The following is a 144,179-nucleotide window of genomic DNA, read 5'->3' as shown; positions in this document are numbered from 1 at the left end:
TCCTATCTCAGTAATGAGAAAATCTGTATTAACTGAACCAGTAAATTGAATGAAATATCTGTCCAAGAGTAGAATGAAGCAGTTTATATATATATAATTAAATATATTAAAAAGTTTATCATTAGTTGTACTTTTGATTTATGAAAGATAAACTGACAGCAAGCGCTCTTTCAGACTTCTGTGATTATCGGTTTGATCTCAGATTGCGATGTACGGACTGGCCCCACGTCTCCTGACCCCGAGTGTGGCAGCCTCATATATATCAATGATTCTGTCATGCTAGAGGTCGGGAGATGCACGGCCATTGTGATCCAATATCTGAAAGAGCCCTTACTCTTTAAAAGGAACCTGTCCCATTTTTTATGGAAAAAGATTCAGTATAACTTGTATTTTATTAACTTAAATCCCTGGTGACTGTATATATGAGTCCAGCGGTGCTACTATTGATTGATAGTCTTCCCAATATGACTGTGCATGAAAGAAATCTGTCAATCACATAGTTGGACCGCCCACTGGACTCGTATACAGTCAACAGGGATTTCAATTTAATAAAATACAAGTAATATTAAATCTTTGCCTACAAACCTAAATATCATTCTGCTCAGCTTCTCCTGCTCAGATAGTACAATCAATATGACAGGTTCCCTTTAAGGGGCACTAAGAAACTGATTATTGTGTATTCATGTTACACTCGCGCTCGGACTCTTTAGCGCGTGCATGGATCATGGTTCCACTGTGCTGTGGACCAAGGAAAGCCTGGACTAAGTGCCTCCCCAAGACTGACCTCATGATCCGAGGAGAGCCCAGGGAGGCATGACCAGATTGTACACCAGGACTGACCTTGGTCACATGGCAGCTGACCCTCAACGAGATATGATGGTGATGGCGGGCATAACTTATATACAAGCGGGCAGGTATAGGACTGGAATACCAGGTAGGTCCCAATTCAGACTGAACAGACAAGGAACTGCATGTGCGGACAGTAAGAGAACCGAAGGTGCGGACAAGCAGGGAACCGCAGATGCGGACAAGTTGCAGGATACCACTAGAGAGATACGACTTAGTTCACATGGAACAGACAAGGTAAGGTTGGCACAGAACAATCACAAGGACAAGTACGCACAGCTCCAAGTACACACAAGACAAATACAAGGACAGGTACACACAGGACAGACAGGGCCAAGATCACACAGGATACTACAATGATGTAGCAAGTGCACACACTAATCACTAATGTTGCACAGAGACAACAGAACAGAGATAGGTACTTGTTCAGACACTGGAGGTTGTAGAGATAGGAACTGTTTCGGTCAGTGCAGGTTTTAGAGAAAGGTACAGGTTCAGACACAGGTAATTTAGGAAAACATTCAGGCTAAATATAAACAGGTTGAGGGATTGGTCTTAATTCAGACAAGGACAGACACAGGTACAGATTCAGGATTCAGGTCTGGGTATTCAGCCTCATGGTGACAGAAACAGGAAAGATCAGATACACATTCAGGACTCAGGCCTGGGTATTCAGCCCCATGGGGTGGCAGAAACAATAAAGAACAGATACAGGTACAGATACAAGGTTCAGGCCTGGGTATTCAGCCCCCAGTGTTGCAGGAACAGGAAAGGACCTGGCAACTCAACAGTTGTACAAGCACACTGAAAGAGAATGTTGCTCAGGCACCACCGAACAGGTGGAGGTGCCTTAAGTACAAAGTGCTTCCCAACAATAGGCTGGGGACACATTAGGAATGCACGCACAGTCTCTTTAAGAATCAGGAAGTGCACGTGTGGGTGCCTTAAGCATGCACAGCAAGCAGAGGACCAGGAGCTCACTGCACTGCCTGGGGTGGTTACATTGGTGTCCCTGCATGGTGGTCACAGGGGTGGACATACCGCATGTGCAGAGGTGGAGGGAGGCCCCTGCAGGGCAGCTAACACTAAGGGCAATCTTACCTGTTTCTCCGGTCATGAGGTTTCTGGGGGGCCCCTGGCCAGATTGCCCTCATGTGCGGCAGGCAGGGTGTGATGCATGCAGCATCGCTACCTTCAGGAGAAAATGGCAGTGGAGCGGAGGTGCAGGAATCTGTTCTGCTTCCTGCAGGTGCTTCCTGTCTGACACAGCAGTGCAGCTGGATGATGTCAGCATTCAGCATGCAGCTGTCTCAGAGAGAAAGCTGCCTGCAATGAAGATGCTGCGGCTGCAGGGAACGTGCGGAGGGGTGAGTGGTGCTGTGTGTGTGCAACTGCAGGGGAACGTGCAGAGAGCTGAGTGGTGTGTGTAGCTGGTGAAGAGGACAATGATGCGGTGATGGAGAGGGCAATGATGGGGGTGGTGGGGGAGAAGGCAATGATGGAGGTGGTGGAAAGGGCAATGATGGGGGTGGTGGGGGAGACGGCAATGACAGAGGTGGTGGAAAGGGCAATTATGGGGTTGGTGGGGGAGAAGGTGCATAGGACACTCTATAATGAACTGAAAGGTGGGAGAAAACGTCAGGGACTGTAATGAATTGGGAGGTGGCGGAGGAAGCTCAGTACCTGATGACGTCTTCTCCTACTTTCTAAATTAATGATGATGCCATCAAGGACTTATAATGAATAATGGGGACACAGGACAGGGACTAAGGCTATGTGCACACGTTCAGGATTAGCAGGAGAAAATTCTGCTACATGTCGTAATGTGTTGGCAGGAAGAAAGTTGAGTAAAGTACATTAATTTTTTTCCACATTTTTCCCATGCTTTACGTATATTCTCCCATTAGTACGGGTGAAATACGCTGCAAGAATTTACATTATGCAGATTTTAATCAGCAGTAAATCTGCAAGCAAAAAATAAGCAGCGTGTGCATGAGACTTCAGGGATCTCATTCACTTTTCCTGTACTGTAAAACCTTGCATATTTTCCATGTGCACATAGCCTTACAGGTAATTGAGGAGAGTCACAGACTGAATAGTTTATTTTATTGGGAGTTAGAGGTTATAGTTAATGGGGGACACAGTGCTACATACCACTTTATATCTTTCATGGTGCGTGGCTAATAATATATTAATGATAGGGTACGTATCTGTAGTCAGGGGAAAGACAGATGTGGGTGACCTTGCTATTTTCAGGACTGCGAAGATCATCGTGGCAAGACGAGTTGTGGCGTGGAGATGTCGACATGAAGGTCTGACCAGATGGAGAACAAACAGGAGAAAGCGTCTCTAATCAGATGAGACGTCAGCGATAAGTGCCTGGATGTATATACTGTATACATAAAAGGAAGGGGGCCCAGACTCTTTTCTTGAACAGGAGTGCCAAGCTGTCAGTGTCCGCCCCTAATGGTGGAGGTTGGAAGCCATGCATGGATGCAGGCAGTGGTGTTACAATTTGTTAGAGCTCCTTCAGATGTTTGTGATCACCGATCCAATCTCAGATCTCAGTGCAGAGATTGGCCATATGTCTCCTGACCGCGAATGTGAAAGCTTCATATATTTCTATGAGGCAATCACACTTGGGGTCAGGAGATGGGTGGCCAGTCAGTGAACTGCACTGACAACAATAAATCCGTGATCAAGTCCAACGTTTTGTCACAATAATAGGCAATGATGCTATTGTCAGTGAGGTTAATGGCATTGTACTCACCTGCGTCTAGGTCATCTGTTCCTATGCAACTGCCCAAACACATTTCAGCTTTACCTAGCAAACCTAACAAATACAATTCTGGAGACATAGCGGGGCAGATATGTTCAAAAGAAAACATGACCCGTGGGCTACATGACATAGGAAGCTACATTTTTCAACACATTCAAAAGTGTCAAAAAAATGTTTGGCTTTTCAGAGTTGCATGACGCGTCTCTATTCTATTATTGGTATCTGTATTTATTCTAATATTGTTAATATTTTTTTACTTGATATACTGTGAACTCTAAATTTCCACCTGCTACCAGTATACTATTGACACCTGATTCCTTTAAAGATGTTTTCCTACCTTAGGCGTTTATGGCAGAACTACTATGGTACGCGGATGGGTTTTCCTTGACCCAAATTCTGTCTGGTGTGGCAGGGAGAAATCTGCTGATAGACTTGCTTTAACAGTTGCGCATAAACAAATACATAAAAATGCAACGATACTATAATAGGACAGAAATATAATTGCAATCTAGGTTTATTAGAAAAATTTACAAAGTGTCTACTTTTTGCAAAAAAACAAACAAGAACAATTTAAATAGGTAAAAACAACTGATATAACAACTTTATATACTTTGCAGAGGTCATTTCATTTTCACACCTTCAGGAACCTTAAAGGGCCCCACCAGCTGTTTCCCCATGATTCCGGCCCAAAACATGACTCCTCCACCTCCTTGCTGACGTCGCAGCCTTGTTGGGACATGGTGGCCATCCACCAACCATCCACTACTCCATCCATCTGGACCATCCAGGGCTGCTCGACACTCATCAGTAAACAAGACTGAAAATTAGTCTTCATGTATGTCTGGGCCCACTGCAACTGTTTCTGCTTGTGAACACTGTTTAGGGGTGGCCGAATAGTAGGTTTATGCACCATAGCAAGCCTTTGAAGGATCCTACAACTTGAGGTTCAAGGGACTCCAGAGGTACCAGCAGCTTCAAATATTTGTTTGCTGCTTTGTAATGGTATTTTGGCAGCTGCTCTCTTAATTCAATAAATTTGTCTGACAGAAACCTTCCTCATTCTGCCTTTATCTGCATGAACTCTTTCTGTGCTCTGTTTCAGTCACAAATCTCTTCACAGTATGATGATCACTCTTACGTTTTCATGAAGTATCTAATGTTTTCATCCCTTGACCAAGACACTGCGCTATTTGATGCTTTTTGGCAGCAGAGAGATCCTTTTTCTTTCCCATGTTACTTGAAAACTGTGGCCTGCTTAATAATGTGGAATATCATTTTTAATTAGTTTTCCTTTAATTAGGATCACCTGGAAAACTAATTATCACATGTGTTTAAGATTGATTTCAGTGAACCATTGAGCCCTGAGACACAATAACATCCATGAGTTTATTTGAAAAACAAAACAATTAAATCTTTATGACACTTAAATCCAATTTGCATAATAATTTGGAACACGGTGTATAAAGACATACAAGTGTCTCTCACTAAATTAGAATATTATCAAAAAGTTTAATTTATTTCAGTTCTTCAATAGAAAAAGTGAATCTCACATATTATATAGAGTCATTACAAACAGAGTGATCTATTTCAAGTGTTTATTTCTGTTAATGTTGACAATAGTGTTAGTGAGAAGCTCTTGTATGTGCTGCTTCCCCCATAATATATTAATGTCCTCCATCCTATACTAAATTTCCCCATCTTGGGCCCATTCTGGTAATAATGTCCAACATCCTGGCCCCCTTTCTGCTATAATCTCCCACATCCTGAGCCCCTTCCTGTAATAATGTTCCTATCCTGTCCCCTTCCAATAATAATGTCCTGGGCCCCTTCTTGGCATAATGTTACCCATCTGGGCCCCCTCCAGTAAAAATATCCCCCATTGTGGTGTAATGTCTGTATCCTGAGCCACTTCAAATAATATACAGAATGTCTCCAATCCTGGGCCCCTTCCTGGTATAATATCCCAGCTCCTGGGATAATCGTGTAATAATGTTCCCAGTTATCCTGCTGTTCTCTAACACATTTACAAAAAAACTGTACATTTTAATTATCAAACAGAGGAAACTAAACCTGAACGAAGAAATTGTGATGCTAAACTCCCTGGAATGCGATTTCACCTCTGGCCGGGATTGTCACCTCTCCCCTGTATTTTCTGTGTAGCAATGGAGATAATTGATTTTACCTGCTTTAGCTGGAGTAGAATTTAGCTGCTGCCAGAGTCCACTGTACCTGCGTACGTAATAACTCCAGTGTTTAGTGGAAAACATTGTCAGTGTTGGGGCCTAGGGGTAAGAACAGCCTATGATTCTGTTGTACAATGTTTTCCTTGCATTCAATGGTTTCTGATAAATCCACGCTTTTCTATAACAATTCCAAAAATTTAACACACGAAATGTGTGTGTGTGTGCGGGGGTGGATTTATCAAGTATGGTGTTTTGTACACCAGTCCTGAACCCATGACCCTCCGGACTAAAGTGAGCCCAAATTTATCAAGAGGCGCATATATCTTTAATAAATTTGGCACATCTTTGGTCTGTGTTTGCACCAGAAACAAAAAATCTAGACCAACTAAAGGTGGCGTAGACACCTGCAACAATGCATAGATGTTAGATTTCTTGTTTTGTAAATTTGCAGCATAACTCTAGTCCTCGCCACCATTTGCTAAGCCCGGCCATTCTTTGCAGTAGTGCTAGGGGCTGGACCAAAAAAGTGGCAAAATGTAGCAAAATTTTTAGCAAAATACCAAATTTAGCACACTACTTACAGCTCTTTTCTAGTATACAGTGATTCTCAGCATCATATATTTGGAAAACTGTTCAATTTTTACGGCATTTTTTTTAAACAATTTTTTTTTAGCCAAAGCCATAAGTAAAAAAAAAAAAAATAGGAAACATAAATTAAGGATTTATACTTCTCTTTCTTGTTGGATTTGGCTTTGGTCAAAAAAAGTATAAGTACCGGTAATTATCCTAATAAGCTAAAGACAATAAAGGTATAAAATAATGACCCAACCATGGTTTACATGCTGAATCCACAGCTCCTCCCGTAATATTCTGCGTTGCTCTCTGCAGAGGTCATGTGACAACTATTTGTGACTGCTGCAGCCAATCAGTGGCTTCAGTCGTGATTCTGAGATGCACGTGACCTCTGCAGGGAAGAAGTCAGAGACCAGCACAGGACATGGAGCAGCAGGACGGCAACAACAGGGGATATATCAGATATCGGGGTTTTGTTTTTTTATTGTCTTTAGCCAAATTATTGTTGATTTGGGAAAACTCAATTTTTTGTGCAACTTTGCAAATAGGATTTTACAATTTTGTGTCTTCCTGGTAACAGACTACAAACAAACTCCAGTTACACCCTTTCATCTGTCCCAACTTTTTCCTGTCATAACAAATCTAATATATAAAGCTGAATGTGTGTGTGTGTGTATTTGTGTATGTCCGGGATTGGCATCTGCACCGTCGTAGCTACAGCCACAAAATTTTGCACAGTCACACGTCTGGACCCCGAAAGCGTCATAGGCTATGTTGTGAGGCGAAATTTTAACCCCGCGCGTTCCAATGCACCAAACAATTTTGCCCCTATCTACATAATGGGGAAAAAGTGAAAGGAAAAGTGTTGGAGGCAAATTGACAGCTGCCAGATGTGAACAAGGGGGACTTAAAGAATGAGAGCGATGGCGCCAAAGAGTATATACCATACAGTTGCTAAGGTGGGGCCCCGACATGGGATACTCACCACACACGGGGATATGAACACACACACAAAATGCGCCACACACTACCACGTGCTTGAACACATATACCATCCTCAGCACACATTTCACCACACATACGCCAACCTCGCCACATAAAAGTCGAAACAAAATACGCCGCTCAAAACTCGCCACGCGCAAAACTCGCCACATGCAAAACTAGGCTCATGCAAAACTCGCCACACGTGCAAAACTCACCTCATGGAAAACTCGCCACACGCAAAACTTGCACACGTGGAAAAATTGCCACATGCACAAAAGTTGCAACACATGCAAAAGTTGCCTCACACAAAACTTACACATACTCAAAACGCACCACACATAAAACTCACCACGCGCAAAACTCGCCATGCGCAAAACTTGCTGCACACAACTTTCTACACTAACCTGTCACATGCAACTCGACACACAAAAAGTTGCTACACGCATGTCGCCACACAAAACTCATCTCACAAAAGTCGCTACATGCATGTCGCCACATGCAACTCAACACACACAATTTGACACATGAAACTCGCCCTAAAACACACACAAGTCTGGTATTATCCTTCAAAAATAAAAATCTGATTAATAAGCAGACAAACTACAAGAGCAACAAATGTACCATATAGGAAATACGGCAGCTGTCACTCACATGGCCTCTGTCTATTATGTGTATGTATGAGCTAATATATACTGCCAGGGGGGAGGGCTTCCTGTTGGCTGGGGATTTATCAGGCTGCCAATTTAGCTTACAAATACTGAGGTAAAAATACTGACCAAATAATGTGTGAACGCGGTATATACAGGGGAGATGACACACAGGTATATACTTTATACAGGGGAGATGACACACAGGTATATACTATATACAGGGGAGATGACACACACATATATACTATGTATAGGGGAGATGACACAGGTATATACTATATACAGGAGATGACATACAGGTATATCCTATATACAGGAGGAGATAACACACAGGTATATACTAAATACAGGAGGAGATGACATACAGGTACATACTATATACAGGAGGAGATGACACACAGATATATACTATATACAGGAGGAGATGACACACAGGTATATACTATATACAGGAGATGACACACAGGTATATACTATATACATGAGGAGATGACACACAGGTATATACTATATACAGAGGAGATGACACACACACATATATACTATGTACAGGGGAGATGACACACAGGTATATACTATATACAGGAGATGACATACAGGTATACACTATATACAGGAGGAGATGACACACATATATACTATATACAGGGGAGATGACAACACAGGTATATACAGGAGGAGATGACATAGAGGTACATACTATATACAGATGACACATAGATATATACTATATACAGGAGGAGATGACACAGGTATATACTATATACAGGAGGAGATGACACACAGGTATATGCTATATACAAGGGAGATGACACACGTATATACTATATACAGGAGGAGATGACACACAGATATATAGTATATACAGGAGGAGATGACACACAGGTATATACTATATACAGGAGGAGATGACATACAGGTACATACTATATACAGGAGGAGATGACACACAGGTGCGAAACCGGCTAAATAAGATTAAAATAGATAAATCTCCGGGTCCGGATGGCATACACCCACGAGTACTAAGAGAACTAAGTAATGTAATAGATAAACCATTATTTCTTATTTTTAGGGACTCTATAGCGACAGGGTCTGTTCCGCAGGATTGGCGCATAGCAAATGTGGTGCCAATATTCAAAAAGGGCTCTAAAAGTGAACCTGGAAATTATAGGCCAGTAAGTCTAACCTCTATTGTTGGTAAAATATTTGAAGGGTTTCTGAGGGATGTTATTCTGGATTATCTCAATGAGAATAACTGTTTAACTCCATATCAGCATGGGTTTATGAGAAATCGCTCCTGTCAAACCAATCTAATCAGTTTTTATGAATAGGTAAGCTATAGGCTGGACCACGGTGAGTCTTTGGACGTGGTATATCTCGATTTTTCCAAAGCGTTTGATACCGTGCCGCACAAGAGGTTGGTACACAAAATGAGAATGCTTGGTCTGGGGGAAATTGTGTGTAAATGGGTTAGTAACTGGCTTAGTGATAGAAAGCAGAGGGTGGTTATAAATGGTATAGTCTCTAACTGGGTCGCTGTGACCAGTGGGGTACCGCAGGGGTCAGTATTGGGACCTGTTCTCTTCAACATATTCATTAATGATCTGGTAGAAGGTTTACACAGTAAAATATCGATATTTGCAGATGATACAAAACTATGTAAAGCAGTTAATACAAGAGAAGATAGTATTCTGCTACAGATGGATCTGGATAAGTTGGAAACTTGGGCTGAAAGGTGGCAGATGAGGTTTAACAATGATAAATGTAAGGTTATACACATGGGAAGAAGGAACCAATATCACCATTACACACTGAACGGGAAACCACTGGGTAAATCTGACAGGGAGAAGGACTTGGGGATCCTAGTTAATGATAAACTTACCTGGAGCAGCCAGTGCCAGGCAGCAGCTGCCAAGGCAAACAGGATCATGGGGTGCATTAAAAGAGGTCTGGATACACATGATGAGAGCATTATACTGCCTCTGTACAAATCCCTAGTTAGACCGCACATGGAGTACTGTGTCCAGTTTTGGGCACCGGTGCTCAGGAAGGATATAATGGAACTAGAGAGAGTACAAAGGAGGGCAACAAAATTAATAAAGGGGATGGGAGAACTACAATACCCAGATAGATTAGCGAAATTAGGATTATTTAGTCTAGAAAAAAGACGACTGAGGGGCGATCTAATAACCATGTATAAGTATATAAGGGGACAATACAAATATCTCGCTGAGGATCTGTTTATACCAAGGAAGGTGACGGGCACAAGGGGGCATTCTTTGCGTCTGGAGGAGAGAAGGTTTTTCCACCAACATAGAAGAGGATTCTTTACTGTTAGGGCAGTGAGAATCTGGAATTGCTTGCCTGAGGAGGTGGTGATGGCGAACTCAGTCGAGGGGTTCAAGAGAGGCCTGGATGTCTTCCTGGAGCAGAACAATATTGTATCATACAATTATTAGGTTCTGTAGAAGGACGTAGATCTGGGTACTTATTATGATGGAATATAGGCTGAACTGGATGGACAAATGTCTTTTTTCGGCCTTACTAACTATGTTACTATGTTACTATGTTACAGGTATATACTATATACAGGAGCAGATGACACAGGTATATACTATATAAATGAGGAGATGACTTACAGGTATATACTATGTACAGGAGGAGATGACACACGTATATACTATATACAGAAGGAGATGACATACAGGTATATACTATATAAAAGAGGAATGACACATAGGTATATAGAGGAGATGACATACAGCAGGTATATACTATATACAGGAGAGATGACATACAGGTATATACTATATACAGGAGATGACACACAGGTATATACTATATACAGGAGGAGATGACATACAGGTACATACTATATACAGGAGGAGATGACACAGGTATATACTATATACAGGAGCAGATGACACAGGTATATACTATATACAGGAGCAGATGACACAGGTATATACTATATAAATGAGGAAATGACTTACAGGTATATACTATATACAGGAGGAGATGACACACGTATATACTATATACAGGAGGAGATGACATACAGGTATATACTATATAAAAGAGGAATGACATAGGTATATAGAGGAGATGACATACAGCAGGTATATACTATATACAGGAGAGATGACACACAGGTATATACTATATACAGGAGGAGATGACACACAGGTATATACTATATACAGGAGGAGATGACATACAGGTACATACTATATACAGGAGGAGATTACACACAGGTATATACTATATACAGGAGAAAATGACACAGGTATATACTATATAAATGAGGAGATGACTTACAGGTATATACTATATACAGGAGGAGATGACACACGTATATACTATATACAGGAGGAGATGACATACAGGTATATACTATATAAAAGAGGAATGACACATAGGTATATAGAGGAGATGACATACAGCAGGTATATACTATATACAGGAGAGATGACATACAGGTATATACTATATACAGGAGATGACATACAGGTATATAGTATATACAGAAGAGATGACATACAGGTATATACTATATACAGGAGGAGATGACACATAGGTATATACAATATACAGGAAATGACATACAGCAGGTACATACTATTTACAGGGGAGATGACATACAGGTATATACTATATACAGGAGATGACATACAGGTGTATACTATATATAAGGGAGATGACAAATGTATGTATATACTGAGGGTAAAATGAGAGGTGTGAGGTGAAAATGAGGGGTGTGAGGTGAAAATGAAAAGGTGTGAGTGCAAAATGAGAGGAGTGAGGGAAAATAGTGGAGTGATCGGAAAATGACAGATGTGAGGTCGAAATGACAAGTGTTAGCGGGGAATGAGAGGAGTGAGGGGGAAAAAAAGAGGAGTGAGGGGGAAAATGAGAGGCGTGATGGGAAATAAGAGAAGTGAGGTGCTATTACTAACCACATATATTTACTATGCCCAGGCAACGCCGGGCTCTTCAGCTAGTGTTCATTATAAAGTAGGTGAAGTGAAAAGAAATAGGACTGCGGGATCAGACTACACAAGGTTTGTTTGCAGTCTGTTACCATAACGACACATAGATCGGCTTAGGAGCTTATTTTTTGCCATCTCCCCTCTCAAGGACTAGAACTTGAAATTATTTGATTACATTCATTATATACTGCAATATTTCCTATAAAGCTGAGCCACAATCTGGGCGTCATCGGAGTACCTAGATGGGTGCTACAGGGACCTTCAGTAGTAACCAGTGATGAGCGAACGTGCTTGGATAAGGCGTTATCTGAGCATGCCCGGGTGCTAACCGAGTGTCTTCGGGAGGCTCGAATAATATGTTTGAGTCCCCGCGGCAGTTCGACCGGCACAACCCATGCAGGGATTGCCTAACAAATAGTACAAGCAAAGTGAAGCAAAGTATTTGCAAAATGCATATGGGTCATGCTTTCTAAATGTTGGGTAAATGTAAAACTGAACATGGACATGGCCTGAAAGATAGAAATCAGCTGTTCATGTCCCAAGGATGCCTTGAACTGCTTGAATGTCTATACTGGGTAATATTTTTGTAGTAACTTCCTTCCCCTAGAGATGCAATAACAGAATACAGACTTTTCATTGAGATATATACTTATCAGTAGTATGGTGTCTGGTGGGTGCACGGTGTAAAAGGCTCCACGTGTTAATATTATACCATGCTAATGATTCCATTGTCGGGATCTGGCATCAGGTGTAGACCGTCCATTGGAGACTGCTTAGCACAGACTATTCCGCCTGACGGCGCAGAGGATGAGAGCTGCACAGACAGAACATATTTCGCCAGGTTCCTCTAGAGATCTGACAACCAGTGGCAGAGATAGAAGATGCCTTATTGTTGCTAGGATGTGGAAAAGAACAGATTGCAGCAAAACAAGTGTTAGCAAGATAGGAATGACGAATACGTAGAAAAGCAAACACCACAGAGTTTACGGAAAGCTGACGTCATTATGACCGGAGGAAGGAGCGTTTCCTTCAATTTTTAATAACAGGTTATCGGAACTGGTTTGGAAATGTTCAATGGCACTAAGAAATAACATAGTCACATAGCAATGATGAGTGCATTGATGACTTTCCAGTTCAAGTTTTCACCAAGAGTTTCCAAGTTTTCCTTTAATTGCAAACTTAGAGAAGTTCCTAGCATCTGCCAATGTCCTCTTCTCATTGTCCTTAGGGGGAGTCACAGACTGATTGAGATCAATAAGAAATGCTACCGGCTCCCTCTAGAGGCAGCTGAACGCAGAAAAAATTAGCACTTCCATTGTTACAGCCAGGGCCGCCATCAGGACATTACTACCCTTACTGGTGTTACAGCTTGTTGATATGTGTGTAGTTCCTCTGCCCTTATTCATATTGAGGTTCTTTGACACAAGGTAAGGTTAGAATACTAGAGACAGTATATGATCATCCTGGTTGGGTACATCTTGTCATGGCGGGATGACTTTTATGGTTTTTTTAATCAAAATACCGTGAGCGGAGTACTATATGTCATTTATATGTACTGTTACTATTTACTTGCTGTAAGGTATATGCTCACTTTGTTTTCTTCTTGGGTGAAATAACCACAGTGTGAATGTGCTCTTACACTTTGCATGTATACCAACTGTAGGGATTCTACTAGCTCTGGAAGCCATTAAGATAGACACACAGGCCTAATGGTTCAGGTGCAAAGTATTTTTGAAGTTTATTGTTTATCATAAACTTCAGCAAGGTCCAGGGGAACAGAAAATAGCCTTACGGCAGCTCAAAGGGTAGAAATGAACAAAACAATCTATGGGGCAAAAAAAAAAAAAAACACCCGCTTAGCCTCTAGTCCGTTTCTAGTCAGTCTCTGTCAGGGACAGACCAGCACATAACAGGCCTTTCCACTTCACAACTTGGATCTTGAATGAGGCAGCTGGGAGCCTTAATTAGGTCATTCCAAGGCGAAGGCGTGGAACTGGAGGCATGGGAACGGCCAATCCCTGCCAGCTCTTGTGGTCGTTCCTAAAACCCGGACCCAAAATCCTGGCCCATTAAAAAAAACCTCTCAGCACTATCTGTGCTGTAGGCTGCTTTTCCAGGTCCTACATCACTGAGGCTAGGTACCTCTGTGACACATACACTCCATTCAGGACCTTACCAGCTGTATCCATACATAGCTTATACTCCGGCTCTTTTATTTGATTTTGCCATGACTTAAAGGGAAACCGCCACCAAGTTTTTCCTCTATAAAATAGTGCAAACACCTGTAAACCCTATGTGACCGCAATCTAGAATGCTGTCTATATGTCCCCTATGCGCTCTCCATAAAACAAAAAAGAGATCGTTTTATACTCGCCTATGGTGTGCTCCAGTCCGATGGGGGTTGCTGTTCTTGATCCAGCGTCACCTCTCTTCTTGCTTTGTGCAGATGACGCGACCTACATAATCCACACAACACTACGTTATCTTGCACAAGTATACTTCTCTCTGCCATACCGAGGGGAGAGCAAAATCATGTAATGCGCATGCCAAAAGAGTGCCAGCGCATGCGCACTACAATACTTTGCCCTCGGCGGGGCAGAGAATTGCTCCTGCGCAGAAATGCAATGAGGACACTATGTGGATAACTTAGGAGGTGACAGGTTCCCTTTAAAGTCCTGTAATAGTTTGGGTCGAACATTGTTATAAGATTTTGCATCATTGCATCATTTGCATCATTACTCTCATCATTGATTATACAAAATCACAACTGCTCATAACAATTGCCACAAACTTATCATGTATCCATTCGTGAGTAATATTACTAGTTCTGACATATATTTTCTGCTTTTGTTAAACCTGGCATATAAGAAAATCCCTGGCATCGGATACTCGTAACCATTCCCAGTGACCGCAGAACAATGAGTCATCGATGCATTCAGAGGTATACAGGATTCCCAGCCCATCAACACCACTTACAATTTATTACTGCTGTTAATTATTTTATTTATTTTATAGTGGATTGAAGAAATTGTACATTCGCTGTAAGTCACTAAAATATTATAACTGCCCCCTTTTTCTATCAAATCTCCAACAGGAGATTCACCATTGCTGTTTCTCCTGTTTAGTGGCGACATTTGCTCAATAAGCGGCTTTAGTTTTTGTGCCTTATTCCCTGTGCGATTTCACCATTTTTAAAGTTATTTCTATTTATTTTAAATCTGTTCTGATTGTTCCTTGTTAACTTTTTTTTCTCCAGATGTTTTTAGACAAATTCATGAAATACGACTTTTACCAAATGTTGCATTGTTTTGCGCATTTCCCTCCAGTCTCTGCCCGGAGTAAGGTTTCTGGAGGTTTTTTTTTTTTTTTTTTTACATCTGGTGCCTTTTTACAGAAAAGTACAACTTTTTAAAGGGTTGTTCAAAGTTTTGTGCTAAAATCAATTAAGGAAAAAAAAAATAAAAAGCATTTTAGATTTTGCACCACATTCATGTTCCATTTTGGAGAATTTGGCACAAAAAAATTCAGTGAATACCACAAGACAAAAAAAAGAAAAAGAAAGGGACCAATAAATCATAAGTGATGAATCGAAGCCCAAATTTTTCACTAAAAAAATGGTGATGACACAACTTTAAAGCGTATGGAGTTCCTGGACAAATGGCATATGGCTGCACAGTATGTGTGCCGCCGGCTCAAGAGCTGAGTCCACTCCACACACAGCTAAAGCTCGCTGTGTTACACAGCCAGCATCTGTCTGTAACAGCAGTGAGTGGAGCTGGCTCTAATCACTGCAGCTTAACCATTTAGAGAGGATCACCAATGAGTCACCATGGCTGCCACCTTGGTACAGTTTGGGCTTCGTAGGAGACCATCATTTACATTATTACTTACAGTATTGCAATATCTACAACAAGCAAAGGATTGCAACTAAAAATGATTACAACTTTTAAAAAAATCTAATAGAAATTAAAAGTCATAAATATTCAAATCACCCCCCTTTTCCCAGTTTTAAAAAAAGAAATTAAAAAAATTAACGTATATAGTATCATGGAGTCTGTAAAAGTCAGATCTATCAAAATATGAAAAAAAAAAAAAAATTAACCTATACGATGAAGAGATTAAAAAAAAAATCAAAACGCTAGATTTCATGTTTTTCTGTTACCGCACCTCTCAAAAAATGCAGCAAAAGCTATAAAAACTTTCTTATCTACCCCAAAATAATACAAAGCACTATCTTGTCACACTGAGGCCTGTCCCACACGTCCAGATAATTCTGGTACCGGAAAAATCGGTACCGGAGTTATCCGTGTCCGTGTGCTCACGTGGCACATCAGTGTGGCACACGTGAGGCAGCCATGTGCCGTCCGTGTGCCGACTGGGTACCACACGCACCGTGCAGGAGACAGCGCTAGAGTTAACCGCTGTCCCCTGCTTTGGGTGCTGAATCCAGAATTCATTCCTTCTTCCCAGCAGCATTCGCTGGAGCGAAGGAATGAAAAATCATTTTTTTTTTGTTGTTGTTAAAATAAAGTTCCCGGTAATCTCCCCCCTCCCTTCCCCTGTGCGCCCGCCCGCTGGCATTAAAATACTTACCCAGCTCCCCCGATGCTTCCTCTCAGAGAGAAGAAATGAATGGGGCTTCAGCACCACAAGCTGGGGGGACAGTGCTTACTGTAGCGCTGTCTCCTGCACGGAACACGGACTGCACACGGACAGCATCCGTGTGCGGCACGTGTTTTACACGGACCCATTGACTTTAATGGGTCCGTGTGATACGTGCGCTCCCACAAACACTGACATGTCTCTGTGTTTTTCAAACGGACACACGGTCCGTGAAAACGCGCTGACATGTGCAGAGACACATTGATTTTAATGTGTCTACGTGAGTCAGTGTCTCCGGTACGTGAGGAAACTGTCACCTCACGTACCGGAGCCACTGACGTGTGAAACCGGCCTAAGAGTAAGTGCTGATTCAGCTCCAACAGAAAATTGAAAAAAAAAAGTTTGGGGTCTTAAAAAATGGCGACATTTTTTTTTGTTTCTGTTTTAAACGTTCAGATTTTTTTTTTAACTACTAAGATAATAAAGCAACTTTACAAGTTTGGTAGGGTCATATCCATACTGACCTGAAGAATATTATTCCCTGGGCATTTTTAAGATGACAGCACAAAAATGAAAAATAACTAAATAAATAATTGCCCGAGAGTGAAGGCATTAATTTTAACTAATCCCAAAGGTAGGAACTGGGATGTAAATCGGTGTGCATGCCGCATGTAAGAACATGTTCACACTAGCCACTAAACAGAGAAAAACAAATACCATATATTATTTTCATGCACTGTGCTGTTTATTTACTGCAGGGTATTTAATCATTATGTTTCTGTCTTCGGTTCATTTTAACTAAGTTAATTTGCTGTCTTTAATTTAGCTCATAATTATATGCTAGATGCTGTGACTAATATTCCAAAACTAATGGCCTTTATTTTCTCATGCAAATTCTCTTAATGTGACTGCCTGATAAATTGTTAATGTGCCTTGTCCTATCATGGGCAGAGCTGAGTAATGTGTAGGGTTTGCTGCCAGGAGTATTGTTGGACTGAGCTACTTTAATCCTTTGTCTCCTATGCCAAGATCATATAATGATGAAGATGAAACCACTGGATCATTAGGTAAGGACAATAAACCGGAAATAATTTGGGCAGAGGTCTGAACCTAAATGTATTAAAGGGGTATTCCCATCTCCAAGATCCTATCCCAATATGTAATAGGTGTAATAATAATATTGGCAAATATCTCCAATTAGAAATGTAGTATAGTTTTTCTCATTCGCCATTTCTCTTTCCTCATGCACAGGCATTGCAGGACCTTAGGTTTCCATGGTTACAACCACTAGCAACTAGCGAACTGTCACTATATTATTGATCATAACTAGTGATGAGCGAGTATGTTCGTTACTTGAGATTTCCTGAGTATGCTCGGGTGTTCTCCGAGTATTTGGGCTTGCTCGTTTATTATGTTTGTGTCGCCGCAGCTGCATGAATTGTGGCTCTTAGACAACCTGAACGCATGCAGGGATTGCCTGTTTGTTAGGGAATCCCCACATGTATTCAGGCTGTCTAGCAGCCGTAAATCATGCTGCTGCGACGACACAAACTAAGTCTCCGAGCAGTTACAAATACTCGGGAATGCTCGGGAAATCTTCTCGAGTAAGGCTACTTTCACACTAGCGTTTTTTGCAATACGTCGCAATGCGTCGTTTATGGGAAAAAACGCATCCTGCAAAGTTGTTTGCAGGATGCGTTTTTGCCCCATAGATTAACATTAGCGACGCATTGACACACGTCGCAACCCTCGTGCGACGGTTGCGCCGTGTTGTGGTGGACCGCCAGGAGCAAAAAACGTTACATGTAACGTTTTTTGCTGCCGACGGACCGCTTTTTCCGACCGCGCATGCGCGGCCGGAACTCCGCCCCCACCTCCCCGCACCTTACAATGGGGCAGCGGATGCGCAGGAAAAATGCATCCGCTGCCTCCATTGTGTGGCGCATTCACTGCTAGCATCAGAACCTACGCTAGTGTGAAAGTAGCCTTACGAGCATACTCGCCCATCACTAGTCAGAACCATGGATACCTAAGGTCCTGCAATGTCTACACAGGAGGAAAGAGACATAGTGAATCAGAAAACTATACTACATTTCTAATTGGAGGTATTTACTAATATTATTACATCTACTACATATTGGGATAGATTTTTGGAGATGGGAACACCCCTTTTATTGGTTACATGCCAAATACTAGTGTTGTGGGGGAATCTTGTGGAACTATCGCCTCTGCACTGCCTAAAGCTGATAACACTTTGCATTGGATACAATATTGTAATACTAACTTTTGGGGTTTTGGTTCCTTTGTGCCCTTTGCAGTATTCTATATGAAAGTGTACCTCATAGTGCCCAAATAATTACATCTATTTCCATCGACTAGGGCACCAAGACTGAGGGTGCAAGCCCCAGATTCCTTGTTTATCTATGGTGATTTCTGTTGCTTTGCAGCGCTGGGGTCCTGGGTTTATAAAAATCCCACCAAGGATGGCATGTGCGAGGAGTTTGTATGTTGTCTCCATGTTTTCATGGGTTTCCTCCTGCACTGCAAATATATATTTATAGGGAATATAGATTGTGAGCCCCAATGGGGAACAATGATGATAATGATGATGTCTGTACAAATCTCTGGAATTAATGGTGCTACATAAGATAAATACATAAATGAGGGTGCAAGCACCAGGCCCTCAGCTTATCTACACTATAGGCACCTGCTTTAGCAAAAACGGGAAATCACCCCGTGAGACTGGGAAAAGTCATACACCCCACTGGTCGGCCATGGTAGCACCTGTTTATTGGCTGCAGTTTTATTTCTATTTCCCCAGCATATGTCATGTTTCTGTATAACATTATCATTAATGATGGCCGATTCGATTTGTGCTGCCTTAGTCTGGCGTCATATCCCATCCTCCATGGCATCCAGTCTGGTCTACTGAGCCTGGCCTCCTTGGCTAGCCCCATAAGTTGAAACACCCAACAAATATATTCTTCAAATAGAGATATTTTATTAAATAAAGTCCAAAAATACAGTCCAGCAAGGATATATAGAAAAAAGGAGTTCACTTTTGGTGCATTCTGCTACCTTAAACAGACATTACTGTAGGTCCACAGAAGAAACTCCTACATGCTGAGACAGCAAGGAGGAACAGGACGCCTGCACACCTGTTCGATGTTTCGGAGCTCACCTCCCCCTTCTTCAAGCTAGACATCCTGGGTGACTTCCAGTAGACCCAAAGGCATGACATTGTATGAGGTCTAGTGACTAGGACTCAATGCCATGACATCGGGGGCCTAATGAGCATCAGAGCTACGAGAATGCCAGGCGCAGATGTGAAGATCGGCTGCAGCAGAGGACAACACTGAATGATGACCGGAGAACAGAAACAGAATTGCTCATCTCTAATCGTGGTTCTTCTTCCCCAGTACAGTCCCAATCTTCTGAGTCTATATTATAGACTCTATAGGTTGCCAGCGCTCAATTTAGCTAAAAAATTATTTCTCATGCCGCACACTATAATAATCAATTCTTTCACAATATCATGGAACATGAAGCCACATGTGATGTTCCTGATTATAGGGTTTCATTTCCTCTAAATCCAGATAATGGGTGTATAAAATGAACTGTAGAAAGTGATATTATCTATTGTGCGTTCACACAATAGGAACCACAACTTGTCATTGTAAATCAAGAGAAATTGGTCAGTTGAGTCCTAGAAGCCTCCACCATTGATGGAGCTGCCTACAAAACCAACAGACAATATTGACTTTGATATTAGTATGAATAGCTCACAATAACTAGCGCTGTTCAAGCTTTGTATGCGCGTCTACTGCACAATAATGAGCAATAGGGAAGCCGTCTACCTGTGTAACATAAACAGATCTTTGAAAAAAGCCATTGTGTGGCTAAAGATCAGCATCCTGTCCATTTATCAAGAGCTACACATAATCAGTTGTGGGTATCTGTTGACAACCTAACATTATCACCAACTATTGGTATTGTACCGTCATAGAGTACATATACAACGCTAGAGAAACTGTTTTTATTGTAAACCGTATATACATGCCTTCCAAACGAGGTTAATGCCTTCACAAAGTCACTGCTATCAGACTGTACATATACCATGGACATGTTGCCATGGTTGGATTCAAACCCTTGGCCCAAATGCAAACCTGTAACTCATCGCACCCAACATTTACATAAACAAATAGGTTTATGCCAGTACGGTCTAATGTTATCTTTCCTTTAAGACATAGTTTACTAACTTTCCGGTAATACAGTGCCCACAGTTTGCAGGTCTCCTGGGCACCACAAAAGCCTCTTAGAACATCCTGGAAACCACCTCTCCATGAATACTTTCTCCTTTTCAGTGCAGCGCGGTGCTGCCCAACACTACGTGGCATGTTCTCTAGAAGACCTCTTACCCTGAGCCACAGAGACTCAAGTTATTGAATAGCTTATTTAAGTGTCTGTCATGTCAGCTACTCAGCTTTGAGGTTAGCAGTCTCTAGCCGGGGATAGGGGTGAAAAGCAGATATTTGGCTTCGTGTTCTACAGTCTCAACTGTGTAAAGGGCACGGAATGGGTTATGAAGAGGAGCAGAGGGGTCAAGATCACACAGCATGATTGCTCAGTCTGGACACTACTCTGTTCCCTACTCCGATGGCTCAGCACATTGGGGAAGGAGTCCTTGGCATCTGACTCTGCTGATTAGATGCCTTTTTATGTAGTTATTAAATCATTTGCTTTTCTTGAAGTGTAATATTCATAAATTTAGAACCTTTAAGATAGCAAGCAGAAGCTTTAGCAGTGAACTAATGGAGGAGGATCTTCTCTGCCTAAAGCTCCAAATGGTATACAGAGATTTACTGCTATGACATGGCACATCTCTTTGTACCTGCATGTTAGCGGTAAAATATAAGTCAGAATTTTTTTCCTTTTAAAGTACCACTTCAGCGTTTTTTTTCATTGCAGCGCCAGAGTAGTGCAACTAATCTAAGTTCCCAGCCCCTTGTATTATACATCATCTTTTATCGGTGTCGCTCCGGTTGGTCTTTTGCAGGTTGTGACCTGCCGGATTGCTCCAATATTTTGCGAGTCAGAAGTCACAACTCAATATAAATCTTTGAGAGCCAGAACAAGGTCAGAACAAGACTCTCATAGACTTAAATTGAGACCTTGTGACTAATACCTCTGACTTCCGGTCAGACAGAAGTTGCGGTCACAGGATGGTCGAATAGGACCTGAGCGGCGCTGATAACAGATGAAGACAGCGGATGGTGAGTATAATACTAGGATCAAGGAACGTACATTAGTTGCACCACTTCAGTGCTGAAATAAAAAAAAAACACGCACTGGAGTGGTGCTTTAAAATGACAACATACACAATGAAAAACAATTGCAATAATTATGATTTTAAAGGGTTTTCCAGGCGCTAGACAAATGCCTTCAGCCTCTCTATGTGTACACTATTAAGATTCTCCTGAATGAGTGGGTGGTCTCGTGACCGCAATTATGCCATTTGTATACTTGCAATCAGGATATGACTGGTCGACAGGAGAACATGGGAATCCTCCGAAGGGCCACCACCCTCTTATATGAGCAGTTCTTGGCACTATATACTTGATTCACTATGTACAGACAATGGCGGCATCTTATTCATTTAACAATCTGCCCAGGTAATTGTTATATAAACTTGTGATTGAGGATAATGTCACGTTTGCATTTAGCTGAAAAGTGGACCCCGGATTTGGTTACTGGTGGGCACTTGGCAATCCAGTCCGACACTGCTGGCAATCATGTAAAGACTAGATTCTCCACCACATTTCTCAATATTCTTTTGAGATAACCAGATGAGAATCTAGTCGGCACGTGATCACAAGAATACAAATGCCTAACTTGTGGTCACGCGGCAACCCATTCATTCTGGGCACAGAATACTGTACAGCAGAGGTGTCAAACTGCATTCCTCGAGGGCTGCAAACAGGTCATGTTTTCAGGATTTCCTTGTACTGCACAGGTGATAATCACCTACACAAATAATGAGTTGGTGATTAAATTATCACCTGTGCAGTACAAGGAAATCCTGAAAACATGACCTGTTTGCAGCCCTCGAGGAATGCAGTTTGACACCCCTGCTGTACAGTGACTGAAGACATTTGTCTACAGGCTGGACAACCCTTTTAATAGCCTTTTTAAAACATGATCGTCACAATCCAGTAAGTCACATGGACATATTTGGAATTCTTGTAAATTATAACAATCCGAACTATACAAAGAACAGATTATTTTATACAGTGCTTGGTGAAATGGTATAAAAAATTGCATGACTTGCTTTTTCTCCAATAAACCCATTCAAAAAATAATACAAATAATATTGAATTCATGCATGTTTGGTAAAAAGGAAAAACAAAAAACCTAAAACTTCAGCTCGTCTTGCATAAAACATTACCTCATATAAATGAAGCTTATGTTAAAAACTGAAAAAGTTTTGGTTGTTAAAAATATGAATCAATGAATGAACAAGAAATCTTGTCTTGTCGTCTGAACATGTCACCATGTAATTGGGCAGTGTATATGCAGGGCAGGAGGAATGAATGGAGGGCGCCCTTCACTGTCAGTGTCCGTCTCTCGTTACCAATGGAATAAAATGGTTGTTGTCTGCACCGGAGTTGTGGCTGGGAGAGTACAAAAAGATACGAAAAGTTGGAATGTTGTAGATTGTGCGGCTGCTGTATTGGTAAGGATCTGCTCGAAATAGTTTTGAGTCAAATCTGATTAAGGGGTGTAGCTGTGTATTTCGTATGGGCAAATAAGTCAATTTAGTGATCAGCGGGGACCGTACATAGATCTTAATAATGATCTTTTTACGCCAAGGTCTCCGATGGTGACATCATCTATGTATAGAGAGAAGGTTAAATCACAATCACAGTCACAGATTCTTTACTGTAAGAGCAGTGAGACTATGGAACTCTCTGCCACGATATTGTAATGGTTGATTAATTGCAAACGTTCAAGAAGGAAGCTGTATATTTGTTAAGCCAAAGGATATAAAACAAATAAATGTAAAAGAAATTAATCAGTCTATATGGAAAGGGAACAAGTAGGAAAACACGGCACTTCTGGAATTCCAGCGGTGCACAAATAGGATAACCAAATTGGTCAACTTTAATGGCACTCATATAGGTGTATTTAAGGATTTTTGTTTTTATTGACTGTGGAAACTCCTGACAAAAGACGTTTCGGTCAATACCCGACCTTCATCAGTCAAAGAGGAGTACTGGGTGGAATCACGCTGTGAGGGTCCACAGCTTACACTGGAAGCAAATTTCTTTAGCGAATATTTTTTTTTGCCGTCTGCAATGGGTTTTTCTTTTAGATTTAATTGAAGATATGAAAGTAGTACTGGAGAACTAAAACCGCAGTTCACCTGGGGTTACATGTACGTCTACGGAGAAAAGTCTGCCAAAAACAACAATATAGCATATACAAAAACAACAACAAAAAAATCCTGAATCAGTCTCATTTTTACTGTAGGAGTCAGATGCACATGATGTTTATATATAAACCAGGAGCCGGCGACAGCAGCCGGAATCTGGGCCGGTATAGAACCGCCTGTGCTATGTAAACATACGGATACACGCCGGCTTTATACTCTTACAGCTGCTAGAAGACAAGACTTCTCTCATTTGGACCACTCTTGGGTCCGTGCACACGTTAAGTATTTGCTACAGACATTTCTGCATCAAAAATAGACCTCTTAGCAGGAAAAACGCTACATTATCTCCTTCACCACCGTGCGATTTTCCATTTTTGTTCTTTGCTCCCCTTCTTCCCAGAGCCATAACTTTTACCATATAGTGTACTGTAAAACGGGAAAAAAACACGGTCAGATGGCTTTTACGCTTTTTTTTTTTAATTAAAACATTAACCAAGTCCCGTATGTTATTGACATGTACTATTACTTTTTATTTACGTACTACACGGCATTTGCTCATTTTGTTTTTATCTTCGATTCTTCTGATCATTGGGGGGTGCCAGGTATTGGACCATCGAAAAATCAGGCCTAGAAAACCCCTTCTACGTACAGAAGAGCTGCATTGCGCGTATACCAACTTACACTCTTCCTCAATTTTTTTTCTGGCTTTAATAGAAAAAGATATCGCTAACGAGACATGGAAATGAGGGAGTCCGTCTCTTTTGACAAGCCCAACCACAGAGGTATGTCATCTGGACAGGCTCTACGTGATATGGAGGATTATGGTGATGGGTCCCATTGATGGGAGCTTGGATGATTGAACTGTCCCTAGGTGACCCTCCGACAATTTATAGAGGGATCGATAACCTTTAACTAAGATTCATCATGGAGTCTTACATTGATTTACAGTCTTCGATTTATGACCGGCTTCAACGTCCCATGTCATCTCATCAACGTCACGTCCAGATTTGACATCTAATCAATTCCCAAGGTTTATCCAAGTTACGCAGAGCAAGGAGTCGGGGAATGAAAGACCTTTATTGTGTAATATTATCACGGTAAATTACATTTTGTCATCACCAAAAACATAACGAATGTGAACAGACAAGAGACAAACCCCTCACTGTCCTGGATGGGTACGGGGCTTACTCACATGATCAGTACGAGACGTTATTGCTACAACCACTTTACTGTTATTCGGCCGACCGAATCAAGATTCAACCAAAGATTGTTTATTTCAACTCAATAGCGAAGGTTTGGAAAGTGACAATATATTTCTGAGCCCTGAAATTAAAGGGCACTTTTTCCCCCCTATAAGCTCAGTTCATTGTAAAAATAACAAAACCGTTCTTTACCTACCCCTCCCTGGCTCCAGCGCAGAGATTTTTGCCACTACTCCAATTTGCATTGCTTGGCTGCAGCGGTAGCGTCAACACTGCAGCCAATCGCTGAGCTCCATGGCTCTGCCCTTGTTCTTGCTAGAAGCAAACACGTTTCAGTTCAATACCCATTTATTACTGCTGCTATAATGCACATTTGTTTATTTTCAGCATTTTATACGGATCACAGGAAGGATTATGCACAAACAGAGATAAAGGACATGCTGATAAGAAGATCACCAAAATTGTAAACAATGAAAGCTTTATTAAAGTGTGCAAACAGACCAACAGTACCTTAAAGACATTTAAAAACACACAAACCATTCTCTGATCGATGGAGCCCCTACCCCCCCCCAAAAAAAAGGACCACAGATGGATGCTAGTCACAACATTATATACAGATCAGGCATGTATAACCCATACAACTGTCAGAAACAGATCCTAGTCTTGGCACCTGGTAGGGCGAGTTGATGCTCAGTCCTCTATACCAAAACCAAAAAATACCGTAAAGTGAACGGATGAATCTTTAGAAAAATAAGAAGGGTTCACCCTTGGATTATCACTATTATCATAAAGGCTTAGGTAGTACAAGTTACAGGTGAACCTTCTGAGAGGTATTTTCCCCTTTTGGGCACTAGGGTGAACCCTTCTTTTTCTAAAGATTCATCCGATCACTTTACGGTATTTTTTGGTTTTGGTATAGAGGACTAAGCATCAACTCGCCCTACCAGGTGCCAAGACTAGGATCTGTTTCTGACGGTTGTATGGGTTATACATGCCTGATCTGTATATAATGTTGTGACTAGCATCCATCTGTGGTCCTTTTTTGGGAGTGGGCCTCCATCAGAGAATGGTTTGTGTGTTTTTAAATGTCTTTACGGTACTGTTGGTCTGTTTGCACACTTTAATAAAGCTTTCATTGTGTACAATTTTGGTGATCTCCTTATCAGCGTGTCCTTTTTCTCCGTTTGTGCATATTCATTGTTTTTTGCACGCTGTTGGATTGATCCCGACTTTATATTAGATTTTGGCCAATGGTGCCCTCCGCCTTTCGTGTATAAACATAGGATCACAGGAATGATATACCGTAAAATGAAAAATCGTTAAAATAATAACAGTACTGATCATGTACGGACTCGCATCTACTTAATCAATGTAAAGCTTAACATATTTAGATAACTCGCCTAGACCTGATGAGGCAGGTGTACTTATTTGAAAATTCGTATCAAAATGACTTGAAAACATTTTTGGAAAATTTGATCAAGTGCGTCAAATTCTATCAAAAGGGAAAACTTGTAAAAAGGATTATACAACTATTGTGAGATACAGGTGGTCCCCGAGGTACGTGCTGCTCCCAGTTATGCCTCATCATTCATCTCTTAGGCCTCCCCGCTGCCCGGTCATTTTCTTTCTGCTCTTCTCTCTGACCTCTTCCTAGTCCTAGCCTAGGACTTCTGGCCGTATCCAGACCTTGGCAGTCACTGTGTGTCAAAAGGTCGCGATGACAAGACATGTGCCGCCACCTTCCAATGCGCAGTGTCCTTAGAGTCCTTGATACGGCTGAAGTCCTGTTGAAAAGGCTAGAGATGCTGAAGAAGGCTGAATGAAGAGGACCAGATGGAGGGCACAGCGGGGAGTGATGAGGTAATTAGTGTTTTTTTTATTATTATTTGCTTGTCTGGCATTTGTTTTGACTTACAATAAAAATTCAACTTGAGAACAAGCCTATCTTATTCGGAACCTGGGACCTGTCTCTAGGAGTAAGTACACTTAACAAATCAGGTTTAAAAGATCTATTTAACATTGTATGTCATTTGTGTTGAGATATCTGGTGACAGATCCCCTTTACATGTAAGCTATTTACTTACAGTACTATGGACAGCTGGTGGATTGATTTTTACCTATGGAAAATGGTCAACAGATGTCTAATGGAAGATAAAGGATGAGCTGAGTTGTCTGGACCTGGCCTTTGCTTTGTGAACATTTCCATTCTGGAAAATTATAAAATTTGGAAACAAATCTATTTATTGAAAAAAAAAAAAAAATTATTCTCACACACACATAATTTTTTTAAATAAATAGATTTGATTCCAAATATTATGTTTATATATATATATAATAAAATGAGCCGATAAGCGCGCCCATCAACCTCCCCTTTCCGCTGTGATTGCGTGGTGCCATGGCAGCCCTCCATTACCGCCATCATTGGACGGCTATGAAGACCAGCTGGTGGTTGTGCGTCATAGTAGACTGAGGTTCTCTCTATATTATGTAAAACAGTTGTACTGCAATATATAAAGCAATCAGACGATTACAAGGTCATGTCCCCATTAAAAAATATAAAAAAAATAAAAATAAATACATTTGTGATAAGTAACATATTTACCCCAAAATGGTATTAATAAAAACATCAGTTTTCCGTGCAAAAATAAAATAAAAAGACCTCACCCAACTCATTTGGCAGCAAAAAAAATAAATAATGAAAGTGACGGGTCTCACATAAATGACCAACAAAATTTGTACTTTTTGTTTTGTTAATAAAAGGTCTTCATTTTTTAACGATTAAAATAATAATAAAAAAGATATACATTTGGCATCACCGCAATCGTACTGACCAGAAAAATCATGTCTCCAATGTACACCGTAAAAAAATTAATGAAAACAAATGAAGTTTTTTTCCATTTTCACCATACAGTATTTGGATTTTTTTCCTATTTTCCCCATGCACTGTATATTACAATGGATGGTATCATTCAACATTTCAACTTGTCCAGTAACAAATAAGCCTTCATATGGCTGTGTGCAGAATAAATAAAGGTTAGCCGGTTATTGCTACCCTGAGAGCAGCGTGATGTAGGAGAAGAGACCCTGATAAAATTACAGTGACGCGTCACTTACTGGGCTAATTGCTACAGTTTTTAATTAAAAATAGTTTATTTGCTGCAGATCTAGCTGTTCTCTGAACGCTGAGCTCGGTATAACCCCGCCCACACCACTGATTGGCTTTCTGTGTACACTGTGCATAGGCTGAAAGCTGCCAATCAGTGGTGGGGGTGGGGTGTACAGAGGTCATGAATATGGAGGACTACATGGCAGCAGGTTCACTAGTCCTCTTGTGATAATAATTTGCTGATAAAACAATGATATTGTCAAAACAACAGGAAGCAGCCCAGGAAGAGTCACGCTGGAATTCTTGGTGACAAATTTTAAAGATAAGATGAAATTGCAAAAATGAAAATTGGCTTCGGTGGGAAGGGGTTAAGACGGCCAAATGCATTAATTTAGCTGTGGCTGATCGCACACCCCGCTTACAGACCTCTACCTCCCTGGTAATTATGTACGCGCGGATGAGCTGAGCAGACATGTTTACGCCCATATAGAGAGTGGGAAAAAGTTGCTTATCTCATCGGAAAGAAAAATCCAACGCACCTGATGTTTTTTTCCTTTACAAAATTAAGGTGTCCTGTAAAAATGTGACATATGGTTTCCTAACTGCGTACAATACTGCAAACACATTAATATAAAAAACAATAACTAAAAGTTCTTTCTGAAAGATTTGTTTAATGATAATAAAAAAAAACAACAAAAAACTGAAAAATCAAATTAGAACGTTGTGCCGGATGCCAGTTAGCTGATGCGAGTTATCGCTGCCAAGTTTTCTTCCACCTCTGACAATTTCTTGAGTATTTCATTCATCTTTGTTTCATTGAGTTCCAGGCACAGAAATTCAGAATCCTAGCAGGGAAAAGAAGAAAAGTAGTTAATGAAGAAAAAAACAAAACAAAAACACCCGGGCAATAAATAGAAACAGAGGACGGGACACGAGATTACTGCCTGTGTCTTTTACCCTTCAATCTCCTAAGTCAAGATATTTTCCAGTCATTTGATTAAGCCATCTATGGCTCTATGGGCCTGAAATAAAAGGCAATGGGCCCAATTCATTAAAGAGAACCCGTCATCATGATTTTACAATGGAAAGTGAGAACAACACAGATTAACATGACACCTCTGGTGAAGAAACCGGCTTTGTGGTTCTTCTTTAATCACCATTTGAAGTTTTCTGCCAATTAGATTTCGGTCCACAGGGGCCGGACTGTGCACTGTGTCTTCTCCTCCCTGTCCGATTTCCCAGCCCCTCTGACTGCCTCCATTCTGTGAATGACAGGTCACTGCTGAGATTTCAAACAGGTTAGCAGGTCATTCACAGACCGGAGACAGGCGGAGGGGCCGGGAAATCACAGACAGGAAGGAGAAGACAGTGCACAGTCCGGCCCCTGTGCACCTAAATAGAATTAGCAGAAAACTTCAAATGGTGATTACAGAAGAACCACAAAGCAGATTTCTTCACCAAAGGTATCAATTTAATTTGTGTTACAGGGCCATTCCCGCAATGTCTTTACTTTACCTTGCCAGTGTTCATGAACGCTGCTGTTGGGAGTAACAAGCACCTAATTCATTAAGACAGGGGTCCCCAACTCCAGTCCTCAAGGCCCACCAACAGGTCATGTTTTCAGGATTTCCTTTGCATTGCACAGGTGATGCAATTATTACCTGGGCAAGACTAAGGAAATCCTGAAAACATGACATGTTGGTGGGCCTTGAGGACTGGAGTTGGGGACCCCTGCATTAAGAGACTCACACCTCAATGAATTTGGCAAACCTTCCAAGTGTCGTGCACCTCTGCCAAAAGTGTTACTCCAGTCCAGAACATTTCTGATCTACTTTACACCACTAAAGTGGGATTAGACGGGTGGTCATAGACACCTCATCCAAGCTCTTCCAACTTGGGCAAAGTGGTTATGGTTAACGGAAACTTATCAGGACCCCCAAACCTCATAAACTGCCTCCATTACATTATATTTCCCTATGCCATAATTCCAACCATGTCCTTTATGTTCACGTCAAGTGGAGATAAGTGTGCTTCGCTCTAATCCACTGGAGTGTCCCACTGAACCCGGAACACTCTGGTCTCAGAAGCTGTGATCATGGGTGGGAATTATGGCCTCCTCACTTGCCACCGCTATTATGGAAGCATCTAAAGCGAGGAGGCTAATCAATCACACCCATGGGGGGGGGTGTTACAGCTTCTGAGGCAGAACAGCTCCAGATAGAAGCATTGCCCCGCTGGACTAGAGCCAAGTCATGTGCCGATGCGACTAGAATAAACGGTCTTTTCCGCTATTATCCATAAGGGAGTGGAACACAAAAGACTTATTTGTACCATTTCACTTTGAGAGAAGATCAACGCAGAATAGGTAATGACCGAGAAGCTCAAATCTTAACTTTCCGCTGCAGTCCAAAATCCAAACAAACCAATGTGTAACTAGTAGCACCGCCCACTGGACTCCTGCACATCAACACCAGGGGTCTAAATAAATAAAATGCAAGTGTTACTAAAACTTTACCAACAAACTATATATCATTCTGCTCAGATTCTCCTGCTTCAAACCTTGCTGTCTACAGATCAGACTGGACATACAACAGAGTTCCCATTAATATGGCTACGCTATAAAACTACACCAAAATAGCAAAAACTGCATCAAATTTATCTTAATGATACATGCTGAAAAAGAAATTTGCAAATGTTAAAAACTATCCACTCCCTTATGTGGCTTCATTATTTTGCCCCCAATAATTCGTCTTCTCCATGCCACTTTTTATAGACTTTTTTTTTTTTTTAAAATAACCACTGAGGAGCAAAAACATGTCTAAAAAAACATAATATATTTGGCACACACGGAACAATTTGTGCCAAAATATGTGCCCAGACCAGACAGCAGTCCCAGAGCAGAGAGTTTACATGGTCTGAACTGTGCACATCCACCTAATGAGAAATCAATGGATTACTTAGTAAATGCCAGACTGACTAATCCAACAACGTGATATGGTCATTAGTTAATGGAGGTAAAATAATAAATTTAAGAGAAATTCACAATTTATTCAAGATTGTAATTGAGTAAAATGTTTTTTTATTTTTTTTTATTTCTCCCGTCAATCTGGCCATGTGAGGGCTTGTATTTTGCGGGACGAATTGTACTTTTGTACGACACCATAGATTTTACCATATAATTGGAAACCGGATTCCAAGTGCTGTGAAATTGCAAAAAGTGCAATTCCTCAATTGTTTTGTGTTTTTTTTTTTTACCATGTTCACTAACTGCTAAAACTGACGTGCCATTATGATTCTCCAGGTCATTACGAGTTCATAGACACCAAACATGTCTACGTTCATTTTTATTTAAGAAGTGCAAAAAAAATCCAAAGTTTTTTCTAAAAATGGTACCATTTTTCAGGATGTGGGGCTGGGAGAGGGCTTATTTTTTGCGTGCCGAGCTAATGTTTTTTTGGATACAATTTTGTGGCAGATTCAATGTTTTGATCGCCCATTATTGCATCTTATTGCAATGTTGCGGTGAACACAAAAATGTAATTCTGGTATTTTTTTCATTACACTGTTTACCAATTGGATAGTTTTTATATATTTGGATAGATCGCGTGTTTCTGAATGCAGTGATCCCAAATCTGTGTATTTTTTAAACCTATTTTATTTTGAATGGGGCAAAAGGGTAGGGGGAGAGGGATTTGAACATATACTATATATATATATATATATATATATATATATATATATATATACATATACATATATACACACACCGATTATATATATATATATATATATATATTTTTTTTAAACTTGCTAAAATATGTAAAAAAATGTTTTTTATTTCATTTTTATTTTTTTACTTGCTTCACTAGTCTCCATAGGACACCTGAAGCTGTGATTGTCTGATCGCTGTGCACAAGCAGAAGAGTTAATTTGCTATGAACGCCGGCCAAGTGGCGACGCTCACAATAGATCGGCAACAACAACCACGAGGGTCTTCAGCAGACCTCCGGTTGTCATGCCTACCCATCAGCACCAAGCTGACAAGGGTATCGATGGTCAGGGTAAGTGATGCGCTTCCGGAGCGAGCATGTTAAATGCCGATGTCAGAGATTGACAGCAGTATTTAATATGTTAACAGCCGCGGGTGACATCGAGATCCACCCACGGCTGTTAGGGACAAATGAGAGCAGACCAAACAGTGGCTCAATGGTTCAAATCCCACCAAGAACAAGATCTGCAAGTAGTTTTTATATTCTTCCCAGCTTCTTCAGGTCCATTTGGTTAAGGTGTGCCTGACCCTCATCTTCAAGAACTGATAATTGTAGTTCTGATGAAGGACTAGTATTGGCCGAAACGTCCATTGTGGACATACCTACATCAATAAAAATGGTTTCGCATCTCAATTGGGAGTGCCGAATTCTTTTTTTCTATATTATTGGAGTGGTATCCCTATTTGTGCACCCTTCTCTTTGGAGTGCCGCGCAGCTCTTTTACAAGTGTTTAATCTAGAAAAAGGTCACTGTCTGTGAAGGGAGGGAGAGGAGGTGAGCTGTAACATCTCTGGTGGGTTCCATGGTATCTACTGTATGTAGGTGATCGCTTTAATTTTAATAATGTCTGTGATAATGAGACTGCTGAAAAAAAGTCTTCTATACAAAACAAGAAGTCTAGAATTATACCTAGTGCCCAGTGAAATAAAAACCTACAATGTTTCTGATTACTTGAGGCCTCCAGACCAAGTGGAGGAGATAAGTTTTGGGCATGAGGACTTCAAATAAGCCACAGTGCCCATTTTTCTGGTATAAAGCCAGGTCAGACCCAACTAGGTGACAAAATTGGCATGACAACCAGTAAATTAGCTGTGGGGAGCTGCGTAACTCACTGTATCAATTTACTCAATTTATCTTACTAAGGTGGTGCCACATATAGCTTATTTGCCAGATAAGGGAACAAAGTGTGATTGCATGCTAAATACAATTTCTCAATTGAAATGTATATATTTTTGAAAACAAAATTGCTGGTGTCAAAATATTGTTATGGCGCCCCCGGAGTGGAGAAACCTTTTTAGTGACTACCAGGGCATTGACCGCTCTACAATTGCGGTGTGTGCACTCGCTCCTACCGTGATTTGGGATCTAGACCTTTGGCTGTTACATTTATCCAGCTCTGAATTGAGGTTATTTTATTACTTAATTTTTCACATATAATTTGACTTTGCCTACAATTAGCATTATTGCTTTACATGTAAATGGCTGACTAGTAAACTTGTGTTTTTTTTTCTTAAAGTCTAAACTTTACCTGGGAATTTTCCTGGTTACACATTAGAGGTTGAAGTAGTCAGGCGGTGGCGGTTATATTACATAATGACAGTATATTATATATACATATATACACTAAAGCAATAAAAGAAAAATTACCAGGACACTGTTCCTGGTTACCATAGAACAAGGCGCTTGCTTCTTGTATTACCCGCGTCTGCCCTACAAGCACCAATGTAAATTCCTCATTCCCAGTCGTTTCATCAATAGATTGTAAAATGGAAAGTGGCATGAACGCATGCAAAACTCCCAACAATGAAAACACAAAAGCGCACAGAAAGGTAAAAAAATACGCTGTTGTAAAAAAGTCACAGTAAATAAGCAAGTGCTAGTCAAAAAATGAAAAAATACAGGGTATTTAGTTAATACGTTTTTTTGCAAAAAAAAGTATGTTAAGCTGCTCCACCAATCGCCAAGGTATACCCATAATAGAGCAGTCCTATCTAATGTATATAATCCCTATCTGATGTTGGTTTTATAATTGTTCTCTTGTTTCTACAAGACTGGGGAGTTCACCACTCCTTTGTGGGTCATTTGCATTGTAGCTGTTCCATCTCGCATGTTCAACGTGGATATTTTCTCTCTGAGCCATGTTCATACAGGTAATATACAGAGATGATCAGGTTTTTAAATACATAAGATAGGGATTATATACATTAGATAGGACTGCTCTATTATGGGTATACCTTGGCGATTGGTGGAGCAGCTTAACATACTTTTTTTTTGCAAAAAAACGTATTTACTAAATACCCTGTATTTTTTCATTTTTTGACTAGCACTTGCTTATTTACTGTGACTTTTTTACAACAGAGTATTTTTTGACCTCTCTGTGCGCTTTTGTGTTTTCAAGTTCATTAATACAACTGTTAGGTCCCCCCTGTTAATTTTTGCTGATGCATTGTTGTGAATTCTGTGGCAGAGCTCCCTCCTGTGGTCACAAGTGGTACTTCGGCTGATTCTCTCTGTGAGCTTCCGTTGGTGGAGGAAAGTGGTACTGCGGCTTCTGAGTTTCCTTCCTCAGGTGATGTGGTGAAGTCGTTAGGTGCTGCTCTATTTAACTCCACATAGTGCTTTGATCCTGGCCTCCAGTCAATGTTCTAGTATTGGACCCGTTTCCTCCTGGATCGTTCCTGTGGCCTGCTGCTCTGCATAGCTAAGTTCCGCTTTGCTATTTTGTTTGCTGTTTTTTTCTGTCCAGCTTGTCTATTTGTTTTTTCCTGCTTGCTGGAAGCTCTGTGACGCAGAGGGTGTACCTCCGTGCCGTTAGTTCGGTACGGAGGGTCTTTTTGCCCCCTTTGCATGTTTTTTGTAGGGTTTTGTGTTGACCGCAAAGTTACCTTTCCTATCCTCGCTCTGTTCAGAAAGTCGGGCCTCACTTTGCTAAATCTATTTCATCTCTACGTTTGTCTTTTCATCTTAACTCACAGTCGTTATATGTGGGGGCTGCCTTTTCCTTTGGGGTATTTCTCTGAGGCAAGGTAGGCTTATTTTCTATCTTCAGGCTAGCTAGTTTCTCAGGCTGTGCCGAGTTGCATAGGGAGCGTTAGGCGCAATCCACGGCTGCCTCTAGTGTGGTTGGAGAGGATTAGGGATTGCGGTCAGCAGAGTTCCCACGTCTCAGAGCTCATTCTATGTTTTTGGGTTATTGTCAGGTCACTGTATGTGCTCTGACCTCTATGTCCATTGTGGTACTGAATTACCTTATCATAACAGTACTGGAGGCCCAAAGTACTAATGATTCTCAATAGAGGGAAAAAAGAAGTTCTGAGACCATTTTTTTTTCTCTGCACTGTGTTTTGCCTTTTTTTTCCCCTAGACATTTGGGTGGTTCAGGACACAGGTGTAGCGATGGACATTAACCCCTTTACCCCCAAGGGTGGTTTGCACGTTAATGACCGGGCCAATTTTTACAATTCTGACCACTGTCCCTTTATGAGGTTATAACTCTGGAACGCTTCAATGGATCCTGGTGATTCTGACATTGTTTTCTCGTGACACATTGTACTTCATGACAATGGTAAAAATTATTTGATAGTACCTGCGTTTATTTGTGAAAAAAACGGAAATTTGGCGAAAATTATGAAAATTTCGCAATTTTCCAACTTTGAATTTTTATGCAATTAAATCACAGAGATATGTCACACAAAATACTTAATAAGTAACATTTCCCACATGTCTACTTTACATCAGCACAATTTTGGAACCAAAATTTTTTTTTGTTAGGGAGTTATAAGGGTTAAAAGTTGACCAGCAATTTCTCATTTCTACAACACCATTTTATTTTAGGGACCACATCTCATTTGAAGTCATTTTGAGGGGTCTATATGATAGAAAATACCCAAGTGTGACACCATTCTAAAAACTGCACCCCTCAAGGTGCTCAAAACCATATTCAAGAAGTTTATTAACCCTTCTGGTGCTTCACAGGAATTTTTTGAATGTTTAAATAAAAATGAACATTTAACTTTTTTTCACAAAAAATTTAATTCAGCTCCAATTTGTTTTATTTTACCAAGGGTAACAGGAGAAAATGGACCCCAAACATTGTTGTACAATTTGTCCTGAGTATGCCAATACCCCACATGTGGGGGTAAACCACTGTTTGGGCGCATGGCAGAGCTCGGAAGCGAAGGAGTGCCATTTGACTTTTCAATGCAAAATTGACTGGAATTGAGATGGGACGCCATGTTTCATTTGGAGAGCCCCTGATGTGGCTAAACATTGAAACCCCCCACAAGTGACACCATTTTGGAAAGTAGACCCCCTAAGGAACTTATCTAGAGGTGTGGTGAGCACTTTGACCCAACAAGTGCTTCACAGAAGTTTATAATGTAGAACCGTAAAAATAAAAAATCATATTTTTTCACAAAAATTATCTTTTCGCCCCCAATTTTTAGTTTTCCCAAGGGTAAGAGAAGAAATTGGACCCCAAAAGTTGTTGTACAATTTGTCCTGAGTACGCTGATAGCCCATATGTGGGGGTAAACCACTGTTTGGGCGGATGGGAGAGCTCGGAAGGGAAGGAGCGCCGTTTGACTTTTCAATGCAAAATTGACAGGAATTGAGATGGGACGTCATGTTGCGTTTGAAGAGCCACTGATGTGCCTAAACATTGAAACCCCCCACAAGTGACACCATTTTGGAAAGTAGACCCCCTAAGGAACTTATCTAGAGGTGTGGTGAGCACTTTGACCCACCAAGTGCTTCACAGAAGTTTATAATGCAGAGCCGTAAAAATAAAACAAAATTTTTTTCCCACAAAAATTATTTTTTTAGCCCCCAGTTTTGTATTTTCCTGAGGGTAACAGGAGAAATTGGACCCCAAAATTTGTTGCCCAATTTGTCCTGAGTGCGATGATACACCATATGTGGGGGGAACCACTGTTTGGGCACATGGGAGGGCTCAGAAGGGAAGGAGTGCCATTTGAATGCAGACTTAGATGGAATGGTCTGCAGGTGTCACATTGCGTTTGCAGAGCCCCTAATGTACCTAAACAGTAGAAACCCCCCACAAGTGACACCATTTTGGAAAGTAGACCCCCTTAGGAACTTATCTAGATGTGTGCTGAGCGCTTTGACCCACCAAGGGCTTCACAGAAGTTTATAATGGAGAGCCGTAAAAATAAAACAAAAATTTTTTCCCACAAAAATTATTTTTTAGCCCCCAGTTTTGTATTTTCCCGAGGGTAACAGGAGAAATTCGACCCCACAATTTGTTGTCCAATTTGTCCTGAGTGCGCTGATACCCCATATGTGGGGGGGAACCACTGTTTGGGCGCATGGGAGGGCTCGGAAGGGAAGGAGCTCCATTTGGAATGAGGACTTAGATGGAATGGTCTGCAGGTGTCACATTGCATTTGCAGAGCCCCTAATGTACCTAAACAGTAGAAACCTCCCACAAGTGACACCATTTTGGAAACTAGACCCCCTAAAGAACTCATCTAGATGTGTTGTGATAGCTTTGAACCCCCAAGTGTTTCACTACAGTTTGTAACGCAGAGCCGTGAAAATTAAAAAAAAAAATCTTTCCCCCCAAAATTATTTTTTAGCCCCCAGTTTTGTATTTTCCCGAGGGTAAGAGGAGAAATTCGACCCCAAAAGTTGTTGTCCAATTTGTCCTGAGTACGCTGATACCCCGTATGTTGGGGGAAACCAACGTTTGAGCGCATGGCAGAGCTCGGAAGGGAAGGAGCGCCATTTGGAATGCAGACTTAGATGGAATGGTATGCAGACGTCACATTGCGTTTGCAGAACCCCTAATGTACCTAAACAGTAGAAACCCCCCACAAGTGACCCCATATTGGAAACTAGACCCCCCAGGGAACTAATCTAGATGTGTTGTGAGAACTTTGAACCCCCAAGTGTTTCACTACAGTTTATAACGCAGAGCCGTGAAAATAAAAAATCTTTTTTTTCCCCACAAAAAATATGTTTTAGCCCCGAGTTTTGTATTTTCCCAAGGGTAGCAGGAGAAATTGGACCCCAAAAGTTGTTGTCCTATTTGTCCTGAGTACGCTGATACCCCATATGTTGGGGTAAACCCCTGTTTGGGCACACGGGAGAGCTCGGAAGGGAAGAAGCACTGTTTTACTTTTTCAACGCAGAATTGGCTGGAATTGAGATCGGACGCCATGTCGCGTTTGGAGAGCCCCTGATGTGCCTAAACAGTGGAAACCCCCCAATTATAACTGAAACCCTAATCCAAACACATCCCTAACCCTAATCCCAACAGTAACCCTAACCACACCTCTAACCCTGACACACCCCTAACCCTAATCCCAACCCTATTCCCAACCGTAAATGTAATCTAAACCCTAACTGTAACTTTAGCCCCAACCCAAACTGTAGCCCTAGCCCTAACCCTAGCCCTAACCCTAATCCTAACCCTAGCCCTAGCCCTAACCCTAGCCCTAACCCTAGCCCTAACCCTAGCCCTAACCCTAACCCTAATGGGAAAATGGAAATAAATACATTTTTTTAATTTTTCCCTAACTAAGGGGGTGATGAAGGGGGGTTTGATTTACTTTTATAGCGGGTTTTTTAGCGGATTTTTATGATTGGCAGCCGTCACACACTGAAAGACGCTTTTTATTGCAAAAAATATTTTTTGCGTTACCACATTTTGAGAGCTATAATTTTTCTATATTTTGGTCCACAGAGTCATGTGAGGTCTTGTTTTTTGCGGGACGAGTTGACGTTTTTATTGGTAACATTTTCGGGCACGTGACATTTTTTGATCGCTTTTTATTCCGATTTTTGTGAGGCAGAATGACCAAAAACCAGCTATTCATGAATTTCTTTTGGGGGAGGCGTTTATACCGTTCCGCGTTTGGTAAAATTGATGAAGCAGTTTTATTCTTCGGGTCAGTACGATTACAGCGACACCTCATTTATATCATTTTTTTATGTTTTGGCGCTTTTATACGATAAAAACTATTTTATAGAAAAAATAATTATTTTTGCATCGCTTTATTCTCAGGACTATAACTTTTTTATTTTTTTGCTGATGATGCTGTATGGCGGCTCGTTTTTTGCGGGACAAGATGACGTTTTCAGTGGTACCATGGTTAGTTATATCTGTCTTTTTGATCGCGTGTTATTCCACTTTTTGTTCGGCGGTATGATAATAAAGTGTTGTTTTTTTGCCTCTTTTTTTTTTTCTTACGGTGTTTACTGAAGGGGTTAACTAGTGGGCCAGTTTTATAGGTCGGGCCGTTACGGACGCGGCGATACTAAATATGTGTACTTTTATTGTTTTTTTTTTATTATTTAGATAAAGAAATGTATTTATGGGAATAATATTTTTATTTTTTTTTTCATTATTTTGGAATATTTTTTTTTATTTTTTTTTTTTTACACATTTGAAATTTTTTTTTTTTACTTTTTTACTTTGTCCCAGGGGGGGACATCACAGATCAGTGATCTGACAGTTTGCACACCACTCTGTCAGATCACTGATCTGACTAGCAGCGCTGCAGCCTTCACAGTGCCTGCTCTGAGCAGGCTCTGTGAAGCCACCTCCCTCCCTGCAGGACCCGGATCCGTGGCCATCTTGGATCCGGGGCTGGAGGGAGCAGGGAGGGAGGTGAGACCCTCGCAGCAACGCGATCACATCGCGTTGCTGCGGGGGGCTCAGGGAAGCCCGCAGGGAGCCCCCTCCCTGCGCGGTGCTTCCCTGTACCGCCGGCACATCGCGATCATCTTTGATCGCGGTGTGCCGGGGGTTAATGTGCCGGGGGCGGTCCGTGACCGCTCCTGGCACATAGTGCCGGATGTCAGCTGCGATAAACAGCTGACACCCGGCCGCGATCGGCGGCGCTCCCCCCGTGAGCGCTGCCGATCGCATATGACGTACTATTGCGTCTTTGGGAAGTAAAGCCCACCCCACATGGACGCAATAGTACGTCTAATGGCAGAAAGGGGTTAAAGGTCTGTCTTCATGTGTGGATCAGCTCACAGCAAGAGTACAAAATATTCAAGACTTTGTGGTTCAGAATTCTATGTTAGAACCGAGAATTCCTATTCCTGATTTGTTTTTTGGAGATAGAACTAAATTTCGGAGTTTCAAAAATAATTGTAAACTATTTCTGGCTTTGAAACCTCGCTCCTCTGGTGACCCAGTTCAACAAGTTAGGATCATTATTTCTTTTTTACGTGGCGACCCTCAGGATTGGGCATTTTCTCTTGCGTCAGGAGATCCTGCATTAAGTAATATCGATGCGTTTTTCCTGGCGCTCGGATTGCTGTACGATGAACCTAATTCAGTGGATCAAGCAGAGAAAAATTTGCTGGCTCTGTGTCAGGGTCAGGATGAGATAGAGGTATATTGTCAGAAATTTAGAAAGTGGTCCGTACTCACTCAATGGAATGAAGGTGCGCTCGCAGCTATTTTCAGAAAAGGTCTCTCTGAAGCCCTTAAGGATGTCATGGTGGGATTTCCTATGCCTGCTGGTCTGAATGAGTCTATAGGTACCGTCACACTAGACGATATCGCTAGCGATCCGTGACGTTGCAGCGTCCTCGCTAGCGATATTGTCCAGTGTGACAGGCAGCAGCGATCAGGCCCCTGCTGTGCTGTCGCTGGTCGGGGAAGAAAGTCCAGAACTTTATTTGGTCGCTGGACTCCCCGTAGACATCGCTGAATCGGCGTGTGTGACACCGATTCAGCGATGTCTTCACTGGTAACCAGGGTAAACATCGGGTAACTAAGCGCAGGGCCGCGCTTAGTAACCCGATGTTTACCCTGGTTACCATCCTAAAAGTAAAAAAAACAAACAGTACATACTTACCTACAGCCGTCTGTCCTCCAGCGCTGTGCTCTGCACTCCTCCTGCACTGGCTGTGAGCGTCGGTCAGCCGGAAAGCAGAGCGGTGACGTCACCGCTCTGCTTTCCGGCCGCTGTGCTCACACAGACAGTACAGGAGGCGTGCAGAGCACAGCGCTGGAGGACAGACGGCTGTAGGTAAGTATGTAGTGTTTGTTTTTTTTTACTTTTAGGATGGTAACCAGGGTAAACATCGGGTTACTAAGCGCGGCCCTGCGCTTAGTTACCCGATGTTTACCCTGGTTACCGGCATCGTTGGTCGCTGGAGAGCGGTCTGTGTGACAGCTCTCCAGCGACCAAACAGCGACGCTGCAGCGATCCGGATCGTTGTCGGTATCGCTGCAGCGTCGCTAAGTGTGACGGTACCTTTAGTCTTTGGCCATTCAGATCGGTCGACGCTTGCGTGAGCATAAATCTGTGCACCATTTGGCGGTATTACCTGAGCTTAAACCTGAGCCTATGCAGTGCGATAGGACTTTGACCAGAGTTGAACGGCAAGAACACAGACGTCTGAATGGGCTGTGTTTCTACTGTGGTGATTCCACTCATGCTATCTCTGATTGTCCTAAGCGCACTAAGCGGTTCGCTAGGTCTGCCACCATTGGTACGGTACAGTCAAAATTTCTTCTGTCCGTTACCTTGATCTGCTCTTTGTCATCGTATTCTGTCATGGCATTTGTGGATTCAGGCGCTGCCCTGAATTTGATGGACTTGGAGTATGCTAGGCGTTGTGGGTTTTTCTTGGAGCCCTTGCAGTGTCCTATTCCATTGAGAGGAATTGATGCTACGCCTTTGGCCAAGAATAATCCTGCACATCAGGAGGTTATTCGCTTTCTGGTGTTGCATAATCTGCATGATGTGGTCGTGTTGGGGTTGCCATGGCTACAAGTCCATAATCCAATATTAGATTGGAAATCCATGTCTGTGTCCAGCTGGGGTTGTGAGGGGGTACATGGTGATGTCCCATTTCTGACTATTTCGTCATCCACCCCTTCTGAGGTTCCAGAGTTCTTGTCTGATTACCGGGATGTATTTGATGAGCCCAAGTCCGATGCCCTACCTCCGCATAGGGATTGTGATTGTGCTATCGATTTGATTCCTGGTAGTAAATTCCCAAAAGGTCGACTGTTTAATTTATCTGTGCCTGAGCACGCCGCTATGCGGAGTTATGTGAAGGAGTCCTTGGAGAAGGGGCATATTCGCCCGTCATCGTCGCCATTAGGAGCAGGGTTCTTTTTTGTAGCCAAGAAGGATGGTTCACTGAGACCTTGTATAGATTACCGCCTTCTAAATAAGATCACGGTTAAATTTCAGTACCCCTTGCCGTTGTTATCTGATTTGTTTGCTCGGATTAAGGGGGCTAGTTGGTTCACCAAGATAGATCTTCGTGGTGCGTATAATCTTGTGCGTATTAAGCGAGGCGATGAATGGAAAACTGCATTTAATACGCCCGAGGGCCATTTTGAGTATCTAGTAATGCCATTCGGACTTGCCAATGCTCCATCAGTGTTTCAGTCCTTTATGCATGACATCTTCCGAGAGTACCTGGATAAATTCCTGATTGTGTACTTGGATGACATTTTGATCTTCTCGGATGATTGGGAGTCTCATGTGAAGCAGGTCAGAACGGTGTTTCAGGTCCTGCGTGCTAATTCTTTGTTTGTGAAGGGATCAAAGTGTCTCTTTGGTGTTCAGAAGGTTTCATTTTTGGGGTTCATCTTTTCCCCTTCTACTATCGAGATGGACCCTGTTAAGGTCCAAGCCATCCATGATTGGACTCAGCCGACATCTCTGAAAAGTCTGCAAAAGTTCCTGGGCTTTGCTAATTTTTATCGTCGCTTCATCTTCAATTTTTCTAGTATTGCTAAACCATTGACCGATTTGACCAAGAAGGGTGCTGATGTGGTCAATTGGTCTTCTGCTGCTGTGGAAGCTTTTCAAGAGTTGAAGCGTCGTTTTTCTTCTGCCCCTGTGTTGTGTCAACCAGATGTTTCGCTTCCGTTACAGGTCGAGGTTGATGCTTCTGAGATTGGAGCAGGGGCTGTTTTGTCGCAGAGAAGTTCTGTTTGCTCGGTGATGAAACCATGCGCCTTCTTTTCCAGGAAGTTTTCGCCTGCTGAGCGAAATTATGATGTGGGCAATCGAGAGTTGCTGGCCATGAAGTGGGCATTCGAGGAGTGGCGTCATTGGCTTGAAGGAGCTAAGCATCGCGTGGTGGTATTGACTGATCATAAGAACTTGACTTATCTCGAGACTGCCAAGCGGTTGAATCCTAGACAGGCTCGTTGGTCGCTGTTTTTTGCCCGTTTTGACTTTGTGATTTCGTACCTTCCAGGCTCTAAAAATGTGAAGGCGGATGCTCTGTCTAGGAGTTTTGTGCCCGATTCTCCGGGTTTATCTGAGCCGGCGGGTATCCTCAAAGAGGGAGTAATTGTGTCTGCCATCTCCCCTGATTTGCGGCGGGTGCTGCAAAAATTTCAGGCTAATAAACCTGATTGTTGCCCAGCGGAGAAACTGTTTGTCCCTGATAGGTGGACGAATAAAGTTATCTCTGAGGTTCATTGTTCGGTGTTGGCTGGTCATCCTGGAATCTTTGGTACCAGAGAGTTAGTGGCTAGATCCTTTTGGTGGCCATCTCTGTCGCGGGATGTGCGTACTTTTGTGCAGTCCTGTGGGATTTGTGCTCGGGCTAAGCCCTGCTGTTCTCGTGCCAGTGGGTTGCTTTTGCCCTTGCCGGTCCCGAAGAGGCCTTGGACACATCTCTATGGATTTTATTTCAGATCTTCCCGTCTCTCAAAAGATGTCAGTCGTTTGGGTGGTCTGTGATCGCTTCTCTAAGATGGTCCATTTGGTACCCTTGTCTAAATTACCTTCCTCCTCTGATTTGGTGCCATTGTTCTTCCAGCATGTGGTTCGTTTACATGGCATTCCAGAGAATATCGTTTCTGACAGAGGTTCCCAGTTTGTTTCGAGGTTTTGGCGAGCCTTTTGTGGCATTGACTTGTCTTTTTCCTCGGCTTTCCATCCTCAGACTAATGGCCAGACCGAACGAACCAATCAGACCTTGGAAGCATATCTGAGATGCTTTGTTTCTGCTGATCAGGTTGACTGGGAGTCCTTTTTGCCTTTGGCTGAGTTCGCCCTTAATAATCGGGCCAGCTCGGCTACCTTGGTTTCGCCGTTTTTCTGCAACTCTGGGTTCCATCCTCGTTTCTCTTCAGGGCAGGTTGAGTCTTCGGACTGTCCTGGTGTGGATACTGTGGTGGACAGGTTGCAGCAGATTTGGACTCATGTAGTGGACAATTTGACCTTGTCCCAGGAGAAGGCTCAACGTTTCGCTAATCGCAGACGCTGTGTGGGTACCCGACTTCGTGTTGGGGATTTGGTTTGGTTATCTTCTCGTCATATTCCTATGAAGGTTTCCTCTCCTAAGTTTAAACCTCGTTTCATTGGTCCGTATAGGATTTCTGAGGTTCTTAATCCTGTGTCTTTTCGTCTGACCCTTCCAGATTCGTTTTCCATACATAATGTATTCCATAGGTCATTGTTGCGGAGATACGTGGCACCTATGGTTCCATCTGTTGATCCTCCTGCCCCGGTTTTGGTGGAGGGGGAGTTGGAGTATATTGTGGAGAAGATTTTGGATTCTCGTGTTTCGAGACGGAAACTCCAGTATCTGGTTAAGTGGAAGGGTTATGCTCAGGAAGATAATTCCTGGGTCTTTGCCTCTGATGTCCATGCTCCCGATCTTGTTCGTGCCTTTCATATGGCTCATCCTGGTCGTCCTGGGGGCTCTGGTGAGGGTTCGGTGACCCCTCCTCAAGGGAGGGGGGGACTGTTGTGAATTCTGTGGCAGAGCTCCCTCCTGTGGTCACAAGTGGTACTTCGGCTGATTCTCTCTGTGAGCTTCCGTTGGTGGAGGAAAGTGGTACTGCGGCTTCTGAGTTTCCTTCCTCAGGTTATGTGGTGAAGTCGTTAGGTGCTGCTCTATTTAACTCCACCTAGTGCTTTGATCCTGGCCTCCAGTCAATGTTCTAGTATTGGACCTGTTTCCTCCTGGATCGTTCCTGTGGCCTGCTGCTCTGCATAGCTAAGTTCCGCTTTGCTATTTTGTTTGCTGTTTTTTTCTGTCCAGGTTGTCTATTTGTTTTTTCCTGCTTGCTGGAAGCTCTGGGACGCAGAGGGTGTACCTCCGTGCCGTTAGTTCGGTACGGAGGGTCTTTTTGCCCCCTTTGCGTGGTTTTTGTAGGGTTTTGTGTTGACCGCAAAGTTACCTTTCCTATCCTCGCTCTGTTCAGAAAGTCGGGCCTCACTTTGCTAAATCTATTTCATCTCTACGTTTGTCTTTTCATCTTAACTCACAGTCATTATATGTGGGGGCTGCCTTTTCCTTTGGGGTATTTCTCTGAGGCAAGGTAGGCTTATTTTCTATCTTCAGGCTAGCTAGTTTCTCAGGCTGTGCCGAGTTACATAGGGAGCGTTAGGCGCAATCCACGGCTGCCTCTAGTGTGGTTGGAGAGGATTAGGGATTGCGGTCAGCAGAGTTCCCACGTCTCAGAGCTCGTTCTATGTTTTTGGGTTATTGTCAGGTCACTGTATGTGCTCTGACCTCTATGTCCATTGTGGTACTGAATTACCTTATCATAACATGCATAGAGCAACATGTTGCGGTATTTTTTTTTCTGGTAAAGTGACAGAATCCTGACATATCCCATTGTAGACAACAGAGTCCATGGTTCAATGCTGGTGTCCAGTAAACAAAAAGCCTGACATCCTGTTCCTCATTAAACTGCCTGATGAGGGGTCTTTATACACAAACAGCCCCTAACAAACAATGCTATATATAGTAAGTTTATCAGAGATCAATTACATACATAGCAATTCTTGTGAGGGTCTTTTGTCGTAAAATTGCATGCGATAATGTAGAATTGTAGTTCTAATGATGACTCGCGTAAGGAAAAGAGACTTCCTATTTCTACATGGAGCCTAGAAGGATTCAGCTAGTCAGTTTTTAATCATCCCATGTCAGATGTAATGGAAAAAGAAGAATTTAATGGGTAGAAAGGCAAAATTAGCAATTGTAAGTACGCAGTGCTATATAATGATGACGACTGTAATATATTAAGAGGACAAAAATTTTTATGGGAGGAGGAGGAGTGCATCTTTAAGGCATCAGCGATATTTTTCATTTTTATTTCTTTACCTCTGTGTTCCAAGGGGAATAACTTCATAGTTTTTTGATGCCTTAGTCAAAAGAAGGCTGGTCTTCTTCAGGACAAGTCTTATTTTTAATGGGAAGACATAAAGCTCTGAAAATTGTATTCATTTATTTTCTTTGGAGAGTAGGAATAAAGATTATGCAATAGATTTTTGAATTTCACACGTACAGCAGTCACCGCGAGGTAGAAATGATATTACTCGCACCATTTAGATGACACCATCACTAGTAATTTCATATCTGTGAACCATTTAAAGGAGTTGTCTACTACTAGTACAACCCTGTCTCATCCTGAAGGTTTGCCCCTGTTTAAGGGAACCTGTTACCCCGAAAATCGCGGGTGAGGTAAGCCCACCGGCATCAGGGGCTTATCTACAGCATTCTGTAATTATTGTGATTATACTCACCCAGGGGCGGTCCCACTGCTGGTCCAGTCGGATGGGTGTCTCTGGTGCGCAGGCGCCGGAAAGGTCAGAGGCCCGGCGCCTGCGCACTGCAGTACTTTGTTCTGCCCTCAACAGGGCAGACAAAGTACGCCTGCGCCGGAGCCGTGGCTGAAGATCAGAAGAGGACGTCTTGGAATGAAGATGGGAGGCGCCGCAGCAGACCAGAGACACCCATCCGACCTGACCAGCAGCGGGACTTTCCCTGGGTGAGTATAATCTAACGTCTTTTTCTCCTCTTTCAGGTAACATCGGGGGCTTATCTACAGCATTACAGAATGCTGTAGATAAGCCCCTGATGCCGGTGGGCTTATCTCACCTGTGATTTTCGGGGTGACAGGTTCCCTTTAAAGTTCCAATGTCATGGGGAAATAATATTAGAGACCCCGATTCCAGTGATTTGTCACTTACTTTACTGGGCTGCTGGCTGTAATTTTTGATAAAATCACAGTTTTCTCTTCTGAAGATCTAGTAGGTCTCTGAATGCCGAACTCTGTATAACCCCACTCACACCCCTGATTGATGGCTTCTCTTTCGGTGACAAGAGCGGAGTTCCACAGAGCAGGAAGACTACATGGCACAAGAGAGCTAGTTCTCTGATGATAATGTCCTAATGATAAAACACTGATTTTGTTGAAACTACAACAAGCGGCAATGTAGATGACATCATTAGAATCAGGGTCTCTGCCCCTACATTATGCTGTTCTCAGATTAATAGCAAAAAACATGCGAACGGATTCCCTTTAAAGCTTTAAAAAAAAACCAGGGTAAAGCCGTACTCTTCTTACATCAGACAGAGTTCCACAGAAGTTCAGGTCTTGAAAACAAGTGCCTGGTGTAAGGGGTACACAGGTTGGAAGAGTTCCAGTTGCTTCAGTAGCGCAGCTACCTGGGGGACAGAGGGGACCATCACCTCAGGCCCTGCGCTCTGAGGGGGACCACCTGGAGCAATGCTACTGTACAGAACGCTGATAGTTATTCTGCAGCAGAGCAGGGAGAATCGATCCCCCTGCTCTTCAGCCCGGCCGCTATGGGGCCCCTGAGCAGGCGGGAGGGCCCTGTGCCAGCAGTGGGCCCCCCGCCCATCATCGCAGGGTCAGCTGTATCGGCTGCATGCCAATACAGCTGACCGCATTGATGAGAGAAGGAGCATTACGCTCCGTCTCCCATCATCCCTGTCAGCGTCTGACGTCACACTGATAGGGGTCACGATGACGTCACTGCCCGGAGCCCGCAGTCCATAGGTGAGCGTGAGCTCAGAGCAGCGGAGGAACCAGAAAGGAGAGAGGTGAGTATTTATTTATTTTTTATGGGGGCTGCCTTTTTACAGAGTCTGCCATGGGGGCTGCCTTATTACAGATTCTGCCTATGGGGGCTGCCTTATTACAGTCTGCTTATGGGGGGCTGCCTTATTACAGAGTCTGCCTATGGGGGGCTGCCTTATTATAGAGTCTGCCTATGGGGGCTGCCTTATTACACAGTCTGCCTATGGGGGCTGCCTTATGCTATAGAGTCTGCTTATGGGGGAGCAGTATACAATATGGAGTAGGCCTATGGGGAGTGCATTATACTATATTGAGGACTATCTGGTGCATTATACTATATGGAGGGGTCATCATACAGCGTTGGAGCCATCAAACAGTTTGAAGGCTACTAAGGGGTCAGTATACTGTGTGGGTGGTACTATACAGTGAGGGGGCATTATACTGTGTATAAGAGAGCATCATACTGTTTATAGGGGAGCTATACAGGGGGAGACTCGGGACATTATTAAATGTAAAGTGGGCACTTATTGTTATAGGGGAACTCCGGTTACTGTGACTTTCAGTGGGGCACACGGGGCAATAATAATTTCTAGGGGGCAAAATATGGGCACTGTTTTTTAGGCCACTTGCATCCGGCATTACTATGTTATAGAGGGGTGCTTTAGAATTTAGAGGGCACACAAAACCACACAGCAGGTGCAGTAATAGGGTCACATACGGCAGCAGCGGCTCAGTATTGGGATATCAGGTGCAGTAATAGCGACACATACGGCAGCAGCGGCTCAGTATTGGGGTATCAGGTGCAGTAATAGGGACACATACGGCAGCGGCTCAGTATTGGGGTATCAGGTGCAGTAATAGGGACACATACGGCAGCAGCGGCTCAGTATTGGGGTATCAGGTGCAGTAATAGGGACACATACAGCAGCAGTGGCTCAGTATTGGGATATAAGGTGCAGTAATAGGGACACATACGGCAGCAGCGGCTCAGTATTGGGGTATCAGGTGCAGTAATAGGGACACATACGGCAGCAGCGGCTCAGTATTGGGGTATCAGGTGCAGTGATAGGGACACATACGGCAGCAGCGGCTCAGTATTGGGGTATCAGGTGTAGTAATAGGGACACATACGGCAGCAGCGGCTCAGTATTGGGGTATCAGGTGTAGTAATAAGGACACATACGGCAGCAGTGGCTCAGTATTGGGGTATCAGGGGCAGTAATAGGGACACATACGGCAGCAGCGTCTCAGTATTGGGGTATCAAGTGCAGTAATAAGGACACATACGGCAGCAGCGGCTCAGTATTGGGGTATCAGGGGCAGTAATAGGGACACATACGGCAGCAGCGGCTCAGTATTGGGGTATCAGCAGGATTAGGGGTTTGTGCAGGTTGGGAATAGGTGGTGATGGGGCTGGAATATGAGAAGTGAAACGTGTCTTTGTTGTATTCTCTGCAGACAAGTCCTGGTTGGAAGAAGTTGTCATGTCGGTCTGGGCCAGATTGAAAAGACGGGAAAAATGAACAATTCCATCAGAAAGAACGTCAGCGGTAAGTCATTATCTGTAACTGTGCTGTGATTTCTTATATGCTCTGTAGGGCTGGTATCTACCACTGACCATATGGCGGTACTATCCATGTTGGTCTTTATATAGAGATTATCTTCAGTAACAGCGCGGTCATCTGCTGAGGTTCTCCTCCAGTATTAGGGTGCGTCACCCAGTTGTAATCAAGGTTACCTGGCTAGGGGCCCACTCAGAAGTTTTGCCCCCCTGAACCAAAACCCTAGCTACGCCCCTGGGTTGCTTGACAGGAAACCAAGCCCATAAAGGGCAATATGGCTCAGACACAACAATGTTACTAAATTTCTAGCCTTCGACACACGAAAGAAGCACTTTTTGAATACCATTCAAGCAATCAAACAGGTCTCCTGTTGGAGAGTGATCAGCTGAGCCTGGCCTGTCAGAGTGAGGAGCCTTATAAGCCATACAATGTTCCTCTGGGAAATTAAATATGCAAATTGTCTCTTTGGAGAGGAAGAGGAATAGAGCTCTAGCGCCACCTATAGAAAGTAGCAATCCTAAAAGTCAATATCAACCCTTTAACGAGCCTTGCCACATGACTTAGGATAAAAGCCCCCCCCCCCAAAAAAAAAATCTTAATTTGCCAGACTGAAGTCACGAGTCCCCTTGTGTGCTGCACGGTACGGGGGTCTGCATCAGTCACATTGGCACGCAGATGATGAAGTCCAAAATTACCTGAAAGCTACAGGGAAGAGTTAGACTGACGTAGGTGGGATGCTTATTGCCCCAGTGACTATACAAACACCGCCAGGAGCATCGTAAGGGACCACTGTAACAGTACCGCTGGGTAGCTCTCAGCCGCAGGGCCTGGAGAATCAAATTAGGGGATACTTGTAAATAGGGGCTTATTAAGAAATGTGCGTCGCCCTTACAACATACCATTGTTTCCATTTAAGATAGACAGCGAAAAGCCAACCTATATTCTACAGATTGGGGCAAGACCTCTAGGTCCCATATAAAAATGTATACGCGGATCGTGCCCAATCCTCACCCGCTGTTGTCGGCTTCCAGCTGGTTTAGTGCTACTGGTCTGGCTAGTGCTTTCTTTTCGGGGTCTCTGGAGGATAATAGCCAGCTGCTGTTTGCATTCATGTATGATCAGCAGCTTCTGGTCTTCCATACTTCTTGCAGACCCTTCTTTTCTGCCATGAGACACATGCACAGGGTGTTGTCGCCCAGCTGCACAGAGGTAGAGGTTCATGGTCTACTACTCTAGTGGGCTACAGCTCATCAGAACATGGACACCCCCCTGCATTCACACACAAACTGTATGTGCACGTAGACATAGACCTGTCAATCTAGGGCAGGGGGTGGGGAGAAGCCGCCGAGGACCCGCCTGTCTGACCAGTCTCCAGCACTGCTCGGTCCTTAGCGGATTTTAAAGTAGTTTTTTTCACCTTGCTGACATCACCCAGACAGTGCCTGATGCATGCTGCCTGTGGATCGGACAGCTTGTATCATCTATCAAGCTCAATTAATGCTAATATTGAGTTTTTGTGGGTGGTTACGGATAGTGTCAAGATGGAACATAGAAAGAAAAAGTATGCTGGTACCACACCCCCCCCCCCCTCCAATGTAATAAAACGAGAATCACTCCCACCCTCCATGGCACCGAGGCATGTGACAATGTGCAGGACTTAAAGAAGCAATCCTCCTCCTCCCATCAAAATTTGTATCATCTTAATATATTGCAATCATCATATTATATAGCACTGTGTATTTATAATTGCTCATTTTGCTTTTCTACCCGGCAAATTCTTCTCTTTTCCATTAGGTCTATGACATCACATGATTAAAGACCTGACTGATTGAATCCTTCTAACCTCTAAGCTGAAATAGGAGGTCAATTTTCCCTGTATGAGTCAGGAGTCACTGCAAAAGTCCCTGGCAGGGGAAGAAGGAGCGGCTGGGTCAAGAGTTAAAGAGGGGAATGATAAATGCAGGGACCAGAGACTTCCTGTTTCTACATAGAGCAGAGAAAAGAGAAGAATGTGCTGGGTAGAAAGGCAGAATGAGCAATTGTAAGTACACAGTGCCGTATAATATGATTGCATAATAAAAGGATAAACGTTTTGATAGGAGGACGAGTGCCTCTTTAAAGTTAACCTGTCACAATGTACACACAGAGATCTTTGCACGACACAGTAATGAGAAGACGAAGCTCAGCAGAATATTTGGGATTACTGTGAAAAAAAAAAAATCAGACAAAATTAAGGTTAAACCTAAAGAAGGAATGAGACAGTGACATGGAGTATAATTAGTACCTATATGACGCCTCGATGTAATGTCATTGTCATCTTCTGACCTCACAATGGAACAATTTTGTTTACAGACATCAGTAACAAAATGCTTCCATGGTTCCTTCTGGCCACGCAGGAAATCACTTGACCCGTAAGAAGAGTCTTGAAGCCACACTTGCAACAAAGCATAAAAGACGCCATCATGTCAAATGCTACGTCCACTGCCAAATAATAAGAGTCTGGTCCAATATTGTATTTATTTGCAAAAGCCATTTTCTTGTACTGTAAATGGATGGTACTGGGACAGCAATTCACTTTTGGATTTTGGGCATTTTGCTTAAAAGATATTGAACAAACAAGAAACCACAGAGAAAAGGCCGGAAAAAAATAACCCCCAAAAAACATATGGCTCTCTAATCAAGGCTAGAAAAAAGGCAAAGACAGAAAAGTATTCAATGCCAAAACTAGGGGTTAAATCAGTCAGAAAGTCCCCTTTAAAAGGAATCTGTAAGCAGGTTTTTGCTACCTCATCTGAGAGCACCATGATATAGGAAAAGAGACCCTGATTCCAGCGATGTCACTTTGTTCAGTGGGTGCAGCAGTTGTGTCACAATCAGAGCTCTAGATGTAGCAGAGTTTAGAAAGCCAACTGTCCACATTGTAGCTTTTTATGTACATTGTATATTGACAGTAAGCTGCTGATCAGTGCTGAGGGCGGGGTTAGATAAGGAAGCACCTAGTCCAGCAGTGATAATCTCCTGCTGATAAAACACTTATTGTATTGAAACTACAGCACACAGCCTTTATAAGCAACATCACTGAAATCAGTGTCTCAGCCCCTACCTCATGCTGCCCTAAGATGATACAGGAAAAATCTGCTGACAGATTCCCTTTCTCTGATTCACAGTGGTGAGTGGTAGTGCACCCAACAAATACGGTAGCTCCTTCATAGTGATACAATGAAATGAATTTCGCTTGTTTGTTTTTGCATAACAAAGACAATTTGCTATTTCAGTTCCCAGATAAAATGTAACCTGTAACAATTTTTTTCCTCGATTCATAGTCAAATTGCCCTAAAACTGCAACATTTGGGTGTTGGGGGCCAGTTCTCACATGCTTTTAATTTGCCAGAGAGGATGTACCTAAATCAAGCCCTTGCACAATGTGGAAAGCCTAAGGGTATGTGCACACGATGCAGATTTAGTGCAGAACTGCAGCAGATTTTTCTGCAGCAGAAACGCTGCAGAACTGCACTGTGATTACAGTACAATGTAAATCAATGTGAAAAAAAAGCTGTGCACATGGTGCAGAAAAATCAGTGCAGAAACGCTGCAGATTTCAAAGTGCATGTCACTTCTTTTGTGCAGTTCTGCAGCGTTTCTGCACCCCTCCATTATAGAAATCCTTTGATAAAATCTGCACAAAACACGCGCAAAAAACGCACCTTCGGATTCTGCCAGGAGATGCAGATTTAGTGCAGATTTCATGCAGAAAATTCTGCACCAAATCTGCATCGTGTGCACAGACCCCTTTAAATTTTTCACTTTTTGTTGCATTGCAGCCATTTGGTAAATTCAAAAAAGTTAATTTTTTTTCTCATAAATGTACACTCTGCACCCCATCCTGATTGAAAAAACAAACAAAAACAAATGTAGAAATGTTTGCAAATTTATTAAAAAATAAAAACTGAACTATCACATGGTCATAAGTATCCAGACCCTTTGCTCAGTATTGAGTAGAAGCCCCTTTTGCGCTAGTACAGCCATGAGTCATCTTGGGAAAGATGCAACACGTTTTTCACCCCTGGATTTGGGGATCCTCGGCCAGTCTTCCTTGCAGATCCTCTCCAGTTCTGCCATGTTGGATGGTGAACGTTGGTGGACGCCATTTTCAGGTCTCTCCAGAGATGCTCAATTGGGTTTAGGCCAGGGCACTGGCTGGGCCGGTCAGGAATGGTCACAGATTTGTTCTGAAGCCGCTCCTTTGTTATTTTAGCTGTGTGCTTAGGGTCATAGTCTTGTTGGAAGGTGAACCTTCGGCCAAGTCTGAGGTCCAGAGCATTCTGGAAGAGGTTTTCATCCAGGATATCTCTGTACTTGGCCGCATTCATGTTTCGTTCAATGGCAATCAGTCGCCCTGTCCCTGCAGCTGAAAAACATCCCCATAGCATGATGCGGACACCACCATGATTCACTGTCGGGATTGTATTGGGCAGGTGATGAGCAGTGCCTGGTTTTCTCCACACATACCTCTTAGAATTATCACCAAAAAGGTCTATCTTCGTCTCATCAGACCACAGAATCTTATTTCTCATAGTCTGGGAGTCCTTCGTGTGTTTTTTTTTAGCAAATTCTATGTGGGCTGTCATATGTCTTGCACTGAGGAGAGGTTTCCGTCAGGCCACTCTGCCATAAAGACCTGACTGGTGGAGGAATGCAGTGATAGTTGACTTTGTGGAACTTTCTCCCATCTCCCTACTGCATCTCTGGAGCTCAGCCACAGTGATCTTGGGGTTCTTCTTTACCTCTCTCATCAAGGCTCTTCTCCCACGAATGCTCATTTGGCTGGACGACCAGGTCTAGGAAGACTTCTGGTGGTCCCAAACTTCTTCCATTTAACCTTGCTGTGGAACCATGAAAAAAAAAAAAAATCACTGCTTTGGTACCATAGGGTCAATATGACCCCAGGCTCAAAATCGTCATATTTCATTAAAATGAACATGTTGGCTGTTCAGAAAAATCATGTTTTATTCGGTCATCATTTCAGAACACAGTTATGAAATCAAACGTAACTTTGAAGTGATTTATTTATCATCAAACACAAACTGAAATTTATACCAAAATGCCTTACTAATAATTAAAAGTATTCAAATTCAATGAAAAAAAGCACAATAACTGCAACGGTGTGGATTTTAGTAAAAACATAACGACAACGAATGACCTGGCAATAAATTTAGCCCTTGCATTCACTGCACGCCATAGCGCCATGTTCTTCACAAATGAACTTCTTGCAGTCAATGCCAACAAATCTCTTCTTTTTGTCCTTCGATCGAGGACAAACATAGCACCGTTTGCGCTGTCCTGCAACACTGCTGGTGTCACTTGGAACTAGCCATTGTTAATTTACAATTATAAAAAACCTGGGAATAAACAGAAAATATAAAAAAAAAATGTCAGACAATAAAGGTACTATGGGGTCAGGAGAGTCCCAAATGCAGAAAATTGAAAATAACTTTGAAACAAAATTGAAAAACAAATTAAAAATATCATCAACATAAGCAGAAATATGTTACTTGAAAATACATAGAAGGTCAATGTCTGAGATTGACCAGTTTTAGAAATATTTCAATTTATTCAGCGCTGGGGTCTATATTACCCCATGGTTCCACAACAGGGTTAGGGATTATGGAGGCCACTGTGCTCTTAGGAACCTTGAGTACTGCAGAAATTCTGTTGTAACCTCGGCCAGATCAGTGCATTGCCACAATTCTGTCTCTGAGCTCCTTGGCCAGTTCCTTTGACCTCATGATTCTCATTTGCTCTGACATGCACTGTGAGCTATGAGGTCTTATATAGACAGGTGTGTGCCTTGCCAAATCAAGTCCTATCAGTTTAATTAAACACAGCTGGACTCCAATGAAGGCGTAGAACCATCTCAAGGAGGATCACAAGGAAATGGACAGCATGTGACTTAAATATGAGTGTCTGAGCAAAGGGTCTGAATACTTATGACCATGTGATATTTCAGTTTTTTTTTTAAATAAATTTGCAAAAATTTCTACATGTCTATTTTTTTCAATCAAGATGGGGTGCAGAGTGTACCTTAATGTGAAAAAAAATTAAGTTTTTGGAATTTACCAAATGGCTGCAATGAAAAAGAGTGAAAAATTTAAATGGGTCTGAATACTTTCCGTACCCACTGTATGTGACACATGAATCTTCCTAAGAAACGGAATTTTTTAAAGTACATGTTCGTGGATGGATCCGGGCAACCAATAAGAGGGAGCTAAACATATTACACAAGTGACCTCCAAATGATCCCCCAGAGATGTTCAGTAGGGTTGGGAACATTACCAAACCTTGGGTGTGCAGCGGACCCTTCCACTCCTCGGCAATGGCTGAGTATTATGTTTTTGCATGGATTATCACGTAAGGATCAGAAAAAATGTCTGCACGTGCAAAGAGCATATAAAATGTAAGCGATGTCAAGAGATGCACTCCAGGTTCATAAAAAGTAGCACAAAATACATGGACCCTACACAATCGGGCCGATTCAGAGCTGGTAAAGAGCAAGGATTCCATGTAATTCCATCAGAAGTTCCGAAAGAAAACTCCTTTGTGGCAGCAACAGTGAAGTCTTGTTAGCACCTTCCCAGTACATGGTGATCGCGAAACAGAAAATCATAAACAGAATTAGCTGCAGATCACTCACGTCAAATCACAGAATGAATGGATTCATGTGACGGTGGCTGCAACCAAGAGTTTATAGACAGAAACAGAACATCAGGCCAACAAAAATGTGAAAAAGAGACTCAAAACTGTGTATATAACAGGGGTCAACAGGACATGAAAAAAGCCACTACTGCCCAAAGTGTGCATAACGATCCATCCCCCAAACAGCTCGGGGTCGGGAGGTTTGGGGGTTTAGAACTTTATCTTGGGTACTTTAGCAATTAAAAAGCGATTATCCAAGTACCTTAAGGCTATGTTCACACTTTGCGGATTCCACTGCGGATTTTTCCGCAGCAGAATTCCAAAATCCGCAGTGAAAACCCGTCGCGGTTTTTACTGCTGTTTCTTCTGCGGATTTTCATCTGCAGTTTCCTATTGGAGCAGGTGAAAATCCGCAGAAAAGAAGTGACATGCTGCAGAATGTAATCCGCTGCGTTTCTGCGCGGTTTTTTCCGCAGCATGTGCACAGCGTTTTTTGTTTCCCATAGGTTTACATTGTACTGCAAACTCATGGGAAACTGCTGCAGATCCGCAGCGGTCAAATCCTCTGCGGATCCGCAGCAAAATCTGCAAAGTGTGAACATAGCCTTAAATAGAAAACCCCTTAAAAAAAATAAAGTGAAAACCATAAGGCATTAAATAGTCACTGTCATTTCAACACACTTTTGCCTATAAGTTTGTCATTTGAGAGTGAAAAATTGATCTAAAAAAAAGTTATAGTCACTAGTTGATTCCCTTCTCATCGACTTGCCTGTTGTCGTGGCTGATCAGTCTATAGTTACAGATAAGCAGGACAGATGGAAGTGGTGGCTGTAAACACACTCTGCCACTTTGATTACAGCAGATTCTGGGCTGAAGCGCAGTGGAGACGGCTGTCAATGTCCCAGGGTGTGCTTACATCCGCAGCTCACTGTACACCGAGCAGTGGCTCAAGTCGCACAGACATATCTTTCTGAAAGAAAGCCGGCGGCTCTCAAAGGTAAATATTAATTTTGCGCTTGGTAGCCGGGCCTTCAGTCCGGCAACCAGGCAGCTTTTGGGCGCTATTGACCTACATAATAACCATATAGCTGCACATTAATAGCGTTTGGGGATATGACAGGTTCCCTCCAACTCCTTTCAGAAAATGACACACATTTAGGTTATATGCCGGCTTGCAAGCCGAGCCTGCATCTTTCCCATGATGGTGTGATAATCAGCCATCATCTACCTCTAAGAGCCTCCGGCGGAGAAGAGCTCTGCCTGTGGCGGTTAACCTGTTAAATGCTGCTGCCAATCTCTGAAAGCAGCCTCTAATGGCACTTGCATGGGGGAGCATCATTCCACCTGCCCATTGGCGCCCCTGTGAAAAACCCTGCCATGGGCAGCCCAATCTCCAGACCTGAACCCCACTGAAAACCTCTGGAATGTAATCAAGAGGATGATGGATAATCACAAGCCATCAAACAAAGAAGAACTGCTTACATTTTTTGCACCAGAAGCAGCGTGATAGACTGGTGAAAAGCAGCTAAGACGCATGAAAGCTGTGATTAAAAATCATGGTTATTCCACAAAATATTGATTTCTGAACTCTTCCTGAGTTAAACATTAGTATTGTTGTTTCTAAATGATTATGAACTTGTTTTCTTTGCATTATTTGAGGTCTGAAAGCACTGGGGGTTTTGTTTTTTGTTTTTTAATTTTGACCATTTCTCCTTTTCAGAAACAAAATACAAAATGTATTGCTTGGAAATTTGGAGACATGTTGTCAGAAGTTTATAGAATACTAGATGGCAGCCCGATTCTAAAGAATCGGGAGTCTAGAATCCATATATACTTTATTTATTCAAATGTAAGAATAATACAATTAATAAATAATAGTAAGAAAGAACAAAAAATGGCTGCACTCACCAGCTCTTGACAATTCTTGTTATTTAAGGTACAGTTACACAGGATCCATGAACATGCTTATGAGGGGAGGGATGAAAGACATCAGACGACAACTTTGCGTGTTGTGGCAAATGCCACAACAACGGTTCTTTGCTTAAGAACAATAATGTAAATAATAAATAATATGTATCAATAACTATGTATATTGGTATGTTCTATGACATTTTAAAATATTTCATTATTATGTGGAAAGGCTCTTAGTACCCATACTGGCGCATACTTGTGTGCCCATCAGGTATTAAATAGGCAGTTTATATTGCAGAGAAATTGCTGGGCAATAATGGACAATGTCCTTATGTGGCAAATAATAGAGCAATATACCCAAATGTGGCAAAGAAGAGGTTAATAAACGGCAGTCTCTCAGTATAACAGTCAGTGAATAATAGGCAGTATATGGAGAAAACACCAAACAAAAGTTCAAAATTGGTGTGAAAATGTCACTGAACCACTTCACAACTAAATATATATAGTTTTGGTAAATGGTATTATCATTTTTTTGACGAAATTCGGCAGGAGCTTGAAGAGCAACGTCACTGGGCCCGCCTCCACGCAGTAGAGACTTGCTGTGAGGTAAAAATTCAAAAATCACACCAAAATGGCGGGCGGAGTGTGTCACAGTACGGCACGTTTCTGATTGGTCGCTCGCAGCAGGCGGCAACCAATCAGACACTGGACACTGTTGACATCACTTATCTCCGGACATTAGCTCCGGACATTAGCTCCGGACAGGAAGTTGGCACTAATTGCAGGAAGTAGTATTCTAGGCAATTATATATTAGAAATGAAAAATTTACATTTTACTCAAAAACATACCTATAAAGAGAAAACTCAGACAAACTGACAATTTTACCCCAAGATGTTATCAATCAAAAAGTCAGTTCATGGCACAATAGACAAGCCCTCACAGCCTCATCGACCAAAAAGTGAAAACATTACAGGTCTTGGAAAACAGCAAAACAAGTTGTTTTTTTATAGTGTAGTGAACATGGTAAATAAAAAAAAAACAAAACAGATTGCAGAACTGTACTTTTCTTTATATTGAATTTTTTTTCCTGGACGTCACATGATAGAATGAATGGTGTCATTCAAAAGTACAAGTCGACCAACAAAAAACAAGCCGTCATACGGCTAAGGGGATGGAAAAATAAAGATTACATTTCCATCCAAATGACAAGTAGGAATCCGCCTCTGGTGACCTTGTTCTGGGTGATAAACATGTTGTATCATGTTGTGACTCACAATTAATTTACTTCATTAGAATATAGCAATGAAACTCCTGGAAAATCCTGGACACAGTGTGTGTGTGTGTGTGTGTGTGTGTGTGTGTGTGTGTGTATGTGTGTATATATATACTAGATGGTGGCCCGATTCTAACGCATCGGGTATTCTAGAATATGTACGGTATGTAGTTTACTTATGAAGATTTTAGAATACATTGAATACACAGGATTTGGCCGGCCGCGACCAATTAGCGAAGCGTGGTTCAAATCCCGCGCCAATTTGTGGCCGGATTGCGCCTGTCGCTGATTCTTCGCGGCCAGCCACGTAGTATATAGCACAGCCACATAGTATATTGCCCAGTCACGTAGTATATTGAACAGCCACGTAGTATATTGCACAGCCCACGTAGTGTATAGCACCGCCACGTAGTATATTGCCCAGCCCACGTAGTATATTCCCCAGCCACGTAGTATATTGCACAGTCCACGTAGTATATTGCCCAGCCCACGTAGTATATTGCCCAGCCACATAGTATATTGCCCAGTCACGTAGTATACAGCACAGAGCTAAGTAGTATATTGCCCAGCCACGTAGTATATTGCCCAGCCCACGTAGTATATTGCCCAGCCCACGTAGTATATTGCCCAGCCCACGTAGTATATTGCCCAGCCCACGTAGTATATTGCCCAGCCACATAGTATATTGCCCAGTCACATAGTATACAGCACAGAGCCACGTAGTATATTGCCCAGCCACGTAGTATATTGCCCAGCCCACGTAGTATATTGCCCAGCCACATAGTATATTGCCCAGCCACATAGTATATTGCCCAGTCACATAGTATACAGCACAAAGCCACGTAGTATATTGCCCAGCCACGTAGTATATTGCCCAGCCCACGTAGGTCTCGCGAGACCGCTACGTCATCATTTTTTTTTAACATTAGATCTTTTTACTATTGATGCTGCATAGGCAGCAACAATAGTAAAAAGTTGGTCACACAGGGTTAATAGCAGTGTTATCAGACTACGTTACACCGCGGTGTAACGTAGTCCATTTAACGGACTGCTAAACCGCTATGGGGGCACTGACTGGAGGGGAGTAGGGAAGGGCGAATTCGCGGCCGGACTGTGCCCGTCGCAGCGACGCGGGATTTCCGTGACAGACAAAAGTGACCCTTAGACTATATGGCTACATATATATATATAATTTTTTTTTCATTCTACTTTTATTTCTTTATTTTTTTAAGTCCATTACTGAAGCTTTCGAAGCCATGACACACCAGCTTAGTCTCAAAGCCCAAGTCATGGTTTACGGCTCCGCGGTCTGGAATGTAATTTTTAAGACGGGTTGTTCCAAAATAGCCTAGTGCTTAGTGCCAGGACCGTGCTGCAGGTTCCCTCTCTGGAATTCGAGAGATTTCGGAGCGGATACAAACCTACCAGAGCTCGGAGCTGTGCCGACAGTGACAGCCGTGATGGGCTGCGTCGGCTATTAGCCATGACAGACCACAACTTTGCTGCGTCTCCTCCTGTAGCATGGCAGGAGACATGTTGTAAATCTTGCCTAGAGCCTTGGCTGTATTTTATTTTTGACAAATAGACTGGTAGATACTTACGAAACTTTTAGAAAAGAAAAAAAAAAAGGCACTTCATAATTATTAAAGTAAAAAAGCGTGCAGAGCGCTGAAAGCAGAAAACCCCTTAATCAAGACGTTAAAGGGGAGTTGTGATTAGTGATGAGAGAACCTGCTCGGATAAGGTGTTATCTGAGCATGCTCTGGTGCTAACCGAGTGTCTTCGGCATGCTCGAATAATATGTCCGAGTCCCCGCAGCTGCAGGTCTCTTTGCTGCTTGTTAGGTAATCCCTGCATGTGTTGCGGCTCTTGAAAACCACGAGACATGCAGCCGCGGGAACTCAAACATTGTAGTCACCTATAAACTCCTCATTAGAGTTCACCCATCCATCACTAGTCCCAATACAATTTTTTTTTTCTCAAAAACCTTGTAATTCTGTAACCTGCTCCCTAATGTCCCCCATTTGACATGCTCTTTTTACAGTATCTTTACCCATCTCCATCTTTCATTGCTATGCACTTCATTTACAAGCACCGCTATCAGCCGCCACAATTTCTGTTGATCAGGGCCATGTACCCCATCACAGACCCCACAGCTCACTCAAGTATCAATTATTGATGTATTTTGTTAGGCTACAGAGCACCATTAAATCTGCAGCACTTCACAGACATTATCGTCGCTGTCCCCATCGGGGCTCACAATCTACATTCCCGATCTCGGTCTTTGGAGTGTGGGAGGAAACCGGAGAACCCGGAGGAAACCCACACAAACACGGGGTGAACATACAATCTCCTTGTAGACGTCGTCCCTGGAGAGATGTTTACTCCGGACCCCAGTGCTGCAAGACTGCAGTGCTAACCACTGAGCCACCGTACAGAGCCAACCACTGAGCCACCGTACACAGCTAACCACTGAGCCACCGTACAGAGCTAACCACTGAGCCACCGTACAGTGCTAACCACTGAGCCACCGTACAGAGCTAACCACTGAGCCACCGTACAGAGCTAACCACTGAGCCACCGTACAGTGCTAACCACTGAGCCACCGTACAGTGCTAACCACTGAGCCACCGTACAGAGCTAACCACTGAGCCACCGTACAGAGCTAACCACTGAGCCACCGTACAGAGCTAGCCACTGAGCCACCGTACAGAGCTAACCACTGAGCCACCGTACACAGCTAACCACTGAGCCACCGTACACAGCTAACCACTGAGCCACCGTACAGAGCTAACCACTGAGCCACCGTACACAGCTAACCACTGAGCCACCGTACACAGCCAACCACTGAGCCACCGTACACAGCTAACCACTGAGCCACCGTACAGAGCTAACCACTGAGCCACCGTACAGTGCTAACCACTGAGCCACCGTACAGAGCTAACCACTGAGCCACCGTACAGAGCTAACCACTGAGCCACCGTACAGAGCTAACCACTGAGCCACCGTACAGAGCTAGCCACTGAGCCACCGTACAGAGCTAACCACTGAGCCACCGTACAGAGCTAGCCACTGAGCCACCGTACAGAGCTAACCACTGAGCCACCGTACAGAGCTAACCACTGAGACACCGTACACAGCTAACCACTGAGCCACCGTGCTGCCCTGTCATTCTGAGTGACACTACCCACTCACCCTAATCTCCGCTCGGACATGACCACTTTCTCCAACACCCGCTCTTCCCACCAGCCCCATCATTTGGCGCTCTCCGCATAAAACGCACTCAAACAGCGTGTGTGAATCGGCCCTTTAAAATGGAGCACTTGGTTGATGAAATTTGTGCCAAGTCGAAAATCATCTTTATTTTTTGTCTTTGACTTTGTCGCAAAAAAGGTTACATGTTTTGCAAAATGGGGGAAAAAAAAGAAATGGTCAAATTTTCTGGTGTATATAAAATCATTTATGAATTTTCGAAAAGTTGCAAATGATGAATCAGGCAAAAATAGCTACAAATGCTAAACTTGTTCACAGTGGGAAATTAAAAACAAACGAGAATGAATAAAATGCACTTAAAAATTGGAAAGATAAATGGATAAATGTGGCGCCCAAAAAAAAAAAAAGTGCAAAACACTAAAATCTTGATTAAAAAAAAAAAAAGCCACAAGTGCTATACTGATGTGTGCCCTCAATGTGCGGCTCTTGCAGAAGACAATGCATGTTCTCCATCTAAAAATCATGAATATATAAAAAAAATATATATATTATTGGAAATAACAGACGCCGCCGACCTCAACTTGTCATTTTCCCCTTTGGCGCTGCATAATTCATCCAGATATTACAAGGATGTGCGCATAAAGGTGGAGACGGCCGCAGCTGCTGCTCCTGCTGATTGTGGGGACATATGGGTATCGATTTACTAATGTACCAGAGAAGAGCTTTGAGAGATCATCTTAAACCAAGCAATCTACTGATGGAAAGTTCTCACGCGGTTTTATGAGCTAAACGCCCCCAATTATAACATCTCACTGATGAGACGTAATCTGCAGATAGGTTGCCAGGCCCGGCGAGCCGCAGCAGATGAAGGGCGGCATTATCTAATCTCGTAGATAGGACAATCAGGCAGCATACACGGATTATTCATATTTCGTATACAGAGGGTGACCTATTTCGGTTCTGGGGAATGAAAGCTTTTTGTAAAAAGTTATTTAGTGACATTCTTTCCCAAATCCTGCACTGACACCCAAGCTCCAAACTCCCTTCTAATCACCTTGCCATAGGGCTATATGGGACTTTAAAAAAAATTGATGGCCTATTCTTCACGTTGGTCGTCAACAGGAAATCGGAGGGGGTTAAATGGGCCGTGGCGCCATGTTTTCTTCATTGTTTACCAGGTACAGCTATGAACATTTAATGGCATCAGCCCCGATATTGGCGTCAGATTCACTTGGGATGACGACGTGAGACCAGTACTAGTATCTTAGCAAATTATGAAGAGTGACCTATCAGCAGAGAATCAGACGCCCACTTATTTGTGTTACCAAATGGCTCTTTCCGAGGGAAGATAATATCTATAATCGAATTTACATGTAATTTTACTGTCAACATATCTGAATGCTTGTAAATAAACATAGAAAGATTGTTTTATTTTAAATTGTTTTCTTCTGATGCATTATTTTTGCTCCATTTTTTATTATTCTCTTGCATTTGTAGCATGTATTGCTTTGACTGTATATACACACACACACACACATATATGTGTGTATATATATAATTGCAACATGACGCATGCAGCCGTAGGTGGAGCTGAATGAAGAGGCGTGGCAGTGGGTGGGGCTTCACGGAGGGAGTCTGCAGCTCTCCCGAACGCTAGTGTGAAACTAGCCTACAGAAGCCGGCTGTTCACAGAGTGTTGTATCCATGCATATTAATGGAAAGTTGAGTGGAAGGAAAAAAAAAGTGTGGTAGGAAAAGGTGCACAAGCAACCGGAATAACCGAAGCCTTGAAAGGCTTAAGAAAAGGCCATTGAAAAATTTGGTGAGATTCACAATGAATGAAGTGGACGGCTGCTGGAGTCATTGCTTCAAGGGCCACCACACACAGACGTATCCAGGACATGGGCTACAAGTGTCACATTCCTTGTGTCAAGCCACTCATGACAACGCCAGAAGCGTCTTACCTGGGCCAAAAAGAAAAAGAACTGGACTGTTGCTCAGTGGACCAAGGTGTTGAATTCAGATGAAAGTAAATTTTGCATTTCATTTGGAAATAAAGGACCCAGAGTCTGGAGGAAGAGTGGAGAGACCACAATCCAAGCTGCTTGAGGTCTAGTGTGAAGTTTGCACAATCAGTGATGGTTTGGGGAGCCATGTCATCTGCTGGCGTAGGTCCACTGTGTTTTATCAAGAACAAAGTCAGTGCAGCCGTCTACCAGGAAATTTTAGAGCACTTCATGTTTCCCTCTGACAACAAGACTTTTGGAGATGGACATTTCATTCTCCAGCAGGACTTGGCACCTGCCCACACTGCCAAAAGTACCAATACCTGGTTTAAAAACAACAGTATCACTGTGCTTGATTGGCCTGCAAACTCGCCTGACCTTAACCCCATAGAGAATCTATAGGGTATTGTCAAGAGGAAGATGAGAGACACCAGATCCAACAATGCAGATGAGCTGAAGGCTGCTATCAAAGCAACCTGGGCTTCCATAACACCTCAGCAGTGCCACAGGCTGATCGCCTCCATGCCACGCTGCATTGATGCAGTAATTGATGGAAAAGGAGCCCTGACCAAGTACTGAGAGCATTTACTGAACATACATTTCATTAGGCCAACATTTCGGATTTTAAAATCATTTTTCAAGCTGGTGTTATAAAGTATTCTAATTTACTGAGATTATGACTTTTGGGTTTTCATTGGCTGTAAGCCATAATCATCAACATTACCAGAAATAACCACTTGAAATAAATCACTTTGTTTGTAATGACTATACATTATACGAGTTTCACTTTTTGTATTGAAGAACTGAAATAAATTAACTTTTTGATGATATTGTAATATTTTGAGAAGCACCTGTATAATAAAAATTATTGATCCCAAAAACTCACTACACAGTACATTTTATGTTTCAACGGAGTGCACAAAATCGGCATTTGGAAACCAGCCTTAGGCCGGGGTCACACTAGCATAGAATACGGACGAGTGCTATGTGAGAAAACATCGCATAGCACTCGGACCGGTGTTAATTTATGGGGCAGATCACATCTGTGAATATTTTCTCACGCCGAATCGGTGTGCGAGAACAATCGCAGGATGCTGCGATTGGCACCGAGACTAGGCCGGGTCTTGGCTCATTCGCACCCATATAAGTCTATGAGTGTGAGTGACAACACACATCACTCGGATATCATCTAAGTGAGGTGTGATATATGCTGACGCCGGCAGTGGAGGAGATGGAGAAATTACTTTCTCCTCCGCGCAGCTGAGCTCCGATTCCCGAGAGTAATTAGCATATTGCATCGGATGCCATAAGCTAGTGTGACACTGGCCTCAAATGGGTTGTCCAGGACCTATATATTGATGGCCTGCGCTTAGTGGTAGAGTAGGTGTGAGTCGCTTTCCAGGACCTGGTCCATCAGTCAGGTCCATAAAATGTGGCTGCTGGACAGGAGCTCTAAGAACTGCCTCCTGTCTCTGGGCATCCGCGGCTCTTCTTTTGATTAGCTGCCTGGTGAATCATTATCTTTGTGTAGAAACTCATGAGACATCATGCCAGGCCGGATAATCAGACGAGAAGCCGCGGATGATGGGTTTATGGAGGCGGTTCTCAGGGCTCTGGCCCTAAGGCTGCTGGGAGGACCCCTACATACCGATTTACATAAACCCTTAGTGGCCATTTTTTTGCATCCCAGCTCAGACCTTAGTCACTTCAATGGAACCTAAGATTCAGTTCAAGAGAATAAATATAAAGAACCCGGCACTCAACTTAAATGCAACTTGAAATCTATTCCGTAGTACACAAAACGTTTCGGCCTTGTGTGGCCTTCATCAGTTACGTACTTCAGGGTGACTGTGTATCGCTAGATGAGCGTAATCTAGTAGATCCAATGGGAATCACTGGAGAAATTACTGCCTTAGTCTTATCAAGGCTGCGAGCTTATTGAATCCGGGACCTGACGCGGTGTCCACCGCTTGTCGGCTTGAGTGCCCCGGTACTCACGCCGACAAGTACGTAACTGATGAAGGACACACAAGGCCGAAACGTTTTGTGTACTACGGAATAAATTTCAAGTTGCATTTAAGTTGAGTGCCGGGTTCTTTATATTTATGCTAGTAAGGTGTGGGAACCTACCCGTGCACCCCCATAGCAGTGCTCACGTCTTTTGTCCTCAGTTCAAGAGAATGACTGCTCATGACTTATGGAGCCGTGTTATTCCAGCTTGGTAATATACAAGTCCTGGACAAACCGATTCAATGGAGACACAAGTTAGAACTGATCCACCTTGTAATGCCATAGACATGGTGTGGGGCCTGAATGACGCCAACACTGCGTCTCAGATACCATACAGATGAAATGCCACTACCTAGCCAGCTAGGACCTAATATGACCTAATGTCTTCGCACTGAATGATACCCCACACTTCAACGTGGCTGGGGCTATTCCCAAACATTACTGCGTACATCAGTTATCTAATGACTATACATAAGCTGCAATGGCAGTAATGTCTCAAGAGTGGTCCTAGGGAATACATTTGTCTTCATGCCGCAGAAATCCCCCCAAGGGTATATGCACATCTCTATCACATTCAGGCGAACCCACATAGTTTTCCAAGATGATGACGCTCTAGGACACATTTGTGTTTTTTGGCCTGAAGTGTCTGTACTGAGTAGCTTCCAGAGATCTTGCCATGTCGCTTTTGACCGCAGGTGGTTTTTCTCAAGCGTTTTTAATTATTTTATGTTGGGTTTTTGACTTTTTTTTTTTTTAAATCTCCATTGGTCAATGAGTTTTCTGCAGTTTCTGAAGCAAACACACTGGGAAAAAGTGTAAAAAGATGCTAAGGTGCCTTTTGAGCCTTCCGATTGACTTGTATCGTTGAGTATAGAGCATCTTCCGAGCAGAAGCAGCTTGAACAATGGCCTAGTCATATCTTTAAGCGACTTATCTGCTTCACGTTTCAATAAATGCCAAGTGGCTAAAAGACGTGGCCAGATTAAGACACTCGAAAACAGCGTTTTTACATATGTTCATTCTTTTGAGAGATTTCTGAGCACCTTTTAAGGTGAAGTCCGCCTGAAAAAGTTGGCGTGTGTACTTACCCTAAATGAGCCGGAAACCAGATGCTAGCACGCCACTCAACTTCAGGAAACTCCCTGAATATTCAGCTGAAAATATAGCGCCGCAAAGACAGGCTCAAGTACACCCCCAAAGTATAACGCTACCTGGTGCCGTGAACCAATAGGGCTGCCACAGAGGCCATTACGAGACTCTCTCCCTCTTATTGGGTGGCAGGCTACACGGGCTCAGTATAGGTGGCAATATAATCCATGATGAGTATACTCATTGCTCGGGTTTTCCCGAGCACGCTCAGGTGGTCTCCGAGTATTTGTGACTGCTCGGAGATTTAGTTTTTGTTGACTCCGCTGCATGATTTACAGCGATTAGCCAGCCTGAGTACATGTGGGGGTTGCCTGGTTCCTAGGGAATCCCCACATGTAATCAAGCGGTCTAGTAGCCGCAAATCATGCAGCTGCGGCAAGGAAAACTAAATCTCCGAGCAGTCACAAATACTCGGAGACCACCTGAGAGTGCTTGGGAAAACCCGAGTTACGAGCATACTCGCTCATCACTAATAATAACCATTGAGTCTGGAGAAGAACGTTGTGTACTGCTATAGGGCGCCATATGTGCAGACTGTAGTAAGGAGGCTCGGTGCACAGGACTCTGCCACAAACCCTGATCGGAAACGTTGGCTGCCAGGCTTGTAAGAATAATGATAACAAGCATCTGAGACAAGGAATTCTGCCAAATTAAAACATCACCTTGGTTTAACAAGATGGATGGTAGCAACGTATGGCCAATTATGTGAAATGGATACACTTGATGGATTTGGCTTACAAAGGGTTAAATATTACATTTGGCAGGGGAAAGAGAAAAGGGACTTAATTAAATGAAATGTCATCGATGCCGTGATGTTCTTTATTAATGCTATTTGATCAGATAAAGATTGGGCAGCGCCAAAGACAACGGGAAAAGTCCATCTCCATGAAGTCATACTGATGGGTTCAGGAACGAGGTGCGGAGGTGTGGGTCTCAAAGACAAGATCTTTTTGTCAGAAATGCTGAGCAATATATGAAAAACAATGATATTATAAAGCAAAAGGAGCACGTCACATGTACAGTGGGGAAAATAAGTATTTGATACGCTACCGATTTTGCAAGTTTTCCCACCTACGAAGAATGGAGAGGTCTGTAATTTTTATCGTAGGTACACTTAAACTGAGACAAAATCTTAAAAAAAAAAAAATCTAGAAAATCACATTGTATGATTTTTTAAATAAAATTGCATTTTATTGCATGAAATACAGTATTTTATCACCTTCCAACCAGCAAGAATTCAGTCTCTCACAAACCTGTTAGTTTTTCTCTACAAAGCCCTCCTACTCTTCATTCATTATCTGTATTAATTGAATATGTTTTAACTCGTTACCTGTATAAAAAGACACCTGCTCACACACTCAATCACACTCCAACCTCTCCACCATGGCCAAGACCAAAGTGCTGTCTAATGATACTTGGGCAGCTTGGTGAGAAGGCAACAGCTGTTGGTACAATTATTAGATAATGTAAGAAACACAAGGTGACTGGCAATCTTCCTTGGTCTGGGGGTCCATGCAAGATCTCTCACCGTGGGGTAAGGATGATTCTGAGAAAGGTCAGAAATCAGCCCAGAAAGACACAGGAGAACCTGGTCAATGACCTGAAGAGAGCTGGAAGCACAGTCTCAAACATTACCATTAGTAATACACTATGCAGTCATGGATTAAAATCCTGCAGGTCCCCTGCTCACCCCAGTACATTTCCAGGGCCAATTGAAGTTCACCAATGACCATATGGATGATCCAGAGTAGGCTTGGGAGAAAGTTATGTGGTCAGTTGAGAACAAAATAGGACTTTTTTGGTATCAACTCGCTGTGTTTGGAAGAAGGACAAGTACAATCCTATGGACACCATCCCAACCATGAAGCATGGTGGGGGAAACATCATACTTTGGGGGTGCTTTTCTGCAAAGCGGACAGGACGATTGCACCGTATTGAAGGGAGGATGGATGGGGTCACATACCGTGAAATTTTGGTCAACAACCTCGTTCCCTCAGTAAGAGCATTGAAGATCAGTTGTGGCTGGGTCTTCCAGCATGACAATGAAACATACAGCCAGGGCAACTAAGGAATGGCTCTGTAAGAAGCATTTCAAGGTCCTGGAGTGGACTAGCCAGTCTCCAGACCTGAACCCAATAGAAAACCTTTGGAGGGAGCTGAAACTCAATGCGACAGCCCTGAAACCTGAACGATCCAGAGAAGATCTGTATGGAGGAGAGGGCCAAAATCACTGCTTTAGGGTGTGCAAACTTGGTCAAGAACTACAGGAAACTTCAGACCTCTGTAAATCAGTGATTGACAGCTATCTCTATATACTCTTCTATATCGGAAGGGTTGTAATAGGCTAAATAAGACCACCCAGTGGACTCCTAAGAATAGAATGAGCACTTAGATAAAATACAAGTTATACTGAACCTTATTCCACGTAAATACAGTGGGGCAAAAAAGTATTTAGTCAGTCAGCAATAGTGCAAGTTCCACCACTTAAAAAGATGAGAGGCGTCTGTAATTTACATCATAGGTAGACCTCAACTATGGGAGACAAACTGAGAAAAAAAAATCCAGAAAATCACATTGTCTGTTTTTTTAACAATTTATTTGCATATTATGGTGGAAAATAAGTATTTGGTCAGAAACAAAATTTCATCTCAATACTTTGTAATATATCCTTTGTTGGCAATGACAGAGGTCAAACGTTTTCTGTAAGTCTTCACAAGGTTGCCACACACTGTTGTTGGTATGTTGGCCCATTCCTCCATGCAGATCTCCTCTAGAGCAGTGATGTTTTTGGCTTTTCGCTTGGCAACACGGACTTTCAACTCCCTGCAAAGGTTTTCTATAGGGTTGAGATCTGGAGACTGGCTAGGCCACTCCAGAACCTTGAAATGCTTCTTACGAAGCCACTCCTTTGTTGCCCTGGCGGTGTGCTTTGGATCATTGTCATGTTGAAAGACCCAGCCACGTTTCATCTTCAATGCCCTTGCTGATGGAAGGAGGTTTGCACTCAAAATCTCACGATACATGGCCCCATTCATTCTTTCATGTACCCGGATCAGTCGTCCTGGCCCCTTTGCAGAGAAACAGCCCCAAAGCATGATGTTTCCACCACCATGCTTTACAGTAGGTATGGTGTTTGATGGATGCAACTCAGTATTCTTTTTCCTCCAAACACGACAAGTTGTGTTTCGACCAAACAGTTCCAGTTTGGTTTCATCAGACCATAGGACATTCCCCCAAAACTCCTCTGGATCATCCAAAAGCTCTCTAGCAAACTTCAGACGGGCCCGGACATGTACTGGCTTAAGCAGTGGGACACGTCTGGCACTGCAGGATCTGAGTCCATGGTGGCGTAGTGTGTTACTTATGGTAGGCCTTGTTACATTGGTCCCAGCTCTCTGCAGTTCATTCACTAGGTCCCCCCGCGTGGTTCTGGGATTTTTGCTCACCGTTCTTGTGATCATTCTGACCCCACGGGGTGGGATTTTGCGTGGAGCCCCAGATCGAGGGAGATTATCAGTGGTCTTGTATGTCTTCCATTTTCTAATTATTGCTCCCACTGTTGATTTCTTCACTCCAAGCTGGTTGGCTATTGCAGATTCAGTCTTCCCAGCCTGGTGCAGGGCTACAATTTTGTTTCTGGTGTCCTTTGACAGCTCTTTGGTCTTCACCATAGTGGAGTTTGGAGTCAGAATGTTTGAGGGTGTGCACAGGTGTCTTTTTATACTGATAACAAGTTTAAACAGGTGCCATTACTACAGGTAATGAGTGGAGGAAAGAGGAGACTCTTAAAGAAGAAGTTACAGGTCTGTGAGAGCCAGAAATCTTGATTGTTTGTTTCTGACCAAATACTTATTTTCCACCATAATATGCAAATAAATTGTTAAAAAAAACAGACAATGTGATTTTCTGGATTTTTTTTTCTCAGTTTGTCTCCCATAGTTGAGGTCTACCTATGATGTAAATTACAGACGCCTCTCATCTTTTTAAGTGGTGGAACTTGCACTATTGCTGACTGACTAAATACTTTTTTGCCCCACTGTATATATCAATCTGCTCAGCTCCTCCCGCTGTCAGACAGAGTGCACAGCTTTTCCTAGCTGACAGCGTCCCTTTAAATACTTAAGTTTAGGCTACGGCTATATGATGACTTTGGCTGCGACATCTGTTGTGCGACCAAAGTTCACTAGGTGTCGACGCTATGTCGCAGCGCAGAACAAGGGAATGGGGTCATTGCGACCTCGAATGTACGGTGACCACGATAAGCAAGTTGTAAGTAGTCCAAGAGGTCTGGATTTTTTTACGACTTGCTTGTCGTAGTCACCGTTCCCTCGGGGGTAGCTATGACCCCATTCCTTCGATGCGATGCAGCAGCAACATTTAGAGAACTCTGGCCGCGTGACTCTAGTTGAAGGTAGCCCCAACCTCAGGGCAGGTGCAGACCAGTGTATGTTTGGTCCGAGTGCAATCTGACAAAACAACGGATGGCACTAGGGACAATGTTAGTCTATGGAGCCTTGCACTTGTGCGATTTTTATCTCTGACAGTCTGTCCAAAAAAAAAACAAAAACGCTGCATGTAGAGCTTGATCCAATATTCGGAGGAAAACAATGGACTGCACTCGGACGACATCTGAGTGCAGTCCGATTTCCCCAGCCTGACAGAATGGACAAAGATCACACTGTGATGACAATCTGCTCAAACTTTGATCAGTGTCATTTGCATAATTGATTTGATTTTCGAGGATGACAAAAGATACTCTCCTCTGCACCCAGCCTTATACAGACTTTACTGCCATACAAATACTGTGCTCCAAGCTGCAGGCCGAAAGCCAGAACATCTATCTGCAAATGAAAAAAGGTAATTAATACGAGAGGCTGACTTCATGATCTGCCACTATGGACTGACTGCACAGAAACCTGCTATTACCTGCATTTACTAATTACTGCACCAAGACGACGCCTATTCCTACTGCCAAACCCGACATCAAGGAAAGTAGGAGACAGACGGCGGCAGCAGAAAAAATTACTAGGAAAAATCAACACATTACAGACTTTAAAACAGGCACAAATTATAAAAAATATAAGATGCAAATCTAAAAACCAGGTGAAAAACCACCAAATACTAGAAAAAAAAAAAAAAAGACAAATGAAACAATGAATTGAACCTAAAAGGGAATCTGGCAGCAGGACTTCACACCCCAAATCAAATTTGCTTGTAGCTCTACCAAAGACAAGTCCTTTGTGTGGCCAGTCCGTTACTGAGAAATCAGTGTTTGAATTGATATGGTAGATCTGAAGCCTCCGTCACTCCAGCTCTATTTTCCGCCCTGTACCATCTCCTCCTACTTGACTGATAACTCCTTTTCCTTGAAGTCATACAGGACAGGAGGGAGGCGGCGCTGGGCAGAGAATAGAGCAGGAGTGACGGAGGCTTCAGATCTTCAGCCTCATTTGCATATCAATTCAAATGCTGATTTCTTAGCAATGGAGGAATCTTTCCCATTGAAGTCGACACTATCCTGCAGAAAAATAAATGCCATTTAAAGAAAATGGATGTTAAAACTTATAGGAATCCGGGCTAAATATATATATATTTTTTTTTAGGGGACGGAATATCTTAAAAAATAAATACGGTAAATAAACGCAGTCAGTCTTAGGCTACTTTCACACTTGCGTTTTTAGCAATCCGTCGTTTTGGGCAAAAAATGGATCCTGCTAATGTGCCCGCAGGATGCGTTTTTTGCCCATAGACTTGTATTAGCGACAGATGGCTTTGGCGGACCGTCGGCACGAAAAATACATTGAATGTAACGTTTTTTCGTACGTCGCGTCTGCCATTTTCTACCGCGCATGCGCGGCCGCAACTCCGCCCTCTCCTCCCCGGACTTCAGAATGGGCAGCAGATTTGTCGAAAAACTGCCTCCGCTGCCCACGTCGTGCACAAATTCCACAACGTGCGTCGGTACATCGGCCCGATGCTTAGCGACGGACCCGTAACGACGCAAGTGTGAAAGTAGCCGAACTGCCCTACTGGCACCCACCTGAATCCAGTGCAGTAGAGAAAGGAAGAGCTGATGTCACCATTGGACCTCTGAGGCCTGTGATTGGCTACAGGAGTCAGGTGACTTCAGCAGAAAGTCATTGGATTTTGTACGATGAAGAGCAGAGCAAAGTCGCCCGACCTCTGCAGCCAATCACAGGCCACAACAATTCAGCACCGAAAGGAGAGTATGATGGAGATATAAATATATATATATGTCTTGGGCAAAGTTTTATTTTGCCACGATAACTTCTTAAAACATGTTTCCGAATAAAAACTATTTTTGTTTTGTTATAAATCTATCACTGAGTATAGCAGTCTCATGCGGACTACCTCATTATCACTACAGCATCCAGTGATCGCCTGCAGGGGTTCATGTGAGCTGCAGACGTCATTGCTGCAGACTGTCAACAAATACCGAGCGCAGTGACGGAGAAGCGGTGCTCGGCATGTCAGTGGGGGGGGGGGGGGGGGGGGAAAATAAAAAAATCTACAATGTAACATTCAGGTGATACATGAAAACTAATACTGGGCAGAGGGCAGTCAACAAAAAGCTGAGGGAGGATCTCGGCTTTGGGCTTCTCCTCGGCCGTCCTACGGGAAGTTGTGCAAACCTCAGCTCAGCACCGGGACACAATGGAGTCACACAGAACATTTCGTAATTCAGGTTCTAACGTCCTCACAAAGTGTCCCTGTGCTGTCCCTCATCACCGGAGCCCGAGCACAAGACACAAGGTCAGAATCAGAACTTACAGAAATATTAACCCAATTTACATTTTAATCTTTCATGTCGGACCTGGGGCAATTCATAGAAGAAAATCTGACTTATTTCTCTGTCTACGGTGTAATTGGACACAACTGAACAAGAATGGACAAAAAACAGAAAATGCAATGAGATTTTTAAATAAAGTAATTTGTAAATTGCCGGATTAGTATATTAAGTCCGCAACTAAAATAACTTACCGTATATATACACACACACATATATACATACACATACTCTTTGAAGCCAAGGCATTGCGTTTTTTTTTTATATATAGTCATGGCCAGAAGTATTGACACCCCGGCAACTCTGTCAGATAATACTCAGTTTCTTCCTGAAAATGATTGCAAACACAAATTCTGTTATTATTATCTTCATTTAATTTGTCTTAAATGAAAAAACACAAAAAGAATTGTCCTAAAGCCAAATTGGATATAATTCCACAACAAACATAAAAAAGGGGGTGGACAAAAGTATTGGCACTGTCCGAAAAATCATTTGATGCTTCTCTAATTTGTGTAATTAACAGCACCTGTAACTTACCTGTGGCACCTAACAGGTGTTGGCAATAACTAAATCACACTTGCAGCCAGTTGACATGGATTAAAGTTGACTCAACCTCTGTCCTGTGTCCTTGTGTGTACCACATTGAGCATGGAGAAAAGAAAGAAGACCAAAGAACTGTCTGAGGACTTGAGAAACCAAATTGTGAGGAAGCATGAGCAATCTCAAGGCTACAAGTCCATCTCCAAAGACATGAATGTTCCTGTGTCTACCGTGTGCAGTGTCATCAAGAAGTTTAAAGCCCATGGCACTGTGGCTAACCTCCCTAGATGTGGACGAAAAAGAAAAATTGACAAGAGATTTCAACGCAAGATTGTGCGGATGTTGGATAAAGAACCTCGACTAACATCCAAACAAGTTCAAGCTGCCCTGCAGTCCGAGGGTACAACAGTGTCAACCCGTACTATCCGTCGGCATCTGAATGAAAAGGGACTGTATGGTAGGAGACCCAGGAAGACCCCACTTCTTACCCCGAGACATAAAAAAGCCAGGCTGGAGTTTGCCAAAACGTACCTGAAAAAGCCGAAAACGTTTTGGAAGAATGTTCTCTGGTCAGATGAGACAATCGTAGAGCTTTTTGGGCAAAGGCATCAACATAGAGTTTACAGGAGAAAAAAAGAGGCATTCAAAGAAAAGAACACGGTCCCTACAGTCAAACATGGCGGAGGTTCCCTGATGTTTTGGGGTTGCTTTGCTGCCTCTGGCACTGGACTGCTTGACCGTGCATGGCATTATGAAGTCTGAAGACTGCCAACAAATTTTGCAGCATAATGTAGGGTCCAGTGTGAGAAAGCTGGGTCTCCCTCAGAGGTCATGGGTCTTCCAGCAGGACAACGACCCAAAACACACTTCAAAAAGCACTAGAAAATGGTTTGAGAGAAAGCACTGGATACTTCTAAGGTGGCCAGCAATGAGTCCAGACCTGAATCCCATAGATACAGGGGTGTCAAACTGCATTCCTCGAGGGCTGCAAACAGGTCATGTTTTCAGGATTTCCTTGTACTGCACAGGTGATAATTTAATCACCTACACACATAATGATTGCAGCACCTTGTGCAATGCTAAGGAAATCTTGAAAACACGCATGGTTTGCGGCCCTCGAGGAATGCAGTTTGACACCCCTGCCATAAAACACCTGTGGAGAGATCTAAAAATGGCAGTTTGGAGAAGGCACCCTTCAAATATCAGGGACCTGGAGCAGTTTGCCAAAGAAGAATGGTCTAAAATTCCAGCAGAGCATTGTAAGAAACTGATTGATGGTTACCGGAAGTGGTTGGTCGCAGTTATTTTGGATAAAGGTTGTGCAACCAAGTATTAGGCTGAGGGTGCCAATACTTTTGTCTGGCCCATTTTGGGAGTTTTGTGTGAAATGATCAATGTTTTCCTTTTTGCTTCATTCTCTTTTGTGTTTTTTCATTTAAGACAAATTAAATGAAGATAATAATAATACCAAAGAATTTGTTATTGCAATCATTTTCAGGACGAAACTGAGTATTATCTGACAGAATTGCAGAATTGGCCATGACTGTAGTCACAAATAAAATGTAATCGTAACAAAATACACAAATAATATAATTGAACCCATTTAATCTGAAATGCCGATCACTATGGTGTTAGATACCACGTCCTTAGGGGTGAAGTCTAGTTTTGGAGCCTTTCCCAGCGCAGGATTACAGATATGTTTTAGCTCATTGGGAGGTGTTGGATTTGAGAATTCCGGCTCCCGGGACGACTGCCAGATCATGGGTGGTATTATTCACTGGTAGGGGACATCAAAGCTTAAGCAAACCATGGTGGACTGCAGAGATGTTTGCTGAACTGAGGCAACTCCTGGGCCAGCATCAATCTCTAGCTAGTATATGAAGAGGTCATTGTGGATTTGCGTCCAGGAGGTTTACATTCTCTTCCTCCAAAGCACTTATGTTTATGAATACACAATGCAAGTGCTGTGACAATTGTTGCCTAGATCTGGAGCAAATTGACTTTTCTATGCATTTATATGCCCCGCAATCCTAAACCATCAGTGCGTGTGAGAGAATTAGGGCTTATTGATATGTGCATGATCATTTTGTGTTTGGAAAAAAAAAAAAGATCATATTAAACTTTCTTTTTGTTGAAATATAAAAACCTGAGGAGTTTAACTAGTATTTTATTTTTTTAATTTCCCATATTACTATCTACATTTATAAAAATAAATAAATAAATTGGAAATCCTTTACATTTTTCACACTGACCACTAAATCGAATTATAAACTCCTACTTCCTGATCCGATGAGGTTTCAGCGGTCTCAGTAATATTACACACAGGATTACATGAGAAATGACACAGAGAAAAAGTATTGAACACACTTACTGAAATGTATTTAATACTCCATACAAAAGGCTTTGTTGGTGATGAAAGCTTCAAGACTCCTGTATGGAGAAACTAGTCGCAGGCATTGCTCAGGTATGAATTTGGTCCATTCTTCGATACAAACACTCTTCAAATGGTGAAGGTCCCGTGATTGGTTGGGCCATTCTAGCAGATTTATTTTATAATTCTCTGAAACCAATTGAGCATTTCCTTGGCTGTGTGCTTGGGATCATTATATTACTGAAATGTCCATCCTTGTTTCATCTTCATCATCCTGGTAGATGGCAGCAGATTTTTTTTCAATAATGTCTCAGTACATTTTTCCATTCATACTTGCTTCAATCATATGAAGCTTGCTATTGCCATATGCTGAAAAACAGCCCCACATCATGATGTTCCTACCTCCAAACGTCACTGTTGGTATGGTGTTTTTGGGGTGGTATGCAGTGCCTCTTGGCCTCCAACCATGCGGTGTATTATGGCATCTAATGAGTTCCAATTCTGGTCTCATCTGACCAGACTATTTTCTCAGTATTTCATTAGCTTGTCTTTAAGTTTTTGAGCAAACTATAAACATGCTTGCGTTATAGTTTTCTATGAAAGAATTGCAGCTGCTGATTCTAGGTCCTTCTGTAGCTCTCCACAGGTGGTCTTTAGCTCTTGGACAAGTCTTGTGATAATGTGCGGTTTATGGACAAATTATGTTCTTTCCACTTCTGGATTAAGGCCACAACTGTGCCCACTGGAGCCTTCAGTAGTTTAGAAATTCTTCTGTAACCAATGCCATCAGTATGTTTTGCAACAATAATGTTGTGAAGGTCTTGGGACAGATCGCTGGTTTTACCTATCATGAGATGTTTTAGGTGTGGCATTTTGGTAATGAAACAGCTTTTTATAGGCCATCAGCTGAAACAGCTAATATTTTTCATTAAGTGGCAGGATTGCTTTCTAATGTTAGATTATAGCTCATGTCATAAATTTATATATGCTGGTCCTTGGTTCATCCTATGTAGACAATCAACACTCTGTTCTTGCACTGAGGAGGGGCAAGAACTCCCAAACAATACTGTCCACATATGGTCAGGTCTGACTAATATTTGTTATGTTTCCAGCGCTTTGGTGGGTCACACGTTGACTTATAGGTTAACTATGTATTGATAGCAATAGAGAAAGGTTACCGTAGTCTCCTTCTGGAGGAAAGCTAATCTGCATACCTTACAGCTCTATGCTCTTTTTGCTATTTTTAATCAGACCATTTTTATTAAACAAAATCACTTTACGTACAATTTGCCTTTTTCAAATAAGGAAAATAAATAAATTAGATATGATTACAAATTACGGTAGTTATTTACTGCTATTTAACATTCCCTTAAATTGTTTGTATTCTATAAAATCATTTTTCCACTTCAAAAAAACAAAAATAAAGGAACTTACAAAATTAAAAAAGCCGCATATTAAATATTAATAATTTAGATTACCGTAAATTAAAGGACTGTAAAAACCTCATTAATGGGTTTCTTATGTGAGCCGCCTGTAATGGCTACAACTCAGCTAATGTATTACTTAATGTTTAATGACAGGAGAGCTCTCACATGAAAAACAAAACTGCAAAAGCGTATTCTTCTGAGCAAAAATGCATTGTTCACCAACATCATACGCTGACAGCATGCCGCCTGGGGAATATCTTACAAGCGTTTCGAATCGGGTGCAAGCGATAAGTAGGTTCCACACCGATCACTATAGGATCCTGCCCACAGAAGCCTCAGGATGCCACACAGCCCCTATATACATCATGCAATGTGCGGTATTATACCGGCCCATTTAGCGTATGGGCTGGGAGGATTTTGGACATAGAAAATGTGGGGTGGATAGACCCTGGATTTCTTAAAAATCCATCTTACACAGTCCCACAGTACTCCATAACAGTGCTAGATTACGGTGTCACCCCAGTACAGAAGCAGCCTCTGGCCTAGGACCTGTACGGCCCAAAAGTGGGAGTCCACCATTGGGAACATTTATTAATTTTTTTACTTAAATAAGGCATAAATAAACAATGCAACTCGGAAGCTGCAGGAGGCAAATGGTGCCACATTTTTAATGAATAAAAGTCCCTAAATGTGGACATCCTCATTAAAGGGAACCTGTGAAGTGATAAAATACAATTAACCTGCAGTTATGGGGTTAATCTGCAGGTTAATAGTGTTCTGAACCGGCCCGGCGCCTGCACTTAGATTAGAGCCCCTCTGCCAGGAGGAAGTGAACTTTATTCCTTGTTTGGCAGTGTTTGGTGTTCAGTGTTGGGGGCGGCACCGGCGCAGGTTTCAGCACAGGGGGCGATGCCAGCGCGAGTTTAGTCACCGCTCTGTGACTGACTGACAGTGGGCCCTAAGACGGAGCTGCTGTTAGTCAGTGCCGGGCCGCGGTTACAGCCCCTGATCTCTATATACAGAGATTACTGAACCCATGTTGGCGCTGCCCCTGTGACTGAAACTGAATGCTTCCCGGAAGAATAAAGTTAATTTCCTCCCGGCAGAGGGGCTCTAAGCCAGCGCCGGGGGACTCAGGGGGTTCAGAACGCTATTAACCTGTAGATTAATCCCTTATCTGCAGGTCAATAGTGTTTTTTTTTTTTCAGGTGATTGGTTCCCTTTGACAATCCTCAAGGGATACGATTTCATTTAAGTAAATGGAGTAATATTACTGGGTGTCTCCTTTTGTGCCCCTCAGTCATGAATTCCGCCATTTTTTGGTCCATGTTATGACATCACACTATTGCTGCATCTTTTGTCAGCCAATGTGCATGGGTGGTCTGAGAAATAACAAGCCCTTTTCCCAGTAAGATACAGACCCTTACCAAGTGAGGTACAAATAATTAATATATATTACCTTACTGTAACTGGAAAAGTGACTTATTCAATCCTGCACTTTTCATATTGGCCAGTAGATGTCAGGCCACACACCAGACTGGTGAACGACAGTGTCTCAATTTACAGCCTACAGCAAAGCGGAGAAAATGTGCAGCAGTGACTGCTGAGATGTCGCAGGTGACAGAAAAAAAAATTCACATAACTTCCTTTTAACAGCATTTTTTAATGGGCATCTATAAGAAAAAAAACTTTTAAAAAGGAAGCTGAGAAGAACGATACTATAGCAGGTCGGGTTTTGACCTAGTTCTGCCTCCCACACATTACATGCCTGGCAGTTGCTAATCACCGCCCGGCCATCGTCTCTCGATCTTCTTTGATAATAAGGTCACATATCCTTTTAGATTCTGTATGGTTTCTACAGTGTGAAGCAAAAATCCCCCTCCAAAAAAAATTGTAGCAGTTCCCCCTGTTGTAGGTGGTGAGTCACCGACTATCCGAGTCATGGTGGAATTAATGCTCTGCATTACGCCTCATCTGGCATGAACACGGAGAGCGCAAAATGAATGGCCTCGCCTGTGTAGTAAATGTGGAAACAGTTTTCCAGAAAAACAACTTGGGATGTCAAGTGAAGCTTGTTACGCTGCCAAGGTTTACAGACCTCTCCGTGCAAAACAGGCACCTAAATCATGTCACGGTCCACCCGCAGATCTCTCAGCCGCAGATCTCTCAGCGTTTCTCCACTGATCCCGTCCAACAACACACGAGATTACTGTGAGACGTAAATGAACCTCAATGAAATCGGTCAGCAATTAGGGAACAGTTGTCAAAGTCTCAGACTTCTTACTACTACAACTCTTTGTGAATATGAGAAAGTTTGCCCCTTTTAAAAGGAGATCCAGTCCCCTCTTAAAGGGCATTCCCATTTGTAGGATCCTGTCCTAATATGTAGGTGTGATAATAATATTAGCAAATCCCTCCAATTAAAAACGTAGTCTAGTTCTTCTGATTCACTATGTCGCTTACCCCATGCGCAGGGCATTGTAGTAGCTTAGGTATCCATGGTTATGACCACTAGCAACCGTCACTATATGAGTGATCGTAACCTTGGATATGTAAGTGACTGCAATGCCCTGCACACTGGGCAAGCAATATAGTGAATCAGAAGAACTATACTGCATTTCTAAATTGGAGGTATTTGCTAATATTATTACACCTACTACATATTGGGATAGGATCTTGGAGATGGGAATAGCCCTTTCAGGAGAACAGCTGTGTGTGAAGGTGTGTCAAGATCACACCTCACCACCTGCACGCTTGACCCGCTCCCATCCCACCTCATCCCTAACCTCTCCACGGTCTTCATCCCAACCCTAACGCACCTCTTCAACCTCTCACTCACAACAGGTGTCTTCCCCTCATCCTTCAAGCATGCCAAGATCACACCCATCCTCAAAAAGCCCTCCCTCGACCCAACCTCTGTGTCTCCAAATTGCTGGAGCAACACGTCCATCTTGAACTGTCCTCCCACCTCTCCTCCTGCTCCCTCTTTGATCGGTTACAATCTGGCTTCCGTTCCCATCACTCAACTGAAACTGCCCTAACTAAAGTCACCAATGACCTACTAACTGCCAGGAGCAAGCGACACTACTCTGTCCTCCTCCTCCTGGACCTGTCTTCTGCCGTCGACACTGTGGACCACTCCCTCCTGTTACAGATTCTCTCATCTCTTGGCATCACAGACTTGGCCCTTTCCTGGATCTCGTCATATCTAACAGACCGAATATTCAGTGTCTCCCTCTCCCACACCACTTCCTCACTTCGCCCCTTGTCAGTCGGTGTTCCTCAAGGCTCTGTTCTAGGACCCCTACTCTTCTCCATCTACACTTTCGGCCTGGGACAGCTCATAGAATCCCATGGTATGCAGTACCATCTCTACGCTGACGACACGCAGATCTACCTCTCCGGACCTGACCTCACCTCCTTACTTACCAAAATCCCGCACTGTCTGTCTGCTATTTAATCCTTCTTTTCTGCTCGCTTTCTACAACTGAACATGGACAAAACAGAATTCATCATCTATCCCCCACCTCACTCTACCCCTCCACCAGACCTATCCATCAATGTCAATGGCTGCTCACTCTCCCCAGTCCCACACGCCCGGTGCCTCGGGGTGATCCTCGATGCCCTCTCTTTCAAGCCACATATCCAAGCCCTTGCCTCCTCCTGTCGTCTCAAACTCAAAAATATTTCCCAGATCCGTGCTTTCCTTGACCGCAACACTGCAAAAATGCTAGTGCATGCCCTTATCTCCCGCCTCGACTACTGCAACCTCCTACTCTCTGGCCTCCCCTCTAGCACTCTGGCACCACTCCAATCCATCCTACACTCTGCTGCCTGACTAATCTCCCTGTCTCCCCGCTATTCCCCAGCCTCTCCCCTGTGTCAAGCCCTTCACTGGCTTCCTATCGCCCAGAGACTCCAGTTCAAAACCCTCACACTGACATACAAAGCCATCCACAACCTGTCTCCTCCATACATCTGTGACATGGTCTCCCGGTACCTACCTACACGCAACCTCTGATCCTCCCAAGACCTCCTTCTCTACTCTTCTCTCATCTCTTCTTCCCATAACCGCATCCAAGACTTCTCCCGTGCTTCCCCCATACTCTGGAACCCTCTACCCCAACACATCAGACTCGCGCCTACCATAGAAACCTTCAAAAAGAACCTGAAGACCCACCTCTTCCGACAAGCCTACAGCCTGCAGTGATCCTCAGTCTACTGAACTGCCGCACAACCTGCCCTACCCTCTCCTAGTGTTTCATCACCCATCCCCTGCAGACTGTGAGCCCTCGCGGGCAGGGTCCTCTCTCCTTATGTACCCGTGTGCCTTATTTGCTCATGTTTAATGTATTTGTGTATATTTGCCCCGTATCCACATGTAAAGCGCCATGGAATAAATGGCGCTATAAAAATGTATAATAATAATAATAATATTGGCCTCGCTCTATGGATGAACGTTAGCTCTCCTTAGTGGAGGTCAGCGCTCTATTGCGAATGGTTCAGACACTGACTTATAGAAGAGCTGTCTTCATTATTAGGGGGCACAAGCAAAATCATTTTCTTTGTGACAGCTAATTTGGGAAAGAGGATAATTAGCTGGGTAGAAAGGCAAAATGAGCAAATGTAAGTACACAGTGCCATGCAATATGATGATATTAAGAGGATAAACACTTTAATGGGAGGAGGAGGGTTTCTTTAAGGAGCCAGATACTGACTCCTGGGAAAGTTACACCCCTCGGTTATCTGAATACTTTTTTCACTTTTTTTTTTTTTTTAGAAGAGCCAATATTAAAGTACTGTATTTTTCGGACTATAAGGCTACTTTCACACATCAGGTTTTTTGCTTCAGGCTAAATTCGGCGAATGTTGGAAAAACTGGACCCGGCACAGATTGTGAAAAACTGATGCGACGGATCCGTTTTTTTTTTACGGATTCGGCTAGCCTATCTAGATTATTGGATAAAAAAAAATTGGAGCATGCCTAGTTTAAAAAACCGGATCAGGCCGCCGGATCCGCCATTTTCTGCATCCGGAACCTTCCGGCTCCCATAGGCTTCCATTCTACCAAACAGCTGGAAGCGCCGGATCCGGCGCTTCAGGGTTTTTTGCCGGAGATAAAAAACGTTACAGTAGACGTTTTTTCCAGACGCTGGAATCCAGTGTACGCCGGATCCGGCATCAAACCGGAAGGAACACTGGGCCATCCGGCGCTAATACAAGTCAATGGGGGAAAAACTGGATCCAGTTTTTATTTTTTCCGGTTCCGGTTTTTCTCCCGAGAGCTGGATTTAGCCTGAAACAAAAAACCTGATGTGTGAAAGCAGCCTAAGACACTCAAATATAAATACCCCTTTAAACTATATAACAAAGCTCTTTTTAAAGCCCCTTCTTACAATGAGACAGTATATCTGCCGTCTCCAGCAATCATGTCCGCAGAGTCTAGAAATACTTGATGAAGCCAATGATGTAAATTCATAGATTGTCCGGAGAAAGAGAGGACTTCTGGCAGATAAGATATATAAAAAAAATAAATAAATAAATGACTTATTTTGTGATCATGTAATACAATGGCCAGGCGAGCCCACCAGAACAGGAGGAGCTCTTATTGATGCACTATTTTGTCTTAAAAATACAGGGGGCAAATGGCAGTCCCTTTCTTGGTCAAGCAACTGATTTTGGATATCTGGCAGTACTTTTTCCCCTTTAAGTCACCAGAACTTTTCCATTATGAATAATCGTTTCTAGTCAAGTGTCAAATGACTAAAGGTTTATATTCCCATTTTTCAATCATCTGCTCTTCAGTGGTCTCTTTCCCGCAGACTGATGTGTCTCGTTATCAGCAGCCGTCACGTGCCGGTCCTCTGAAAGGGCTGCGGAGAAGGTGGCGATCTGCAAGAGGATTACCAAGAGATCTGAAACACAAGTACCTGACTCAGTCAAGGTCTCTGCACCTGATGGACACCTTGACTTCAATTGGGCAAATGGAGTCTAAACAGAAAACTTTGGTCTCTGGTCAAACTAGTGTAGTCAACCACGCTGCTCTATGGGAAGGACAGAGATAGAGTATATAGGCCGGTATATCTGTCAGTCCTACAAACAGTTAACAGACCAGCAGCAGATATGAGACCAGTCGCTCCATACAGTCCTGACCACAGAGAGGAGGTGTAGGGTGATCAGGACCCTTATTCTAGTGATCGGGACAGTGGGGTAAGGTGTTCAGCAATCTATCCTGTGTATAGGTGATGGAGGGTTCGTCTTCAGACACCACGGCCCAGAGTCATCAGTTCTTTTTTTTTTTTTTTTAAGCCAGTCATTTCTCTTTTTGTTTTTTTTTCTGTCTTGAAGGTAATCTCTGACGTATATTGCACCAAATTTAGCAAAATGGTAAAAGCAGTTTGTAAATTTGGAGCAAAATTAGTATTTCTTTCCTGGCATTACCCATTTTTATGACTTTTCAAGCAAAAAGTGGCATCTTCTTCAAAATGTTGCAAAAGATGTGACCTTTGAGACACATGGGTAGAGATACGCCTGGGTGCGACTGCAGTAGAGTTCTGCCAAACTTTGCAACTTTTTGAAAAGTTGAAATTGACGAATCAGCTAAAAAAACATCAGGAATCACTAAACTATGACCACAAAATAAAAACTCAAAAAAACAAATTAAAATAGGTGAACACATGAAATTAAGTTAAAACACAAGTAAACAGAATAATTTGTGAAGAAAAAAAAAAAAAAACCAGGTGGAAATGCAATGATGAAACTTTTCTACCACTATTGTGCTGCCCAGCCAGCAGCCAAAATTAGGAGACATTGGTGCCTAAATATTCCCTAATCCTAGTCCTGACGCCCCATGATCCGAGGTGCAGCTGTGTAGTAGATTGTGGTTTCTAGGGAATGAGCAGAAGTTGCAGACAGAATTTGCAATCGCCCACTTTGTGATATTTGCATTGAAAAGTTTTGCAAATTATTTTGCAAAGGGTAACCAAAGAGACTGGATCTGGTTCCATGTACAGCCTTCCTTTTTTTAATAGATAGAAGCCGACACCACAAACCTGGATGCAAACGCCCTTTATTATGTTTGCTGGTAAGAACTCGGGAGTCCGCTCTTTAGGTCCAGCATTTTGCTGGTTTCAGAGCGACTGGTGAAAAGTCTGTGTGGAAAGTCTTATGAGAGATTCTCAGAAGAAATCCCCAAACCAAAATGCACTATATGTAATGATGGTATGAGAGACGCCAGTGTTACCGATGGGGGGCTGCAGACTAGAGGAAAACAGTGAATTGTATACATCCATCACTCAACATATAGGCCACGTTCACACATTCAGTATTTGGTCAGTATTTGTAAGCCAAAACCAGGAGTGGGTGACACGACACGGGGGGTGGGAGCGGCGTGGCCCAGCAGAGGCGCAAGGGGGGGAGCAGTGCGGCTCGGCAGAGAGATGCACGGGGGGAGCGGTGCAGCCCGGCAGAGAGGCGCACGGGGAAGAGAGGTGCAGCCCGGCAGAGAGGCGCATGGGGGAGAGTGGTGCAGCCCGGCAGAGAGGCGCACGGGGGGGGGGGGAGGGTATGGGAGCGGTGCGGGGGGGGGGGGGGGGAGGGTATGGGAGCGGTGCGGGGGGGGGGGGGGGGGAGCGGTGCAGCCCGGCAGAGAGGCGCACGGGGAAGAGAGGTGCAGCCCGGCAGAGAGGCGCACGGGGAAGAGAGGTGCAGCCCGGCAGAGAGGCGCACGGGGGGGAGCGGTGCAGCCCGGCAGAGAGGCGCACGGGGAAGAGAGGTGCAGCCCGGCAGAGAGGCGCACGGGGAAGAGAGGTGTAGCCCGGCAGAGAGGCGCACGGGGGAGAGCGGTGCAGCCCGGCAGAGAGGCGCACGGGGAAGAGAGGTGCAGCCCGGCAGAGAGGCGCAGCCCGGCAGAGGCGCACGGGGAAGAGAGGTGCAGCCCGGCAGAGAGGCGCACGGGGAAGAGAGGTGCAGCCCGGCAGAGAGGCGCACGGGGAAGAGAGGTGCAGCCCGAAAGAGAGGCGCACGGGGAAGAGAGGTGCAGCCCGAAAGAGAGGCGCACGGGGAAGAGAGGTGCAGCCCGGCAGAGAGGCGCACGGGGAAGAGAGGTGCAGCCTGGCAGAGAGGCGCACGGGGAAGAGAGATGCAGCCCGGCAGAGAGGCGCACGGGGAAGAGAGGTGCAGCCTGGCAGAGAGGCGCATGGGGGAGAGTGGTGCAGCCCGGCAGAGAGGCGCACTGGGGAGAGAGTTGCAGCCCGGCAGAGAGGCGCAGCCCGGCAGAGAGGCGCACGGGGGAGAGCAGTGCAGCCTGGCAGAGAGGCGCACGGGGGAGAGCGGTACATGGGGGGGGGGGGGGAGCGGTGCAGCCCGGCAGAGAGGCGCATGGGGGAGAGCGGTGCAGCCCGGCAAAGAGGCGCATGGGGGAGAGCGGTGCAGCATGGCAGAGAGCCGCACGGGGGAAGTTGGGTTTGTGGCCGGCTTACTTACATATGCCAGACAGACTGAAGTCAAAGAAATGCCACTCTTTTTTGCCTGTGTCGAGTATCTTAACGGCTCGTACGCTGGGAGCTTTTCTTGGCCTATATACCAATCACAAGGTGGACATAGCCTTAGAGAAATCCTGCATTCAGAAATTTGTTGCATTTGGAATAAAACTTTGTTCACGGTCCAAAACAGAAAATCTTTTCTGCCTTTCATAAATGGTACATAATGTCATTTTGCAAGAAAATTCCAGTCTTGCGTGAATTTTCCATTAAGAGCCTTACCCAGGGGTCATATTCTGACTTATGTTCCCAGGGAAACGCTAGGCTTCTTTTCTCTCTAGGGAACTGTAAGATTTATTTCCCCTAAGGAGCATTAAGTGCCATAAATGGAAACAGTAAACAGTTTACTATTTGCGTCTCCCTTTGGCGGCACATGTAAAATTAAATCCTCTAAAAATGTAATTAACTCAGTCTTGGCGGGATACATGTTCACATGCGGGAGAAGTCATGGACACGGAGGCCATGCATTACCTGCTAGAAATGCTTGGTGTGTAAAGTCGGGTTTCTCCTTGTGATCTATGGCTTAGACATCGCCACTCACTTGGAAGATGCACACTCCATACATTAACAGAGCAGGGTAGCAGGACACAAAATATTGTACCCATTTATTTCCTCCCTGCTCACAGAGATCAATAGCTGTAATACCATACCAGACAGGGTACAATTACAAGCAGTGTGCACGTCTGCAGGGAGAGCTTTCTAGGTAATGAAGTCCTGCGATTACAGCAGCATCAGCAGTGATGTAAGCAAATGATCTCTACAGTTGTAGCAACGGCGAAAGGCACGGTTCTAGCAACGGCGAAAGGCACGGTTCTAGCAACGGCGAAAGGCACGGTTCTAGCAACGGCGAAAGGCACGGTTCTAGTAACGGCGAAAGGCACGGTTCTAGCAACGGCGAAAGGCACGGTTCTAGCAACGGCGAAAGGCACGGTTCTAGCAACGGCGAAAGGCACGGTTCTAGTAACGGCGAAAGGCACGGTTCTAGCAACGGCGAAAGGCACGGTTCTAGCAACGGCGAAAGGCACGGTTCTAGCAACGGCGAAAGGCACGGTTCTAGCAACGGCGAAAGGCACGGTTCTAGTAACGGCGAAAGGCACGGTTCTAGCAACGGCGAAAGGCACGGTTCTAGCAACGGCGAAAGGCACGGTTCTAGCAACGGCGAAAGGCACGGTTCTAGTAACGGCGAAAGGCACGGTTCTAGCAACGGCGAAAGGCACGGTTCTAGCAACGGCGAAAGGCACGGTTCTAGCAACGGCGAAAGGCACGGTTCTAGCAACGGCGAAAGGCACGGTTCTAGCAACGGCGAAAGGCATGGATGTAGCAACGGCGAAAGGCACGGATGTAGCAACGGCGAAAGGCACGGATATAGCAACGGCGAAAGGCACGGATATAGCAACGGCGAAAGGCACGGATGTAGTAACGGCGAAAGGCACGGATGCAACAAAGGCAAAAGGCATGGTTGTAGCAACGGCAAAAGGCTCGGATGTACCAACGGCGAAAGGCATGGTTGTAGTAACGATGACCTAACAAGTCGATCGAAGCGTATTTCGGCCTTTTACACATGATGAGGTACACCGTATGGGTATCAATAGATTAATACATTCATTCAGTCCACATACAGTTTGCAAATTACAGGAAGAGGTTTCCCCAAGTAGAAGAATTGAAGATGTTGGCACTCAACACATCGTAGAAAAATCGTCTTTACCATTTCATAGCAAGCAATAAAAAAGGCGAGGTGTGTGGAGGCGAAGAACAGCAGGCTACGGCCGTTTCGTGTCTACGTGTTATATAAGGGGGGAAATAATCAGCTGTTTTTATGAGCTCAAAGAAGAACTTGAGGAAATAAGAGGCCTATAGTACAAAAAAAAGTACAGAACCCACAAAGATCCAGTATATTAGCATCTAAAAGCACCATGAAATTCTCCATTTTTCTCTAAAAATATGCATGAATGTTGTTACATTACTGCTGAAAACGGAAAAATAATGACAAAATGAACGATTGGCTTAATTTGAACTGGAGAAACCACATTTTCTTGCACTGAAATATTAACTATACAGAAAAGTACATCCGTATTATGCTTAAAACAAGTGCTGTAATTATCGCTATCTTGTAAAAATAATAAATATTCTATTGATTTCCACCGAGAGGTTGGCAGAGCTCCGGCCCGGTGGTCACGGACTCCCTACACAACTGCAGGACAAGGGCCCGGCAAATGTTTCTGCTCAACTCTACTGAGAATTGAGAATGAAGCTGAAGCTCCATCCCCCACCTATTCCCCTTCTTTTTATTTTTCCTTCGAGGGCAGAAGAGGCTTCTAAATATTTTCAGAAAAGGGTAAATATAGGCTGCTAAGTGGTGAGAAGGATGCCACTATCACTATATTGTATTATTAACTTCCCATCCGATACCAATATACCATTACTTCTAGACTTTATTAGAATATTTATTTATATAAAAAAGGAGGGTAGGAGGGGGATGCAGCTGCACAACATGCAATACAAGTTTACAGCTGCTTAAGAGGGATCTACACAGAACTAGAATTCTCAGAAACGTTCTGTGCCGGAAACGTGAGACGACAGGACAGACTCCTCCAACATAAGAGCATCCAAATGAGCAGTAGTCAGGGGCAAGTGGATGACTACAGTGTGAACGCGCGCCGAGGCCGAGAACATGGGCCTAACCCAAAATAAATGCAGCCAGAGCCGCAGCTGAACGCCAGCGTTGTGCCATGTTCTTCCACTCCCGGGAATCTTTATAAAAGGTTCTAGTGAGCTATGCATCTACACACAGTGACAACAATACACTGTTGTGCAAAAGTATTCACCCCCTTTCAAAAGTCACACTATATTTTTTACATCTTTGTCTTACTATATAATTTCCTATGGTTATGTAAACAAAAAGTAACATTAGACCAGGATGACATAGCAAACCTATAATAAATGGTTTAGGAATTGTAACTGTATTTAAAAAGAACACAAAATACAGGAAATACTCAAAAGAAAAAACTATATCCCAGCAATTCTTAAAAAATAAATAAATCTATATTTAATTAATACTAATAACTTAAATGCACAGGTTTGAGGTTAAAAATAATTTTTCCTAAATGGTTTCATTAAAAATGTTGCACCATTCGGCTTTTACGGGCTTTGTTTCCCTTCACAGTCAACTTTGACATAGCTGTGAAAAGCGCAAAAAAGCCAGAAAAAAAAAAAAAAAAAAAAGAGTTAGAAACTGTCCCTGTGGAGCAGCAGAGCTCACTGAGGGATTCTCGGTTAACCCATTCTACAGCCAGCAATAAAAAGAGCAACGCAAAGGCTATAGAAGGGACCGTAAATTGTGGAAAATTATTACTGAAACCCAAATAACAAAAATGCATTAAGGCTGTGTGCACACGTTGCAGATTTTGCTAAAAAACGCATACATTATGCATCCCATCATTTAGAATGCATTACGCAATTTTTATGCACACGATGCTTTTTTTTTTTCCATGAAAAAAAAACGCATCGCGGTAAAAAACGCAACATTTTCATTAATTTTACGAATTTTTTGCGGATTTCCCACTATATTATTGCATTGGGAACCTCCGGAAAAATCTGCAAAAAAAAAAAAAAAAAGGCACTAAAAACGCGGTAAAAACGTGAGAAAAATGAGAGAAAAACGCATGCTGATTTCTTACACAAAATGTCCAGTTTTGCTCAGGAAATTTCTGCAAGAAATCCTCAACGTGTGCACATAGCCTTACTTGGATTTTCTCCTTTCCTTCTGTCCTATTTTGTCTCATATTGCAACTAATACAGAGAAATATAGAAAGAAATCTTCCGAGTGCCTCAGCTGATAAGCCATGTCCCCATCCTCCTCCTCACTGTTCCATGTGAAGCCCATCCAATGGAGTGGAGGATAAGCATACGCACATCCACGTCATTCATCTTCTATGGGACTGACGGAAACAGCAGAGTGCTCGACTCCACCATCATCGGGAATGAATGGAGCAGAAATGTGAACGGGACCAAAGGGAACCCCAATCACTGTACTCCAGTTATCAGTAAGTGATCCCCTATCCTAGTGAACCCTTTCAAACATGTCTGCATCGCCTATATAGTAACAGCCAGACTCGTCCCATATCGGAATTTCATCGTATCTTATCAGTTTGATTTTAAATATCATTATATATAAAGGGAATATGTCAGAAAGTTTTTGTTAATTGAAAGCAGCATGAGGTAGGGGCTGAGACACTGATCACTGATTTGTCACTTATTAGACTGCGTGCTGAAGTTTCAATTCAATGAGTGTTTTATCAGCAGAAGATTATCATTGCCCACATGTCTCCAGGTCCAAACCCACCAAAGCACTGATTAGCAATTAGCTGTCAATATACATTGTACACAGAAACCTGCTAGTCAGTGGTTGGGGGGGTCAGCTTTCTGAGCTCTGCTTCATCTTGAGCAGATTAAGTTCTGATAACAACTGCTGCAACCAGTAAAGTAAGTGGCGCATCGCCTGAATCAGGGTCTCTGTCCCTACATTATGTTGCTCTAAAGAAAACTTTGAAACGTGAGAGCAAAACCTCTAAAGTCACAATCAGAAAGGGCAGATTCAGAGCAGATTTTTGAGAAATATAATCTTAACCCTCTTGCAGATTTTCAAATGCTGTGAATTTCAACAAGTGCAAGGTTGGCTCAAATCTGACCTATTGTGCCACAAACACTTCCCCAGACAGACTAATCATGGAGGTGTAATTAAAACAGGAATATGCAAATAGCTTCTTCAGAGAGGGAGAAGAATTGAACTCTAGCGCCACCTATTGGAAGCAGCAATCCTAAAAGTCAATGTTGACCCCTTAAACATTATCACATGACAATCTCCATATGCAGACACGTGTTTCAAGGTGTTGCCCCTCATCAGTGCAAAGCATGGGATCTGATTTGGATGTATGAGAGCCCTCTCACTAGGGTCTAAGACATAACGTTTGTTCTTATGGAGAGTGAGACATGTCAGGGCAATGGAGGCTTATACGTCTCTAATATAGCCAAAGCAGATCTCATGCCATGCACTCAGGAGGGGCAACACCCTGAAACACCTGACTATATATTGAGATTATGATTTGGCTTTTATCTTAGGTCATGTACAAGGCTCGTTAAGAGGTCAATAATGTCTTTTAAGATTGCTACTTCCAATAGGTGGCGCTAGATTCAAGTCTTCTTCCTCTCTATGGAGGCAATTTACATATTTCCCATTGAAGATTGCATGGCATATAAGCCTCCATATGGAGAAACGTTACCCTTTAGACTAAAACTAGAATAAGTGCCTGAAAAACTTTTCCCCTTTCACTACAATGTCTATTAAATTCCCTTTGGAAATGTTTTTGATGCGATAGGTGTGGATGACTTCCTTGCATTGAGCACAGGAAGAGCGAACGGTCAGTAACAATTTCCTGCTCATCAGACATGTTTTATTGTCCATGATATTAGATACGTGCCGCAGCTGTGCTGGATTCATGCGATTGCGCTTTGTGATCCGGTTTGTCTCCCGCGAACATCTGAGCACTGGTCGGGCTGCAGCGGTAAGTGCTCATCGCTGCTCATGGATTAACACAAGGTACGCTCACATGGGGAGGATACGCGGGAAAGGAACCGTGGGGAGAATTAATAATCCACCGCAATTAATGCTAGGCGTGGGATTTCAGTCTTTGCTATGGATAATAAATCCGTGGCAATTCCGCACTAAATCCGCAACTTTCTGCATGTAACCTATATGGATATTGACACGGATTTGCCACATTCATAGGGACCCCCTGAGAATTACACGACTTTATGCTCTTTACAAGGGGTCACCAGCTCAATAAATAGATCTGGAGTGTGCTCAGTATATTATATACTATGCAATAAATAGATCTGAACCTGTGTGATACAACTGCATAGAATGTACAGGAGGAGGAAAAAACACACAGATAACGATTACATATCACAGTTCATGATTATGATTGCACAGCTCCAGTCACAGATATAATAAAAGACATTGTAAAAGAACATAGAAGGGAGAATAATCACACAGTTACCACAGCAGACACAGGTCGTACAGGGATGCTGGACTGATGCATCAGGGATTGATAGCAGAGCACAGAAAATTAAGCAGAGCGAAAACTGAAATTCAAGATGGAGTCTGAAGGGAAGCAAAAAAAGGGGTATGAAGGACATGGAAATAACTGCACTATACATATAAGAAGTGCAGGACTACAGAAAGAGCTCCGTTTCCCCTGTACCCACAGGATCGGTGATAACTTCTAGATTGGCGGGGGTCCCACTAGTGGATAAAGGAGTAGAGCAGGAATGTAACTTCTAGATTGGCGGGGGTCCCACCGGTGGATAAAGGAGTAGAGCAGGAATGTAACTTCTAGATTGGCGGGGGTCCCACTAGTGGATAAAGGAGTAGAGCAGGAATGTAACTTCTAGATTAGCGGGGGTCCCACTGGTGGATAAAGGAGTAGAGCAGGAATGTAACTTCTAGATTGGCGGGGGTCCCACTAGTGGATAAAGGAGTAGAGCAGGAATGTAACTTCTAGATTGGCGGGGGTCCCACCGGTGGATAAAGGAGTAGAGCAGGAATGTAACTTCTAGATTGGCGGGGGTCCCACTGGTGGATAAAGGAGTAGAGCAGGAATGTAACTTCTAGATTGGCGGGGGTCCCACCGATGGATAAAGGAGTAGAGCAGGAATGTAACTTCTAGATTGGCGGGGGTCCCACCGGTGGATAAAGGAGTAGAGCAGGAATGTAACTTCTAGATTGGCGGGGGTCCCACTGGTGGATAAAGGAGTAGAGCAGGAATGTAACTTCTAGATTGGCGGGGGTCCCACCGGTGGATAAAGGAGTAGAGCAGGAATGTAACTTCTAGATTGGCGGGGGTCCCACTGGTGGATAAAGGAGTAGAGCAGGAATGTAACTTCTAGATTGGCGGGGGTCCCACTGGTGGATAAAGGAGTAGAGCAGGCATGTGCACGCTCCAGCGCTGTTCCTTTTTGTGAATTGGTAGGGGTCTCCAGACGTCACAAGTCACCACCTTTCCTGTGCATAGGCGATCATCTCCTCTTACCAGAATATCCCCCCATAATAGGAAAGCTCTTCATGTGTTTGCTGCCAACACAAGCCATAGTAAAAGAGTAAGTACATAGCAAACAGTACAAAGCAAACACTGAACAGATAATAATGGACGGGATAATGGACGGTAATAGATACAAGTCTGATGGCAATCTCCAGATGTACCGCGGAGTAATGACTGGCGGCAGCTGCCGGGGGACACGCGCTTCTTACCTTGTCCTTTGCGCCAATCTCCAGCTCTACGATGGCGGCAGAGCTGCCCACCTGCTCCGTGTGCCTGGACTGCGACTTCACATCTATCCTCCATTTCAGGCTCTTTAGAGCGTTTTCCCATCTGTTCTGATCGATCACACTTTCCCGAATCTTCTTCTTGTGATTCTTCCAAAATTTAGCAATGACCAGAGATTGTTCTGCAGTGATCCCGCCTTGTTTTTTAGTCTGTGCAGTCAGAAAAGCATCGATCTGGTTTATATCCATATCTGCAGACACGATGGACTGAAAGAGAAGAAGAAGGAATGGCTGATAACAGCGGGCACTCTGGTGACATGGAGGGTACACAGCAGCGATCACCTCCGAACAATGCCACAATAATGTTTTTGAACAATGTACAGATGGCGATTTCTGGACCGGCCGCAAGTCTTCTGACCCGAGAGTCATATATGAGGCCATTATTCCAGATGACGAACCCGGCTACCAGTCTGGAAGTAGCAGTCCACAAGCAGATGTGTCAATATCACAATAGGGGCACCTTCATCAAAACATTTTTTTGCAAGAAAACTGTCTCAAAATACAATCTTTCATCATTATTTTGCCAATTAAGCAGAGAGCAGCATAATAAAGGGCAAGAGAGCCCGATTCCAGGGATGCGTCACTTACTAGGAGGTATCTTGTAGTTTCAATTCAATTAGCATTTTATCAGCAGGAGATTATCATTGCCTGACTAGCTCTCACGTGTACAGCAGTCAGGGTAATGTGTAACCCTGCCTGTACCACTGATTGGCTGCTTCCAGTGTATATTGTCAGCAAGCTGCCAATCAGTGATGTGGGTGGAGTTGAACAGTTTAAAATGATGACCACTGCAACACTGACAACAGATAAAACAGGGATTCTCTACAAAGACTGCACCGAGCAGCCCAGCAAGTGACATCGCTGGAATCAGGGTCTTTTTCCCTATATCATGCTGCTTTCAGATTACAAAGCAAAAAACTACTGACGGATGCTCTTTAAAGCCTTGAAAAGTCACCACAATTTTACACAATGTCTAGTTACGCAAAAATTTTGCAACTTTTGTTGGTTTGATGCAGCTCTGCATCTCTATTTATTGCAAAAATCCCTTTTTATACTTTGATGATTGCCCCATACACCTTCTGTATCAGTCACAGGGGCGAGGATCTCTAGCTTTTCAGTCACGGTCAGTCACATGACTTTTTCAAATTCCCTACGCCCATGATATTATAATTCCTTCCCGCCACTGATCCCTCGCAATGACGCTCAGCTTTCTGGGCACGGTGCTGAATCCGGGCGTATGTCCCAGCTTCATATCCTATAAGCGCATGATATGGAGCCGGTGAGCGTCAGTGACCACATGAGAGTTTGCATTTTCCAGCGCGCCTGCCTTCCTGCTCGACGCTCTGACTCTGAAAAATGGAGGATACAAGTCAATTACCGTGATGGCCAGAAACAGCGCCACTCCGGCTCTACAGACTACACAATTATACTGTAACTATGAACTATAACATTTACTGAGTCTCCTGTCACAGAGAATGGCAGAGAAACAACAACTAAATTTCTGTTTTTCTTTACCTTCCTTCTAAAAAGAATATAAAAAGCGATCAAATTTTTTTATTTATCCCAAAATGGTACCAATAAAATAATAATAAAAATCTTACTTTCAGAAAAAAAACAAAACAAAAAAAAACAACAACCGTTTTTCAATACATTATGCATCCCTACACGGTGTCATTAAAGAAAAACAATTTGGCCTAAAAGAAAATAAGCCTCCATATGGAAAAAATAAAAAAAAAATGCTATGAAAAGGTAGGTGGACAAGAATAAACAACAAAAAAAATTGCAAAGTTATAAAGGCTTAATGAGGACTGCCGCCATGTCTGTGGGATCCATTTCTGCTACTATTTTATTCCCCATATTTTTTTTTTTTTTTATAAATCCGCCATACAGTTCCAGATATATGGGCTTTTTTATTTAGCGCTACCCTGTATATTCTCTACAAAGGGGCGTGGCATCCCAGAGACACGCCCAGAGATGAACTTGTAGGCCACACCCTCCTGATAAAGGCCATAGCCATTGGCGCTAAATAAAGAAGGCCTATATCTCTGGAACCGAATGGCGGATTTGAACAAAACAAAAAACGGCACACTCAGGAGAGTAGAAGAAATAAAATAAAAAGCAAAATCGGGACACTTTTGACCTGATGACATGTGCTCTTCAAGTGCTAAGGAACTGTACCTTAGACCCTCTGGCAGCAATCAGTAGGCAAAATTGCTTCCAAAATTAGTTAAACTGTCAGTCTGGCACCATATACGTATGTAGTAAGGGCGACAGGCCCCGGCTGTGTGTGGGCACTGGGATCAGAGCACAGGGATAAAACCTCTGAGCAGATTACTGGAGAGCAGGGCGCTGCGGAGCCGTATGAATAGGTGGGCGCGCTGCCAGTCCTCTCGCTGCTCCGCACATCGCTCTCAGGTCACATGTCTGATTGTAAGGCACTACGGCCTCAGTGCTCCTCTCTTCACCCCACCGACAGACACTGGGGAGCAGGGAAGGAAAGGTAACCACAAGCCGGACCTGTAGTGTCCATGGTGGTTAATAATGGAGCAGCCCGTCAGCTACTTGTCCCACAGCCTCGTGCTGAAACGTTTTCTGAGCATAGTCGTGGAAATGTACAAAGCTGTTCTGTGCCAAAGCGGGCAGGATTATCTTGTAGCTTAATATTTTTTTGCGAGTCAGCCAAATATTTTTCCATCAATGAAATCCAATTACAGCCCCACTGAAAGCAAGGACGATGAGAAACGTTTCACAGTCACCACGCCATTTTCTGGTAAGCGGCGTGCGCGTTACACCTGTATGCATTTTAATGAGGGGCTGTAACACCTCTCCTGGCTCTTTTGTGATTAACTACTTGCAACCTCCAGAGGAAGTGAAAAAAAACAAACAAACAAATAAACAGAACACAATTCGGGAATATCTTTTCTTAGAATCCTGCATTGTTCCATTCCTCCGTTATTCCTTCTGCAAATGTATGCATACATGGACAACTGTGTGTTATTCTCCCCCCGTCCGATTGCGTGTGTCATTACAAACTATGAGCTTGTTTAATCAGCGCCGATCGTGTCAGATGTTGTGTAGGGAAACCGTAAACGGACAGGTAAATGGTAACGCTCAGGTGACAACTTAAAAGAGGCTTGTGTGCCACCAAGAGGGGGAGGGAAGGAGAGAGGGGCTTGTGTGCCACCGAGAGGGGGAGGGAGGAAGAGGGGGAGGGAGGGAGAGAGAGAGGGGCTTGTGTGCCACCGAGAGGGGGAGGGAGGGAGAGGGAGAGAGGCTTGTGTGCCACCAAGAGAGAGGGAGGAAGAGGGGGAGGGTGAGGGGCTTGTGTGCCACCAAGAGGGGGAGGGAGGGAGAGGGAGAGAGGCTTGTGTGCCACCAAGAGAGATGGAGGAAGAGGGGGAGGGAGGGAGAGAGAGAGGGGCTTGTGTGCCACCGAGAGGGGGAGGGAGGGAGAGAGAGAGGGGCTTGTGTGCCACCAAGAGAGAGGGAGGAAGAGGGGGAGGGAGAGAGGCTTGTGTGCCACCAAGAGAGAGGGAGGAAGAGGGGGAGGGTGAGGGGCTTGTGTGCCACCAAGAGAGAGGGAGGAAGAGGGGGAGGGAGAGGGGCTTGTGTGCCACCGAGAGGGGGAGGGAGGGAGAGGGAGAGAGGCTTGTGTGCCACCAAGAGAGATGGAGGAAGAGGGGGAGGGAGGGAGAGAGAGAGGGGCTTGTGTGCCACCGAGAGGGGGAGGGAGGGAGAGAGAGAGGGGCTTGTGTGCCACCGAGAGGGGGAGGGAGGGAGAGGGAGAGAGGCTTGTGTGCCACCAAGAGAGAGGGAGGAAGAGGGGGAGGGTGAGGGGCTTGTGTGCCACCAAGAGGGGGAGGGAGGGAGAGGGAGAGAGGCTTGTGTGCCACCAAGAGAGATGGAGGAAGAGGGGGAGGGAGGGAGAGAGAGAGGGGCTTGTGTGCCACCGAGAGGGGGAGGGAGGGAGAGAGAGAGGGGCTTGTGTGCCACCAAGAGAGAGGGAGGAAGAGGGGGAGGGAGAGAGGCTTGTGTGCCACCAAGAGAGAGGGAGGAAGAGGGGGAGGGTGAGGGGCTTGTGTGCCACCAAGAGAGAGGGAGGAAGAGGGGGAGGGAGAGGGGCTTGTGTGCCACCGAGAGGGGGAGGGAGGGAGAGGGAGAGAGGCTTGTGTGCCACCAAGAGAGATGGAGGAAGAGGGGGAGGGAGGGAGAGAGAGAGGGGCTTGTGTGCCACCGAGAGGGGGAGGGAGGGAGAGAGAGAGGGGCTTGTGTGCCACCGAGAGGGGGAGGGAGGGAGAGGGAGAGAGGCTTGTGTGCCACCAAGAGAGAGGGAGGAAGAGGGGGAGGGAGAGGGGCTTGTGTGCCACCGAGAGGGAGACTTGTGTGCCACCAAGAGGAGAGAGAGAGAGAGAGGCACTTGTGTGCCACCGAGAGGGGGAGGGAGGGAGAGGGGCTTGTGTGCCACCAAGAGGGAGAGGGGCTTGTCTGCCACCACCAAGAGGGAGGGAGGGAGAGGGGCTTGCATGCCGAGAGGGGGAGGGAAGGAGAGGGGCTTGTGTGCCACCGGGAGGGGGAGGGAGGGAGGTAGAGGGAGACTTGTGTGCCACCAAGAGGGAGAGGGGCTTGTGCGCCACCAAGAGAGGGAGGGAAAGGGGGAGGGAGAGAGAGGCGATTGTGTGCTACCGAGAGGAGGAGGGAGAGGGGATTGTGCGCCACCGAGAGGGAGGGAGAGGGAGACTTGTGTGCCACCAAGAGGGAAAAAGGCTTGTCTGCCACCACCAAGAGGGAGGGAGGGGGGCTTGTGTGCCACCGAGAGGGGGAGGGAAGGAGAGGGGCTTGTGTGCCACCGGGAGGGAGAGAGGGAGAGAGGGAGAGGGAGAGGGAGAGGGAGAGAGAGAGAGAGACTTGTGTGCCACCGAGAGGGGGACGGAGACTTGTGTGCCACCAAGAGGGAGAGGGGCTTGTCTGCCACCACCAAGATGGAAGGAGAGGGGCTTGCGCGCTATCGAGAGGGAGGGAGAGAGGGAGAATGGCTTGTGTGCCACCAAGAGGGAGAGGGACTTGTGTGCCACCAAGAAGGAGGGAGAGAGAGGGGTTTGTGTGCCACCAAGAGGGAGGGAAGGAGAGAGAGAGGCTTGTGTGCCACCAAGAAGAAGGAGGGAGAGAGAGAGGCTTGTGTGCCACCAAGAAGGAGGGAGAGAGAGGCTTGTGTGCCACCAAGAAGAAGGAGGGAGAGAGAGAGGCTTGTGTGCCACCAAGAAGGAGGGAGAGAGAGGCTTGTGTGCCACCAAGAAGGAGGGAGAGAGAGGCTTGTGTGCCACCAAGAGGGAGGGAGAGAGAGGCTTGTGTGCCACCAAGAGGGAGGGAGGGAGAGGGGCTTGTGTGCCACCAAGAGGGAGGGAAGGAGGGAGAGGGGCTTGTGTGCCACCAAGAGGGAGGGAAGGAGAGAGAGGGGCTTGTGTGCCCCCAAGAAGGAGGGAGAGAGAGGCTTGTGTGCCACCAAGAAGAAGGAGGGAGAGAGAGAGGCTTGTGTGCCACCAAGAAGGAGGGAGAGAGAGGCTTGTGTGCCACCAAGAAGAAGGAGGGAGAGAGAGAGGCTTGTGTGCCACCAAGAAGGAGGGAGAGAGAGGCTTGTGTGCCACCAAGAAGAAGGAGGGAGAGAGAGAGGCTTGTGTGCCACCAAGAAGGAGGGAGAGAGAGGCTTGTGTGCCACCAAGAAGGAGGGAGAGAGAGAGGCTTGTGTGCCACCAAGAGGGAGGGAGAGAGAGGCTTATGTGCCACCAAGAGGGAGGGAGAGGGGCTTGTGTGCCACCAAGAGGAAGGGAGAGAGAAAGAGGTTTGCGTGGGGGTGGAGAGAGAGGGCCCAGAGCCTCCAAGAAGGGGGAGGAGGGAACCACTGAAAGGAGATGGCAAATCAAATGAATTATAAAAAAGGAAAAATAGAAAAAAAGGAGTAGGTAGTTGAAGAACTCACAAAAAGTTAATAAAAACTTGGAAAATTATAAAATAGTCAAAATACTTTGTCCTACCAAACAATGCCAGAACAGAAAGGTTTCTAAAAACATGGAAACTGAAAGAAGTCCAATAATAATTTCAATTTAGAAAACTTCTCTGGAACACAAATGTCTGCTGATGATTGACCTGAAATGTGCACAGCCCAATATTGTCACATAACATAAATCTGTATTTCAGTTGAGAGAAGGCTGCACATCACCTGTACAGTCTGCACCCAGGAAACTATACAGGGAGATGTCCCTGACTGGGCCCTTAAAGAAAGCCTTTTCAAACCAGATGACAGATTTTAAAATCTGCACCACAGATCAATTTAACCAAGGAAAAGTTACACAACATGGAGATGAGATTTTTTTTTTGTTAAAAACAATTGACTTCGCTGTCTATTGTTGTCAGTTTTCTTCTGCACAATTACACACCGTGCGCACAGAAGCAGGGGTATAAAGTAAACTAAAAAAAACAAAAAATTATCAAATTAATGATTAAGTCAAATTCACACGTTGCATATTTTGTACAGATTTTTTCCCCCACAATGTGCCTGCATCAAAATCCGTGCATGTTCCACGTGGATTTATTTGTGGGTTTGGTGCAGATTTCACTCACTGGTGAAATCTGGGTTAAATCTGCTAAGGATCCGCACACACACACAAAAAAAAATACAAATACCACAGATTTTAGGCTATGTGCACACGTTGCGGATTTCTTGCGGATCCGCAGCGTTTTTTGCGGTGCAGAAGTGCAAGTGATTTACAGTACAATGTAAATCGATGGTAACACAAAAATGCTGTGCTACTGGTGTGGAAAATTCAGTGTGGAAACGCTGCGGATTAAAATTACCACCATGCCACTTCTTTTTTGCGGATCTGCAGCGTTTTTGTACCCATTCCATTATAGAAAACCGCAGGGGTAAAAAAAAAAAAAAAAAAAAAACGCAGTAAAAACGCAAAAAATCCGCACCAAAAAGCGACAAATCCACAACAGCGTTTTCTGCTAAGAGAGGCAGAGTCCGCACCAGAAATTCCTAAGCCTAATCCGCAACGTGTGCACATAGCCTGAAGAAGTCTGCTCCGCTCCACTAGTCAATATGTGCGCCGAAAATGTCCGCCACGTGAGGATGAGTTTCGTTTAAGCGTCGTCTACTTAGCTGGTAATGTATAAACTGCAGATATTCTAACATGTGAACATGGCATTAAAGGCTGAAATAGTGCCACGCCTTGGTCAACCATCATCGCCCTGTACTGGCAATACTGGTACACTTTCCCACGTAGACAGACTGACTGCAGACAGACCAGATTAGTGATTAGTTACAGTCATAAGAACTATGATTCTTGTAGTCAGTGAAAATATTAAAAATTGGATTTAAAAAAAAAAAAAAAAAAAAAAAAAAGCAAGCAATAAATATTTGGTAAATCCCAGGCTCTGCCTTTTCCCCATACAGCCCTGTTTCTTCTCGTGGAATCCTTCAGTGCTTTCCAAGATAAAAGGTTTTACTGTAAACCCGAAGCCAAGACCCCGAGAACAGAACGCCACATCGCAGAAGATTGTCTCCTTTTAAGGAAGGAATTAGTCAGTCGTGTTCCTGGCTGAGGAGGACGAGTATAAGAGTCAGCGGCTCCGGCAGCCAGAGCCATAGGAAGTGCAGAGGTAGCAGGCACAGCCACGGAGCAAGGAAGGCACATATACACCTCTGGCAAAAACGAAGAGACCGCCACATCAAAACGGTGTCATGGGCAGCCCAACTCAGCACATCGTATGAGCCAATGGGGCGGAACATGGCAGCAAACCTCACTTTTCAGCAGCACGGAAACAAGTGTAGCAGTCCGCTTTTTCCATTACATATGGCCACCGCCTTAAAAAAAACTAAATAATTAAGAAGGATATTGCACAGCAACATTTTTTTTTGTTTTTTCCCCAACACTGTTGGTAATGGACGAGTTTTTGCTGCACGGCGGTGCCTTCAGCTTATGTAGAGAAATATTTCTGTACTTCGAGGCTGGAACATTTTACAAATAGAGGATAAATTCCTTACTTTACTATCTTTCGTGATACATCAGTGAGCGTCATACGCGGCGATTGTGGCCGCACACGACTCCTAGGAGCCATCACCGGTACTGATGTGTCCAGCGCTGACTTCTCCCTGTTCTGTGTCCGGTGAGGAGTTTTGTGACTCTTTGCTGCCATCTAGAGACAATTTCACAGTACAGCCGGGTTCACGATCTAATACACCATTCATGGTTTTAGCCTGAAAACTCAAATGATTTTTTTCTCACTTGTCTATAAACAATCAGTTTTTTACAGCAGCAGTTATTAATCATTTACAGTTTCCTATGTTATAGAATTACAATGTATCCATAAACACTGGATGTTATACTGTGTCTCTGTATGACGTACGATTTTTTGTTTTTTAGCGCATCCAAGCACTTGAATGGACGAGCCTCATCCAATTTACAGGAGACACTCGTGCATGCTGTGATTTTTTTTTTCTAATTCGTTCAGTGAAAATAGTCGCTCATCTACACGGCCCCGCTGATTTCTGCCCCTCTGATTTCTGCTCCGCTCTCTGCAGTCGATCACTGGCCTCAGCAGCAGGCTCACTGGCTCCTCCTAGTGGTGGCTGCAAGCAGACAACATTTTGTCAAGTAATTAAATGTATCTAATTTGGATTTAAACTAGTCATCTATTAACCCCTTCAAGACCCAGCCTATTTTGACCTTAAAGACCTTGCCGTTTTTTGCAATTCTGACCAGTGTCCCTTTATGAGGTAATAACTCAGGAACGCTTCAACGGATCCTAGCGGTTCTGAGATTGTTTTTTCGTGACATATTGGGCTTCATGTTAGTGGTAAATTTAGGTCAATAAATTCTGCATTTATTTGTGATAAACACGGAAATTTGGCGAAAATTTTGAAAATTTCGCAATTTTCACATTTTGAATTTTTATTCTGTTAAACCAGAGAGATATGTGACACAAAATAGTTAATAAATAACATTTCCCACATGTTTACTTTACATCAGCACAATTTTGGAAACAAAATTTTTTTTTGTTAGGAAGTTATAAGGGTTAAAATTCGACCAGCGATTTGTCATTTTTACAACGAAATTTACAAAACCATTTTTTTTAGGGACCACCTCACATTTGAAGTCAGTTTGAGGGGTCTATATGGCTGAAAATACCCAAAAGTGACACCATTCTAAAAACTGCACCCCTCAAGGTACTCAAAACCACATTCAAGAAGTTTATTAACCCTTCAGGTGCTTCACAGCAGCAGAAGCAACATGGAAGGAAAAAATGAACATTTAACTTTTTAGTCACAAAAATTATCTTTTAGCAACAATTTTTTTATTTTCCCAATGGTAAAAGGAGAAACTGAACCACGAAAGTTGTTGTCCAATTTGTCCTGAGTACGCTGATACCTCATATGTGGGGGTAAACCACTGTTTTGGCGCACGGCAGGGCTTGGAAGGGAAGGAGCGCCATTTGACTTTTTGAATCAAAAATTGGCTCCACTCTTTAGCGGACACCATGTCACGTTTGGAGAGCCCCCGTGTGCCTAAAAATTGGAGCTCCCCCACAAGTGACCCCATTTTGGAAACTAGACGCCCCAAGGAACTTATCTAGATGCATAGTGAGCACTTTGAACCCCCAGGTGCTTCACAAATTGATCCGTAAAAATGAAAAAGTACTTTTTTTTCACAAAAAAATTCTTTTAGCCTCAATTTTTTCATTTTCACATGGGCAACAGGATAAAATGGATCCTAAAATGTGTTGGGCAATTTCTCCTGAGTACACCAATACCTCACATGTGGAGGTAAACCACTGTTTGGGCACATGGTAAGGCTCGGAAGGGAAGGAGCGCCATTTGACTTTTTGAATGAAAAATTATTTCCATCGTTAGCGGACACCATGTCGCGTTTGGATAGCTCCTGTGTGCCTAAACATTGGCGCTCCCCCACAAGTGACCCCATTTTGGAAACTAGACCCCCCAAGGAACTAATTTAGATGCCTAGTGAGCACTTTAAACCCTCAGGTGCTTCACAAATTGATCTGTAAAAATGAAAAAGTAATTTTTTTTCACAAAAAAATTCTTTTCGCCTCAATTTTTTCATTTTCACATGGGCAGTAGGATAAAATGGATCATAAAATTTGTTGGGCAATTTCTCCCGACTACGCCGATACCTCATATGTGGGGGTAAACCACTGTTTGGGCACTCGGCAGGGCTCGGAAGAGAAGGCGCGCCATTTGACTTTTTGAATGGAAAATTAGCTCCAATTGTTAGCGGACACCATGTCGCGTTTGGAGAGCCCCTGTGTGCCTAAACATTGGAGCTCCCGCACAAGTGACCCCATTTTGGAAACTAGACCCCCCAAGGAACTTATCTAGATGCATATTGAGCACTTTAAACCCCCAGGTGCTTCACAGAAGTTTATAACGCAGAGCCATGAAAATAAAAAATAATTTTTCTTTCCTCAAAAATGATTTTTTAGCCTGGAATTTCCTATTTTGCCAAGGATAATAGGAGAAATTGGACCCCAAATATTGTTGTCCAGTTTGTCCTGAGTACGCTGATACCCCATATGTGGGGGTAAACCACTGTTTGGGCGCACGGCAGGGCTCGGAAGGGATGGCACACCATTTGGCTTTTTAAATGGAATATTAGCTCCAATCATTAGCGGACACCATGTCACGTTTGGAGAGCCCCTGTGTGCCTAAACATTGGAGATCCCCCAGAAATGACACCATTTTAGAAACTAGACCCCCAAAGGAACTAATCTAGATGTGTGGTGAGGACTTTGAACCCCCAAGTGCTTCACAGAAGTTTATAACGCAGAGCCATGAAAATAAAAAAAAAAATTATTTTCTCAAAAATGATCTTTTAGCCTGCAATTTTTTATTTTCCCAAGGGTAACAGGAGAAATTTGACCCCAAAAGTTGTTGTCCAGTTTCTCCTGAGTACGCTGATACCCCATATGTGGGGAGGAACTACTGTTTGGGCACACGTTGGGGCTCGAAAGGGAAGTAGTGACGTTTTGGAATGCAGACTTTGATGGAATGTTCTGCTGGCATCATGTTCCATTTGCAGAGCCCCTGATGTGACTAAACAGTAGAAACCCCCCACAAGTGACCCCATTTTGGAAACTAGACCCCCAAAGGAACTTATCTAGATGTGTGGTGAGCACTTTGAACCCCCAAGTGCTTCATAGAAGTTTATAATGCAGAGCCGTGAAAATAATAAATACGTTTTCTTTCCTCAAAAATAATTATTTAGCCCAGAATTTTTTAATTTTCCCAAGGGTAACAGGAGAAATTTGACCCCAATATTTGTTGTCCAGTTTCTCCTGAGTACGCTGATACCCCATATGTGGGGGTAAACTACTGTTTGGGCACATGCCGGGGCTTGGAATTGAAGTAGTGACGTTTTGAAATGCAGACTTTGATGGAATGCTCTGCGGGCGTCACGTTGCGTTTGCAGAGCCCCTGATGTGCCTAAACAGTAGAAACCCCCCACAAGTGACCCCATTTTGGAAACTAGACCCTGAAAGGAACTTATCTAGATGTGTGGTGAGCACTTTGAACCCCCAAGTGCTTCATAGAAGTTTATAATGCAGAGCCGTGAAAATAATAAATACGTTTTCTTTCCTCAAAAATAATTATTTAGCCCAGAATTTTTTATTTTCCCAAGGGTTACAGGAGAAATTGGACCCCAAAAGTTGTTGTCCAGTTTCTCCTGAGTACGCTGATACCCCATATGTGGGGGTAAACCACTGTTTGGGCACACGTCGGGGCTCAGAAGGGAAGTAGTGACTTTTGAAATGCAGACTTTGATGGAATGGTCTGCGGGTGTCACGTTGCGTTTGCAGAGCCCCTGGTGTGCCTAAACAGTAGAAACCCCCCACAAGTGACCCCATTTTAGAAACTAGACCCCCCAAGGAACTTATCTAGATATGTGGTGAGCACTTTGAACCCCCAAGTGCTTCACAGACGTTTACAACGCAGAGCCGTGAAAATAAAAAATCATTTTTCTTTCCTCAAAAATTATGTTTTAGCAAGCATTTTTTTAGATTCACAAGGGTAACAGGAGAAATTGGACCCCAGTAATTGTTGCGCAGTTTGTCCTGAGTATGCTGGTACCCCATATGTGGGGGTAAACCACTGTTTGGGCACACGTCAGGGCTCGGAAGTGAGGGAGCACCATTTGACTTTTTGAATACGAGATTGGCTGGAATCAATGGTGGCGCCATGTTGCGTTTGGAGACCCCTGATGTGCCTAAACAGTGGTAACCCCTCAATTCTAACTCCAACACTAACCCCAACACACCCCTAACCCTAATCCCAACTGTAGCCATAATCCTAATCACAACCCTAACCCCAACACACCCCTAACCACAACACTAACCCCAACACACCCCTAACCCTAACCACAACCCTAATTCCAACCCTAACCCTAAGGCTATGTGCCCACGTTGCGGATTCGTGTGAGATATTTCCGCACCATTTTTGAAAAATCTGCGGGTAAAAGGCACTGTGTTTTACCTGCGGATTTTCCGCGGATTTCCAGTGTTTTTTGTGCGGATTTCACCTGCGGATTCCTATTGAGGAACAGGTGTAAAACGCTGCGGAATCCGCACAAAGAATTGACATGCTGCGGAAAATACAACGCAGCGTTCCCGCGCGGTATTTTCCGCACCATGGGCACAGCGGATTTGGTTTTTCATATGTTTACATGGTACTGTAAACCTGATGGAACACTGCTGCGGATCCGCAGCCAAATCCGCACCGTGTGCACATAGCCTAATTCTAAAGGTATGTGCACACGCTGCGGAAAACGCTGCGGATCCGCAGCAGTTTCCCATGAGTGTACAGTTCAATGTAAACCTATGGGAAACAAAAATCGCTGTACACATGCTGCGGAAAAACTGCACGGAAACGCAGCGGTTTACATTCCGCAGCATGTCACTTCTTTGTGCGGATTCCGCAGCGGTTTTACAACTGCTCCAATAGAAAATCGCAATTGTAAAACCGCAGTGAAATGCGCATAAAAACGCGGTAAATCCGCCATAAATCTGCAGCGGTTTAGCACTGCGGATTTATCAAATCCGCAGCGGAAAAATCCGCAGAGGACCAGAATACGTGTGCACATTCCTAACCCTACCCCTAACCCTACCCCTAACCCTACCCCTAGCCCTACCCCTAACCCTACCCCTAACCCTACCCCTAACCCTACCCCTAACCCTACCCCTACCCCTAACCCTACCCCTAACCCTAACCCTACCCCTAACCCTATTCTAACATTAGTGGAAAAAAAAAAATTTCTTTATTTTTTTATTGTCCCTACCTATGGGGGTGACAAAGGGGGGGGGTCATTTATTATTTTTTTTATTTTGATCACTGAGATAGATTATATCTCAGTGATCAAAATGCACTTTGGAACGAATCTGCCGGCCGGCAGATTCGGCGGGCGCACTGCGGATGCGCCCGCCATTTTGGAAGATGGCGGCGCCCGGGAGAAGACGGACGGGACCACGGCTGGATCGGTAAGTATGATAGGGTGGGGGGGGACGGATTGGAGCACGGGGGGGGGAATCGGAGCGCGGGAGGGGTGGAACGGAGCGCGGGGGGCGTGGAACGGAGCACGGGGGGGCTGGAATGGAGCACGGGGGGGTGGAACGGAGCACGGGGGGGGTGGATCGGAGTGCAGGGGGGGGTGATTGGAGCACGGGGGGGTGATTGGAGCACGGGGGGAGCGGACACGAGCACGGGGGGGAGCGGAGCACAGGACGGAGGGGAGCCGGAGCAGTGTACCGGCCAGATCGGGGGGGTGGGGGGGCGATCGGAGGGGTGGGGTGGGGGCACATTAGTATTTCCAGCCATGGCCGATGATATTTCAGCATCGGCCATGGCTGGATTGTAATATTTCACCCGTTATAATGGGTGAAATATTACAAATCGCTCTGATTGGCAGTTTCACTTTCAACAGCCAATCAGAGCGATCGTAGCCACGAGGGGGTGAAGCCACCCCCCCTGGGCTAAACTACCACTCCCCCTGTCCCTGCAGATCGGGTGAAATGGGAGTTAACCCTTTCACCCGGCCTGCAGGGACGCGATCTTTCCATGACGCCGCATAGGCGTCATGGGTCGGAATGGCACCGACTTTCATCACGCCTACGTGGCGTCATGGGTCGGGAAGGGGTTAACAGGATAAGTCTGGGGTGGGGAGCCTTTTTTTTTTTTTCTCCAAAGGCCATTTCTCACAGTGAACTGCCGGTGAACTCACTGATCTCAGCGCTGCCCCGTGAGACTTTCTCCCGATGCTAGCGGGGATCTCACTAAGGTCATCACAATTCAGGGGCCCTGCTGGGAACGCAGTCTCAGTGACAAGCGGTAACCTTGATGATGTCACCGCTGGTCACTGAGCCTGGGCTCGCAGCAGCTCATTCACCAGTGGTTCTCAGCCTAGACTGTCACATCTTGGCACCGTCCAGGTTGAAAACTGTTTATTCCAGACATGGATTACGGCGTGGGACAGAACGACAGACAGGTGAGGGATATTGTTGCTTCTTATTTTATAACAGGAGACAAGGGATTCAATGGAATGGGTACAACTTTGTTATTTTTAAATAAAAAAGGAAAATTGTGTTTTGTTTTTTTATTTCAAATAAAAGGGACTTTATTCTGGCTGTGTTTATTTACAACACAACTATATGATTAGTAATGCAGAGGTGCCTTATAGACGCCTCTCCACTACTAACCTGTGGGCTTGATGTCACCCGACAATACAAATGTAACATCAACTCCACAAATATTACCCCATTTGCCACCGATACAGGGCAAGTGGGAAGAACCAGGCAAAGCTCCAGAATTGCCGCATCTAAAAGATGTGCCTTTTCTGGGCTGATGCGGGCTACTATTTTTAGGCTGGGGGGGGGTTTGGGGAGGGGCAAATATCCATGGCCCCTTACAAGCATGAGAGTACCAGCCCCCAGCTCTCTGCTTTAGCTAGGCTGGTTGTAAAAAGTAGGAGGGGAGGACCCCATGCCGTAGCTTTTAATTATTTAAATAATTTAAAAACGTAATGTGGGGACCCCTCTATTCTTGATTCTTGTCAGTTTTGCCTGGCTGGTTATCAAAAATATTATTTATTTATTGCGCAGACTGATGTATACAACCATCAGCTGCCACCGCCTGCTCGCACTGTTATCAGTTAAATAGAATTGTCCCCCCTGCTCGCGATGATCGTACGAAAGGACGTGTGAAAGAGCCCCAGACTGGCCCTACCTTTAGATGACCTAAAAAAAATCACACTCCGTTAAAAATTAAATGATTAATCCACTGATCTCAATGACAAAAAGCACAACAAATAAAAAAAAAACCAAAAACATCATGATAGATGTGTCAAGGTTCCTGCAGACAACTATATTTTACTTCTGATAGAACAATGGATCGCACTCGGACCAATGCTATCCTACCAGTCGTGTACATGTCAGATTTCACATGTTCGAGTGGGATCCGATTACTGAATTGCACTCGGCCATCTGTGAAAAACATCAGACTGCACTTGGATGACATCTGAGTCCGGTCCAATTTTAATGGACTGACAAAATGGAGAAATTCTTTACATTCTATCTTATCATCCGAGACACTCTGATTTGCATAATCACTTTGATTCTCGGATGAGATAGATACTCTACGGCCATCTGCACCTGCCATAAAAAAAAAAAAGAAGATTCATGCAAATTGATGCACTTTGATTTAATTCCAATGAAATGATTGAGGTTGAGCACTTTCTTTTCAACGCTAAAGGTCTAGGTCAGGAAATCTATATAAAGGTTCGCACATATCTGTGTAGAAAAAGTATCAGAGATTGTCAGTCAGAGCATCGTTCTTCCTCACCTAGCGTCCGTCTGCAATGCGCTTTTACATACACTAATTCTCTTTAATTTCAAGCAAGTTTTCTAACAAAGAAAGCAACCTTACATACAGAGATAGATGATAATACGCAATATGTCAGTGAGATATATAATCAGTGCAGTGCGGTTTTCTGTACTTGTATTTAGCTAATAAAAGAAAAAAAATGGCGTGGGATCCCCTTATTAACCAGCTGAGGGAAAGAAGACAGCTGGTCTTAGCAGTCTGGGAAGAGGGCAATAATCATGGCGCTTCCCAGGCTATATCAGCTCACAGCTGTCTACTTTGCCTCTGCTTGTTATTAAAAGGGGCCCCCACCCCCCAAAAAAGGACAAGGTGTCCCCATTTTTTTAAATAACGAGCAAAGGCTAAGTGGACAGCTAAGGGCTGATATTAATAGGCTAGGAAGGGGCCATGGATATTGGCCCCCCTCCCAGACTAATAAAACCATTACCCCACTTGACAGTGCACCAGGGCAAGCGTGAAGAGCTGTGGCTAAGTGCCAGAATTTGTGCATCTAATAAATGCACCATTGCTGGGGTGGCTGAGGCCTGGTGGTATTATTTATTTAAACAATTAAAATTATGGTGTGGGGACCCCTCTATTCTTGATAACCAGCCTTGCTGAAGCTGACAGCTGAGGGTTGCAGCCCATAGCTGTCAGTTTTGCCTGGCTGGTTATCAAAAACATGGAGGGAACCCACGCCTTTTTTTTATTATGTATTTATTGCGCAGGCTGATGGATACTCCCATCAACTGCCACTGTTATCAGTTAGATAGAATTCTCAACATTGTCCCCTGCTCGTATGAAAAGATGAGAGCGGGCGCCGGAAGATGAATACTCCCATCAGTCGCCACCTGCTCTTCCTGTTATTATCAGCAGTAGGCTGATAGGAGTAGTAGTCATGAGCCGACGTCAGGGACCGGAGGTAAACTTCATACCTCCGATCACAGCTGTGGGCTCACGGTGTCATTTGACAGCGTGGGAGCAGCGGCTGTCTGACCGGCGGTAATGATTTTACCGCTGATCAGAGACAGTGCTTGCCATGCACATGACAGCGTGGCAAACACTGGATATTCAGGCCCCAATTCAAGTGAATGGGGTCCAGATTTGGGTACTGTTCTGGAACCCGATACTTTTTTTTTTTTTTTTTAAACTGTTCAGTCTAAGCCGCCGGTCCCGAACATCGAGGGGTTCGCCCATTACTAATCATGGGTGTCCATAAATACCTTAAAAAATGTGTTTTATACATGTCCTGCATGTAAATCCTGACCTCCTATAACGCTCAGCCTGAGCTTCACAAGAGGGCCAAGATGGCAGCGACGGGGACCTTCACCAGGTCCCTGGCCGTCATGATAACCCATCGGTGCATCACGCAGGGGCCGATGGAAGCCGATGCGCCTGAGCATTAGCAACCATGTCAAATAATCACCATTGTAAGAGATTGACAATGGAAACTAAATGGTTAAGAGCAGCAATCGCATCTCAGTTCTGGCTAGGTAACATTGCCGACACTGATTGTGTGTGAAGGGAGCGCAGCTCCTGAGCCATGTACACACACACACACACAGGGTGAGCGCAGCTCCTGAGCCATGTACACACACACACACAGGGTGAGCGCAGCTCCTGAGCCATGTACACACACACACACACACACAGGGTGAGCGCAGCTCCTGAGCCATGTGTACACACAGACACACAGGGTGAGCGCAGCTCCTGAGCCATGTACACACACACACACACAGACACACAGGGTGAGCGCAGCTCCTGAGCCATGTACACACACACAGACACACAGGGTGAGCGCAGCTCGTGAGCCATGTACACACACACACACACACGGTGAGCGCAGCTCCTGAGCCATGTACACACACACACAGGGTGAGCGCAGCTCCTGAGCCATGTACACACACACACACAGGGTGAGCGCAGCTCCTGAGCCATGTACACACACACACACACACAGGGTGAGCGCAGCTCCTGAGCCATGTACACACACACAGGGTGAGCGCAGTTCCTGAGCCATGTACACACACACACACACACAGGGTGAGCGCAGCTCCTGAGCCATGTACACACACACAGGGTGAGCGCAGCTCCTGAGCCATGTACACACACACAGGGTGAGCGCAGCTCCTGAGCCATGTACACACACACAGGGTGAGCGCAGCTCCTGAGCCATGTACACACACACAGGGTGAGCGCAGCTCCTGAGCCATGTACACACACACAGGGTGAGCGCAGCTCCTGAGCCATGTACACACACACAGGGTGAGCGCAGCTCCTGAGCCATGTACACACACACAGGGTGAGCGCAGCTCCTGAGCCATGTACACACACACACACACACGGTGAGCGCAGCTCCTGAGCCATGTACACACACACACGGTGAGCGCAGCTCCTGAGCCATGCATGTACACACACACGGTGAGCGCAGCTCCTGAGCCATGTAGACAGACACACACACACACACGGTGAGCGCAGCTCCTGAGCCATGTACACACACACAGGGTGAGCGCAGCTCCTGAGCCATGTACACACACACACAGGGCGAGCGCAGCTCCTGAGCCATGTACACACACACACACACATGGTGAGCGCAGCTCCTGAGCCATGTACACACACACACGGTGAGCGCAGCTCCTGAGCCATGTACACACACACACGGTGAGCGCAGCTCCTGAGCCATGCATGTACACACACACGGTGAGCGCAGCTCCTGAGCCATGTAGACACACACACACACAGGGTGAGCGCAGCTCCTGAGCCATGTACACACACACACACACAGGGTGAGTGCAGCTCCTGAGCCATGTAGACACACACACACACAGGGTGAGCGCAGCTCCTGAGCCATGTACACACACACACAGGGTGAGCGCAGCTCCTGAGCCATGTAGACACACACACACACAGGGTGAGCGCAGCTCCTGAGCCATGTACACACACACACACACAGGGTGAGCGCAGCTCCTGAGCCATGTACACACACACAGGGTGAGCGCAGTTCCTGAGCCATGTACACACACACACACACACACAGGGTGAGCGCAGCTCCTGAGCCATGTACACACACACACACACAGGGTGAGCGCAGCTCCTGAGCCATGTACACACACACACACACACACAGGGTGAGCGCAGCTCCTGAGCCATGTAGACACACACACACACAGGGTGAGCGCAGCTCCTGAGCCATGTACACACACACACACAGGGTGAGTGCAGCTCCTGAGCCATGTAGACACACACACACACAGGGTGAGCGCAGCTCCTGAGCCATGTACACACACACACACACAGGGTGAGCGCAGCTCCTGAGCCATGTACACACACACACACACAGGGTGAGCGCAGCTCCTGAGCCATGTAGACACACACACACACAGGGTGAGCGCAGCTCCTGAGCCATGTACACACACACACACACAGGGTGAGCGCAGCTCCTGAGCCATGTAGACACACACACACACAGGGTGAGCGCAGCTCCTGAGCCATGTACACACACACACACACACACACACACACAGGGTGAGCGCAGCTCCTGAGCCATGTACACACACACACAGGGTGAGCGCAGCTCCTGAGCCATGTACACACACACACACAGGGTGAGCGCAGCTCCTGAGCCATGTACACACACACACACAGGGTGAGCGCAGCTCCTGAGCCATGCATGTACACACACACGGTGAGCGCAGCTCCTGAGCCATGCATGTACACACACACGGTGAGCGCAGCTCCTGAGCCATGCATGTACACACACACGGTGAGCGCAGCTCCTGAGCCATGTACACACACACACGGTGAGCGCAGCTCCTGAGCCATGTACACACACACACGGTGAGCGCAGCTCCTGAGCCATGTACACACACACACACGGTGAGCGCAGCTCCTGAGCCATGTAGACAGACACACACACACACACACACACACACACACACACACGGTGAGCGCAGCTCCTGAGCCATGTACACACACACAGGGTGAGCGCAGCTCCTGAGCCATGTACACACACACACAGGGTGAGCGCAGCTCCTGAGCCATGTACACACACACACACAGGGTGAGCGCAGCTCCTGAGCCATGTACACACACACACACAGGGTGAGCGCAGCTCCTGAGCCATGTACACACACACAGGGTGAGCGCAGCTCCTGAGCCATGTACACACACACACGGTGAGCGCAGCTCCTGAGCCATGTAGACAGACACACACACACACACACACACACACACACACACACACACACACACACACGGTGAGCGCAGCGCTGACTTACAGCTGTCATACTTTAAGGGGCTAAATCTCAGTGTGTCATTCATCCGCCTCCACTGCAGATGTCTCCATAGCCAGGTTTTGGGAGAAATCATCATTATTTTGGAGATTTACTTGCAGACCTGCCACAGATTTCACTTTTTGCACGTCAAGAACCTGCAGCCGTGTGTATGGGCCCCGGTACTGCCACCAGCCGGGTATAACTGACTCCCCCCACAGTGGTCTCTCCCGGCTCCACCATTATCCGGGTACCTTGATGATGCCTTGCATCTTGTCGTGCAGGGCTCTGAACTCGTCGGGCGGCAGCTCCGGGTACAGCTCCGTCTGCAGCAGCTCGTCCGTTATCTCCGTGTTCCCATAGTATCTCCTCTGGGAGATGCCGTTCAGCAGCCCGCTCAGGGCTTTACTGCTCTCCGCATCCGCCATGACAGCAGCGCCGACACGTGACCGGCAGCAGCCAAATCATGTGACCCTGATGGTTGGCGGAAGCAGGGCGGGATGTGGGGCAGCCATGTGTTGGTTGGCAAACCACTGCGGGGCCTAGCTGTAGCTGGGTGTGTAGTGGTCAGTGGGTAGCTGATAATCTTGTATCACTGCCAGAGCACGAAACTTACACGGGGAGATGCTGAAAGCAGGCAATAATGTAAAGTATTAGGCTGCTGTCACACTAGCAGTATTTGGTCAGTATTTTACATCAGTATTTGTAACCAAAACCAGGAGTGGAACAATTAGAGGAAAAGTATAATAGAAACATATGCACCACTTCTGCATTTATCACCCACTCCTGGTTTTGGGTGAGAAATACTGATGTAAAATACTGACCAAATACTGCTAGTGTGACGGCAGCCTTAGTGTGACTGGTTGCTAATGGCAACTGCTCCAGTTTTTCTATGCAGGAAGCTGCACATAGCAAAATCTGCTAAACACCGTGACAGATATTGTTATATGTGTACGTACTCCCAAACACTGAAAAACAGCAAGAAGGCCTCACACTGAGCGCTGCTACACGCCATCACCGTGTTATCCCTATCCTCATCCAATGCTTTACATTTACCCACACACATACCGTGCCTTATGAAGCCAATTAGTGTTTTCACACTGTACAATGCAATTTCATTGCCCCCACACAGTAGACTGTCCCCAAACACTGTTTGATGCCCCCATGGTGCCGCCATAATGACCCGAAACACAGTAAGGCTGTACCCCCAAACATAAGATTCCCCTCTAACACAGCATGATGCCCCTACTGTACCCCCAAACACAGTAGTATTCCCCTCTAACACACAAAGCATGATGCCCCTACTGTACCCCCAAACACAGTAGGATTCCCCACCAACACACAGTATGATGCCCCTACTGTACCCTCAAACACAGTAGGATTCAACTCCAACACACAGTATGATGCCCCTACTGTACCCCACTAACACACAGTATGATGCTCCACAGTAAGATGTGTTCCCATAGTGCCTCCACAACCCTCACAAAAAGTATGATGCCCCCAAAGTACCCCCACTAACACACACACAGTATGATGCCCTTACTGTACCCCCAAACACAGTGGGATTTTTTTCTAACACAGTATGATGCCCCTACTGTACCCCCAAACACAGTAGGATTCCCCTCTAACACAGCATGATGCCCCTACTGTACCCCCAAACACAGTAGTAGTCCCCTCTAACACACAAAGCATGATGCCCTTACTGTACCCCCAAACACAGTAGTATTCCCCTCTAACACACAAAGCATGATGCCCCTACTGTACCCCCAAACACAGTAGGATTCCCCACCAACACACAGTATGATGCCCCTACTGTACCCTCAAACACAGTAGGATTCAACTCCAACACACAGTATGATGCCCCTACTGTACCCCACTAACACACAGTATGATGCTCCACAGTAAGATGTGTTCCCATAGTGCCTCCACAACCCTCACAAAAAGTATGATGCCCCCAAAGTACCCCCACTAACACACACACAGTATGATGCCCTTACTGTACCCCCAAACACAGTGGGATTTTTTTCTAACACAGTATGATGCCCCTACTGTACCCCCAAACACAGTAGGATTCCCCTCTAACACAGCATGATGCCCCTACTGTACCCCCAAACACAGTAGTATTCCCCTCTAACACACAAAGCATGATGCCCTTACTGTACCCCCAAACACAGTAGTATTCCCCTCTAACACACAAAGCATGATGCCCCTACTGTACCCCCAAACACAGTAGTATTCCCCTCTAACACACAAAGCATGATGCCCCTACTGTACCCCCAAACACAGTAGGATTCCCCACCAACACACAGTATGATGCTCCACAGTAAGATGTGTTCCCTTAGTGCCTCCACAACCCTCATAGAAAGTATGATGCCCCCACAGTACTCCCAAAAAACACAGGAAGCCAATAACTCAGAAGTGAAGCCGCCACATTACAGCACTTTGCTCTGCTCTCTGCAGGTCTGTGCATCAGGTCCCTTTCACACATCAGTTTTTTGCCGTCAGTCACAACGGATCCGTCGCAGATTGCGAAAAACTGATGCGACGGATTCGTTTTTTCAACGGATCCGACTAGCGGATCTGACTAAATAAATCGGAGCATGCTCAGTTAAAAAAAAAAACGGAATCCGTTGCCGGATTCTGTCATTTGATGGATCTGGCACCATAGGCTTCCATTTGAGCAAACAACAGACGGCGACGTACACAAAAACTGTTACTTTGTCTGTTTTCTCCGGCCGCCGGACAAATAACTTTTGACAGATCCGGCGAACAACGGATGAAATGTGAGGTCATCCGTTGCAATCTGTTGCTAACACAAGTCTATTAGAAAAAAACGGATCTGGCGGCATCAGTTGCCTGATCTGTTTTTTTCAATATTCGACGGATTGCGACTGAAGGCAAAAAACTGATGTGTGAAAGGGGCCTCAAGATTTGCAGCGCTGGATGGATGACGCAGGAAACTTCAGTTATGTCAGGCAGGAAGGCCGCTACTGTGGGGAGAGGAGGCGCGGAGCACAAAGCAGCAACGCCCATCAGACCGGATCGCAGCTATTGATATACGGCTTGGCAGGATTATACAAGGCATTTTTGTGATCTGCAGGTTAATATCTGACATGTTGCTGGACTGCTGGGTAGAAGGCTCAAAGGTGGCGTTTATTTACATGTAGAAAAACTAGCGGCAGGTTCCCTTAGGTTACGTTCACATGTTGCAGTTCCTTTGCGATTTTTCCTGTTCTGGTTGTGGTGAAAATGCATCAATTTCAAAATTACGTAAAAAATGATGCGATTCTACTGCAGTCGCATCATGTGAACGCATTCACATCGTGGCCAGGAGCAATAGTGTGATAACTTTGTGATAACTAGTGTCCCCTGGAGGCCACGGATGTCAGCGGAGACATGAACGCACGACGAGTGACAACTGACTAATCAGTGGGGTCTAAGTGCTGGGACTGGCGCCAATCGGCAGAACAAGAGATATTTATCCCCAGCATTACAGAATGGAGGAGGTCAGATACCAGGAGGTCGTAAATACCCGAAAGCAGTGCTATCCAGCACCACAGGGAATGAATGGTGCGGTGGTCGAGTGTAGCACTCTGCAGCATCACACGGAATGAATGGAGCAGTGGTCGAGTGCAGCATCACAGGGAATGAATGGAGCAGTGGTCGAGTGCAGCACACTGCAGCACCACAGGGAATGAATGGAGCGGTGATCGAGCGCAGCACACTGCAGCATCACAGGGAATGAATGGAGCAGTGGTCGAGTGCAGCACACTGCAGCACCACAGGGAATGAATGGAGCAGTGGTCGAGTGCAGCACACTGCAGTATCACAGGGAATGAATGGAGCTGTGGTGAAGTGCTGCACTCTGCGCCATCACAGGGAATGAATGGAGCGGTGGTCGAGTGCAGCACACTGCAGTATCACAGGGAATGAATGGAGCTGTGGTGAAGTGCTGCACTCTGCAGCATCACAGGGAATGAATGGAGCGGTGGTCGAGCGCAGCACTCTGCAGCATCACAGGGAATGAATGGAGCGGTGGTCGAGCGCAGCACTGCAGTACCATAAAGAATGATTGGAGAGCTGGTCGTGCGCAGCATCACAGGGAATGAATGGAGCGGTGCTTGAGCATGCGCACTGCAGCTTCACTGTAATGGTGCTAAAATTGTCTCATCTTGTTAGGGGTCCCACCGTTTGTTCTAGGGGTCGCACCTCCATCGGTCAACAAGTTGCAGTCCTGTGGATATCAGCAAAACATTTCCACTGTCATTAGGATGAATGGATGTTACATTCTACAAACTCATCTCTTTACAGTAGCGCGGTACAAGTGCCAGCACCCATAGAACTACAAGTCCCAGCAGACCAGTGATGGGTAGTTCGTGAGTGAGTAGTTCAAAATGAACTAATCTTCAGAGTGAGCTAGTTCATCTAGTTCACCATCCTGACAGAGATTAGTTCATTATGAACTAAACAGCAAGTGGGAGGAGACAGAGAGTGATCCCTCATACAGCTCCTCACACTGAAGATCCCTGGTCTCACACTTGCTCTTTATAACTCCTGATGCTGGAAAAGAAGGTAGTAAAACACTACACCACACATCAAATAGTAAATACAAATATAATGGTAATAATACAAACTGAAATTGTACAGTAGACGGACACAGCTCATGTGTGTATGAGAGAGAGTGTTTCTGTGGTGTGGTTCATGCCTCTCACCAGTCTTTGTGATAAGATCAGCCTCCTGTAGAGGATCAGCCTCCTGCAGAGGGTCAGCCTCCTGGAGAGGGTCAGCCTCCTGGAGAGGGTCAGCCTCCTGCAGAGGATCAGCCTCCTGGAGAGGGTCAGCCTCCTGCAGAGGATCAGCCTCCTGGAGAGGGTCAGCCTCCTGCAGAGGATCAGCCTCCTGGAGAGGGTCAACCTCCTGCCGAGGGCCAGCCTCCTGGAGAGGGTCAGCCTCCTGCCGAGGGTCAGCCTCCTGGAGAGGGTCAGCCTCCTGCAGAGGATCAGCCTCCTGGAGAGGGTCAGCCTCCTGCAGAGGATCAGCCTCCTGGAGAGGGTCAGCCTCCTGGAGAGGGTCAGCCTCCTGCAGAGGGTCAGCCTCCTGGAGAGGGTCAGCCTCCTGGAGAGGGTCAGCCTCCTGCAGAGGGTCAGCCTCCTGCAGAGGGTCAGCCTCCTGGAGAGGGTCAGCCTCCTGGAGAGGGTCAGCCTCCTGCAGAGGATCAGCCTCCTGGAGAGGGTCAGCCTCCTGCAGAGGATCAGCCTCCTGGAGAGGGTCAGCCTCCTGCAGAGGATCAGCCTCCTGGAGAGGGTCAACCTCCTGCCGAGGGCCAGCCTCCTGGAGAGGGTCAGCCTCCTGCCGAGGGTCAGCCTCCTGGAGAGGGTCAGCCTCCTGCAGAGGATCAGCCTCCTGGAGAGGGTCAGCCTCCTGCAGAGGATCACCCTCCTGGAGAGGATCAGCCTCCTGGAGAGGGTCAGCCTCCTGGAGAGGGTCAGCCTCCTGCAGAGGGTCAGCCTCCTGGAGAGGGTCAGCCTCCTGCAGAGGGTCAGCCTCCTGGAGAGGATCAGCCTCCTGCAGAGGGTCAGCCTCCTGGAGAGGGTCAGCCTCCTGCAGAGGATCAGCCTCCTGGAGAGGGTCAGCCTCCTGCAGAGGATCAGCCTCCTGGAGAGGGTCAGCCTCCTGCAGAGGATCAGCCTCCTGCAGAGGGTCAGCCTCCTGGAGAGGGTCAGCCTCCTGCAGAGGGTCAGCCTCCTGGAGAGGGTCAGCCTCCTGGAGAGGATCAGCCTCCTGGAGAGGGTCAGACTCCTGGAGAGGATCAGCCTCCTGGAGAGGATCAGCCTCCTGGAGAGGGTCAGCCTCCTGGAGAGGGTCAGCCTCCTGCAGAGGGTCAGCCTCCTGGAGAGGATCAGCCTCCTGCAGAAGATCAGCCTCCTGGAGAGGGTCAGCCTCCTGCAGAGGGTCAGCCTCCTGGAGAGGGTCAGCCTCCTGGAGAGGATCAGCCTCCTGGAGAGGGTCAGACTCCTGGAGAGGATCAGCCTCCTGGAGAGGGTCAGCCTCCTGGAGAGGGTCAGTCTCCTGCAGAGGGTCAGCCTCCTGGAGAGGATCAGCCTCCTGCAGAAGATCAGCCTCCTGGAGAGGGTCAGCCTCCTGCAGAGGGTCAGCCTCCTGGAGAGGGTCAGCCTCCTGCAGAGGATCAGCCTCCTGGAGAGGATCAGCCTCCTGCAGAGGGTCAGCCTCCTGGAGAGGATCAGCCTCCTGGAGAGGGTCAGCCTCCTGCAGAGGATCAGCCTCCTGGAGAGGATCAGCCTCCTGGAGAGGATCAGCCTCCTGGAGAGGATCAGCCTCCTGGAGAGGGTCAGCCTCCTGCAGAGGATCAGCCTCCTGGAGAGGATCAGCCTCCTGGAGAGGATCAGCCTCCTGGAGAGGGTCAGCCTGCTGCAGAGGATCAGCCTCCTGCAGAGGATCAGCCTCCTGGAGAGGATCAGCCTCCTGGAGAGGATCAGCCTCCTGGAGAGGGTCAGCCTCCTGGAGAGGGTCAGCCTCCTGGAGAGGATCAGCCTCCTGGAGAGGGTCAGCCTCCTGGAGAGGATCAGCCTCCTGCAGAGGATCAGCCTCCTGGAGAGGATCAGCCTCCTGGAGAGGATCAGCCTCCTGGAGAGGGTCAGCCTCCTGCAGAGGATCAGCCTCCTGGAGAGGATCAGCCTCCTGGAGAGGGTCAGCCTCCTGGAGAGGATCAGCCTCCTGGAGAGGGTCAGCCTCCTGGAGAGGATCAGCCTCCTGCAGAGGATCAGCCTCCTGGAGAGGGTCAGCCTCCTGCAGAGGATCAGCCTCCTGGAGAGGGTCAGCCTCCTGCAGAGGATCAGCCTCCTGGAGAGGGTCAGCCTCCTGCAGAGGGTCAGCCTCCTGCAGAGGGTCAGACTCCTGGAGAGGGTCAGCCTCCTGGAGAGGATCAGCCTCCTGGAGAGGGTCAGACTCCTGGAGAGGGTCAGCCTCCTGGAGAGGGTCAGCCTCCTGCAGAGGGTCAGCCTCCTGGAGAGGATCAGCCTCCTGGAGAGGGTCAGCCTCCTGGAGAGGATCAGCCTCCTGCAGAGGGTCAGCCTCCTGTCCGGAGTCATTCTCAGCAGAACATCTAGTTCAGCAGTTCATATAGTTCATTTAGTTCACAGGTCACATGACATGATGCATTTCCTATCAGCTCCTCCCAGGATAGGGTGGAGAATTATCAGGCTGTCTAATAGGAAGATTTTCTTTGCCCGATAGCAACCAATCACAGGTCAGCTTTCTGATACTGCAGTAGTGCAGTGCTCTGCCAAGTGAAATCTGAGCTGTGATTGGTTGCTATGGGCATTTACTGTGCGGCAGCTGGTAAATCTGTAGTTCTGTGTAGTTTCACCACATCTCTTCCTTTTGCCGCCTACTGCAGTGGTGTGAAATGAATCCTGTCTGACTGCTCAGTGCTCAATACCAGAGACTGCAAGTGACCGTAATGTGTGCAGATAATACACTGAAGAGGAGCCAGGTATGGAATCATTTCACACTTAGGCTACGTTCACATTTGCGTTGTGCGCCGCTGCGTCGGCGACGCACCGCACATAAAAACGCACCAAAACGCATGCAAAAACGCTGCATTTTGCGACGCATGCGTCCTTTTTTGCCGAAATTTGGACGCAAGAAAAATGCAACTTGTTGCGTTTTCTGCGCCCGACGCTTGCGGAAACAAAAACGCATGCGTCGCACAACGCATGTCCATGCGTCCCCCATGTTAAAAATAGGGGCGCATGACGCATGTGTCGCCGCTGCGTCGCCCGACGCAAACACTAATGTGAACGTAGCCATAGTGGAGATCAGAAGAAAGCAAAATGTTCCTACTGCTCCAACCTGGTAAGTGTAGCTTGCGGTTCTGTGGGTAATCTGTCACGCCATTTAAATAATATTAATAATAATAATAAATATTTCACAAAGAAAAAAAAGAAATTACTAACTTGAATAAATAACTTTTGAATTTTTTTTTCTCCAGCCTGAGTACCCCTTTAACAAGAGCTTGTTATGTATTGATCAGATGTATTAACTATTTCTGATCATTTGAACAAAACTATAACTCATCCTAGGAGCCACAGCGTCTGTGTAACGAACTAGACCTGATCCATCTCTTCTCCGCAGAATCCAGAGAATGACTGAACTAATCACCAACATGACCCAGATGTCCCATCACTACAGCAGACCACAGCCACAAGCCAGAGGAAACGAAAACCATATTTCAGACAGGCGCGTCCCGAGGCGCCCCATGACGTCATCACGCACTGAAGCCGCCCTGACGTCCCCTGGCCCCGCCTCCAACCGGCGTTTTGTTCTGGAAGCTTCATGCTCCGGGGAGTGACAGCTGCGACCCCAGAATCCGCCGTCATCCTCTCGTCAGTGACCCGCTCCCGGGCGTACCCGTCCCCGCACAGCCCCCGCCGACCCCGCACATTGTACCATGCCGGATAATTCCGCTCCTAAAGCCATGGTGGCGGCACCGGGAGGGAGCACCGGAGCCAGCAAGAAGAAAGGAGCCTACCAGGACCGGGACAAGCCCTCCCAGATCCGCTTCAGCAACATCTCCGCGGGGAAAGGTGAGACGGCGGCCCGGTACACGTCCTGTATGCCCCGCGGCCTTACCGGCGATCTGGAACTACAACTCCCAGCATTCAACGTCTGCAGCGGGGTGTAACGGCATGCTGGGAGTTGTAGTGTAATTAGACATTAGGAGCCACCAAGAGTGCAGAGCAGTGATGGAGGGACTGCTGTGACATGTAGTTCCTCTTATGGCTGTGCTTTGTGTGACGTGCTCCTCTCATTTCATGGGGTCCAGGGCAACCTGGAATAGGGGGGGTGGTTTCCTAGGCCGCCACGAATAGGGTGGAGTGTCCTATAGGGTGAGGGGGGGGGGTGTGTCCCGGGCTGCCACGAATAGGGTGGAGTGTCCTATAGGGTGAGGGGGGGGTGGTCCCGGGCCGCCACGAATAGGGTAGGGTGTCCTATAGGGTGAGGGGGGGGGTGGTTTCCTAGGCCACCACAAATAGGGTAGGGTGTCCTATAGGGTGAGGGGGGGTGGTTTCCTAGGCCACCACAAATAGGGTAGGGTGTCCTATAGGGTGAGGGGGGGTGGTTTCCTAGGCCACCACAAATAGGGTAGGGTGTCCTACAGGGTGAGGGGGGGGGGGGGGTGGTCCCGGGCCGCCACAAATAGGGTAGGGTGTCCTATAGGGTGAGGGGGGGGGTGGTCCCGGGCCGCCACGAATAGGGTGGAGTGTCCTATAGGGTGACGGGGGTGTGTGTCCCGGGCCGCCACGAATAGGGTGCAGTGTCCAATAGGGTGAGGGGGGTGTGTGTGTCCCGGGCTGCCACGAATAGGGTGGAGTGTCCTATAGGGTGAGGGGGGGGGGGGTGTCCCGGGCTGCCACGAATAGGGTGGAGTGTCCTATAGGGTGAGGGGGGGGTGTGTGTCCCGGGCTGCCACGAATAGGGTGGAGTGTCCTATAGGGTGAGGGGGGGGTGTGTGTCCCGGGCCGCCACGAATAGGGTGCAGTGTCCAATAGGGTGAGGATCTCGCGCCGCCACGTGGGGTGTGTGTATGTGGTTCTTGGGCTGCAGATGGGTTTAGGGGGGGGGGGGAGGTCCTGGGCTGTTGTGATCCAAACCTGGGACAGGGACTGATGGCTGTACAGCGCTGCGGAGTATGGCGGTGCTATAGAATACACAGCACAGCTCCTCACTGGGTATATGCACATCTGTGTCCGCCCTCACAGTGGGGATTAGGGTATCACAGCCCAGACACTTGCACACACGGACACTGCGACCGCCCACCACTGCTTAGGCAAAGCTGCCCCCCGCCACGCACAGCACATCAGTCTTAGGCTACGTTCAGACTAGCGTTGTGCGCCGCTGCGTCGGCGACGCAACGCACAACGCACCGAAAAACGCGGCAAAACGCACGCAAAAACGCTGCGTTTTGCGACGCGTGCGTCATTTTTTGCCGAAAATCGGACGCAAGAAAAATGCAACTTGTTGCGTTTTCTTGGTCCGACGCTTGCGGCAAAAAAGACGCATGTGTCACAAAACGCAACAAGCAAAAACGCATGCGTCCCCCATGTTAAACATAGGGGCCGCTGCGTCGTCCAACGCAAACCCGACGCTCACTAGCACAACGCTAGTCTGAACGTAGCCTTAGTAGTAGTCACCACCAGCCATCTACACACCGGGGACGTTGTGGTGGGCACTGGGGTGTGAATAGATGGGCTTTCTGAATTGTTCCCTGTTGTTGCAGCTGTTGCTGATGCCATCAGAACAAGCCTGGGACCTAAAGGCATGGACAAAATGGTGAGATACTGGGGGATGCTGGGGTGATGTCTGCAGTGCTGGCTGGTTGCACATTACATGGTAATTGATGTTATTTCCTCCCCTTTAACCAAAGATTCAGGATGGGAAAGGAGACGTGACAATCACCAACGATGGGGCAACGATCCTGAAACAGATGCAAGTCCTGCACCCGGCTGCAAAGATGGTGAGTGTCAGTGTGCGCTGAATTGGGTTTATTGGGGCATCTTCTGTCGTCAGTGAATGAAAATCTTCATTGATGAGTTTCCTAAATAATGCAGCAGCAACAAACGGAATTTGTGGTAACACCAAACAGAGCGGCTGAGAACTGTCCCTGGAGTTGGCTGCTGTTTTTTACGTCCTTATTAAATAGTGACCTGATTTTTGCAGGTGAACAGGTTTTTATGTAACTAAAGCTGCGCGGTTTTGATGGTGAAACTTTGCTTTAACCCCTTCCCGACCCATGACGCCACGTAGGCGTCATGAAAGTCGGTGCCAATCCGACCCATGACGCCTATGTGGCGTCATGGAAAGATCGCGTCCCTGCAGATCGGGTGAAAGGGTTAACTCCCATTTCACCCGATCTGCAGGGACAGGGGGAGTGGTAGTTTAGCCCAGGGGGGGTGGCTTCACCCCCTCGTGGCTACGATCGCTCTGATTGGCTGTTGAAAGTGAAGCTGCCAATCAGAGCGATTTGTAATATTTCACCTATTATAACTGGTGAAATATTACAATCCAGCCATGGCCGATGCTGCAATATCATCGGCCATGGCTGGAAATACTAATGTGCCCCCACCCCACCCCACCGATCGCCCCCCCAGCCCCCCGATCTGGCCGGTACACTGCTCCGGCTCCCCTCCATCCAGTGCTCCGCTCCCCCCCGTGCTCTTGTCCGCTCCCCCCGTGCTCCAATCACCCCCCCATGCTCCAATCAACCCCCCTGCATTCCGATCCACCCCCCGTGCTCCGTTCCACCCCCCCGTGCTCCGTTCCAGCCCCCCCGTGCTCCGTTCCACGCCCCCCGTGCTCCGTTCCACGCCTGCCGCGCTCCGATTCCCCCCCCCCGTGCTCCGATCCCCCCCCCGTGGTCCCCCACCACCCCATCATACTTACCGATCCTGCCGGGGTCCCGTCCGTCTTCTCCCTGGGCGCCGCCATCTTCCAAAATGGCGGGCGCATGCGCAGTGCGCCCGCCGAATCTGCCGGCCGGCAGATTCGTTCCAAAGTGCATTTTGATCACTGAGATAGATTATATCTCAGTGATCAAAATAATAAAAATAATAAATGACCCGCCCCCTTTGTCACCCCCATAGGTAGGGACAATAAAAAAATAAAGAAATTTTTTTTTTTCCACTAATGTTAGGGTAGGGTTAGGGTTAGGGGTAGGGTTAGGGTTAGGGCTAGGGTTAGGGTTAGGGGTAGGGTTAGGGGTAGGGTTAGGGGTAGGGTAAGGGGTAGGGTTAGGGGTAGGGTTAGGGGTAGGGTTAGGGGTAGGGCTAGGGTTAGGGGTCGGGGTAGGGTTAGGGCTAGGGTTAGGGTTTCGGTATGTGCACACGTATTCTGGTCCTCTGCGGATTTTTCCGCTGCGGATTTGATAAATCCGCAGTGCTAAACCGCTGCGGATTTATGGCGGATTTACCGCGTTTTTTTCTGCGCATTTCACTGCGGTTTTACAATTGCGATTTTCTATTTGAGCAGTTGTAAAACCGCTGCGGAATCCGCACAAAGAAGTGACATGCTGCGGAATGTAAACCGCTGCGTTTCCGTGCAGTTTTTCCGCAGCATGTGTACAGCGATTTTTGTTTCCCATAGGTCTACATTGAACTGTAAACTCATGGGAAACTGCTGCGGATCTGCAGCTTTTTCCGCAGTGTGCACATACCTTTAGAATTAGGCTATGTGCACACGGTGCGGATTTGGCTGCGGATTGGCCGCTGCGGATTCGCAGCAGTATTCCATCAGGTTTACAGTACCATGTAAACATATGAAAAACCAAATCCGCTGTGCCCATGGTGCAGAAAATACCGCGCGGAAACGCTGCGTTGTATTTTCCGCAGCATGTCAATTCTTTGTGCGGATTCCGCGGCGTTTTACACCTGTTCCTCAATAGGAATCCGCAGGTGAAATCCGCACAAAAAACACTGGAAATCCGCGGAAAATCCGCAGGTAAAACGCAGTGCCGTTTACCCGCGGATTTTTCAAAAATGGTGCGGAAATATCTCACACGAATCCGCAACGTGGGCACAAAGCCTTAGGGTTAGGGTTGGAATTAGGGTTGTGATTAGGGTTATGGCTACAGTTGGGATTAGGGTTAGGGGTGTGTTGGGGTTAGTGTTGGAGGTAGAATTGAGGGGTTACCACTGTTTAGGCACATCAGGGGTTTCCAAACGCAACATGGCGCCACCATTGATTCCAGCCAATCTCGTATTCAAAAAGTCAAATGGTGCTCCCTCACTTCCGAGCCCTGACGTGTGCCCAAACAGTGGTTTACCCCCACATATGGGGTATCAGTGTACTCAGGATAAACTGTGCAACAATTACTGGGGTCCAATTTCTCCTGTTACCCTTGTGAATCTAAAAAAATGCTTGCTAAAACATCATTTTTGAGGAAAAAAAATGATTTTTTATTTTCACGGCTCTGCGTTGTAAACGTCTGTGAAGCACTTGGGGGTTCAAAGTGCTCACCACATATCTAGATAAGTTCCTTGGGGGGTCTAGTTTCTAAAATGTGGTCACTTGTGGGGGGTTTCTACTGTTTAGGCACACCAGGGGCTCTGCAAACGCAATGTGACGCCCGCAGACCATTCCATCAAAGTCTGCATTTCAAAAGTCACTACTTCCCTTCTGAGCCCCGACGTGTGCCCAAACAGTGGTTTACCCCCACACATGGGGTATCAGCGTACTCAGGAGAAACTGGACAACAACTATTGGGGTCCAATTTCTCCTGTTACCCTTGGGAAAATAAAAAATTCTGGGCTAAATAATTATTTTTGAGGAAAGAAAACGTATTTATTATTTTCACGGCTCTGCATTATAAACTTCTATGAAGCACTTGGGGGTTCAAAGTGCTCACCACACATCTAGATAAGTTCCTTTCTGGGTCTAGTTTCCAAAATGGGGTCACTTGTGGGGGGTTTCTACTGTTAAGCCACATCAGGGGCTCTGCAAACGCAACGTGACGCCCACAGAGCATTCCATCAAAGTCTGCATTTCAAAACGTCACTACTTCACTTCCGAGCCCCGGCATGTGCCCAAACAGTGATTTATTCCCACATATGGGGTATCAGCGTACTCAGGAGAAACTGGACAACAACTTTTGGGGTCAAATTTCTCCTGTTACCCTTGGGAAAATAAAAAATAGCAGGCTAAAAGATCATTTTTGAGAAAATAATTTTTTTATTTTTATTTTCATGGCTCTGCGTTATAAACTTCTGTGAAGCCCTTGGGGGTTCAAAGTCCTCACCACACATCTAGACTAGTTCCTTTGGGGGTCTAGTTTCCAAAATGGGGTCATTTCTGGGGGATCTCCAATGTTTAGGCACACAGGTGCTCTCCAAACGTGACATGGTGTCCGCTAATGATTGGAGCTAATTTTCCATTTAAAAAGCCAAATGGCGTGCCATCCCTTCCGAGCCCTGCCGTGCGCCCAAACAGTGGTTTACCCTCACATATGGGGTATCAGCGTACTCAGGATAAACTGGACAACAATATTTGGGGTCCAATTTCTCCTATTATCCTTAGCAAAATAGGAAATTCCAGGCTAAAAAATCATTTTTTAGGAAAGAAAAATTATTTTTTATTTTCATGGCTCTGCGTTATAAACTTCTGTGAAGCACCTGGGGGTTTAAAGTGCTCAATATGCATCTAGATAAGTTCCTTGGGGGGTCTAGTTTCCAAAATGGGGTCATTTGTGGGGGAGCTCCAATGTTTAGGCACACAGGGGCTCTCCAAACGCGACATGGTGTCCGCTAACAATTGGAGCTAATTTTCCATTCAAAAAGTCAAATGGCGCGCCTTCCCTTCCGAGCCCTGCCGAGTGCCCAAACAGTGGTTTAGCCCCCACATATGAGGTATCGACGTACTCGGGAGAAATTGCCCAACAAATTTTATGATCCATTTTATCCTACTGCCCATGTGAAAATGAAAAAATTGAGGCGAAAAGAATTTTTTTGTGAAAAAAAAGTACTTTTTCATTTTTACAGATCAATTTGTGAAGCACCTGAGGGTTTAAAGTGCTCACTAGGCATCTAAATAAGTTCCTTGGGGGGTCTAGTTTCCAAAATGGGGTCACTTGTGGGGAAGCGCCAATGTTTAGGCACACAGGAGCTATCCAAACGCGACATGGTGTCCGCTAACGATGGAAATAATTTTTCATTCAAAAAGTCAAATGGCGCTCCTTCCCTTCCGAGCCTTACCATGTGACCAAACAGTGGTTTACCCCCACATGTGAGGTATTGGTGTACTCAGGAGAAATTGCCCAACACATTTTAGGATCCATTTTATCCTGTTGCCCATGTGAAAATGAAAAAATTGAGGCTAAAAGAATTTTTTTGTGAAAAAAAAGTACTTTTTCATTTTTACGGATCAATTTGTGAAGCACCTGGGGGTTCAAAGTGCTCACTATGCATGCATAAGTTCCTTGGGGCATCTAGTTTCCAAAATGGGGTCACTTGTGGGGGAGCTCCAATTTTTAGGCACACGGGTGCTCTCCAAACGTGACATGGTGTCCGCTAAAGAGTGGAGCCAATTTTTGATTCAAAAAGTCAAATGGCGCGCCTTCCCTTCCAAGCCCTGCCGTGCGCCCAAACAGTGGTTTACCCCCACATATGAGGTATCAGCATACTCAGGACAAATTGGACAACAACTTTCGTGGTTCAGTTTCTCCTTTTACCATTGGGAAAATAAAAAAATTGTTGCTAAAAGATAATTTTTGTGACTAAAAAGTTAAATGTTCATTTTTTCCTTCCATGTTGCTTCTGCTGCTGTGAAGCACCTGAAGGGTTAATAAACTTCTTGAATGTGGTTTTGAGTACCTTGAGGGGTGCAGTTTTTAGAGAGGTGTCACTTTTGGGTATTTTCAGCCATATAGACCCCTCAAACTGACTTCAAATGTGAGGTGGTCCCTAAAAAAAATGGTTTTGTAAATTTCGTTGTAAAAATGACAAATCGCTGGTCAAATTTTAACCCTTATAACTTCCTAACAAAAAAAAATTTTGTTTCCAAAATTGTGCTGATGTAAAGTAAACATGTGGGAAATGTTATTTATTAACTATTTTGTGTCACATATCTCTCTGGTTTAACAGAATAAAAATTCAAAATGTGAAAATTGCGAAATTTTCAAAATTTTCGCCAAATTTCCATTTTTATCACAAATAAACGCAGAATTTATTGACCTAAATTTACCACTAACATGAAGCCCAATATGTCACGAAAAAACAATCTCAGAACCGCTAGGATCCGTTGAAGCGTTCCTGAGTTATTACCTCATAAAGGGACACTGGTCAGAATTGCAAAAAACGGCAAGGTCTTTAAGGTCAAAATAGGCTGGGTCATGAAGGGGTTAAAAAAAAAATGAAGTAATCTTAGAAGCAAGGCCTCATTCAGTCATTTAGTGTTTCATGGATGTAAGTCACATCTGTCACATTTTCTTGTCATGTTCACATGTCTGCACTAACACTCGGAGACGTCTGATTTTGATCCGAATCGCTGATGAAAGTCGCCATTGTAAGTCTATGGGTTGTAAAGAAAATCCAACATCACTTGGATACCGTCCTAAATACATCCTAGTGCTGTGTGGACCAAACACTGGTGAAAAATGAGGCCTCAGGACACCTGTTATATAGAACATCTGATCTGCAGGAGGAGCTGATCAGATCCATAGACATTGTTATGGGAAACGTATCACTTAACCTTGCATTGTGCTCATTGAAATCCCTGGTGTTTGTATACGAGTCCAGTGGGCGGTGCTACTAAGAGTGATAGTCCTCACTATAGCTGTCCGTCACTAGTAGTGCCACCTTCTTGACTCAGCTGAACATCCATGTGGTCTGAGCAGCAAAAGCCGCGACCAGACACCTTTTTGGAGATGCTTTATCTCCCTTGAAAAGAACAGGGTCAAGCATGTTGAAATCCAGTTGCCAGATCGGAGGGTTTAGCCACCATCAGTCCAATTTGTATGTCCAGCTTAAGATCTCATTCACAGGACAGTATGGCATCTTTGTATTGTGAAGATCTGAGATGTGAGAGGCCTGTAGTGTTCCCTGATACGTGGAGACCTGCGGCTGCCTTGTGCCATAGATTGTGACCTGTAAATTAACATTTGCATCTTATCTGCTCCTGTATCCCATTGAGCTATGACAGGTCCTGTCACTTGCACCTTGCGTTTAGGTTTTGTTGCTCTTTTTCATGTATTCTTTTATTTTTGTTCTAGTTGGTTGAATTGTCCAAAGCTCAAGATATCGAAGCCGGAGATGGCACCACCTCTGTGGTGGTCATTGCTGGTGCTCTCCTTGACGCCTGTTCTAAGCTGCTGCAGAAAGGTAAAATTACAGCATTAATTAGAATATATTATGTGATTGCCCGCCAAGGAAAATCCCCTCTTTTCTTATCTCTACAGTGGAGAGGTCAAGCATGCTTCAGACTAAAGGTACCATCACACTAAACGATATCGCTAGCGATCCGTGACGTTGCAGCGTCCTGGCTAGCGATATCGTCCAGTGTGACACACAGCAGCGATCAGAATCCTGCTGTGACATCGCTGGTCGCTGCAGAAAGTCCAGCACTTTATTTCGTCGCTGGACTTCCTGCTGACATCGCTGAATCGGCGTGTGTGACGCCGATTCAGCGATGTCTTCGCTGGTAACCAGGGTAAACATCGGGTTACTAAGCGCAGGGCCGCGCTTAGTAACCCGATGTTTAACCTGGTTACCAGCGTAAAAGTAAAAAAAAAAAACAAACACTACATACTTACCTTCCGCTGTCTGTCCCTCGGCGCTCTGCTTCTCTGCCCTGTGTAAGCACAGCGGCCGGAAAGCAGAGCGGTGACGTCACCGCTGTGCTTTCCGGCCGCTGTGCTTACACAGGGCAGAGAAGCAGAGCGCCGAGGGACAGACAGCGAAAGGTAAGTATGTAGTGTTTGTTTTTTTTTTTTACTTTTACGCTGGTAACCAGGGTAAACATCGGGTTACTAAGCGCGGCCCTGCGCTTAGTAACCCGATGTTTACCCTGGTTACCGGGGACCTCGGGATCGTTGGTCGCTGGAGAGCTGTCTGTGTGACAGCTCTCCAGCGACCAAACAGCGACGCTGCAGCGATCCGGATCGTTGTCGGTATCGCTGCAGCGTCGCTTAGTGTGACGGTACCTTAAAATACCCTCTTAACCGTTCTCCTTTAAGTTTCTAAAGACCACCCCAGTATACAGACAGGTCATAATCATTGAGGAGACCACCATATGGCAGTTTGGCAGGATCCTAATACCAAAAAATGAAATCTTCGTTTGCTATCAGCAGGCTGAGGGTCATGTACTTGACAAAAAAAAAATGGTGGGATCAGCTGACCATGCACTGTGCATGAGGGTCCTCCTGGACCCTAACATGGAGACATAATGATCCCGCAGTTGGAATTCAGTCGCCCAATCCATTTGTTTGGCTGGGAGATAAGTCGCTATCAGAAAATTGTGGCAGTGTCTTTCACAGAGAATACAGGAGTGCCTGGCCGAACATTCCTGTGTATTGGGGGAGTCAGAAGACATGGCTGACAGTGGTGTAATCAGTCTGTGTGTGGCCGGCTGTAGACCCGCTGCGCTCGGCGGTCACCTATCCTGTGTATTTACGGACTAACCCATTTAAAGGGAACCTGTCACCCCGTTTTTTGAGATTGAGCTATAAATACTGTTAAATAGGGTCTGCGCTGTGCGTTACTATAGTGTATGTAGTGTACCCCGATTCCCCATGTATGCTGAGAAATACATTACCAAAGTCGCCGTTTTCGCCTGTCAATCAGGCTGGTCTGGTCAGGTGGGCGTGTTCACAGCGCTCTTTTCTTCCCCAGCTTTCCGTTGGTGGCGTAGTGGTGTGCGCATGTCCAGAGTTCCGACTTCCCTGCGCCCACGTGAAGACACAGCGCGCGATCTGCGCTGTAATCCCTTGCATCGGTGGGGGCGGCCATCTTCCTGGGGCCGCGCGTGCGCAGATGGAGTGCTCTGCTGCACGGGGCTTCAGGAAAATGGCCGCGGGATGCCGCGCGTGCGCATTAGAGATCGCGGCGGCCATTTTCCCAAAGCCGAGTTTGCATCTCGGCTTTGGGAAAATGGCCGCCGCGATCTCTAATGCGCACGCGCGGCATCCCGCGGCCATTTTCCTGAAGCCCCGTGCAGCAGAGCACTCCATCTGCGCACGCGCGGCCCCAGGAAGATGGCCGCCCCCACCGATGCAAGGGATTACAGCGCAGATCGCGCGCTGTGTCTTCACGTGGGCGCAGGGAAGTCGGAACTCTGGACATGCGCACACCACTACGCCACCAACGGAAAGCTGGGGAAGAAAAGAGCGCTGTGAACACGCCCACCTGACCAGACCAGCCTGATTGACAGGCGAAAACGGCGACTTTGGTAATGTATTTCTCAGCATAGGTGGGATATCAGGGTACACTACATACACTATAGTAACGCACAGCGCAGGCCCTATTTAACAGTATTTATAGCTCAATCTGAAAAAACGGGGTGACAGGTTCCCTTTAAGCCATGTGAAATGTCTGATTCTCTCCTGGTTTACTTTCGCCCCCCACCTTGTAGGTATTCATCCCACCACTATTTCTGAGTCATTCCAGCTGGCTGTAGAGAGAGGAGTTGAAATTCTGAGCAATATGGCCAAACCCGTGGAGTTAAGTGATCAAGAAACTTTACTGAACAGCGCGACGACTTCACTCAACTCAAAGGTATTTTCACCTTTTATCTTGTAGAGCATTAGAGCAAATCAGTGTGGCCTTTTGTTGATGCATGCACTACGGTTTCTGATCACAAACAAGCATTTTAAATAACTTATCCCCTGTGTCTCGATACTGGCATTCCTGGCAAACAGTTGATTTTTCCAGTGACTAGATGTTTCTCACTGCATCGAAAAATATTTAGAATTGAGTGTCCTCAGTGATTGATACCATCTTTTCAGTTAGCCATTAAAAGGTAACAAATTGCAAGCTGTCTAGACTGCTCGGGTCTCTTCATCAGGCACAGAATAACACAAAATCTGAAAAATCACATATTGGAACAAGAATGAATTCTCATCGCCACACAATAAAAGAAAAAAGAATGGATCTATCTGTGGCCAAACATTTTTGTATCCCAGGCCACAGCACCATGGACATAAAATTACTTGTATTAAAAGGTAACTTGAAATCTCAGAGACCGAAGAGTCTGGGAGTGTAAACTCATGACAACCTTTGACACACTCAGTGCAAGAATGAATGTCTCTCATGGATTTATGTCTTTTTACATCAATTAAGGAATTTGCTCCTCAGACCTTGTGGGGGCATCACAACACAGAACCAGATACCAATTGGACAATAAAACATTCACTCCTTATCTATGAACTGTTCCAATATTTATTGCCACAACTCTCCCATAATGTTAGATCTGCTTCACGTCACTTGTCTTATCTATTGCATTATTTCTACGCCATGTTGTGTATAAATATGTGGTTCTTCAGATTTTGTATTAGTCTATGCCTGATGAAGAGGCCTGTGTAGTCTCGAAAGCTTGCAATTTACCATCTTTCAGTTAGCCATTAAAAGGTATCAACCACTAAGGACTCTCAATTCTAAATATTTTTCCATCTACTGGCTAACACGGTACCAAGATATATGTCACTACACCAACAGTGTAGGATTACATGACTCGTATTTGTGTGCACTGGGCACATGAAGGCCAAAAGAGCACAATTACTATATAGGAGCCTTTGGTGCTTTGCCTAATACAATGATTTGCTGAATCCTCCCAGAGCAGGAGCAGCTTCTACAAAGCCCCTCTCCATACTGGCTCTTTAGAGGGGTCTCAAACAGGGGACATTATAATATGATGTTCTTATACACGAATAGGATATATACACTTACAATGAGGACTACACTGATTTGCTGTGTAGCTATAACATATCAACCCTCGTGTAGTTCCACCTGGCAGTGTATTCTCATGATCACTCATTAGCTGCATCACGACATGACTGCAATTACTGTATTTTTCGACCTATAAGATGCATCGGACAATTACTCACCTAGATTTTAGAGGAGTTAAATAGGGAAAAAAAATTGAAGCAAATAATGTAATCATCACGCACTGGTGGGGATCTGCGGCAAACGGTGTCAGCTATTAAAAAGAATGAATATTCACTGCTCTCCATGCCCATAGCCATAGTCCCTCCCACCTCTCGGCACCAGCTCCAGTGCATAGAGGTGAGAGGAGTGATTATGGTCATGGGGAGCAGTGAATATTCATTCTCTTCAATAGCGGACACACCATTAGCCGCGGCATGTTCCTGCCCCCCTTCCCCTTCCTCCCACTTACAGCCATAGCTGGGTTATAAGGCACAACCGGACTATAAGATGCATCCCCTCACTTTCCTCCAAAACTTTTTGGGAAAATAGGTGCACCTTTTTAGTCCACAAAATCGGGTACTAGGAGAGATGGACATCATTGCTGACATAGTGTATATATATTTTTATTGCCGAGATATCAGCCCCTACTACAACTTTTGTTTTTGTTTTTTTAATTTCTATAAGGTGGTCTCCCAGTACTCCAGCTTGCTTGCACCCATGAGTGTGGACGCTGTAATGAAAGTCATCGATCCATTGACCGCAACCAGTGTTGACCTCCGGGACATCAAAATAGTCAAGAAACTCGGGTAAGAACTTTTCAGAAGTACCCATTGTTGTAATACTGCTCTTAAGAAAGGCGGACTGCTGCGTGGTTATTGTGCATCCGTCCACTTAATATACTCCCACTACTAGTAGCCACCACATAATCGTGCATGCGTTTTTTTTCTCCAGGGGAACCATTGATGACTGTGAACTGGTTGATGGTCTTGTGCTCACACAGAAAGCTGCCAACACCGGAGTAACCAGAGTGGAAAAAGCAAAGATCGGTCTCATTCAGTTCTGCTTGTCCGCACCAAAGACAGATGTAAGTGCCATGAATCCACACACAAGTTTATATGATTTATGTATAAGTTTATATGATTTGTCACAAGTTTTTTTTATTTATTTTTTATTGGGAACTACTAACATTAATGAGATTTACCTTTATTTCAGATGGACAATCAGATTGTGGTGTCAGATTATGCACAGATGGACAGAGTTTTAAGAGAAGAAAGAACCTACATACTCAACCTTGTGAAACAGATTAAGAAGGCTGGCTGCAATGTGCTGCTCATCCAGAAGTCCATTTTGAGGTAAGGCAAACATTTTGGGCAGAATGAATGTTAGGCTATTTTCAAACTTGCATTTTTTGCAATCCTTCGCAATCCGTTGTTTTGGGCAAAAAAACGGATCCTGCAAATGTGCCCGCAGGATGAGTTTTTTTGCACATAGACTTGTATTAGCGACGGATGGCCACACTTCGCATCTGTCGTGCGACGGATCCGTCGTGTTTTGGCGGACCGTTGTCACAAAAAAAAGTTCAATGTAACCTTTTTTTGTCCGTCGCGTCCGCCATTTTCTACTGCGCATGCGTGGCCGAAACTCCGCCCCCTCCTCCCCGGACTTAAGAATGGGCAGCGGATGCGTTGAAAAACTGCATCCGCTGCCCACGTCGTGCAGAAATTTCACAGCGTGCGTCGGTACGTCGGCCCGACGCATAGCGACGGACCCGTACCAACGCAAGTGAAAGTAGCCTTAGAAGGATCATCTTTTGTGAAGATTGTTGCTCCGGTCGCTGCTAAATGAGGCAGGTGCCTTCAGTGTATGATCAGGCTCGGGTTCTGAGCCTGCTGCCTACACTTGCACCTGATGTGATGTGCAGGTCCCTCACTTGTCAATAAGGGGTTACCGTGTGGCACAATCCTTCTGACAGTTCCTTTTCTTAATTTTCAGAGATGCGCTCAGTGATCTTGCCTTACACTTCCTGAATAAAATGAAAATTATGGTAGTGAAGGACATAGAGCGTGAAGACATTGAGTTCATCTGTAAGGTCAGTATCCTCAGTAGTTCCTTTTGGCACTGTCTACAAATGTTTGTGTGCAAATGAGTGAATTTTATTAATTTTTTTTGTTTTTGTTACAGACAATTGGTACCAAGCCGGTGGCCCACATTGACCAGTTTACAGCAGACATGATGGCGTCTGCTGAGCTAGCTGAGGAGGTTAGCCTCAATGGCTCTGGGAAACTTTTAAAGGTAAATCAATGATTTAATGGGTAAGGTTTCTCCTTGTGGAGAGTGACATGCCAGGTCTGACACACCAGTATGAGGAGACGTAAACGCTTTGCTTGCTTGTCTGAGAAATTAAATATGCAGATTGTCTCTTCAGAGGGAAGAGGATTTGAACTCTAGGGCCACCTATAGGAAATGGCAATATTGACCCCTGCAATATGACTTGGGATGAAAGCCAAATCAGACTCTCAATCTGCAGTCACGGTGTTTTTGGGCTGTTGGCCCTCGTCAGTGCAAAGTATGAGATCTGCTTTGGCTTAGGTGAGCGGGTAACACTGGGATCTAAGGGTAAGGTTTCTCCTTGTGGAAAATGACATGCCAGGTCAAAGGTAAAAGTTCTTCAGTTCTATCCTTCATAGTGCAGCACTGATTTTTGCTCTTGTAGATAACCGGGTGTGCCAATCCTGGAAAGACTGTTACCATTGTTGTGCGTGGGTCTAATAAGCTGGTGATTGAAGAGGCCGAGCGCTCCATTCATGATGCACTTTGTGTCATTCGCTGCTTAGTTAAAAAAAGGTAAGTGAGATGATAGATAAGTATGTGTATATAATTATTATTTTTATTTTTGCTATTATACAGGGATTCATTCCTTTTATTAAAGGGAACCTGTCATGTCCCTCGTGACCTCCAATCCAGCAGCAATCATCCCAGTGTGATTAAGCTCCCTCCCTAACCAGCCCTGTACAACACAATGCAGTTAAAAAAAACGTTTCAACCTCCGCTTTCCTTCTGCTAACGAGGGGCTTTGACTAGTCGATCAGGCATTAGTTCCCCAGACTAGTCAACCCTGTTTCCATGTTAATTTGAGCCGGCCTCATTGTCAGCTCACGTAAATCTGCGCAGGCACCGTGTTCCTTCTTTGTAACGAATGTCCAATTGGGGTGTCGATAAGTTTGTAGTCAACTTTAGATTTTGCAGTTTTAGTTTTTCATCCCTTTCTAAAAGTCATAACTTTTCTTCTACAGCCATTTGAGGGCTAGTGTGTGTTTTTTTTTTTTTTTTTTTAATAGAAAAGTTGCTGTTGTTAATCATACTGGAAGATAAGGAAATAATTCCAATCACGGTGAAAACTTGACGAAAAAATTCTGCTTTTACTTCTGTGGCAAAATATTGACTGGCAATGCGATTCTTCAGGACGTTACTCCTTGCGGCGATTTACATGCTAACCATGCCAAGATGAGGAGACTTAAAACCGCAATGCTCCTCTGGGAAATATGCTAATTAGGCAAACCTATTGAAAGTGGCAATCCTACAAGTCAATGTCGACCCTTTAACGACCCTTGTCACATGACATAGGATAAGGGCCAAACCAGAATCTCAATTTGCAGGCACTGTGTTTCGGGGTACTGCTCGTTTATTTCCTTTTAGGTGGTTAAAAAAAAAAAAATCTGAAATTGCTTTTCGTCACAATTTTGAGACGAGATCAGGCAGATAAACCAGTGGTGGTAACTTTTCCCAGCATCGTTCCAACTGATTGACCCTTGTCTGTACCATAGTGACAGACCCCCGTCTCTACCATAGTGACAGACCCGTCAATCACCTGGAGCAGTGTGGTGAAAAAACGGCCATACTTCTCTCCTCTTTGACGTTGGTCTCCGGCCGGATCCTCTAACTATATTTTCTGTGAAACCCCAAGGTGTGTCTGAGAAGAAAATACCTGTTTGCACGTTATAAATTGACTGCTAGGATCCCCTTCATTTTACAATTTTAATGATGGAGTGATTGAATTTTTGTTTATGTCCCATTAGAAGATTTGAACCTGTGATCTTCTGATCGCTTGTTCTATATCCTGCTGTGCAACTGTATGGCAGTATACAGCTCAAATAACGGTCTCCCATAAAGCTCAGCCTTTAGCCCTCAACTGCCATGGCCACCCATCAGCACTGTGTGGTTGTGCCGCAAAGGGGCTGATAGTTGTCCGGGACGGTGAACCATTGGGACTCTGTATATTGAATGCCACTGTCAGACGGGTGATCAGCAGTGATTGGAGCGCCATATATCCAAGTCCAGCAGGAGTGCCATACATGTATGGTGGATGCAGGGGAGTGATTAAGCAAGGAAGAGCCCATTTCACATTGAATAACTTGGGACTGAGGATATAAAATTATTGCCTGGAACACTTAATGCAGAACTGAGTTTATTGCAAGACGTTGTCATGTTACAACATCCAGGGATGTAATAATGTGACATCCTGTTCTGTGTGAACTGATAAAGGATGTTTACTTGTCGCATTCAGTTTTTTTTCCTTTGATATCATGCCATGTTATTTTTCTTGTGCATGTAGACAGCAGTACTGAGACACGGTTGCTTGTAGTTTTAAAAGTCTGTTCTAGAATTATGCCCCCTTCTTTGGACAATATACACTGCTCAAAAAAATAAAGGGAACACTAAAATCCCACATCCTGGATATCACTGAAATATTCCAGTTGTAAATCTTTATTCATTACATAGTGGAATGTGTTGAGAACAATAAAACCTAAAAATGATTAACGTAAATCACAACTAATATCCCACGGAGGTCTGGAGTTGGAATGATGCTCAAAATCAAAGTGGAAAATGAAGTTACAGGCTGATCTAACTTCAGTGGAAATGCCTCAAGACAAGGAAATGATGCTCAGTAGTGTGTGTGGCCTCCACGTGCCTGTATGACCTCCCTACAATGCCTGGACATGGTTCTGATGAGGCGGCGGATGGTCTCCTGAGGGATCTCCTCCCAGACCAGGACTAAAGCATCCGCCAACTCCTGGACAGTCTGTGGTGCAACGTGACGTTGGTGGATGGAGTGAGACATGATGTCCCAGATGTGTTCAATCGGATTCAGGTCTGGGGAACGGGCGGGCCAGTCCATAGCTTCAGTGCCTTCATCTTGCAGGAACTGCTGACACACTCCAGCCACATGAGGTCTGGCATTAGGAGGAACCCAGGACCAACTGCACCAGCATATGGTCTCACAAGGGGTCTGTGGATCTCCTCTAGATACCTAATGGCAGTCAAGCTACCTCTGGCGAACACATGGAGGGTTGTGCGGCTCTCCAAAGAAATGCCACCCCACACCATTACTGACCCACTGCCAAACCGGTCATGCTGAAGGATGTTGCAGGCAGCAGATCGCTCTCCACGGCGTCTCCAGACTCACGTCTGTCACATGTGCTCAGTGTGAACCTGCTTTCATCTGTGAAGAGCACAGGGCGCCAGTGGCGAATTTGCCAATCCTGGTGTCTGTGGCAAATTCCAAGCGTCCTGCACAGTGTTGGGCTGTGAGCACAACCCCCATCTGTGGACGTCGGGCACTCAGACCATCCTCATGGAGTCGGTTTCTAACAGTTTGTGCAGACACATGCACATTTGTGGCCTGCTGGAGGTCATTTTGCAGGGCTCTGGCAGTGCTCCTCCTGTTCCTCCTTGCAGAAAGGCGGAGGTAGTGGTCCTGCTGCTGGGTTGTTGCCCTCCTACAGCCCCCTCCACGTCTCATGGTGTACTGGCCTGTCTCCTGGTAGCGCCTCCAGCCTCTGGACACTACGCTGACAGACACAGCAAACCTTCTTGCCACAGCTCGCATTGATGTGCCATCCTGGATGAGCTGCACTACTTGAGCCACTTGTGTGGGTTGTACAGTCCGTCTCATGGTACCACAAGTGTGAAAGCACAACCAACATTCACAAGTGACCAAAACATCAGCCAGAAAGCATTGGTACTGAAATGTGGTCTGTGGTCCCCACCTGCAGAACCACTCCTTTATTGAGTGTGTCTTAATAATTGCCAATAATTTCCATCTGTTGTCTATTCCATTTACACAACAGCATGTGAAATTGATTGTCAAACAGTGTTGCTTCCTAAGTGGACAGTGTGATTTCACAGAAGTTTGATTTACTTGGAGTTCTGTTCTGTTTAAGTGTTTCCTTTATTTTTTTGAGCAGTGTATATACCCGGCTATCTGCTGACCTTTTTGCATTGATTGGAGAAGATGCAGTATGTACCCCCATCTCACGGGGTGGGCCAATAGTGGCCTATGCTCTAATAGGGAGTATGTTATAGCGAATGACCTTTATATCTTTCTAATTTAGTTCTGGTAACGAGTGTATTGACCTTTTTTCCCTCTGGTTATAGAGCGCTTATCGCGGGAGGAGGCGCTCCTGAGATCGAATTGTCCCTCCGTTTGAATGAGTATGCGCGGACCCTCAGTGGCATGGAGGCCTACTGTATCAGAGGTTTTGCAGACGCCTTGGAAGTCATCCCATCCACGCTGGCAGAGAATGCAGGACTGAACCCAATATCCACTGTAACAGAGCTGAGAAATAGACATGCACAGGGCGAGAAGACGGCCGGCATCAACGTGCGAAAGGTGCGTTAATTATTTTTTTCCAGCCCAGGAAATTGATCTTATATGTTTAAGGGAAAACCTCACTAATATCAGCTTTTTCTGTGTGACAGGGAGGAATTTCTAACATTTTGGAGGAACTAGTCGTCCAACCCCTCCTGGTGTCCATCAGCTCCCTGACTTTGGCGACAGAAACTGTCCGTAGTATCCTGAAGATCGATGATGTGGTCAGTATGTGCTCATACTCTGCAGTACTGTGTACACCGCTCCAGTACTACCAGTATATTTACTCCTGACCTGTATGATAGTTTTTGCAGTTGTGGTAGCCTGCGGTGCCCCAGCTGCTATGACACTGGAGCTCCCTACAGTCCCTGACAGCTGCAGGCCATCAGGTGGCAGTCAGCACATGGTGAGAGGTGGTTTGGTAAGATCTGGGGTGCCGCAGGATACCGAGCCCTGAATTGGGATGGAACTACCTTTTTCCATGCACTGCCATGATGTAACTAATGTCTCTCTAGAAATGATATCCATAGCTGTAGCATTCAGTCAGTGCACTGCAGTTCCATTGGGGTTGTCTGGTGAAAACAAGTGGTAATTTATTGATCAGTGGGCGTCTGACCTCTAGGAACAAGACCTATCGGGACACTTTTACCTCTGTGATGTGGCCCACCGTGTATTATAAATTTCTTCCTCTTACCGGATCAGACACATGATACAGCCAATAGAATTATGATATGTGAAAGTATATACATCTCATAAGGTGGCAATCCAATTGACACCAGCTGTAACCTTACAAGATGTGACCTCCAGCAGTACGGCACCGTCAGCCATCATGGTCACTTACCACCATCATCAGTCCTAGATAAAGGTCTACTGCAGTATTTCCCAAACTCCAGTCCTCACGGACCCTACAGGTCATGTTTTCAGGATTTCCATAGTGTTGCACAGGTGAGACAATTCCTGATGCCTTGATGATACTTCCACTACTTGCACAATACTAAAGAAATCCTGAAAACATGACCTGTGGGGTCCTTGAGGACTGGAGTTTGGGTAACACTGGTCTACTGGATTGTTGGGCGGCTGGTGATATGTTGTACATTGAGTATTTATGTGAAAACACTTTATCTTCAGAAACTCCTATTTCTGGATTATTTTGTGTCTCTCCAGGTGAACACTCGATAAGCTTTGCATTTCTTGGATGAAGTCAACGAAGTGGCACGTCTGCCGTCCCGAGCAGGCAGGGAGCCCCTATACGTGTGCCCGCACTTAATTTAATAAAATTGTTACATGAGGTTTTGTGCTCTGGGCTGCGTTTTCTTTCTGTGTTGATTCTTTAGCAACTACAGTACATAAATGTTAGCCTTACAAGCAGAACGGCTCGAGTAAGATGTTTAGTGAGGGCAAAATCAGACATAGAAATCAGCATCCCCTTTTATGACCTTGCAATTTCTCCATTTTTGCGCTTTCCTTTTTTGTGCTTTTCGTTTTTTCTTTTCCTTCTTCCAAGAGCCTTAACTGATTTCTTCTCGCGTTACTCTGTTTACTCATCAAATTCATTTATATTTTGATCAGACATTTTTTGAACACAACAATACCAAATATGTGTATATTTTTTGTTTTATTTTCAACAGGGCAAAAAGAAGGTTGATATAAACTTGTGTCCCCGTAGGAGACTTAAAGCAGCGATCGTCTGATCACTTGTGCTGTACACAGCAGTGCTTCAGCCTTGCTATGTACAGCAGTAATCACCATCTTCTGTGTATGCTGGCTGGCCACACCTGTACAATATATGGTGTTGTTCAGGCATGTGAGGTTGGGGGAGTGGAGGGTGGGTTTTAAGTAGTTACAGGTCTGTGCTCACTGCTGGCTTGCAGCTCAGCACAAGGGCTGATGGGAAATGCAGTCAAGAGAGCAGAGTAAGTGATGACTGACAGCAGAGCTGGTGCCAGGGTACAGTATGTGATGCAGAAAGGTAGAAATCATTACATTTGACAGAAAACATACATGGGGATCTTAAGTGCATTTTCCTTAGCGGGATTATCTGGGACTATTTTATATTCTTCTTATGGGCCTAAGAACTTACATGCAGGTAGTTGCTAACTACCTGTCCT

At 45.1% G+C, this 144,179-nt stretch overlaps 2 protein-coding genes across 2 annotated transcripts; one reads left to right on the top strand and one right to left on the bottom strand.

The window, feature by feature from the left end:
- Window positions 1-28,997: 28,997 nt before the first annotated feature.
- On the bottom strand, window positions 28,998-115,455 carry COMMD1 (copper metabolism domain containing 1). The gene is made up of 3 exons (XM_069768685.1): window positions 115,248-115,455; window positions 94,726-95,007; window positions 28,998-29,191 (listed from the first exon to the last, which is right to left on the bottom strand). Exons 1-3 carry the CDS (start codon window positions 115,419-115,421, stop codon window positions 29,084-29,086), a joined length of 564 nt encoding a protein of 187 aa, XP_069624786.1. The 5' UTR covers window positions 115,422-115,455; the 3' UTR covers window positions 28,998-29,083.
- A 7,848-nt stretch (window positions 115,456-123,303) lies between these two features.
- Window positions 123,304-143,361, top strand: CCT4 (chaperonin containing TCP1 subunit 4). Its single transcript, XM_069768684.1, has 14 exons — window positions 123,304-123,599; window positions 125,294-125,346; window positions 125,441-125,530; window positions 131,774-131,882; window positions 134,131-134,273; window positions 136,107-136,228; window positions 136,374-136,506; window positions 136,635-136,774; window positions 137,415-137,511; window positions 137,604-137,714; window positions 138,136-138,266; window positions 141,858-142,092; window positions 142,182-142,295; window positions 143,236-143,361. The coding sequence occupies exons 1-14, from the start codon at window positions 123,464-123,466 to the stop codon at window positions 143,248-143,250; spliced, it is 1,629 nt and encodes a 542-aa protein (XP_069624785.1). The 5' UTR covers window positions 123,304-123,463; the 3' UTR covers window positions 143,251-143,361.
- Window positions 143,362-144,179: the final 818 nt, after the last annotated feature.

Source organism: Ranitomeya imitator, chromosome 5 (assembly GCF_032444005.1).
Source record: "Ranitomeya imitator isolate aRanImi1 chromosome 5, aRanImi1.pri, whole genome shotgun sequence".
Lineage (NCBI taxonomy): Eukaryota > Metazoa > Chordata > Amphibia > Anura > Dendrobatidae > Ranitomeya > Ranitomeya imitator.
The sequence above is the reverse complement of the archived record's forward strand: the minus strand, read 5'-3'. Positions and strand labels throughout refer to the sequence as shown.

Excerpts from the sequence above, each read along its gene's own strand:
- COMMD1 (XM_069768685.1), bottom strand. The coding sequence starts at position 115,421 with ATGGCGGATGCGGAGAGCAGTAAAGCCCTGAGCGGGCTGCTGAACGGC. Across the intron at positions 95,008-115,247 it reads AGATGCAAGGCATCATCAAG|TCCATCGTGTCTGCAGATAT; the intron begins GTACCCGGATAA and ends CTTCTCTTTCAG. Across the intron at positions 29,192-94,725 it reads AGATTGGCGCAAAGGACAAG|GATTCTGAATTTCTGTGCCT; the intron begins GTAAGAAGCGCG and ends TTTCCCTGCTAG.
- CCT4 (XM_069768684.1), top strand. The coding sequence starts at position 123,464 with ATGCCGGATAATTCCGCTCCTAAAGCCATGGTGGCGGCACCGGGAGGG. Across the intron at positions 136,507-136,634 it reads TGTCCGCACCAAAGACAGAT|ATGGACAATCAGATTGTGGT; the intron begins GTAAGTGCCATG and ends CCTTTATTTCAG. Across the intron at positions 138,267-141,857 it reads CGCTGCTTAGTTAAAAAAAG|AGCGCTTATCGCGGGAGGAG; the intron begins GTAAGTGAGATG and ends CTCTGGTTATAG.